At 33.4% G+C, this 144,179-nt stretch overlaps 9 protein-coding genes across 9 annotated transcripts; 6 read left to right on the top strand and 3 right to left on the bottom strand.

Moving 5' to 3' along the window:
* Positions 1-46,723: 46,723 nt before the first annotated feature.
* On the top strand, positions 46,724-79,239 carry LOC139877283 (uncharacterized). The gene is made up of 4 exons (XM_071864689.1): positions 46,724-47,257; positions 47,446-47,791; positions 78,699-78,982; positions 79,204-79,239. Exons 1-4 carry the CDS (start codon positions 46,724-46,726, stop codon positions 79,237-79,239), a joined length of 1,200 nt encoding a protein of 399 aa, XP_071720790.1.
* Positions 79,240-79,329: 90 nt separating this feature from the next.
* Positions 79,330-79,893, top strand: LOC139877282 (uncharacterized). The gene has a single exon (XM_071864688.1). The coding sequence runs from the start codon at positions 79,330-79,332 to the stop codon at positions 79,891-79,893; it is 564 nt and encodes a 187-aa protein (XP_071720789.1).
* A 1,452-nt stretch (positions 79,894-81,345) lies between these two features.
* LOC139877281 (uncharacterized) lies at positions 81,346-82,029 on the top strand. Its single transcript, XM_071864687.1, has one exon. It carries the CDS (start codon positions 81,346-81,348, stop codon positions 82,027-82,029), a length of 684 nt encoding a protein of 227 aa, XP_071720788.1.
* Positions 82,030-83,900: 1,871 nt separating this feature from the next.
* LOC139876391 (phosphatidylinositol 4-phosphate 5-kinase 4-like) lies at positions 83,901-87,518 on the bottom strand. The gene is made up of 7 exons (XM_071863704.1): positions 86,449-87,518; positions 86,187-86,354; positions 85,757-85,922; positions 85,542-85,658; positions 85,134-85,327; positions 84,920-85,048; positions 83,901-84,174 (listed from the first exon to the last, which is right to left on the bottom strand). Exons 1-7 carry the CDS (start codon positions 87,516-87,518, stop codon positions 83,901-83,903), a joined length of 2,118 nt encoding a protein of 705 aa, XP_071719805.1.
* Positions 87,519-95,548: 8,030 nt separating this feature from the next.
* Positions 95,549-99,048, top strand: LOC139877279 (uncharacterized). Its single transcript, XM_071864685.1, is given in 9 exon segments — positions 95,549-95,600; positions 96,671-96,755; positions 97,041-97,109; positions 97,357-97,467; positions 97,589-97,702; positions 98,206-98,349; positions 98,423-98,444; positions 98,446-98,598; positions 98,923-99,048. Coding segments are annotated over 9 exon segments (876 nt in total).
* A 246-nt stretch (positions 99,049-99,294) lies between these two features.
* LOC139877776 (uncharacterized) lies at positions 99,295-100,730 on the bottom strand. The gene is made up of 4 exons (XM_071865199.1): positions 100,622-100,730; positions 100,349-100,469; positions 100,189-100,261; positions 99,295-99,624 (listed from the first exon to the last, which is right to left on the bottom strand). The coding sequence occupies exons 1-4, from the start codon at positions 100,635-100,637 to the stop codon at positions 99,376-99,378; spliced, it is 459 nt and encodes a 152-aa protein (XP_071721300.1). The 5' UTR covers positions 100,638-100,730; the 3' UTR covers positions 99,295-99,375.
* A 636-nt stretch (positions 100,731-101,366) lies between these two features.
* Positions 101,367-111,732, top strand: LOC139877212 (protein VACUOLELESS GAMETOPHYTES-like). The gene is made up of 3 exons (XM_071864625.1): positions 101,367-101,999; positions 102,432-102,662; positions 111,441-111,732. The coding sequence occupies exons 1-3, from the start codon at positions 101,544-101,546 to the stop codon at positions 111,582-111,584; spliced, it is 831 nt and encodes a 276-aa protein (XP_071720726.1). The 5' UTR covers positions 101,367-101,543; the 3' UTR covers positions 111,585-111,732.
* Positions 111,733-116,533: 4,801 nt separating this feature from the next.
* On the top strand, positions 116,534-122,508 carry LOC139877276 (F-box protein At1g80960-like). Its single transcript, XM_071864684.1, has 3 exons — positions 116,534-117,309; positions 121,868-121,964; positions 122,218-122,508. Exons 1-3 carry the CDS (start codon positions 116,534-116,536, stop codon positions 122,506-122,508), a joined length of 1,164 nt encoding a protein of 387 aa, XP_071720785.1.
* Positions 122,509-135,275: 12,767 nt separating this feature from the next.
* LOC139876734 (bZIP transcription factor 17-like) lies at positions 135,276-138,206 on the bottom strand. The gene is made up of 2 exons (XM_071864110.1): positions 136,496-138,206; positions 135,276-135,807 (listed from the first exon to the last, which is right to left on the bottom strand). The coding sequence occupies exons 1-2, from the start codon at positions 138,123-138,125 to the stop codon at positions 135,359-135,361; spliced, it is 2,079 nt and encodes a 692-aa protein (XP_071720211.1). The 5' UTR covers positions 138,126-138,206; the 3' UTR covers positions 135,276-135,358.
* Positions 138,207-144,179: the final 5,973 nt, after the last annotated feature.

Genomic DNA, 144,179 nt, shown 5'->3' with positions numbered 1-144,179 from the left:
GTTTCAGATATTTATAAAATTATATTATCCTTTACTCTAGCCAATATATAATAATCTTATATCGAAACCTAATATTACGTATCTAATACTTTGTTAATGTTTTTAATTAAATAATATATATCGTGTATACACATAAATGTTCGTGAATCGTCAGGCTTGGTCAAGAGGGTAACTAATTATCCAGATATAAATTTCAGATTTTTCTAGACTCAACATTAAGGTTTTTGCTTATCGTGTCGGAAACCTATAGAGATTAGAGTTTAAATTTGGTCGAAAATTTCCGGGTCATTACAGTACCTACCCGTTAAAGAAATTTCGTCCTCGAAATTTGAAATGCCCCGTTCATATTAATTATAAACGTTTCATATTAATTGATTTCCTTGCGAGGTTTTGACCTCAATATGAGACGTTTTCAAAGCTTGCATCCATTTTAAAATTACCATAACCTTTATTATTGAATAAAGGTTTATAAACATAAGTTTTGATTGTCGATCAAAGACAATCTCCTCAAAATACATGTATTTTACACACACCATTACATACTTGCCAACAATATATTACAAATACAGTTTCCGAATGCAAGTTTATTTATTTAGAAAAGCATGATGACTCCAAATCTTGACGTTGAGTAAACATGCAACAGCGGAAGCTTTCTAATAATCACCTGAGAATAAACATGCTTAAAAAGTCAACAAAATTGTTGGTGAGTTATAGGTTTAGTTTCTATATAACAATCATAACATTTAATAAGCCACAAGATTTCATTTAAATGCGCAGGATCATTACAACTGCAAAAATCATTCATACGATGAGTCGCCTGGTAACCGACCTTAACATAGAGCGCTTAAGATATCTGGCATCATACATTCCACTATTCAAATGTATGACAAGGACCCTTCGAAGTACTAAAGCATTTCCACTATTCGAAAATGGGGGTGGTTGGTGCCCGTAGATCTACCTTTAGGATTCGCGTCAATTAGTGTTTTTCACTAATTCTTAGATTACCAAGCATAATAATAATAAGTACAGATATCCGGTATAACAAAACAATCGTAGAATGTAGTTTCATGAACTTGTGCTTATTTTGTAAAACATTTATAAATTTGCATGTATTCTCATCCCAAAATAATTTAGATAGTAAAAATGGGACTATAACTCACTTGTGATGATTTCCGAATAGATGGTAATAAGACTTGGCCTTTGACAAATTCACGAACCTAATAATAATATTCTTGTATCAAGATATATATATATAATTAATATTCCATACTTATGATACTTGTGATAATTTTAATTGTCCTTTGTTAGTAGTCCAACAGTCCGATAGTCCAATAGTCCGATAGTCCAACAGTATAAATATATATATAAATATAAATGCGTATATTGTGTTAGAATTCACTAACACTATAATATATTGTCTTAATATAGTAAGACACATAATATGTATATTGTCTGAAGCAATCCGCGACCCATTGTATACATGTCTCAGGCTCGATCACAACTCAAAGTATATATATATTTTGGAATCAACCTCAACCCTGTATAGCCAACTCCCACCTTCACATATAGAGTGCCTATGGTTGTTCCGAAATATATATATAGATGGGTCGATATGATATGTCAAAACGCTGTATACGGATCCACGGTGATCAAGTCATATATATATATATATATATATATATATATATATATATATATATATATATATATATATATATATATATATATATATATATATATATATAGTGCCTTACGATCTTTATTAAGACTATAATATATTGTCGTAGAACTTAATCACGACTATTATAAATTGTACTTCCATAAGTTCAGGATCAGGACATGTATAAATACATGTAGGATACAAGGTAAGTTAGCTAGGATAAGGTTAGCATCCATTTTTATTAATCAAAACCGTAGCTAAAAACAAACAAAAATATCCAATTTTATTTTACCCATAATTTCTTCGTTACAAATCCGTTTTGAGTGATTCGACTTGCCATAGTTTTGTATCAAAAAGTTATTTACTAATCTAAACAGAAAAACAGTATGTTTATAGTCGAAAATACAGTTTAGGTGACAAATACAAGAAGATAGTCATATCCGTCGTAAGAACGACATCTTGATGACTCTTTTGAAAAACATACTTCCAATTAGAGTTTAACCATGGATTTTGGATATATTTCATATCCATATAAAATAAGATTTTTCATTAAAGGAAATCTTTTAATTCAAAGTTTAGAATAGGTTTTTAAAATCAAACCCAAAACAGCCCCCGATGATCTATGACGGCGTATGTTCAGTTTTAAGGTGTTCTTTGTGTTTACAAGTTTTATATCCTTATGTTAGCTTGATATAATGTCATAATACATGTGTTGAAGTATTTTAAAAGTAAAGTTAGAAGGATTAAGTTTGTTTGCGAACAAGTTTAGAAATGATCTAAACTATGTTCTTGTTGTTATTAGTTATAAACTCAAAATAAGATAGCTATATGAATATGAATCGAATAAGATTATGAATAAGGTGACTACCTCAAATCAATTGAACAAAGTTGCTGAGATAAAAGTGATGTTCTTGATCTTCAAAGAGTTCTTGAAATGGATTCAAAAGATTGAAAGTATAGACTTGAAGTATGTGTGTTTAAAGAGTGTTTAAAGAGTAAGAAATGAAGAGAATACTTGGAGTTCTTGTGTGTGAATATTATGAGAGTGAAGGTGGGTTAAATAGATGATATGGATGAGTAAAAAGAGGGTTAAAATTCGTTGGTCATGCATATGGTTAAGAGACTTTATCAAAATTTGGAATATAGCATAATAACTTTATCAAAATTTGGAATATAGCATAATAATGCATACTAGAAGTTAAAATGTTGGTTCCATCATGTTTATTCTTGTCTTGTGACTCATAGGGCTACTAAGGAGGTAATAATTGGTATTTCATATTGGTATATACTCATAGTATTTAAGTATGGAAGCTGGGTATGATACGGGTGTGAATACCGAATGAATACGTATAGAATTCTTGATGGAATTGAATGGGAATATGAATATAGCTATCTTTGTTGAGTATAAGTATGTTAGTATATATGTACTTAAGTCCTTTAAAAGTGTATTAATTCGTATTAATACAATACATATATATACATTTTAATTTAGAAGTTATTACAACGTTAATCGTTATATATATGTATATAGTCTTGAAGTCTTTAAGTTAGTAATCTCATTTTATGTATATAACCGATTGTTATTATATATATTGAGATACTTAAATATCATTTTAACAAATCATAAGTATATATATATCCATATATACATCATTATATAATTATTTCAAATTATGACGTTCGTGAATCGTCAGATAGACTGGGTGGCCAAACGTTTGTATAAAAATCATTTCAAATAATCAAGTTTTAATGAGTTTGATTGCTTAACATGTTGGAAACATTAATTATGTTAATATTAACCTTATAAATATATAGCGGAAAAATCCGGGTCGTTACATTACACACCCGTTAAATTAAATTTCGTCCCGAAATTTAGAATAGTACCTAGTTAATGTGCGATATTGGGAAATAAATGTGGATACTTCAACTTCATTTGGTCTTCTCGTTCCCAAGTGAATTCTGGTCCTCTACGAGCATTCCATTGAACCTTAACGATTGGAATCTTACTTTTTTTAAGTCGTTTGACCTCACGATCCATAATTTCAACGGGTTCTTCGACGAAATTTAGTTTCTCGTCAATCTTAATTTCGTCTAAAGGGATAATGAGATCTTCGGTAGCTAGGCATTTCTAACAGGTTCAAAACATGAAAGGTGTTGTGAATCTTTTCTAATTGTGGAGGTAGTTCAAGTCGATAGGCCACCGGCCCAATGCGTTTTTCGATCTTGAATGACCCAATGTATCTTGGGCTCAATTTCCCTCGCTTTCCAAAACGAATAACACCTTTCCAAGGTGATACCTTAAGCATAACCATATCACCCTCCTCAAACTCTAAAGGTTTTCTTCTAACATCCGCGTAGCTCTTTTGTCGACTCCGGGCTGTTTTCAATCGTTGTTGAATCTGAATGACCTTATCGGTAGTTTCCTGGATAATTTCCGGACCCGTAATCTGTTTTTCCCCCACATCATTCCAACAAATCGGGGACCTGCACTTCCTTCCATAAAGTGCCTCGAATGGTGCCGCCTCAATACTAGAATGATAGCTGTTGTTGTAGGAAAACTCGGCTAACGGTAGATGTCGATCCCAACTGCTTCCAAAATCAATAACACATGCTCGTAGCATGTCTTCGAGTGTCTGAATCGTCCTTTCACTCTGCCCATCAGTCTGTGGATGATAGGCAGTACTTAAATCTAGACGAGTTCCCAACGCTTCGTGTAATGCCTGCCAGAATCTAGAAGTAAATCTGCTATCACGATCAGAGATAATAGAGATTGGTATACCATGTCTAGAAACAACTTCTTTCAGGTATAATCGTGCTAATTTCTCTATACTATCCTCTTCTTTTATTGGCAGAAAGTGTGCTGACTTAGTAAGACGATCGACTATTACCCAAATCATATCATAACCACCTACGGTTCTCGGTAACTTAGCAATGAAATCCATGCTAATGTTTTCCCATTTCCATTCTGGGATTTCAGGTTGTTGGAGTAGACCAGATGGTTTCTGATGCTCAGCTTTGACTTTAGAACAAGTCAAACATGCTCCTACATATATGGCTATATCGGCCTTCATTCCTGGCCACCAAAAGTTTCTCTTGAGGTCTTGGTACATTTTCCCCGCTCCGGGATGTATTGAATATCTGGTTTTATGTGTTTCATTTAGTACCACTTTCCTCAAATCTCCATTCTTTGGTACCCAAATTCTTTCAGCTAAATACCTGGTTCCGTCTTCCCGAATATTAAGCTGTTTTTCTAATCCTTTGGGTATTTCTCTTCCAAAAATTCCTTCCTTCAAAACCTCCTGTTGTGCCTCTTTTATTCGAGTAGTAAGATTAGTATGAATAATCATGTTCATAGCTTTTACTCGAATAGGTTCTCTTTCCTTTCGACTCAAGGCATCGGCTACCACATTTGCTTTCCCCGGGTGGTAACGGATTTCACAATCATAATCATTTAGCAGCTCAACCCATCTACGCTGCCTCATGTTTAGTTGCTTTTGATTTAAAATATGTTGGAGACTTTTGTGGTCAGTGTATATGATGAACTTAACCCCATATAGATAATGTCTCCACATTTTTAATGCAAAAACAACGGCGCCCAATTCCAGATCATGTGTGGTGTAGTTTTGTTCATGAATTTTGAGTTGTCTAGACGCATATGCAATCACCTTCTTCCGTTGCATAAGAACACACCCAAAACCCATTCTTGATGCATCGCAGTAGATGACAAAATCTTCCATTCCGTCAGGTAACGATAAAATAGGTGACGTAGTCAACTTCTTTTTCAACAATTGGAAGGCACTCTCTTGTTCGGAAGTCCATTTATACTTCTTCCCCTTATGTGTCAAGGCAGTTAAAGGTTTGGCTACTCGGGAGAAATCTTGAATAAATCTCCTATAGTAACCGGCTAAACCCAAAAATTGACGTATTTGCGTTGGAGTTTTTGGGGTTTCCCAATTTTTGATGGCTTCGATCTTGGCGGGATCAACTTTGATTCCATTACTACTGACTACATGGCCAAGAAATTGTACTTCGTTTAACCAAAAAGCACATTTAGAGAACTTAGCATAAAGTTGTTCTTTTCTTAACAACTCTAACACAAGTCTCAAGTGTTGTTCGTGTTCTTGGTTATTCTTCGAATAGATAAGGATGTCATCAATAAAGACAATAACAAATTTATCTAAATATGGACTACATACTCGGTGCATGAGGTCCATGAAAACTGCGGGTGCATTGGTTAAACCGAATGGCATAACCATGAATTCGTAGTGGCCATAACGAGTTCTGAAGGCTGTTTTCGGTATATCAGCTTCTTTAACCCTTAGTTGATGATAACCTGACCTTAGGTCGATTTTGGAGTATACGCTCGAACCTTGGAGTTGGTAGAATAGGTCATCGATTCGGGGTAAAGAGTATCGGTTTTAATGGTGACTTTGTTCAACTCACGGTAATCGATACACATGCGAAAAGACCCATCTTTCTTTTTAACGAACAAAATTGGAGCTCCCCATGGTGACGTACTCGGTCGGATAAAACCACGTTCTAATAATTCTTGTAGCTGACTTTGTAATTCTTTCATTTCGGTGGGCGCAAGTCTATATGGAGCACGAGCTATTGGTGCGGCTCCTGGTACAAGATCTATTTGGAATTCAACGGATCGATGTGGAGGTAGCCCCGGTAATTCGTCCGGAAATACCTCAGGAAATTCTCTTGCAACGGGAACGTCGTCGATTTTCTTTTCTTCTTTTTCAACCTTCTCAACGTGTGCTAGTACGGCATATCAACCTTTTCTTATTAGTTTGCGCGCCTTCAAACTACTAATAAGATTTAATTTGGCATTACCCTTTTCTCCATACACCATTAAGGGTAATCCATCTTTTCTCGGAATGCGAATCGCCTTCTCATGACAAACAACTTCTGCTTTTACCTTGGACATCCAGTCCATTCCAATAATCACGTCGAAGCTTCCCAATTCCACCGGTATTAAATCAATTGTAAACGTTTCGCTAACTAAGCTAATTTTTCGATTTCGGCAAATTTTATCAACCCTAATTAGTTTACCATTTGCTACTTCAACTATACACTTTTTATCCAAAGGCGTTAACGGGCAATTTAATTTGGCACAAAATTCTCTACTCATATAACTTCTATCGGCACCCGAATCAAATAAAACATAAGCAGATGTATTGTTGATAAGAAACGTACCCGTAACAAGCTCCGGGTCTTCCTGTGCTTCTTTCCCATTAATGTTGAAGGCTCTCCCATGACCTTGCCTATTTCCGTTCCTGCACCGGTTTATGGTATGGCCCAGTTGTCCACATCCATAGCAAACAACGCTGTTATTATTTGTTCCGGCATTATTTGCTCCTCCGTTTCTATTTGGTCCGTAGACTTCACATTTTGCCGCAATATGACCATGCCTATTGCACTTGGTACATAATTCTTTACAAAACCATTCCGGATGAAACTTATCACACCTTGGGCATATAGTCTTTTGCTTTTTGTTGTCGTTGTTATTGTTGTTGTTGTTAGGGTTATTGTTGTTGAGGCGTTTGTTGTTGTTATTGTTTGGATTGGGGTTGTTGTTGTTGTAGTTTTGGTTGCGGTTGTTGTTGTTGTAATTATTATTGGGATGGTTGTTGCGGTTATTGTTGTGGTTGTTGTTGCAATTTTTGTTGTTGTTGGGGTGGTTGCGATTGTTGCTGTAGTTGTTGTTTTGACTGTTGTTGTACTGGTGACCCTGGTCACCACTTTCCTCCCATTTTCTCTTTCCCTGTTTCACTATGGCCTCCTCGGCCGCCTCTTTCTTTATCCTTCCTGTAATTTAGCCTATCAATTTGTGGGCTATACGACTCGCTTTTTTTGCATTGTTGCAGGGTCGTTAGCACCTACATGCTCTTGGATTCGTTCCGGCAACCCTTTTATGAACGCTTCAATTTTTGCCTCTTCATCCTCAAATACTCCAGGACACATTAAAACCAGTTCGTTGAAACGTCGCTCATAGGTAATGACGTCTAACCCTTGGCTGTCAGTGCTTTAAGCTCTTCCTTGAGCTTGTTGATTTCAGTTCTGGGACGGTACTCTTCCTTCATCATGTGCTTGAAAGCGGACCATGGAAGTGCGTAGGCGGTATTCTGTCCTACGTAATCCATGTAGGTATTCCACCATGTCAAAGCAGTACCCCTGAAAGTATGTGTGGCATACTTAACTTTATCCTCTTCTGCACAGTTGCTGATTGCGAACACAGCTTCAACCTTCTCAGTCCACCGCTTTAGTCCAACGGGTCCTTCGGTTCCTTCAAACTCATTGGGTTTGCAGGCCATAAAAGCTTTGTAGGAACATCCTACCCGATTGCCATTGTTTCCTCCACTGCTAGAACTCGATTGGTTGTTGTTGTTCATTGTGTTCATCACTGCAGCCATATTTGTAACGAAAGCTTGAAGTTCTTCTGTGTTCATTTGCTGTTGTCTAGTAACAGGAGGAGCCATTTCCTTCAAAAATAGCGGTATGAGTTAATCACATAGAATTTTTAGAAGTAGTCAAAAAGTATTTTTATAGCTTAATATGAACTTATTATTATAAAAGCCTTTTCTTCATATTAGCGTTTTATAACTGTAATAATGTTCATACTTGGCAGCTAACACACAATTTAACTACTAAAATTCTAATATGAAAAACTATGGTAAGTTATTACGTTACTACGTAATTATAGATTGTAATAATAATAATAAACCTTCCATGCTTATTCTTATTATTATACAATCATAAGGAAAGATACATTGCGGATTTTCTTACAAACTTAAACACATAATATAATACATATTATACAATGCATGGAATATAGGGTGGCTGCCGATGGTTCAAGAACGGCGAGATTTCTTAGATGTTGACGTTGTTTCTTTCTCGGCCAAACGTTTGGATTTTCGTTTGGATAGTTCTTTTTCCAATTCCTCCAAATTGGTTCTTTCGGTTAATTGTTTGGGAACAAAACCACCAGTCGTTATACGAGCAGTCATTTTATAACCTGGTTTCTTAGATGGTTCATGTGGATGGTCACAAACATTTTGGGTCATAATAGGTTCATCGGGTTTGGGATCGGGTATAACAGCCAAAGATTTTCCCAAATCACGTTGTGGTTCGGTAATTTCCACAACTTTTTCAGGATCCTCTTCTTCGGGTTCCTCCTCTGGATCTTCTTCCGGATCCTCTTCTGGGAATTGTGAATCTTCCCAATTTTCCCAACAATTTTCCACTTTAATGGTAATACCAACAGTTAACTTTTCCGTTGGTTCATAAGTCGTATGCTTTGACTCAGTCTCCGAATCACTTGATAAGTAAATGAAATCTGAGTCACTAGAGATGCTTATATGATCGGATGAAGTCATCTATTACATAACAGCAGGCACGTTAAGAGAAAGATATATCCTATAATATTTATATGTTAATAATCTTATGTTTTCAACAATTATATTAAGCAATCATTTTTAAAACAATTACGGTCGAAGTCCAGACTCACTAATGCATCAAAAATCAGTTAGACACACTAATGAAAAATTTTCTGATTCTCTAAGACCAACGCTCGGATACCAACTGAAATGCCCCGTTCATATTAATTATAAACGTTTCATATTAATTGATTTCCTTGCGAGGTTTTGACCTCAATATGAGACGTTTTCAAAGCTTGCATCCATTTTAAAATAACCATAACCTTTATTATTGAATAAAGGTTTATAAACATAAGTTTTGATTGTCGATCAAAGACAATCTCCTCAAAATACATGTATTTTACACACACCATTACATACTTGCCAACAATATATTACAAATACAGTTTCCGAATGCAAGATTATTTATTTAGAAAAGCATGATGACTCCAAATCTTGACGTTGAGTAAACATGCAACAGCGGAAGCTTTCTAATAATCACCTGAGAATAAACATGCTTAAAAAGTCAACAAAATTGTTGGTGAGTTATAGGTTTAGTTTCTATATAACAATCATAACATTTAATAAGCCACAAGATTTCATTTAAATGCGCAGGATCATTACAACTGCAAAAATCATTCATACGATGAGTCGCCTGGTAACCGACCTTAACATAGAGCGCTTAAGATATCTGGCATCATACATTCCACTATTCAAATGTATGACAAGGACCCTTCGAAGTACTAAAGCATTTCCACTATTCGAAAATAGGGGTGGTTGGTGCCCGTAGATCTACCTTTAGGATTCGCGTCAATTAGTGTTTTTCACTAATTCTTAGATTACCAAGCATAATAATAATAAGTACAGATATCCGGTATAACAAAACAATCGTAGAATGTAGTTTCATGAACTTGTGCTTATTTTGTAAAACATTTATAAATTTGCATGTATTCTCATCCCAAAATAATTTAGATAGTAAAAATGGGACTATAACTCACTTGTGATGATTTCCGAATAGATGGTAATAAGACTTGGCCTTTGACAAATTCACGAACCTAATAATAATATTCTTGTATCAAGATATATATATATATAATTAATATTCCATACTTATGATACTTGTGATAATTTTAATTGTCCTTTGTTAGTAGTCCAACAGTCCGATAGTCCAATAGTCCGATAGTCCAACAGTATAAATATATATATATAAATATAAATGCGTATATTGTGTTAGAATTCACTAACACTATAATATATTGTCTTAATATAGTAAGACACATAATATGTATATTGTCTGAAGCAATCCGCGACCCATTGTATACATGTCTCAGGCTCGATCACAACTCAAAGTATATATATATATTTTGGAATCAACCTCAACCCTGTATAGCCAACTCCCACCTTCACATATAGAGTGCCTATGGTTGTTCCGAAATATATATATAGATGGGTCGATATGATATGTCAAAACGCTGTATACGGATCCACGGTGATCAAGTCATATATATATATAGTGCCTTACGATCTTTATTAAGACTATAATATATTGTCGTAGAACTTAATCACGACTATTATAAATTGTAATTCCATAAGTTCGGGATCAGGACATGTATAAATACATGTAGGATACAAGGTAAGTTAGCTAGGATAAGGTTAGCATCCATTTTTATTAATCAAAACCGTAGCTAAAAACAAACAAAAATATCCAATTTTATTTTACCCATAATTTCTTCGTTACAAATCCGTTTTGAGTGATTCGACTTGCCATAGTTTTGTATCAAAAAGTTATTTACTAATCTAAACAGAAAAATAGTATGTTTATAGTCGAAAATACAGTTTAGGTGACAAATACAAGAAGATAGTCATATCCGTCGTAAGAACGACATCTTGATGACTCTTTTGAAAAACATACTTCCAATTAGAGTTTAACCATGGATTTTGGATATATTTCATATCCATATAAAATAAGATTTTTCACCAAAGGAAATCTTTTAATTCAAAGTTTAGGATAGGTTTTTAAAATCAAACCCAAAACAGCCCCCGATGATCTATGACGGCGTATGTTCAGTTTTAAGGTGTTCTTTGTGTTTACAAGTTTTATATCCTTATGTTAGCTTGACATAATGTCATAATACATGTGTTGAAGTATTTTAAAAGTCAAGTTAGAAGGATTAAGTTTGTTTGCGAACAAGTTTAGAAATGATCTAAACTATGTTCTTGTTGTTATTAGTTATAAACTCAAAATAAGATAGCTATATGAATATGAATCGAATAAGATTATGAATAAGGTGACTACCTCAAATCAATTGAACAAAGTTGCTGAGATAAAATTGATGTTCTTGATCTTCAAAGAGTTCTTGAAATGGATTCAAAAGATTGAAAGTATAGACTTGAAGTATGTGTGTTTAAAGAGTGTTTAAAGAGTAAGAAATGAAGAGAATACTTGGAGTTCTTGTGTGTGAATATTATGAGAGTGAAGGTGGGTTAAATAGATGATATGGATGAGTAAAAAGAGGGTTAAAATTCGTTGGTCATGCATATGGTTAAGAGACTTTATTAAAATTTGGAATATAGCATAATAACTTTATCAAAATTTGGAATATAGCATAATAATGCATACTAGAAGTTAAAATGTTGGTTCCATCATGTTTATTCTTGTCTTGTGACTCATAGGGCTACTAAGGAGGTAATAATTAGTATTTCATATTGGTATATACTCATTGTATTTAAGTATGGAAGCTGGGTATGATACGGGTGTGAATACCGAATGAATACGTATAGAATTCTTGATGGAATTGAATGGGAATATGAATATAGCTATCTTTGTTGAGTATAAGTATGTTAGTATATATGTACTTAAGTCCTTTAAAAGTGTATTAATTCATATTAATACAATACATATATATACATTTTAATTTAGAAGTTATTACAACGTTAATCGTTATATATATGTATATAGTCTTGAAGTCTTTAAGTTAGTAATCTCATTTTATGTATATAACCGATTGTTATTATATATATTGAGATACTTAAATATCATTTTAACAAATCATAAGTATATATATATCCATATATACATCATTATATAATTATTTCAAATTATGACGTTTGTGAATCGTCAGACAGACTGGGTGGCCAAACGTTTGTATAAAAATCATTTCAAATAATCAAGTTTTAATGAGTTTGATTGCTTAACATGTTGGAAACATTAATTATGTTAATATTAACCTTATAAATATATAGCGGAAAAATCCGGGTCGTTACAAAATTTGATAGAGATCATTATAGATAGTAATGAGGATGTTTTCATGATGAATATGAGGTCATAATGGAGTTTTATCATTATCGAGATATATTAGATAAAACGATTCGATCATGTGAAGCGTACGAGTGAAGCTATCACAAAAGAGTGAAATAAGTAAATATGGAATTGTTTTAATTGATGACGTGCTTAGAATTAATTTCTGGAATTTACGGAAAGAAAATCTTCGTAATAAGATTTAGTTCTGCGGCGATTTAGGAAATCAAAATCTTCTTTGATTAATGCAATAATCTGTTTCGATTTCTCTGTCGGATATATTGCTATAAATCCACCCCCTTCGTTTCCTTATTTTCCACACCTTCTATTCTTTCTTCCTCTTCTCATTCCTTAATATGCTCCATCCCATCCTGATTCTTATTATACTTCTAACTTTCATATCTTTCATTCTTCTCTTTCATCTGCCGCCAGAAGAATCTATTCACTTTTATGATTTCCTTGGAAATATAATGTTTCTAATTCTCCCGTGTCTTTACGTTGCAATACGTATTGATATACATGGTTTGTAGTTTCTGGGTGGTTGTTGGGTTTTATATCTTCCTTTATACTTCGATGTCCTTGCTTTTGTTTTCTATAATCATTGTCATCCACAGTTAATGCTCTTTCCTACTTGTTGCAATTTTTACTACAATTTTTATTTCGGAGCTTCATTCTTTTTCTTTTCCTCCTTTTCAACTAAGCATTTCTTGTAATGGTCCGGAATTCACACATATGGATTTTGGAATGAACATAGCTAATGTTCTAAGAAGGAAATGGTAATGGCACGATTTTGATTTGTCAAATTACCAGAATATTCTGGAAAAGATCGAATCATCCAGAAATATTTTCTTGATATGTTTAGAGATTGGATAGAATGTAAGAGTCGTGTAGCATGGCATATGATGATGGTACTGTGAATCATCACATTCCATTAGAAACTCAACATGACTTACTGTAATATAATGAAGTTGATCAAGTTTCATTATATTATACTAATTCATGCATCAGTTCCCAACACTACTTCAGAACATTCCAATTTTAAATTCGAAGGTTTCAGAATTTAGAAACTAACACAGTTTCTTTTATATTGTAATGCAGATATTACGGAGGGATACATGATTTCGGATAAGAATAGTTGTGAAAATATTTCCAGAAATATGGAGGATATGTATAACGTAAGATATGAAGATATCTTATAATATCTAAGATAAGATGATGATGAAGAATAACATCTGGAAAGATTTAGAATAAGGAGTAGGGTTCTTACTAATGATTTCAGCAGGCACTGAATCATTTGGATTCTTTGAAAGCAGATTCAGTTTTTGTGATTTATCCACACCTTCCTTCATACTTTGCTCAATCCGTTTTTCAATTCTAAATCTTTTCTTTTTCTGAGCTTTTCCAACACACTGCACTTCATCAACAATCTTTTGATTGTTTAAGTCGTTTCTTCATCAGCATTTCAAGAACTATCCGTAGTTCAAGATGTTTTTCAAAACTTCACACCTGAAATATGTAATTCTTAGGGGTAGACGTTATAGGTATACCGGAAGAAATTCTGCGAGATTTTCAAAATACTGATTGTTGATTCTGTCAAAGGGATGACGAGCTGCTGGTACATGATGTCGTGGAATGTAAAAGGTTCTCCGGTAACGACGGCGAAAGAATAACGTGTATATATTGAGGTTATAATAAGAGTAGTCTTACTGGGAAGCCGAAGTGGAGCTGTAAAAAAATTGGTTACTTTGAAAAGGAATTGTAAAGTTGTTTTTGCTAATAAATGCTAAAGAATTCGTCGCGGATACGTTTTAACTATAACTTCGGTTTTGAAAGTTTTTTTTTCCAGGTGCATAACTATATACATAAATCTTTCTTCCGTAGACGAGGTGCGGCTGGTTCAACTTTTCGATCGAGGTGTTTTCAAGAATCATGAAAAGATTTGAATGCGAATTGTAATCGTCAAGATACGAATGAGGTTTAAGATAAAATCAAGTGGCAAACTTAAGGAATTGTTTAGTTTCATATGTTATAATCAACATTTTAATTCATTTTACTTGTCCAAAGTTAGCAGTCCAATAGTCTGATTGTCCGATGGTCCAATAAATTCATATATAAATTAAATATATAATATTCGAATTAATTAATGCATATCGTGACCCGTGTACCGGTCTCAGTGTCGATCACAACTCAAACCATATATATATTTTGGAATCAACTCCGACCCTGTATAGCCAAATCCCACATTCACATATAGAGTGTCTACGGTTGTTCCGAAATATATATATATAGATGGGTCAATATGATAGGTCGAAACCTTGTATACGTGTCCCGTTATTTAAAGTGCGTAAAATAAATAAATATATATCATGACCCATTATACAACGTATTGTCTCAGAATTAATCCGACGTATTGTTGTACATGTGTCCCGACAGTATGTAGAGTGCAGAAATTAAATAACAATAAATAAAATTGCGAGAATGTAAATTGCGATAATTAAATTGCGATAAATTAAATTGTTAATCAGTTAGCTGGGAACAGTTAGCCGGAACAGTTAGCGTGGATTCCTAACAATATTTCAATTAGTTAATGTGTCTGTTTCTAACAAATTTTATTTTGTCCAATGTTTTCTTCTTTATGCCACTTGTAGGATTCTGATAGGTCAAAATCCAAATATGAAATTTGAATAGAAATGATTGTTCTGTGGTGAACGGATACGTATATCGGTGGTTGTAAGTAGGATAGCAAATGACCGTTGAATCAGATTCGGAGAATGTACAGTGTAACTTATTAATGTGAAATCTAAATATTCCTCGGGTGTTACATACCCGTTAAAATATTTTTCATCATTAACAGTTTGTACGAAAGAATTTTTAATTACAATCTTTATGAAAATATACTTGCATATATATTTTCGTCGGTTGTAATCATAGATTTAATGAGTCAATAGGATATTAAACTCATTTGGTTTATCGTTAATACTAGATTACATAATCTCTAAAGCATTAGAGATTACTTAATCGTCCTCTAGAACGAAGATAAATGAGGTAGAACGATACGTAAAATGAAGATAATCGATGTAGAGCGATATGAAAATCATACTCGAAGTACAGATGGTGATATTAAGGTGTGTGATGTTGATATTCGAGGTTCAGATTGTGATGTTGAGGTTTACGACGTGGTTGTGGTTTGAGGGTGATAAGGATACAGTCGACGTTGATGATGGTGGTACGGATCATGCTGCTGGTGCTTGTAACCTTTGCCCCAAGTTCTCCAAAGTCGTTACGTGAGCGTGAAATTTGTTAACTTCTGCTAGTACACCGGGATGATTGGCGGTTGGAGCGAGTGGATGAACAAGATTCGTGATATGGGATAATATGTAATCGTGGCGAAATACTTGAAAAAGGGGAGAGAAAATGTTGTTTCGAACAGGTTCGCCGGTAAGCGCTTCATATTTATTGCCAAAAGAGCAATTTGGTGAATGGAAAGAATCTTTGATGTGAAATGATTTCCGGATATCGGATGATATTCTAGCTATATAGAATATCTATATATATAATACTAAAGATTTCGTAGACTACAGAGGAACCTACAGCATATATCAGGCAAGTCTACGGATGCGCTAAAATATAGATTATCAGATATGCTAAGATATGAATTTTGTCTATACAGTATCGATGCACTAAATGCAATAAGACGTGTCTAGACTTAAGGATGATAAGCAAGCAATTCCCTAAGGATGATAAGCAGATGGTTTCCGACTAGAAATGATAAGCAAAACCTTTGACATGTAGACAGGGCTTAAGTCCAAACTTATTACTGTAACCTAACCACTACTAGGTCGAAGTCCAGACTTACTAATGCATCTAAACAACTACCAGTTAGACACACTCATGCAAGACCTGGTTCGCTAAGACCACCGCTCTGATACCACCTGTAGTAACCCGAACTAATCCATCTGGACGAAGTCCATATTGATTATAAACGAATTACAATAGTTGATAACATCGCGAGGTACTTGACCTCTATATGATACATTTTACAAACGTTGCATTTATTTTTAAAAGGCAATCTATTATTACATCAAGAGTTGACAAGTTCGCCTAACATTTCATAATATCCAAATGACCTAATCTGTCATTTACTTAATAATAGTCTCTAATTAACTTCAATGACTCGAATGCAACGTCCTTGAATCATGGCTTAAATGGTCCCAAATAGTATCCTAAATATGAGCTAATGCACAGCGGAAGACTTAATTCGTACATGAGAATAACATGCTTTAAAACGTCAACATAAAGTTGGTGAGATATATAGGTTTGATGCTAGCAGCGTTATAACAATGGAACACAAGATTTCATATTTCATAAGCGCTTTAATAAAAATATTCTTAGTGATTGTGCATTTGGTAACCATACTTAACTATTGATCATCGTCGCATATTCCCTCATATATATATATATATATATATATATATATATATATATATATATATATATATATATATAAATTTCACTACACCGTTATCAAACAAGTTGTAGTCATTCGCCACGAAGTACTGTGCAACCGTTAAAAACTGGTCGTCCAGCCCGGTTGGGGTTGTCAGGCCCGATAGATCTATCAACAGGATTCGCGTTTACACTGGCCCATGTAATTATAGTTACCAAGTTACAGGGAAGTATGCCAATAACACAACCCATCCTCGAATATATATTTTTGATCACTTGTGTCCATAACATAAAACATTTATAAAAACAGCGCATGTATTCTCAGCCCAAAAATATTTAGAGTTTAAAAAGGGACTATATACTCACCATACTGTATTTTGTAGTAAAAATACATATAACACCATTGGTAAATTATAAGGTTGGCCTTCGATTCACGAACCTAATTAATTATATATTTATATATAGATCAATATCTGTTTAACAATCAAAGTTAATTTATAGTGTACCACAATCCTAATGCTCGAGACTAATATGCAACAGTTAACAAAAATTCATTTGACTCGAAATGATTTCCAAAAATTTATATATAATTAAATATCGTCATTTTATATTTTTAAATATTTTTACAATATTTGTTAAAGCGAATAGTAATATAATTCATTTATAATACCTTATATATAAAATTATAATAAAATGATATAAAAATAATTTTCATTTTTAAATGATATTTTTAAATAATAGTTTAATGTTAATAATATTAACAATGATGAAAATGAAAATTTTATAGTTTTTAATGATCAAAATATTATTTTGATAGTTTTAAACTAAATGATATTTTTAATTATAACAAAAATAATAACTTTGATAGTTTTGATAAAAATATTAATAATTTTTAAATAATAATAATCATAATCATAATAATAATAATAATAATAATAATAATAATAATAATCAAATAATAATAATAATGATTTTAACAACAACGTAATAAAATAATCATCTTAACAATTTGCTATAAAAATTCAATCGATTATAACTTCTAATCCGTCCGTTGAACCCATTTGATTTCTAAATGAAAAGTTTATAGTTTTTCGCCACCTTTCCAAAAACATATATATCATATACCTTATCTTAACCGCAGGAGTAACTACTTCAGATTCTATCCTAAAATATATTTTGACAGAAATAATTATAAAAACATACATGATCCTAATTTCTCGAGCACTAGTCAAGGATACACTACTAATAAATAAAAGTTAAGTTATGAGTGCTCACATATCAATATTGAGATTCAATATTACAGGAAAGGTACAAAGACGCCACGAAGATGATAAATACTAATTTGACTCAATAGCAAAACCCCCGAACATTACCCATAACCTCCATAGCTATAACCCATAATCTCCTTAATTCTATCTCATTCATGAAACAAGTTTTGGAACATTTGGGCAGAACTCCGTCATAGTATTTTGTGTATTTTTAATACTAATGACATCCCAAATTCTAAGATTAATAATAATATTAATCTTAATCTTAGTCTTAATAATAATAATAATAATAATAATAATAATAATAATAATAATAATAATAATAATAATAATAATAATAATAATAATAATTTAATTATACGGAGTAATATGATATTTGTATATGTGTGTGTGCTGTGTCCCTTAGAAAAAAAAAATAAGTATTACGGAGTAGTTTATGTTTAAGAGGAAAGAAAGAAAAAAAATATAAAATGAATGTGAATTGCGTCGGCCAAACCTGCGATTTATAATCCCAAAATGGACCCACTATCTCCGTGAGTCGCGGGGATAGAAGCACCAAAACGCCGCGATCGCGGGGCCCCACTAACAGATGTCCCGCATTTTTACGTTTAGGGTAAAAATATAATTTTTACAAAAATTACTTTTACGTTGTCACTCTACTAATGTCCCGCTTCCGGTTTCTTAAACAAAGTTTCGTACACTGAGAAAACTAGCCCTTTAAGTTTAGTGACTCGTACCTTGTCAAAATAACGGGTTTTAAATTATAAAAATAATCCCACTAAATTGTAACTTAATCTTTTGAGTGTTGTGGTCATTTACTTTTATAAATCAAAGTCCCATTGTTTTTAAAAGTATATTTAAATCTAAAACGTTTTATTTTTAGTTAAATATTATATGTAATCATTTTATAAAATACAAAAATATATTTAATGAACACGTTTTATTTAAATATTTATTTTTATTAAAATCACGGACCGTTATCACTTACCGTTTGTCAAAAGGTTTCTAGAAAGATTCTGACTTTTAAAATAACGTTAAAACCTTTATTTATTTAAAATGACTCATCAATATTTTGACAGAAACAGTTTCAGATATTTATAAAATTATATTATCCTTTACTCTAGCCAATATATAATAATCTTATATCGAAACCTAATATTACGTATCTAATACTTTGTTAATGTTTTTAATTAAATAATATATATCGTGTATACACATAAATGTTCGTGAATCGTCAGGCTTGGTCAAGAGGGTAACTAATTATCCAGATATAAATTTCAGACTTTCTAGACTCAACATTAAGGTTTTTGCTTATCGTGTCGGAAACCTATAGAGATTAGAGTTTAAATTTGGTCGAAAATTTCCGGGTCATTACAATCTATCCGTTGGCAAACCGCCGTAGGCCATTTGTCCCAAATATTTTTCAAAACGAGGCATCGAAAGCCTTCAATTTTGCCTTTTTTGTTTAATTTTAGACGGTCTTTTGACCATTTCAATTTTCTGTCATATTATTTCTTTTTGTTTGCATGACTTAGCATGGTACATATTGTTTTAAGGCCTATTATTTCACTCACAATGTAATTATGTATAACGCATATAATTTTTAATCTAATGTCATTTCACTAAACACGCTATTTATATAAAAAAGATGCGCCTACTTTTGGTTTCATATTGTGTTAAAATTCTCAAGATCACCCTAAAACGACCCTAACATCGAGACTCTCGGAAATTTTATTGCCATTCGAGGTCATCAGGGTGCCAAAAAAAGACATTTTTCTCATTATTAATGTTTTTTTTTAGTGTTTTCAATATATATCGTATTATTACTTTTGTGTATACATGACTTAGCATGGTATATGTAGTTTTAAGGCCCATTTTTTCACTCACATTGTAATTATGTATAACTCATATAGATTTGAGTCTAATGTCACTTCATTAAACATGCTTTTTTAAATCATTAATATGCGCCGCCAGATGGAGTACCATTTGGCGGCGCATAACCTTTGGCTTCGGATTGTGATGAAATTTTCAGGATCACCCTAAAACGGCCCAACGAGCAAGACTCTCTGAACGTTCTTGCCATTCGAAGTCGTCTAGATTTTGAAAAAGATATATTTCCTCAAAAAATCACACCACTCACCAAACACCACCGACGGTTCGTGGTGCTTGGTGTTATTCGTCATTGGCCGAAATGTTAGATCTATCGTATCTTTTGACTCGTAGTTCCGATTTAGTCGCCGTTTTTTTTAAATCGTGTAATTTTTCGAGATATATCCATTGGCAAACCGCCGTAGGCCGTTTGTCCCAAATATTTTCGAAACGAGGCGTCGAAAGCCTTCAGTTTTGCCTTTTTTGTTTAATTTTAGACGCTCTTTTGACCCTTTTGAATTATGTCATATTATTTCTTTTTGTATGCATGACTTAGCATGGTGCATATTGTTTTAAGGCCTATTATTTCACTCACAATGTAATTATGTATAACGCATATAATTTTTAATCTAATGTCACTTCATTAAACACGCTATTTATATCAAAAAGATGTGCGGCCAAATGGAGTACCATTTGGCGGCGCATAACTTTTGGTTTCATATTGTGTTGAAATTCTCAAGATCACCCTAAAACGACCCTAACATCGAGACTCTCAGAAATTTTATTGCCATTCGAGGTCATCAGGATGCCACAAAAGGTCATTTTTCTCATTATTAATGTTTTTTTAGTGTTTTTAATATATATCGTATTATTACTTTTGTGTATACATGACTTAGCATGGTATATGTCGTTTTAAGGCCCATTTTTTCACTCACAATGTAATTATGTATAACTCATATAGATTTGAGTCTAATGTCACTTCATTAAACATGCTTTTTTAAATCATTAATATGCGTCGCCAGATGGAGTACCATTTGGCGGCGTGTAACGACCCGGAAATTTCCGACCAAATTTAAACTCTAATCTCTATATGGTTCCGACACGATAAGCAAAAACCCTAAAGTTGACCCGCACTTTTTCGATCGTTCTATACTTATAAGATTAATATTTACATAAATTAAACCTTACCAACATGATAAGTAATCCAAATTGTTGAGACTTATGTTTTCGAAAAGAGTTTTACACAACGTTTGACCGTCTAGTTTGACCGATGATATCACGAACTATACAATATATGATAATTATACGTTTGTGTATATATATGTATATATACATATTTAACATGATCTAAGAATGTTTTAATATCTCATTTTGTATTAATAATAATAAGTTATAAGTATATTTTGAAACTACTAACTTAAGTTTTCAAAACGATAACCATACGTAACGTTATTTGACTTAAATACTTATGACCTATAATGTTTATACATATATCGTATAAGTAATGTATTTAATCACTTTTAAAGACTTAAATACATAAAACAATATAAGTATATTTACAAAAGATAGTTATATTTGAATCCTCGTTCCGTTTTCTCAAAGATTTCTATACGTATACCTAGGGTATATGTACCCGTATCATACGCAGCTTCTAGATGTATTTACTATTGGTATATACCAATAAAAATCTGCTCCTTAGCAGCCTTAAATGATTAAGAAACATGTGGAACCAACCATTTGTCAAGTAGCATGAATTATTTAGCAAGAAAACAAAGTTAGGTATTTTTTTTTCCTTTATAACCTAAAAACGTTTTTATGCATGCACACCATTTCTTCACCCCATTTTCTCATACTTACACTTCCATTTCTCTCTCAAAATACTCTTAACTTCATACTTGATCATCTCTAAGCATTTTCCCCATCATTTAGCTTCAAAAACAACACTTAAACCTCATAAGAAAACCTTACAAAAACACTTCAAGAAATCCTTCCAAGAACACAAACTTACTTCCAATCTTTCATCCAATTCCATCACCCTTTTGGTTCTAGCTTTTTACTCCTCTTTTACAGCAACCTTGTCCAAGGAACTTGAGGTAGTAACTATGTTCATAACTTTATTCGATTCATATATATATAGCTATCATATTTTGTGGTATACAATTTTAACAACAAGAACATAGTTTGAAAGTTTTCAAACTTGTTTGCAAACTAAATAGATCCTTCTAACTTAACTTTTAAAATACTTCAAGACCTGTAATATAACTTAAGTATATGCTAATTTAACAAGGTATAACTTGGTTTTTCAAAGAACACCTTAAAAACTGTTTTTACGACGTCGGAGTGCAACCGGGGGCTGTTTTGGGTTGGATAATTAAAAACCATCTTAAACTTTGAATTGGAAGTTTATTCTCTGGAAAAATGATTTTTACTATAAATATGTTAACACATAAAAATTTCATGATTTAATTCAAAGTATAAGTATTTTTAGAAAAATGGTCATTAAATGATATTTTTTGTAACAAAAATGTTTAACTTCATAAGTTTCACTAAAGTTTCACCTATGCTGTGTGATTTTGAATACAAACTAAGGTATTTACAGTTCATAGTCTTAAAGAGGGACTCGATCCAAGGAGATGGCAAGTTGAATCAACGAAAACGGAGTTGTAACGAAGAAACTATGACCGAAACAAAATCGGATATCCAAGACTAGTTTAGCCACGAAAATAATTGGGAAAAATTAAATAAATCACATCTTTTTAAGATAACATGATATTTTATATATATGTACTTATAATTCAATTTTATATGGTTCAGGATTACCCGTAAACAACACGAGAAGATTAATCATAATATCCCATGATTGTACGCAACACGTCATTTGACAACACCGGTACTTTATGTACGCAACACGTCATTTGACAACACCGGTACCGTGGGTCAAGATTAATCTCGACCAATACATATACGATGGGGGTTTTATTATTTCGTTGGGGGTTTATTAAACATCTAAAAATGAACCATTAAAATTGAATTACTAACATCGAACTGCTAACTACGGACTAAGGAATTATTAAAAGTATTAAAAGTATAACAAGTATATATATGTGACGTTTGTTTAAAAAGAAAAGGTATTGATATATTATATATGGATAGGTTCGTGATATCAACCGGAGACCAAGTCAAAATATATATATCTTCAAGACGAAAGTGAGTATATAGTCCCTTTTAAACTCTAAATATTTTTGGGCTGAGAATACATGCGCTGTTTTTATAAATGATTTACGTTATGGACACAAGTAACTGAAAAATATATTCTACGTTGAGTTGTACCACTGGCATACTTCCCTGTAGCTTGGTAACTAATATTTACAGTGGTATTGTAAACGCGAATCCTGTTGATAGATCTATCGGGCCTGACAACCCCAACCGGACTGGACGACCAGTATTCAACGGTTGCACAGTACTTCGTTTTGTGACTACACTTGGTACGGTGTAGTAAGATTTCATATTAAAGGGAATATGCGACGTGATTGAATGTTAAGTATGGTTACCAAGTGCTCAACCACTTAGAATATTTTTATGAAAATGTTTATATATGAAATCTTGTGGTCTATATATATATATATATATATCGCTGCCGGCATTAAACCTATATCTCACCAACTTTATGTTGACATTTTAAAGCATGTTATTCTCAGGTATGAATTAAGTCTTCCGCTGTGCATTAGCTCGTACTAAGGATACTACTTGAGGCTATTAAGGACTTATATCATAAGGCGTTGCATTCGAGTCATTGAAGTTCATAGAGACTATTATTAAGTAAATGGCGGTTTATGTCATTTGAATATTATGAAATGTCAGGCGATTATGTCAATTCTGGATGTAACTATAGATTGCCTTTTAAGAATAAATGCAACGTTTGTAAGATGTATCATATAGAGGGCAAGTACCTCGCAATGTTATCAACTATTGTAATTCGTTTGTAATCAATATGGACAACGTCCGGATGATTAGTTTCGGATCCTTTCACGGCGCATAACCTGTGTTTCCGAATTGTGCTGAAATTCTCAGGATCACCCTAAAACGGCCCAACGAGCAAGACTCTCTGAACGTTCTTGCCATTCGAGGTCGTCTAGATTTTGAAAAAGACATATTTCCTCAAAAACTCACACCACTCCCCAAACACAACCGATGGTTCGTGGTGCTTGGTGTTATTCGTCTTTGGCCGAAATGTTAGATCTATCGTATCTTTTGACTCGTAGTTCCGATTTAGTCGCCGTTTTTTTAAATCGGGTATTTTTTCGAGATCTATCCGTTGTCAAACCGCTGTAGGCCGTTTGTTCCAAATATTTTTCGAAACGAGGCATCAAAAGCCTTCAATTTTGCCTTTTTTTTGTTTAATTTTAGACGTTCTTTTGACCATTTCGAATTTCTGTCATATTATCTTTTTTTGTTTGCATGACTTAGCATGGTACATATTGTTTTAAGGCCTATTATTTCACTCACAATGTAATTATGTATAACGCATATAATTTTTAATCTAATGTTACTTCATTAAACACACTATTTATATCAAAAAGATGCGCCGCCAAATGGAGTACCATTTGGCGGCGCATAACTTTTGGTTTCATATTTTGTTGAAATTCTCAAAATCACCCTAAAACGACCCTAACATCGAGACTCTCGGAAATTTTATTGCCATTCGAGGTCATCAAGATGCCACAAAAAGACATTTTTCTCATTATTAATGTTTTTTTTAGTGTTTTCAATATATATCGTATTATTACTTTTGTGTATACATGACTTAGCATGGTATATGTAGTTTTAAGGCCCATTTTTTCACTCACAATGTAATTATGTATAACTCATATAGATTTGAGTCTAATGTCACTTCATTAAACATGCTTTTTTAAAACATTAATATGCGCCACCAGATGGAGTACCATTTGGCGGCGCATAACCTTTGGTTTCGGATTGTGCTGAAATTTTCAGGATCACCCTAAAACGGCCCAACGAGCAAGACTCTCTGAACGTTCTTGCCATTCGAGGTCGTCTAGATTTTGAAAAAGACATATTTCCTCAAAAACTCACACCATTCACCAAACACCACCGACGGTTCGTGGTGCTTAGTGTTATTCGTCTTTGCTGAAATGTTAGATCTATCGTATCTTTTGACTCGTAGTTCCGATTTAGTCGCCGTTTTTTTTAAATCGTGTATTTTTTCGAGATCTATCCGTTGGCACACTGCCGTAGGCCGTTTGTCCCAAATATTTTTCGAAATGAGGCATCGAAAGCCTTCAGTTTTGCCTTTTTTGTTTAATTTTAGACGCTCTTTTGACCATTTCGAATTTTTGTCATATTATTTCTTTTTGTTTGCACGACTTAGCATGGTACATATTGTTTTAAGGCCTGTTATTTCACTCACAATGTAATTATGTATAACGCATATAATTTTTAATCTAATGTCACTTCATTAAACACGCTATTTATATCAAAAAGATGTGCCGCCAAATGGAGTACCATTTGGCGGCGCATAACTTTTGGTTTCATATTGTATTGAAATTCTCAATATCACCCTAAAACGATCCTAACATCGAGACTCTCGGAAATTTTATTGCCATTCGAAGTCATCAGGATGCCACAACAAGACATTTTTCTCATTATTAATATTTTTTTTGAGTGTTTTCAATATATATAGTATTATTACTTTTGTGTATACATGACTTAGCATGGTATATATAGTTTTAAGGCCCATTTTTTTACTCACAATGTAATTATGTATAACTCATATAGATTTGAGTCTAATGTCACTTCATTAAACATGCTTTTTTAAATCATTAATATGCGCCGCCAGATGGAGTACCATTTGGCGGCGCATAACCTTTGGTTTCGGATTGTGCTGAAATTCTCAGGATCACCCTAAAACGGCCCAGCGAGCAAGAATCTCTGAACGTTATTGCCATTCGAGGTCGTCTAGATTTTGAAAAAGACATATTTCCTCAAAAACTCACACCACTAACCAAACACCACCGACGGTTCGTGGTGGTTGGTGTTATTCGTCTTTGGCCGAAATGTTAGATCTATCGTATCTTTTGACTCGTAGTTCCGATTTAGTCGCCGTTTTTTTTAAATCGTGTATTTTTCGAGATCTATCTGTTGGCAAACCGCCGTAGGCCGTTTGTCCCAAATATTTTTCGAAACGAGGCGTCGAAAGCCTTCAATTTTGCATTTTTGTTTAATTTTAGACGCTTTTTTGACCATTTTGAATTTCTGTCATATTATTTCTTTTTGTATGCATGACTTAGCATGGTACATATTGTTTTATGGCCTATTATTTCACTCACAATGTAATTATGTATAACGCATATAATTTTTAATCTAATGTCACTTCATTAAACACGCTATTTATATCAAAAAAGATGCGCAGCCAAATGGAGTACCATTTGGCGGCGCATAACTTTTGGTTTCATATTTTGTTGAAATTCTCAAGATCACCCTAAAACGACCCTAACATCGAGACTCTCGTAAATTTTATTGCCATTCGAGGTCATCAGGATGCCACAAAAAGACATTTTTCTCATTATTAATGTTTTTTTTAGTGTTTTCAATATATATCGTATTATTACTTTTGTGTACACATGACTTAGCATGGTATATGTAGTTTTAAGGCCCATTTTTTCACTCACAATGTAATTATGTATAACTCATATAGATTTGAGTCTAATGTCACTTCATTAAACATGCTTTTTTAAATCATTAATATGCGCCGCCAGATGGAGTACCATTTGGCGGCGCATAACCTTTGGTTTCGAATTGTGCGGAAATTCTCAGGATCACCCTAAAACGGCCCAACGAGCAAGACTCTCTGAACGTTCTTGCCATTTGAGGTCGTCTAGATTTTGAAAAAGTCATATTTCCTCAAAAACTCACACCACTCACCAAACACCACCGACGGTTCGTGGTGCTTGGTGTTATTCGTCTTTGGCCGGAATGTTAGATCTATCGCATCTTTTGACTCGTAGTTCCGATTTAGTCGCCGTTTTTTTTAAATCGTGTATTTTTCGAGATCTATCTGTTGGCAAACCGCCGTAGGCCGTTTGTCCCAAATATTTTTCGAAACGAGGCGTCGAAAGCCTTCAATTTTGCATTTTTGTTTAATTTTAGACGCTTTTTTGACCATTTTGAATTTCTGTCATATTAATTCTTTTTGTATGCATGACTTAGCATGGTACATATTGTTTTAAGGCCTATTATTTCACTCACAATGTAATTATGTATAACGCATATAATTTTTAATCTAATGTCACTTCATTAAACACGCTATTTATATCACAAAGATGCGCCGCCAAATGGAGTACCATTTGGCGGCGCATAACTTTTGGTTTCATATTGTGTTGAAATTCTCAAGATCACCCTAAAACGACCCTAACATCGAGACTCTCGTAAATTTTATTGCCATTCGAGGTCATCAGGATGCCACAAAAAGACATTTTTCTCATTATTAATGTTTTTTTTAGTGTTTTCAATTTATATCGTATTATTACTTTTGTGTACACATGACTTAGCATTGTATATGTAGTTTTAAGGCCCATTTTTTCACTCACAATGTAATTATGTATAACTCATATAGATTTGAGTCTAATGTCACTTCATTAAACATGCTTTTTTAAATCATTAATATGCGCCGCCAGATGGAGTACCATTTGGCGGCGTATAACCTTTGGTTTCGGATTGTGCTGAAATTCTCAGGATCACCCTAAAACGGCCCAACGAGCAAGACTCTTTGAACGTTCTTGCCATTCGAGGTCGTCTAGATTTTGAAAAAGACATATTTCCTCAAAAACTCACACCGCTCCCCAAACACCACCGATGGATCGTGGTGCTTGGTGTTATTCGTCTTTGGCCGAAATGTTAGATCTATCGTATCTTTTGACTCGTAGTTCCGATTTAGTCGCCGTTTTTTTGTAAATTGTGTATTTTTTCGAGATCTATCCGTTGGCAAACCGCCGTAGGCCGTTTGTCCCAAATATTTTTCGAAACGAGGCGTCGAAAGCCTTCAATTTTGCCTGTTTTTGTTTAATTTTAGACGCTCTTTTGACTATTTTGAATTTGTCATATTATTTCTTTTTGTATGCATGACTTAGCATGGTACATATTGTTTCAAGGCCTATTATTTCACTCACAATGTAATTATGTATAACGCATATAATTTTTAATCTAATGTCACTTCATTAAACACGCTTTTTATATCAAAAAGATGCGCCGCCAAATGGAGTACCATTTGGTGGCGCATAACTTTTGGTTTCATATTGTGTTGAAATTCTCAAGATCACCCTAAAACGACCCTAACATCGATACTCTCGGAAATTTTATTGCCATTCGAGGTCATCAGGATGCCAAACAAACACATTTTTCTCATTATTAATGATTTTTTTGAGTGTTTTCAATATATATATATATATATCGTATTATTAATTTTATGTATACATGATATACGTAGTTTTAAGGCCCATTTTTTCACTCACAATGTAATTATGTATAACTCATATAGATTTGAGTCTAATGTCACTTCATTAAACATGCTTTTTTAAATCATTAATATGCGCCGCCAGATGGAGTACCATTTGGCGGCGCATAACCTTTGGTTTCAGATTGTGCTGAAATTTTCAGGATCACCCTAAAACGGCCCAACGAGCAAGACTCACTGAACGTTCTTGCCATTCGAGGTCGTCTAGATTTTGAAAAAGACATATTTCCTCAAAAACTCACACCACTCACCAAACACCACCGACGGTTCGTGGTGCTTGGTGTTATTCGTCTTTGGCCGAAATGTTAGATCTATCGTATCTTTTAACTCGTAGTTCCGATTTAGTCGCCATTTTTTTTAAATCGTGTATATTTTCGAGATATATCTGTTGGCAAACCGCCGTAGGCCGTTTGTCCCAAATATTTTTTTAACCTAGGCGTCGAAAGGCTTCAATTTTGCCTTTTTGTTTAATTTTAGACGCTCTTTTGACCATTTTGATTTTCTGTCATATTATTTCTATTTGTATGCATGACTTAGCATGGTACATATTATTTTAAGGCCTATTATTTCACTCACAATGTAATTATGTATAACGCATATAATTTTTAATCTAATGTCACTTCATTAAACACGCTATTTATATCAAAAAGATGCGCCGCCAAATGGAGTTTTCAACTCGCGATTTCGACGCGCGTTTTCGAGGCGTGTTTTCACGACGTGTTTTCGATGGTCGAAAAACACGCCTCAAAAATGCCCGTTGAAATCACGAGTTGAAAACGTGCCTCTTGAACGCTGGTCGAAAACTTAGGTAAAAAAATGCGCCTTGAAAACTGGCATCGAAAACGTGCATTGAAAAACGCGCCTCGAAAATGCCCGTCGAACTCACGAGTTGAAAACGTGCCTCTAGAACGCTAGTCGAAAACTTAGGTAAAAAAAAATGCGCCTTGAAAACTGGCATCGAAAACGTGCATTGAAAAACGCGCCTCGAAAATGCGCGTCGAAATCATGAGTTGAAAACGTGCGTCGAAATCGCGAGTTGAAAACGTTGGTCGAAAAAGGACGACATGTTATGGAAAGTTGACACTTAACTGAGAAAATTAACAAAAGTTAACGGCACCCCTCTTTTTGATTAACTTTCGAATATGAACTTTTTTTATGGCATATTGAAATATATTACCGAAAATAGGAAACGTGGGAAAATGTGTTACCTTTTTATGTAATTTTCCGTATAATATATCCCTCAAGTTTGCAACAATTGACCCACTCAAAAGTAAATAGATCAAAATTGGCACTATTAATTAACTATACAAATATAATAAAGATATTCAGATATCTTTTGTAAACTCACACATTAATAAGCCTTTCAGTTTTACATCTTGGTGTATGGCAACAACAATGTTCGAGTTTCGACACGGTTAAAAGGATGAGAGTTTTTACTTCTTGTTCTAGATATTTTGTATTTAGAAATCTTTATACCCATTTCGAAACATAAATATTATGATAACAACTATTGCACAACAATAATATCAAACAATCATTGCTAAGTGTCTGTAATCTGTTGCAAAGTGAAACAACAATTGCTAAGTGAAGTAATCAATTAATTGAAAGAATAATGAAAAAAACTATGAACAATACTTTACAAAACTATCATTTGTCATTTATTTATCAAATAATTAAAATCCACCATAAATGTACTTTTCAACACTTTTTCAGAATTCTTTCTGTTTTAAATATTAATTTTGCAATAAGATCAGATAGACAAACGTATACATCAATCCATCATCATCTAATTGAAGCTTTCCCTTGTAACCTCACTGCATTTTTTTCCGGTTTTCAATCAAGAATTTTAATAAACACCTTGAATACTTAATAACTTACCACGTCAAATAAAAGTATATCAAAGACATTCAGTCACTAAGTGATAACAGTCAAAATAGATACATCAAAAAGTTCAATTAGTCATCAATAACTAAATCTTTGTAAAGATAATAAAGATGTAGCCACGCCTCGCCAGCTTTGATTACTGACTCATCATCTTGCTTCTCTTTCATTACATCATGAGCAGCAAAGAGAGCCGCTTTTGCTTCATATAATTTTTCGATCAAAGCCAAGTCATCTTTTTCATCCTGCATATTGTTGTATTATTACACGAACAATTAGAAAATGTATTTAAAGTCGCAGCTCTTACAACCCTACTGAAACAACGTAGAAGTTGTAAAATTCAACCATCACTATCACTATCACTATATCACTATATACATTAAAAGAGAGTCTTGATTAGCTAATAAATGTTTTCAAAACCCCCTTAATCACCGTTAGATTAGAAAATTACGTTAGGATACCCCTTGATCCAACGGTCTTTAATCATCCACTGAAAATATTAGCTAATAAATCAATTTTACATAAACTACATCCCTAAAATACCCTTTTCTAATAATTAAAGAAAACACGGGACAATATTACGCTACAGGTATTAATCTTAAACAAATCACGCAACCAAAATTATTAGGGTTTATACTCCAATTTTTACTCGCACAAATATGTAATTAAACAACATTAATCATTCGATAAGATACACACCGATATACATCCAATTGAATATTGAATATATTACATCGAAATTGAATCATAAATTTTGATTTTATTGCAGTTGGAGATGCACCAGTTCGATATCACAGATGATGTTTTTGCAACATACAAAAACCATGGTACTCATAACCAGAGTCTATTTGTGTTTAATTGTTTTTTCCGATCATTAGGTGCATCAGTGTCTGTTTCAATCCTCTGGATGTGGTTAAGTTCTGCTGCAGCAGATGGATAACGCAGATGGATAACAGATCATATACGAACACCATAACAAGTCTATGTTGCTATGCCTTTGTCATCTTTTGAGGTACGCTTGAACCATAATTATCCACAATAGGATTGTTTAATGAACTGTTAATGTTATTTTTACCTTTTTACTTATAGGGTTATGTACAATATTAAATAATATTTACTAATATGATATGGTTTGGTGTTTAGTTTGTTGTTGGGGTGAAGGAAATTGAACCATGGACTGCTAGAATTACTGTAAGAAATATAGGAATATTTCTTTTAATCTGGATTGTATTACTCCATCATACTTAAAACTTTTTCTTAAGATCGCTAGCATTTCACTTTGGTTTGGGTTGATGATATTTTCTTGCTTTTCACTGATAAATAAGTCTTACATATCAACTGTGAGTATAAATGAACTTTGGTTGTTATGCGATTGTTAAGCTCTTGCCTGGTTAGTATTATGTTAATGCATGATAACATTTGTTAGAACACTCTAACATCAATGTCTACCCTTAAATAATTACAAGATTTTAAAAAACAATACATACTTTAGTGAATTACAACAGTGATAATATTGTCAGCTCATGTTTTATAATGAATGGGAAAACGGGTGGCGATGACTAACGGATCCGAATGGGTTTGGGTCAAAATTGTTCGGTCATCAATTAACTATGTGGCTGAGCCGTTTATCATATTTATTGTTGAGAAGTATATAAGTTTAATTACCTTTTTTATTTTTTTTATTTTTTTGCTTAACATATTACTGGATTCATTGAAATTTTTTTATTTTTTTTCAATTGTCTTCTGCAGTAAGTTCTCAACATGCTAATAATTTGTTATAAATGTCTCTCGCAGTCCAAGCGTTTGTTGGTTCCAACACATGTGTGGTTAGTGGTTCTTCTTAAACAAAGAGTACGCTTTTAACTCTTTTATACTATTTTTACTACCTTTAATACACTGACGATGATGATGTTGTCCCGAAACTCACCACATGTGAGACTTTTTTAACTACACTCGTGGACTGACCAAAAGCGTAGGACTTAAATATTGCCACTTAGAGCATTGTATTGCCTTTTATTTTGATACACTTTTAATAGGGTTTTTTTGATTGACAGTTATTAGTTGTAAATTTTATTGTTACGAGCAACTGGTAGGCTATGCATTACACATCATACGTGGAACTCGTAGTAAATTCTGAAAAACATTGTTTTTTAGTGTGCAGCGATGGGTTTAGTAGCGCGGCTTTGATTTCTTTCTTCTATGATTTAACTAATGCTTAAAAGTTATTCCATATTTTTCAATTTTAGCGATTAAAATGTGATTATTTAGGTTCTCTTGAATTAGCTTATTCAGTTAATGCTGCCGCCGCCGCCGCCGCCGCCGCCGCCCCCACCACCACCACCACCACCACCACCACCACCACCACCACTAATAATAATAATAATAATAATAATAAATATGGATTAATAATAATAATAATACAATGTATCTCTTAACGGTATTTGGAAGCTTGAAGTTTTCTCAGGTACGCTGTTTAAATTTTCCCTCATCTACTGATTTCATGAACTTTAGAGTTTGAAATTGATTTCGACGTTGTTTATACTTTCAGGTTAATTGTTTTTTACTCAATTAATGAGCTACGTAAATTTGCAGAGTCTCAGGTATGTATAAACCTAGCTAGATGTGTAAATGAATTGCAGCCGGCCCATTTACTTATAATTAGGTCAACATAGGTTTTGTTTTACGTGTCAAAATTGCAAACTAAAAAAAAAAAACATTAGTTAAAAGAATTTGATTATTAAATTAATAATATTGCTAATATGTCAATCCGGGTCACAACAGCCTCATTGATTTATAATATTATAAAGTGGCATGATTAGGCCTGTTCTGAATTCAACAAGTGAGCCCTGGACAATGCTCATGCTACTGGTGCAATTCGAGGTATCTTTATATTTAATCAATCAATATATTGTATGTATTCTTTTTAGCTTATTGTTGAGAAAGAGTATTAACAACGAGTCTAATTGATTTATTGATTTATAACTATACGTATAATGGGCTCTACATAAACAGCTCTAAATCATAACATGTTCCTTTAGTGATATGTTCACATACTGATGCACATTTTAACATTTTAACTGACGTCATTTTAGTTTCGTAAGTTTTGATAGATTGAATGTAATATTACACCTTTTATGATTGAAATGTTTTGTCATTTTAACTGATCCACCTTTTAACATTTTTAACATAACATCAACACAACTCAAACCTAAACCTAAACCTTACATCCTAAATTTAAATCTATACCTTAAAAGAGGGTTTTTATTAAGTATTAATGTTTTAGTGTTTAGGGTTAGGGTTTAGAGTTTTTAGGGTTTAGAGTTTAGGTTTAGTGTTTATGGTTTAGGGTTTAGATTTAGGGTTTAGGGTTTAGGGTTTAGGGTTTAGATTTAGGGTTTAGGTGAGGGTTTAGATTTAGGGTTTTGGGTTTAGGTTTAGTGTTTAGGGTTTAGATTTAGGGTTTGGGGTTTAGATTTAGGTTTAGTGTTTAGGGTTAGGGTTTAGAGTTTTTAGGGTTTAGGTTAGGGTGTAGGGTTTAGAGTTTAGTTCTAGAGTTTTGGATTTAGATTTAGGGTTTATGTTAGGGTTTAGGGTTTAGATTCTAGGGTGTAGGATTTTGGGTTTTGATTTAGGGTTATTCTAGGGTGTAAGGTTTTGGGTTTAGGGTTTAGATTCTAGGGTTTAAGGTTTATATTTTAGGGCTTTGGGTCAGGGTTTAGAGTTTTTAGGGTTAGGGTTTGGGTTTGGGTATAAATTTAGGGTGTAGGGTTTAGAGTTTAGGTTAGGGTTTTGAGTTTAGATTTAAGGTTTAGGTTATGGTTAAAGGTTTTGATTTTGGGTTTAGATTTTGGGGTTTAGGGTTTTGGGTTTAGATTTAGGATTTAGGATTTAGGATTTGCGATTTTTACATGTACATGAGTGACACAATTAACCACTTATGCAAACGTGTATTTGCTAATGAAGTTTGGTTGTGCTTTAGGGTTTATGGATGGGCATCATATGTGCGCTTTCTGTACAAGTTGTGGTGCTAATTGCGATTAACTTGTATATTTGCTTTACTGAACGATTGTTAGGGAAAAAAAATTAATCATCAAATCATCATATTCACAATCAATATTTGATTCTTAGTTTCATATTTTTTCGAGACTATAATTATCAATTACTAAATTATTACAGCAAAACGGGTCAGAATTTCCATTCTAACCCATTTGAAGTTTGGAATCAATGTCAAATGGGTTGGATTTGGAAGTGTATTATATGAAGTTTTACAGTGTACAAATAAGTTCTTAGTGATGATACTGGCCTGGAGGTGGTGAGGAATTTGTATTTTGTTAAGTTTAAGTTTTGATACGCAACAATAAGTTTTCAGGGGCAGTAGAGACAAAAAGTAATGATACATGAAGCCAGATGTAATAACTTCCTATGAATTCATTCTTGTCGATTTTCAGGTAGGTCATTATTATTACCATTCTTGATACTTTGATTGCTTAGTTTTTTAGTTTCTAAATTTATTTTTTCTCTATCATCATCTTCTTCGTGCGTCATTACCCAAGCTTACATGCCACGATAATTTAGAATATTTTAGTCTTGATTTTGTGCTTCTTCTACTTCAATTCGCAGTTGGTAGTTACCTACAAAAGAAGATTCACCTGATGTTTGTGTCATTGATTTGGGTAGTACCATATGTAACTTATCGTGTATATAGGATATACATATCTATATGTATAATGTCATTTTTGTCTGTGTCGTGGCTTTTTTTTTTTTTTTTTTTTTTTTGCAGGAGACATTGAGTCTATGCCCTTTATAGAGGCTCTTGAACGACTGATACAAGAATAATTTAGTTTTTTTTCCCTTTTCAAAAAACAAAACCAAGAAAACACAGTGTTAGGGTATAAGAAGTTTGGGTCTAACGCAGAACATATTAGCTTGTAGTAGCACAATGGTATTAATCAATAATTGGTTCTATCTTTTTGTTGTGTTACAAACAACTATATGTATATTGTTTTACTTCTTAATATGCAGGAACTATGCGGATATGAAGGAGAAACTCTCAAGATTTTGCCATGTTCCGATGACATTTTTAAATACAACATAAACATGTTTAGTTTTTAGACATTGTTTAGTACGGAGTATTTATTATTGTTTGTTTTAAACTATTATTTTACTTTCAAGAAGAGAATTACGATGTCACCAACATTTGGCACATACCTCTACTCTTACGTGTATGTAAAATCAGTATATTTTTTCAGTTCTATATCATGTTTATTTGTAATCGGTTGTGCGTAACATATTAGAATATATGAACCGTTAATTACTACAACTTTCGAATTTAAGTCGTTACGTTATGTTGAATAAGATTTTTTTATTTATACTTGTAGACATTTGAACTTTTGGAATGTTATTTTGTTTATTTGTGTTATTATGGTTGAAAATCATCTTATAATATCGTCATTTCATAAAACCCGCGAAACCGCGGGTCTTTAACTAGTATTACTAATAAATGAGTTGATTTGGTTATTTATTTGTCTACCAAAGTCCAAAGGTAATCAAATTATTTATGGAAAAAGAAATTTATCAAGTGTGAATTAAAAGGAACGGAACCAAAAGTCTTCCAAAGTCTATTTTCCATGCATATCTAATCGTATTATACAAAGACTTGATTATCATTTCAAGAATTTTTATTCAGATTTATGCATACATTAATAACTTTAAAAAATGGAAACGGAAGAATGAAAGTGTGATGTGGGTCCCCGCTCCCCCTCCTCAAACACACGCACATACCGATAAAATAATACCCAATTTGACCCATTTGAGCACGCGGTGTCCGAACATTTTTTTCGCCGTCCTCCAAAATAGACGGTCGGTAGGTACCGGACCGGCGTCGATCCCGGCGTCAGTTTTCACCATCCTGCGACCGACGGTGGATGAACTAGCTGTTGAATTTTGAACTTTTGAAAAACTAGCCGTTTAACGGCTAGTTTTTGTATTTTTCTTTTTTTTCTTTCTTATATATGCCTAGTTTATTTTACTCATTTTACACACACAACTATGTATTTTTTTGTCACTTTCTCTCTACAATATTTAAATTATTTAACAACACCATTAATCACAATATGTCGTCTTCTTCGAGTTCTTCCGACGACTCGTTCACAAACTATACACTAAACGTACTAGATGATTTATCTTCTGATGATGAAGTTAACTCGCGTCGTTATATACGTCGTAATCATTATGAAGCACACGAACGTTTCATGGACGATTATTTTGACAAGGGTTGCACTTGCAAATATACAGATGAAAATTTCAAACGAAGATTTCGAATGCGGCGACATGTTTTTCTTAGGATTATGAATGATATTCTAAGCTACTCAGCAAATCCATTGCCGTATTATTTTAGATGGTTTCATCGAAGACAAGATTCACGTGGAAGGTGGAGTATTAGCCCACATTCACGTGGAAGGTGGAGTATTAGCATACGGTTATACATCGGATGCGTTGGATGAGTATCTGCAAATGTCTGAACGAGTTGGCCGGGAATCTCTAACAACTTTTGTAAGTGTATCATTGATTTGTATGCTAACGTCTACCTAAGAGAGCCTGTGTTGCACGACATTCAACGTTTGTATGAAGGCCATGAAAGGATTCAAGGTTTTCCGGGCATGCTGGGTAGTATAGATTGTATGCATTTGGCATGGGCAAAATGTTCGGTTGCTTGAAGCAGTCGCCTAGTATGATAATTAAGTTTGGCATGCGTATTCTGGTGTGGCATGTTCAAACAATGATATTAATGGGCTAAACACTAGTGATTTGTTCAAACTCAATGCTTAATGAGGAAATGTCCGACGTCCCTTATCATATAAACGGTGTTCAATACATAAGAGGGTACTATTTAGCTGACGCTATTCACCCAACATGAGGCGGCATTTGTTAAGGGACTTTCAAGTGCCATTAACGAAAAACGTTCTTACTTCAAAGAAACAAGCGAGCGCTCGCAAAGATGTTGAAAGAACTTTTGGGATCCTACAAGGTCGTTGGCATATTCTTCAGCAACCCACACGGTCTTACGAGGTGAATATAATTAGACAACTAATGTATACGTGCATCGTAATACACAACATCATTATCGAACACAATGGATACAACCTTGCTGAGAATGATTGGGTAGTTAGATTCAACATATGCAACGTACTTGGATCGATAGGTGTGACGCTCGTGCAACAAGGACAAGGGAGTTACGTGATAGAGAAGTGCATGAAGACTTACAATCTGATTTAGTTGAACATTTGTGGGATCTTCGAGACGACTTATGAATTTTATGAGACGAATTATTACGTTATCTAGTTTATTTTATGAATGTTTTGAATAAATGTAATTTAGTTTATTTTATGAATTTTAATAAATGTAATGTAGTTTATTTTATGAATTTCAATTTAGTGTTTTGTTTTTATTATATTAAATTAATTTAAATACAATATTAAAACTCAATTAAAAAAATAAATAAATAAAAAATGGACACTGAAATGGACACTGTGGACACATCCACCTTGCACACTATTAGTCAATTTCAGTGTCCAAAATGGAAGCCGAAATGGACACTGAGAAATGGACATGGACACCTCTTACCCAACACACCTGACCCATTATTTAAAGGATAAAACAATAAGCTGACCTGATCAACAAGTTTTGTTCCCATCTCATCTGTCTCATCATTCGTAGACAACTTCTGGTGCAAAAAAAATATAAATGAGAAATCTAAACAAGGATACAACGAGAGAGCAACTCAAATAAATGCATAAACTCCATGTAAGAAACCAAAATATTGGCTTATCAAAGATTTATAATTTAGGTCAGTTAGGTGTTTTATCTCGAAGTAGACAAAATTTATGTCTATTTCAAAATAAAATGAAATTGTCCCATTCAAATACAGACCAATTTGTATTGGCATCAGTGGCCAACAACAAGACATAGGTTGTTGAAATATTACAACTTTGTGACTAATTAAAAATGGATATTTGACTAGAATGAAGAGGGTAATTACTTTTATAAAAGAACATTTTTGAAAGAGTTTGTAGACTGTTCATGTATGTGAGATACCTTAGAGACAAGCGTTTCAAAATAGTGTTGCCTTTAGCATAGGCAGCTAACACAATTTCCACATCAAACAAGTTATCAAACGGGATGAAAGTCTCCCAAAGTCTATTTCCGTTCATATCTAATCCTATTATTCAAAGACATGGTTATCATTTCAATAATATTATTTTTTATTCAGATTCATGCATACACTAAAAACTACGTAGTAAAAAAGAAAGTCTAATGTGGGTCCCCCCTCCCCCAACACACACACTTACTCACCGGTAAAACAATACCCAGTTTGACCCATTACCCAATACACCTGAGTCCTGACCCATTATTAAAAAGTTAGAACAGTCAACTGACCTGATCATCAAGTTGAGTGTCGTCATTCTTAGGCAACTTCCCCTGCAAAAAAATAAATTAACAAATAATCAATTTATATAAAAGGTTAGAACAATAATATACTGAAACGGCAAAATAGAAGCCAAAACAACACAAAAAGGTGAACTTTAGTATATAAGTGAAATATATAAACACTACTCACGAAATGAATACAACAAGTCATGAAATGAGACATTGATGACTATCAGCTATTCAACAATTACTGAAAGTGAAGGCACAATGCTCGCTGACTAACAAAAGTGACTACTCAAATAAAAGATCGTAGTCAATGTGCATTTGTACATTCAATACGGTTGTTGTGATGAGTATAGTGTAATAAATAACTTGTGCACCAAACCCTAACATACGCCTCTTGTAACTTAATCTTGAGCACAGACTATACTAAGTTACAGATAGGATCACGGCTAACATACGCAGCAGCGACCAAATAAACAACTAAAGTTTGATTTTTATACATACCTTTAAAATACATAAGTGTGTTAGAGAACCACCAATAATACATGAAGAATACAGCAGTGTAATTATCATCTAACAATTTCCAATGAAATCTGATATTTGCAGAAACCGTGAACCATGGACACACAATTACCATTTCAAAACAGCGGTGAGCATACTGTATTGCCTAAAGTATATACTTATATCAAACATCAAATGTATATGACATTAATGACCACTATTAAGTTTACAGAACTAGTATATTGACAACTGAGATTATGCATTCCTTCCACATTGAAACACAATCTTTTCAAGTCAACATACTTTGGTTATTCATAACACCATAAAGCTTAAATAACCACATAAAGATGATATATATAGATTTTATGTACATATATACAAAAGAACTTACTGGTCCATCTTCCTCAACTGGTCGACTGCAAAAAATAAATACAATACCGTAAATAAGAGTGTAATATCGACATAACAGCATACGAGAATTAACGATCTAGGGTTACATAAAATGTATGTAAATAAATTATAGTTACTTACCTCATATCGGTTTACAAGTGAGAGAGCACTACGTGAAATATATGGAATCTGAAATTACGAACAAAATTAGGGCTTAGAATGTCGATTTATATAAAACCCTAGTTTAAGAAAGAGAGCGATTATAAGAGTGAATAAGTGTAGTGTGTAATAAAATAATATCTAGCTGGATGTTAGCGAAAAATAAAACAACCAATTATGGGTGGCGTACCTCTTAAACCACCGTGAAGCCGCCGGAGTAGACCGTTTGTTGAACGATAAAAGGGAAAAGGTTACCACGGAGGCGGGTTTCTGCAGCTTAAAACCCTTTTCCCCTTTCTTTATAATCGTGCGTGGAACGCACGTGGATGTATTCGGATTGGGAAAATGTAACATATTGCAAAATTCGAGTGATTAGTAAGTCGGGATTTTAAATAAAATGATTAAGTGGCAATTTGGGCATTAATTGAAAATTAACCCAAAAATACTTTTTCAGAAATTATGTGTGTAATGTAAAAGAAAGCAATAAACATGAATATAAATTTTAACATAAGTGTTTGTCCATCTCATGCAAGGTTTAAAAAAGGCAAAAACAAAGTGAAAGTTTCCAAGATTGTTCCTATGGTGCGAGACGATCACGTGGCGGGCTCTTCGGGTCCAAATTATATAGGTTTTTTTCAAGGTTTGGCGGATCAAGGATTGATTCCCCCATCTTCAGGCACGCTTATTAGCGATAAATCCTCCAATGTTTTGACTTATTCTTTTTCTAATCGGCAAGGGAAAGGTCTTCGTATTGATAAGGTTGATGGGATGACATCACGACCGGATGAGAGGAATCGGAAGGGTGGTTCCAATGGCGACTAAATTTGATCTTTGATTGGTTTAATATTGTTGGTTTTTTTTGTTTGTTGTCATATAGTTTAGTCTTGTTACGTTTGTTTGTTTCCTTTCGTCCGATATGGTTTTGGTTAGAAGTTGTTTCTTTTCGTTGTGGTTCGGTTAGAGTTTTCTAGTTTCGGTTATGGCCTAGCAAGTTTGCTCTTCGCGAGGCATTTCGTTTTTGGATTGGTTGTATTCGGTTTAAAGGTTCCTTCATTTATTGATGAAGACTTCCTAATTTTAATAGTTATCGTTATTTTAGCAAAAAAAAAAAAAAAAATCTAAAATTTTAGTTTAAATTAAATTCATGTCAAAATGTTGAAAATTTTTAACTTTGATCGACTTTAATTACCAAAATCGATTTTGACTCATCAGCTAATGTTGTCCGAGTAATTAAACGGATTTTAAAAAATCAAAACAAACTACTCTTAAAAATAAGTAATTGGTGATTAATCGAAATTTTTACGACAATGCATATGAGTGAACAAGAGTGGTAACAAAGTTTCAAATTCATTAAATTTAATACGAATAAAGATTAAAAGTAATCAAAACTTCTCAATAAGTTAAAAAAATAATAAAAAAATCACAAATCTTTACCTTCTAGGGTACCAAGTAGCTTCACGGGGCAACCTACTTCTCCCGAGGACATCTAGCTATCTAGCTGCCACCCGGGGTAGTCGAATGCTTCACTAGAGAAGTTGTCCACCCAGTTGCCTCCCGGTGCATCCGGTTGTATCACAGAGTAGTTGGTTGCCTAGGTGCTTCCCGGGGCATTGGGCTAGGTACACTGGTCGTGTGCCAGGCCATTTGGGCAGGCCGTGTAAGTTGATGGCCAGCCGTGTACAGCAGCCGTGTAACAGCCTTCCTTGGTCGTTTTTTTGATGATTTCGGGTTCCTCACTTAGTTTCCGGAGTCGTAACTTAAGTTTCATCGTTTTCGCTCTAGATTCATCGTGTTAAGCCTGTTTTCTTCGATTCTTCTTGCATCGTCTTAATAATCACTTAATCTATCAAATAAACACTTAATTCGTCGTTTTGATACTAGTATAAATATGGAGTCTTACTCAAGATTCATGAGTATACTACAACATATTTTAATAAGAAGAAAAACGTATTTGAATAAGAAACGCTTTTATTAAGCGTATAAGTAAAGCGTACAAGTATAAATACAAAATCATATAGCTTGTTAAGCGTATAAGTATAATATATCTTGAAATAGTGCTAACCAATATACCGATTTGAAGCATTAATCAGTTATTCAAAATGATGTTATTACAATATTTTTAATAATTTAATAATATATGGAGTAAATATTCACATAGCTACAGAGTACTTTATGAAGATTAATATTTCTCAATGATTTATTTCACAAAGAATATAATATTTATAGATACAATACGAAACCTAAAGCTAAGAACCTAACGGGCCGAGCCCATTTATACAGATGGGCTAATCCAAATACATATATACATACAATCTAATACACCCCCGCAGTAAGAACGAGAGTTAAAGAACGGACGTTCAAGCTGAATTTGAAATCTGTAAATAATTTTGCAGGGAGTCCCTTAGTAAATATGTCAGCATACTGAGAATTAGTAGGGACGTGAAGAACGCGAACATCGCCCGTAGCAACCTTATCACGCACGAAATGTATGTCGATCTCAATATGATTTGTGAGTTGATGTTGTACGGGGTTGGTAGAGAGATAAACCGCACTCACGTTATCACAATAAACCAAGGTAGCATGAGAGAGCGGTGAGTGAAGTTCGCGAAGTAAGTTGTATATCCTACATGTCTCAGCAACAACATTAGCAACCGCTCAATATTCTGCTTCGGTACTCGAACGAGATACGGTTGCCTGTCTTTTAGAAGACCAAGATAGAATATTATCACCAAGAAATACGCAATACCCAGATGTAGAGCGGCGAGTATCCGGACAACCTCCCCAATCTGCATCAGAGTAGGCAGTGAGTTTCATAGTGGAAGACGGAAAAATCTGAAGCCCATTATCAATTGTACCACGAACATAAAGCAACACACGCTTAAGAGCACCAAAGTGAGGTTCTCTTGGGTCATGCATGAACAAACACAACTGCTGAACATCATACGTAATGCCAGGCTAAGTAAATGTCAAATATTGAAGTGCGCCAGCCAAACTGCGATATAAAGTGGGATTCGTGACATTACCAAATTTCAGGTTTCAAATCGCGAGCAAAGATGAAAATGGTGCTGATCTTTGTTTAGACTTTGATCCTAATAATAACTCGAACATCTTGAGCAGGAAATGCATTTGTGCAGGAGACGATTGGTCTAGAAACTTTGAAAATCCACACAAGTCAGTGGTTTCCGTTTGTATGTGATAAGCCTACTTATCACATTCACATCACATTCACATCTTCATATAACATGTTATATTGTACTTAGAAGTCGGTAATATGCAACTTTTTTCGCGAAGAAAAAAACAACCTTTTTATTTCGCTGACTATATTGGATTCAACCAACTGATCAGCCAGTTAAAAGATCAGAAAGGAGTACATTTGCAAAGTTTAGTCACCAAAGACGTGTAAAGAAATGTTCTTTAACATTTGCTCTTAGGCTAAAAGCCACAATCATATCAATTTTGCCATTCAATAAAGCATACAGCCAAAAATGAGATAATAATGACTCTTTATAAGCCCAATTACAACTAACATGCATTTTTCATGGTTCTACAAATACATTTAGGATCTTAACTACTTCATACAGTCTATGGTCTTGGATTTCAGCTGTGAGACAATATCATGGAAAAACGCTCTTGAATAGTTACAACATCGTACCTAAAATTAGTAATGCAACGTTCCCAATAGGTCGTTGTGATCATACAAACAATACCTGCAGTGATCACCGATAATTATAAATATAAGCTCCGGTCAACAGAAGATCCATGTATGTTAAATGTACTCGCATTTTCAAAAACAAAAACAATTCAAAAGATAGATATAACATCAGTTTTCTTTTGTTTGATTCAAAAGAAAACTTCCATGGCACTAGAATGTATGTGTTAAGGAAGTAAGTTTTCAAAACACAAATATTAACATGAAAATGCAATAATACATAGATCATTAAAAAGTAAAACCTGACTACTTTATCAAAAGGATGAACAAGTTTACTAGCAACACTTCCATGGCATAAGCATTCAAGGAATTAGGTAACTATATCAATGGCATATTCAAGACTCCAAATATGATAAGGCACACCCCTTTAACTGCAAAATTAGCATCGACTACGAAACAACTTTTTCTTAAGATTTTGTAAGACGCCAAACTGCAATGTATGCTTATGAACCAAACAAACATGTAGGTTTTCTAAACAAAACCTTAAGCAATCCAATTTTTTTGTAGTAGTATAAGATGAATATAATGACCTGAAATCTCATATAATAACATAAACACTTGTATTACCTCATGAAAGAAAGAATCATATAACTCTTGTTACCTATTATGACTAGTAGCTAGTAATACAGGCACAAGCATGATATCAGAATTGAAAAAGTTCCATGTCCCAATTAAAGTCATCAGTCTGCTATACAATATTCACTAGTTTCATGACTCATTTGACTTCCTAAGTATGATTCTAAGTTTGATAGCTACTAATATTAGCTTCCTTAAATATCAAAGATACATGATACATGAATTTAATATCATACCTTCTTTAATAAGGCTCAAACAACATTGATATAAGGATTTTGCTAAACGTAGCCCTTAGGGCTACGTTTAAGCTTACCATTTTTAAGATTACAAACTTTGTTGAATTAATTACGGACGGAGTATAAATATTCGTTTTTAGTATCGAATTTCCTTAATCATCCAACAAACATTAGACCTTCATACCCTTCACACATAACGATAAATCGACTGTATGACCCCGTACAGTCAACTAATTATACAAAATTTCGGAGTGATCACTATATACACCCTATATTTTACTATCAACTTACTGAAAGCAATATCATATAGTTTCAATAATTTAACTGAAAACAAACTATACTAAATACATATCAATTAGCAAGTCCAAAATGTAATATGAACTCTCATACCTCTTCTCACGAGAGATTTGTTACTTCGTTGTTTGATACCAATAAGAGTACCTATATCATCAAAGTAAGCACTAATTACATTACCACATCACATTATTGACAGATTGACTTATTGTTGCAACTTTGATTAAAAACATTACCACATATGTATATACATATATGTACATATAGTACTACTTAATACAACAAAACATTATGAGATAACAAATAAACTCACAGGTTCAGCTCCTAGCTTTATCACAACCAAAGAGTAGGGATGGCAATGGATACCCGATCCAGTGGATATCCATCCGATCCACCCGATTATTCGTGGATATGGACGATCTAAATGGATATGGATATGGATGTGGATGGAAAAATTTCATCCATGGATGAACCCGCTTTCACCCGAAATAACTAAATATATAAATTTATCACTCAGATTAGTATCATTTATGTAGTGATATTTCATTAATTATATTCATATTCATCTTTCTTTATATTTTCTCTAAATATATAACTTTCTTCTTATATTTTGTTGTGTTTAAATAATCAAATGTATTTATCGTACTTTGGTGGTTCAAATGTGATTCCATGTAACCAAAAGTAAGCAACTTACATGTCGATATCTTTACACGTTTAATAGGTTATCTATTGAATATTTGTTATATAGATTAGTAAAATGTGACTTTCGGTCGCATAAACTATTAAAAATATTACTTTTGATCGTATATAGTGAACCACCGCTTATAATTGTTAAAAATAAAATAAATTTAAATGGATATGGATAATTATCCATTAACCCGCTTCACCCGACGAATATGGATATGGATGGATGAAAAGTAAAAAAACTAAATGGATATGGATATGGATACGGCCTCACCCGATCCATATCCGATCCATTGTCATCCCTACCAAAGAGACACCTTCCCTATTTGAGTCAGTATCTATATTTCTTTAACTTGCAGTTACTTGTGTTTTGTTTAAGCTAAATGCAGTCCTAAACTCAAAAAAATGTAGTACAAACCATTACCACGCACAACGGTGACTAAATCGATGCTACGAGTCAAAATACGTCTATTCACAATTCTGACATTTTTGCACCAAACACCAAACACCACGCACAACGCACCGTTAGTGGTGCTTGGTGCGAGTTTGTAAGGAAAAATGTATGTCTCGCTGAAAATCTCGTACACACGCATCATGTACAGACTTACACGCATCATGCGTGCCGCGTGAACTTACAACGTTTCTTGCAATTTCGAATTTTTAATAACATATTATTAAAGACTTCAATTAAAACCCACTGAAAATCTTTGGGCAAGCGTTAGAAGATGGAATACCTCGTCCAGAATTCTCAATCTAAAATCACAGGCAAGATTACATCTGAAAAAAAGGTATACTAAAATTCGCAGGTCAAATTCCAACACATCTGGCTCAAACAATACCAAATCAAAAGGCAGCGATGCAATTTCAGAAAACTCAGTCCATTATGAAGAAATTGGTGCGATCTTGGGTCTATCCAAGAAACAAGGTTCTTGCCAATAATCAGGTCCATTTTTCGTGCTTTTATTAATCTTTTTTTTTAATGAAGATAATTTCACTAAACATTAGAGGATTAGGGCTAGATGATAAAAACAAATTAAAATTAAATTGGTTCAAAAGAGTTTGCAATCGAGAAAAACCAAATTTCATCGCTTTACAGGAAACTAAGTGCCAAAACTTTCCAGAATTCTTGATTGAAAAATTTTGGGGAAATTCGGATTATAAATATTGTTGCAAAAAGGCCAAAGGGGATTCGGGTGGGTTACTTATGGTTTGGGATCCTAATTTGTTTATTACTAATCATATTGTTGAACGTGAGACCTTTATTGCGATAAAAGGTATGTGGAAAAGTGTAGGTGAAGAACTGATTCTCATAAACATATATGGACCACATAACGACGAAGGCAAAAAACAAATGTGAACGATCTTAAAGAGGTCATGAATTATGACGGAGCAATGTGGATGATTTTTGGCGATTTCAATGAAGTAAGGTTTGCTTCCGAAAGGAAAAATACCTTCTTCTTTAAAAATAGGGCCAAATGGTTCAATGATTTCATAAAAGAGGGCAATATGATCGATGTTCCTCTCGGTGGTCGGTTATATACTAGGATTAGTGATAATGGCCACAAGTTTAGTAAGTTGGATAGATTTCTCATTTCTGAAAATGTGTTAGAAAATTGGCCAAATTTGAATGCGGTTGTGCTCGATAAGAAATATACGGATCATTGCCCGATAATGTTAAAAGAGGGTAACATTGACTTTGGACCAAAACCGATCAAAGTCTTCGATGAATGGACAAATCACAAAGATGCACCGGATATTGTTAGAAAAGCATGGAACACAGATGTCAATGGGTGGAAACCTGACTATATCTTCCGCGAAAAATTGAAACAGGTCAAAATGGAACTTAAGAAATGGTACTCCACTTCACAATGCAAATTAAAAGGAGATATTGATGAGCTCACAAAGTTGGTAAAAGATTGAGAGATCAAGGCAGAATCGGCCGATTTAAGTGGAGATGAATTGCTTGAGTGGAACATGGTTCGAGAAAATCTTCTTCAAAAGGAAAAAAATCAAACCGAAATGTTGAAACAAAAGGCAAGATATAAATGGGCTTTAGAAGGTGATGAAAATAGTAAATTTTTCCACTCTTGTATTAGGAAGCCCAACACAAAAACAATATTCACGAAGTTAATGTCAATGGTGTTTGGACAACCGACCCCGCAGCAATCAAAACCGAAGCTCATAAGTTTTTCGAGAATCTATTCTCTTCTAACCAAAAAGATAGTCTTCGGCTTGAGAACTGGAATGGTCACAGAATTGACAAAGTACTTGCAGATAAGCTAGAAGAGGAATTTTCTGAACACAAAACTCTCGAGGCGATAAAAAGTTGTGGAAAAAACAAAGCACCGGGCCCCGACGGATTCAATCTATTATTCTATGTCAAATTTTGGGAAATAATCAAAGGGGGCCTCATGAGGGCGATCACTTGGTTCTGGAGAACAGGTACGATTTCAAATGGATGCAACGCCTCCTTCATCACGCTTATCCCAAAGGTAAAAGATCCATTAAATTTCTCTAATTTTCGGCCTATAAGTCTTATAAATAGTTATTACAAAATTATATCTAAAATCATGGCTAATAGAATTAGGAAAGTCATTCCGAATTTAATTGGTGACGAACAAAGTGCATTTATAAGTGACAGAAACATATTAGATGGCATTTTAATTGCTTTAGAAACGGTAGACGAGCTAAAAGGGAAAAAACAAAAAAGTTTTATCTTTAAAGTAGACTTTGAAAAGGCTTTTGATTGTGTAAACTGGGATTTCCTAACGAAAATTATGAGTGTCATGGGGTTCAGGTGCAAATGGATAAAGTGGGTCAACGCGTGTCTAACCTCAACCTCCATTTCGATTTTAATAAATGGTTCTCCAACCGAACAATTTTTTCCAAAACGGGGGGTACGACAAGGTGATCCTCTCTCACCTTTTCTCTTTATTATTGCTAGTGAAGGCTTAAATTACTTACTCAACAAATCATTAAAATAAAAATTAATCAGCGGGGTTAAAGTGGGCAAAGATAATGTCACTGTGTCACACCTACAATACTTGGATGACACGATAATCTTTGGTAATTGGAATAAAAGGGATGTCAGAAACACACTCAAAATCCTAAAATGTTTTGAAGACTTATTCGGTCTTAAAATTAACCTAAACAAGTGTAAGACCCAAATATTTATTGTACATAATGTATTTAAGGTGTACGATGTGTGTATGGAGTGTGCACAGCATGTAGGTGTTGCTTGCTCGATCATCGAAGGAAACTGGACGTTGTCTGAAGTGACATGGTGTGTACGTATCTTTTCAACCCCAAATAAAGTTTGGGTTGATGTTTCAAAGCCTTACCATTGGAAAGAAAATCTTATTACGTTTCCAACGATATTTGGTTCATCGAAAACGGAGCTACGGTCAAAAAGTTATGGCCAAAACAAGTTACTAAAAACTGATCTGAAGGGTGGGGCGGCGCGCCACCTATTGGAGCGGCGCGCCAAATGCTGCTGAGGCAATTTTCAGCATTTTTAAAAGGTTTAAATGAAGGGTACTTTGGTCTTTTCACTTGGGGTCGGTTTGGGGTCATCAAAACTGATCCTTTGATCAGTTTGGATCACATTTTCACTCATCAAACACTCCCAACCTTATCTAGTGAGAGAGTGAGGGTTTTAGAGAGAGAGAGGTGGATTTGGAGAAGAAGGAGGCGAATTCTCATCAAAGCTCAGGTTTTAAAGTTGTTCCTCTCGTTCTTGGCTACGCGGTGATAGTATTGGTAAGCTCAAACTCCGAATTTCATTTATTTGATTTGATATTCAAGTTAGGGTTTTGGGTTAGTTTGTTGTAAAACCCTTTTAGATGATGAAATGGGTTTAGTGATGCTAGTAATCGGGTTTATTGTTAATTGTTGGTGGATTTTGGGTTGGTGAACTAATTGGCCATGTTTAGAACTTGAAATTGGGTTTAATCACTTAAGTTAGTGATTATGGAAGTATTGAAACCCATTTAAGATTATTTGGTTGACTAATTTTGACTTTGGGTCAAATTAGGGTTTGGTGGTGATTATGACCCAATTGGCGATTTAATGAGGTTTATAAACTTAAAATGGATTAAGTTGAAGTATAAAATCAAGTTAAATGTGTTTTGGTGTCAAAACATGTAAATGGTGAGATTTTGACCTTATGGGTCAAAATTAGGGTTTAAGTGTCATTTTGGGCAAGATAGGTGTTTAACACCTATGATCGGGTTTAATTGGCGTATTAGGACCATTCTCACTTGTGTTAGTGATTATTGGTTAGTTTGGGCACGGTTTGTGCTTGAAAGTGCATTTGGGTCTAAATGGCACTAAGTGACGAATTGGGTTGATTTGTAAATCCACTCTAAGTGTATTGTTGTAATTATGATAATGGAATAGGTATTTTCCATTGGCGAGTTGCGGATTATTTGGAAGCTTTCTTCAAGACTTCAAGGTGAGTGTTAATATCCTATATGCCTATGTATGTGTAGGATGGGTGCGGGTCGGGTGAAGGGGTTCTCGGTTATAGAGCTCACTTCTCATATAGGTGGAATTGTGGGACTTGTGTATAGGTCCAATTGGCACGGTTGTGCGTTTTGGGTGACCACCTTGGCGAGGTGCACACCTTGTGTGTACGTTATCACATGGGCGTGTGATGTGGATTATAACCCCAATGACGAAGGGTTAATATTGTGAGTGGAATGAGTATACATATGTGTAAATAATGTATTTACTTGTATGAGGTTCGATGTGGGTTTAAGTTCGGGCGATCGATACCACATCGGGTCAATATATGATATGGGTTTAAAGTTCGGGCGTTCGATACCATGTTATATATGTGTGTGTGGGCGTGTAGTGTGGGTTTAAAGTTCGGGCGTTCGATACCACATACACGTGACGGGTGGGTTTAAAGTTCGGGCGTTCGATACCACCCAGGGGTTAGTGATATATTTCCTTGTACACTAATGGTTGTTGGGAACACCGATGGGAAATTCGAAGTACCATTCCCTTGTGTTATTGGTTAACCATGGTTATTGTGTTGTAAGCGTGAGTCTTTTATATTGTTCGAGTCATATTTGTATATATATTGTTGTATTGTTGTGATGTAGGTAATCCCTCCGGGTGTAACTCTTTGGCATTGTTCACCTCGTCGTTGGTGAACTTATTTTGTGGTTGTATCTTTAGCTTGTTGCTTAGTGACTACGGTATGCTTAGTTTAGCTTGCCTTATTCTTGGATGTTGCGGTATGCGGTATTTGTTTATCTTTGTGGCGTGTCCATTTTATACATATATATGTATGTAGTATATTATCACTCACTAAGCGTTAGCTTACCCTCTCGTTGTTGACTTTTTTTTATAGATTTGCATGGATGCGGTGGCTCGGGTAAGCGGGGACTAGTGGACTTGCGTAGTTGCTTTAGAAGGCTTGCTTTTGGAACGTTTAGGATTGGGTAGCGTATCCCCAATCGCCATGCTCGGCTTTATTGTGTATTTAAAGTCTTGTGGTCGAAAATTGTATTTTGGTACTTAAAGGGTAATTCGGGTCAATGTGGGCCCCGCTTCGTAAAACTTATTTTATTAATGGAACGTGCTAGTTTTTATATATTGAACATGTGGTTAAAAGCCTTTTGCCTAAATATGTCGGGAACTAGTTAAACATTTTCGCGTTTAAGAACTTTTTGGACAGTCCACTTTGGCGCGCCGCGCGGCCTATATGGTGCGCCGCGCAACATGCTGTTCAGGAATTTTTTTTTATTTTGCAGTTTTCACGTGGTTTTGTCGTGGGATGGTTTGAGTTGTTACAAGTGGTATCAGAGCATGGTCTAAGGGATTTAGGTGACTTGAGATAGGTGCCTAGACTTAGAATTTTCTGTGTGCTTAATTTGTTGCGGGACTTGTAGGAGTACGGGTCGAAATGGGTTTAGTTAGTGCCTTGTTTATAGGTTGACTAACGTTTATATTAGTAATGCGGATATTATTAATATACTGTTGTGTTGTGTTAATAATTCTCGCGTGTGTTTGTACCGCGTAGAATTTTGGTTATGTTTGTTTATATCATCGAGCGAGCCGGTCGTTGTACTAACAAGTGGATGCGGCGTGTGTGCGTAATAAGGACTTGCAAACCTTATTACGGGTGCAAATCGCGTCTAACAAGTGATGTACGACGAGTGTTTAGCAAGATGGGGCGGTGTTGTGCGTGCAGTTTTATACGTTCGAGGACTAATCGTTTTGCATTTTGAGATTGACGACGCGAAACGAGATCGAGGCGAATGACGCGGAGTTTAACGCTAGGGTTGTGGCCGCCGTTGCGGAGCAAATGAGAGCGTTTCGAGAAGAAATGGATAAGAAGTATTCCGAACTTCAAAGTAATGGTGAAATGGAGCGTTATCTTAAGAGCTTCATGAGGACTAAACCCCCGATATACGACGGGAAACCGGATCCTTTGGTAAGCACAACTTGGATTTCGGACGTCGAAGGGTGTTTCCGTACTATTGATTGCCCTCCCGAGAGAAAGACGAGACTCGCTACGAGTTTGTTACGGGGTAGGGCGATGGATTGGTTGGATGGTAAGATTGATCTTGACGGTGGCGAAACGTTTATGGCCTTATCGTGGGACGAGTTTAAGGAGGAATTCTTCGAGGAGTTCCGAACTTCGGCCGATTTGTGGGAATTGCGTAATGAGTTGCGAAACTTGCGACAAGGATCTATGGATTTGAGTACTCTCAAGACGACCTTTATGGCGAAGGCTCGTTTTTGTCCGGAGTATTTGGGAAGTGATCGTTTGTTAATGGGGGATTTCTATCGGACTTTGAATGACGACTTGAAAAGTAAAATTAGTCGTGGTCAAGCGAAATCGTTTTCGGAATTATTCGACTTGGCTAGGGGTTTCGAGTCGCATACACGATCGAAGAAGGGTGAGACTTCAAGGGAGAGAAGGGTTGTTTCTTATGGTGCTCCGAGTAAGAGGACTAAGGGTCCGAGTGTGAGCACGGGTGGTACGCGGACGAGTATATCGAATTCTAGCGCGTCTAGATGTTACAATGGTGGCATGAGGGGTCACAAGTCTTGGGAAAGTTCGATGCCATTTGAGTTTGAGTTGTTAAATGCCTTGTGTTGTGCATATTGTTGTTATGGGTGACGTTCCTAATGGAAGTACCCTATGGTGACGTTTGATTGTCGGGCGAAGGGCGTAAGACTTGGTGCAACCAAGCGTTCCTTAGTATTTGGGAAATGTTTCTACCAAGCCATGGAAATGGTTTTGGTGTTCGATTGTTAAGCGCGTGTTCGCTATTATGTTGAAGTGATGAACCAAGAGGTTCGTCGAGTGGTTGGAACCCTTGAGATCAAGTGTTTTGAATCTCGATGTATGTTAGTAATGGAGTCTATATGACGCGACATTAGGTGCCTCTTCTATACCTACTAGCATGGTGTTCGACTCCGATTGTGTTATGGTTACATTGTGCTTAGGGTACCGGGAGAAGCCCTTAGGTACACGAGTGACTAGGAGAAATTTGACAAACTAAAGCAATTGGATGATCGCGAGGGTATAGTTTGTGTAATTTATGGTACACTTTTCGTTCGAAGTGTTTAAGGATAGATTAAGATCCTTGGTAGGCTCAAGGATTGGAGCAAGATGTGGTGATGGGTCGTGTGAGCCCAAATAGTTGGTAAAGTCTACATTTGGTAGCACTGTACGGTGGTACGAGTTGTGGATATGAAATGTAGTTCCAAGTGGGGGAGTTACACTCCCGCACGAGGAGACCTTGGGGTGAGAATTCGGATAATGCTTGTAGTGACCCGGAAATTTCCGATCAAATTTAAACTTTAACCTTTATATTATTCCGACACGATAAGCAAAGTTGGTCAAGTTGAATCTCAAAAAGTTTAAAACTGTGTTCATACATTCATTTAACCTCGACCAGATTCCAACGATTCACGAACCATTATATAATTGGTTATGAATATATATGTATATATGTATGTGTGTGTGTATGTGTGTGTATATATATATATATATATATATATATATATATATATATATATATATATATATATAAACGTTGACAAGGTATTAAATATGCAATACTTTACATGAACGTATTTGTTTCAATATAAATTTATCGACAGAATTAGAAGATAATATCAAATGATTGATTTATCAGATATATTGCGTTATGATTAAGGGTCTCTGTTGAGAGGCCCACTTTGAATTAGGAAACCTTTTCTTTTAACGGTATTCGGAATAAATGGTAAAGTAATTTACATGTGAGAACAAAGTGTCACTTATTGGGAGTTAGACAAAAGTTAGTGGAGAATTGAATTCCATAATACTTGATTGATCTATTTTTCAAACGTGCGAAAACGTTTATCGATATAATAGAACTTATTTATTAAAATGTCTTTGCTTAAATAACATAAGTAGGAATTATTGTTATAAATGATATTATTATTATATATTACATAATAATTTCTATCATTATCATTAGTAATGATAATATTTGTATTATTATTATTTATAATATTAAAGTGTATTATTATTATATTTACATTATTAATAAGATTAATTATAATCTATAAATATAATTATATAACAGTATATACAGGTTATAATTAAATACATAAATATATAGATACAAATAAATACATGTATACAAATAAGATTACGTATTCTGATTTATATCATTATCAAACTATGTTGTAAAGTGTTTTATAACAGCAACTTGGTACGATTTAAACCCAATTAGTCTTGGTAACAAACAGTTTCAGTTTTGTTCGATTGATCTTTTTCCTAAAAGTTCCTCTGACAGGATTTGGAATTGTCGAGTCAATCAAACAAACAAATAAACGATAATTTAGTTGAGTTGATTACATTTACATCTGTTAACCTCTATGTAGTACTCCACTATCACCAACAATGATAACCACAAAACCATATAATTAATCACCACTTTCAACAAATAAACCCACACCATCGAAACCGCGCAAACCGCCATTTAATTGTGACTTTGGTCATGGTATCGTTGCAACAGGTTGATACTACAACCATTGAATCACCACCACCAAGACACCTCAAACAACCTGCAAACACCTTCGGTTATTATTACAACCGAGCACCTCGATTATCCAAACAGCATCAAATCTTGTTGTTTCCTTTCTCGTTGAAAGGCTCGGCCAAAGAACACCCACTTGTTGCTAAATGCGATCCGGTACAGCTGCAACTTGTTATTTATTCACGACCCAAAAACAACGAAACACATCTTTAGTGTTTTCTTGTATCCTGTCCGGAACACTCTCACCATACAACCACAACCTGCACCACCCTCATCCTTCAAACTCTCTTTCTTCTGACATTCATTAGACTACAAACACTCATCACTTTCGCCATATTTTTTTTCTATTTATATTCCAACTCCAACCGTCATCCCACCATCTTGATTCATCATCGTTGAAACTAACACAAGCAATCACCATGAAGCCGCTACTACTGCTTGTTTCTGCCTTCAGTTTAAAATAATGATGGACGTTAACGATGAACCGAAAGCCATGGTTAATAATGGTCGCAACTGGAGTTGTTCTGATCAGACATGCCACTGTGCTTCTTCGTTCCAGTTTTCTCGTCACTGATTTGCTGCTACAACAGCAGTACACTTCTTTTTTGGATTAATAAAGATGAGTTCTTTAGTGGTAAGAAAACAGATTTGAATTTATGAAACACACACATATTAGTTGAGTTATAATGAAAGACAGATGTAAAGCACTTTAATAAAGTTGAGTATCCAAGGAACACTAGTGCATGCATGGGATTCACATTTATATATAATATTAATTGTGTAACAAAATAATGATAAAAGGATGGACGATTAAACAGAACCGGGACCATGCTTTTTAAACGGCTAACTCAGTTGGAGCCGAATGAAGTTGAGATCCAACATATGCTCGTCTGATAAGCCAAATTTCCGTTTCCTATTAGTGGGCTTATGACGATTTTCTATCGGGCTCATCATTTTACAATTGGACCGTATAGTTCTATTGGACTTTATCTTTGGACTTGCTAATGGAGCAAGAAGTCGAAGCTGTGGAAGGATAAAGGTTACAGCGAATTAGTTTAAGTTGATAATTATAGTAGTAAAAGATTATAATGATGATGATAAATGGTAATTATAAAATGATATAAATTCGATGATGATGATAGTTTATGATAAGCGTGATGTATGATGGTACTATGATGCACGATGATCACGAAAGTGATCCTGATTAGAATAACCACCAAAGTGATGGTGTACGATTAGATGATGATAATGATAATACCTTAAGAGAATGATGATGATAGAATAGAGGTGTTAGTGGTGATGATTATGATATGACTGTGATAATGAATGATGATGGATTTGGTTTGGTCTCTGATCGAATTGATTTTTAAGAAAGAAGAAAAACAGTTATCAGGCATTTTGTTTTAGAAACACATAGCGTAATGGTTAAGGATGTATTCGTGTTAGCGGAACGTCGCGGGTTCATACCCGGACTTGGGCATTTTTATAGGACATCATCTTTGAGGTAGATATTTAATTTATTTACTTATCATTAATATTATTCTTATCATTCTTATCATTATAGTTATTAAAATAAATGTTAGTATTATTAGTAAAATCATTATTTTTATAATATTATTAGTAGTATTATTATCATTATCATTATCATTAATATTATTATTATTATTAATATTATTATTATTATGATTACTATTTTTATATTAACAATATTATTACAACAAATAAATATAATTTTTTTGGTGTAAGAGTATATATATTATAACTACCATAATATTACATATAATTATATATAGGAAGATTATTTATATAAATAATTACATATAACAAATTATTAATTTTAAATATAATATTAAGTTATATAAATATTAACTATTTTAAATACATACAAATTAAATATATAGGATATCTAATTTAAGATATAATATATGGATTTATTTGATTATAATTATATGTGTTAATAAATACATAAATGATATAGGTTCGTGAATCTGAGGCCAACCCTACACTTGTTCAATGATGTTATATGTATTTTTACTACGAAATACAGTATGGTGAGTTTCATTTGCCTTTTTACCCTTTACATATTTTTGGGCTGAGAATACATGCGCAACTTTTATAACTGTTTTACGAAATAGACACAAGTAATCGAAACTACATTCTATGTTGAATTTATCGAACCGAATATACCCCTTTTTAGCTTGGTAGCCTAAGAATTAGGGAACGTACACCCTAATTGACGCGAATCCTAAAGATAGATCTATCGGGCCCAACGAGCCCCATCCAAAGTACCGGATGTTTTAGTACTTCGATTTTAATCAGGTCCGAGGTAGTTCCGGAATGATTGGGGATATTCTATATGCATCTTGTTAATGTCGGTTACCAGGTGTTCGACATATGAATGATTTTTATCTCCGCCGTTTGCGAAATGCCGGATTTTGAGATAGTTATTATGAAAAATGAAATCTTGTGGTCTATTAAAATGATGAAAATGAAATGATTTTGATAAACTGATGAACTCACTAACCTTTTGGTTGACACTTGAAAGCATGTTTATTCTCAGGTTTGAAAGAAGTCTTCCGTTGTGCATTAGCTCATTTTAAGGATATTACTTGGAGTCATTCATGACATATTTCAAAAGACGTTGCAATCGAGTCGTTGAAGTTCATTAGAGATTATTATTAAGTAAATGACAGATTAGGTCATTTATAGTTGGATATTATGAAATGGTATGCATATTTGTCAACTTTCGATGTAAATGAAAGTTTGTCTTTTAAAACGAATGCAATGTTTGTAAAATGTATCATATAGAGGTCAAGTACCTCGCGATGAAATCAACTATCATGAACCGTTTGTAATCGATATGGACTTCGTCCGGATGGATTAAGAGCGGTCCTTTCAGTTGGTATCAGAGCGGTGGTCTTAGCGAACCAGGTATGCATTAGTGTGTCTAACAGGTAGTTGTTAGGATGCATTAGTGAGTCTGGACTTAAACCGTGTCTGCATGTCAAAATTTTTGCTTATCATTTTGTGTCGAAAATCATCTACTTATCATCCGTAGGAAATTACCTGCTTATCATTCTTAGTCTAGACACATCTTACTGCATTGATTGCATGAACAGTTATAGACAAAATTCATATCTTAGCGTATCTGCTAACTCATATCTTAGCGTATCTGTTACTGTAGACTTTACCTGACACGTTTCCTTAAATCCCTTCGTAATCTACGGGATCTTCTGTACTATGCATTGGTATTCTATGTAATTAGAATATCATCTGATATCCGAAAATCATTTCATATCGAAAAATCCTTTATTCAACCGTACGCAATGGAACTCACAACTAGTTCAAGTCCCTCGGATTCCGATATGGAGTCCCACTCCAACTCCGAAAGCAGCGTCACCAGAATGAATTAAACAATCAGCCATCCCCAATTCATCTGATGAATTCGTAGTCAGCTTAATCAATGGCGACGAAAAGAAAGCGATACTTTTCATCAACCAAATTTCCTTCTTGGCGATGAACTTGAAGCACTCACCGGCGAACCAATCCGAAACACCATTTTCACCCTTATTGCCCGAATATCTCGCCATGATTATATGCTATCTCAAATTCTAAACCTTATCCACTCGCTCGTTCCTACTGACAATCATCCCGGAATAATATAAGAAGTCAACGAACTTTGCGCTTGAGTAATCAATGTGGAGAATAGGGTGCAAAACTTACCAGCTTCAGCAACATCAACAGTACCACCATCACCAACAGCAACATCCGCATCCCACACCTCAACATCACAATCTGTTCCACGAACATCAACATCATACGCACCATAGATACTAAGGAGTACCAACATCAATGAACGATGAAGTATTGACCCATAACTTCATTAATATTCTGCGAAGAATATGTGGATCCTAATAAGTTTTAGAGATTACTTATTCTAGCTCAAATCAAAAATCATATGAGTTTAATATCATATTAACTCATTAAATCCATGATTACATCTGAAGAAAATATATATGTATATATGTTTTCATAAAGATTGTAATTAAAAATTCTTTTGTACAAACTGTTAATGGTGAAATTTAACGGGTAGCTAATACCCGAGGAATATTTAGATTCCACATTAATAAGTTACACTGTACATTCTTCGAATCTGATTCAACAATCATTTACTATCCTACTTACATCCACAGATATATGAATCCGTTCACCACAGAATAACCATTTCCATTCAAATTTCATATTTGGATTTTGACCTATCAGAATCCAACAAGTGGCATAATGAAGAGAACATTTGACGGAATAAAATTTGTTAGAAACAAACAAATTGACTATGAGAAATTTTGTTAAGAATCCACGCTAACAAAATCCTAGATAACTGTTCCTAGCTAACTGTGGACTAATCAACTGAGGACTACCAACAGTGGACAATTAAAATGAATTAAAATATCAATTATAACATATGAAACTAATTATTCTTCAAGCTTGCCACTTGATTTCATCTTAAACCTCATTTGTGTCTTGACAATTACAATCTACGTTCAAACCTTTCACGAATCTTGGAAACACCTCAATCGAGAGGATGATCCAACTACACGTATCCGTGTCAGATCTTTTAGCATTGTTATTACCGAAAATAACTTTGCAATTCCTTCTCAAATTAGCCAATTTTGTGACAGCTCCAGCAAATCAACTTCAAGTTATTTATTTGAATAAACCCTATTATAAAGATTACCCCTTCATCATCGTTACCGGGGAACCGTTTATATTCCACCACATTAGCATTAAACTTACCAGCAACTTCACTACTCATTGACTTAAGTCTCTCCGAAGAACCATTATAGTTGTTCGTTAAAACCTATTCATATACTCATTCACATCTTATAACGAGAATTGCCATACCAATTACCGAGAATCCGCAATCTGTATTTCGAATCTCGTAACGTTTCTACATCAACAGTTATATATATACATATAACCTTTAGAATTATGATCTTCCATTCTGAAATTATGAAAAGCACTCTAGCTTACGAATCAGATCTCTGAGTTCTGAAAAATGAATCAAGCAAACCAGGAAGGAGACCAAGGACAAATACAAGGACCAAACCCTGTATTTAAAGAATCCTGATGATTCTGTTTTCGAGGAAATATTTAGCGATTACCTTACTCCTCAATCGCTCTAAATCATTGTGAATGAAATTCTTCATCACACTTTGAATCTAAAATTCTACGATATTATCGTATCTTTCCTTATAAATATCCTCAATATTTCTGAAGAAATCTTCATAAATATTCTTGTCCGATATTAATAATCTCTCCACGCTATCTGTATTATATCATAAAAGGAAACTGTTTTAGTTTCTATATTCTATAAATCTTTGAATTTAAATTATGAATGTTTTTGAAGTAGTGTTGGGAACTGATGCATGAATTAGTATAATATAATTACACTTGATCAACGTAATTATATTACAGTAATTCATGCTGAGTTTCTAATGAAACGTGATGATTCACAGTACCATCATCATTTGCAATTTACACGACTCCTACATTCTACCCAATCTCTAAACATATTAAGAACATATCTTATTGTTAGTTCTATCTTTTCTGATATTCTGGTAATTTGTCAAATCAAGATCGTGCCATTACGATTTATTTCTGAGAACATTAACTATGTACATTTAAAAATCCATACCTATGAATTCTGGACCATTATTCGCTTGAATTGAAGTCGGGAAGAGGAGACAAAAGTATGGAACTATTGAATATAAAAGAAAATATAAAGCTCGACAACAACACATAACTTACAAACCGTGTATATCAATGTTTATCGCAACATAAAGACACGAGAGAATTAAAAACACTATAACCCCAAGGGCGAAGTAGAAGAAAGCAGATTCCTCCGGTGGAAGTTGAAAAAGGAGAATGATTGTGGCGATAGTCAGGATAAGGACAAGGATCAGAACTGGATTAAGCATTTTCACAATCTATGAATTTGGGAAATGAGTATAGGAGGGATAAAAGTAATGGAACGGAAGAAGTTCATTTATAGTAAAATATCCGACAAAGCAATCAAAACGAATGATCGCATTTAAAGCGGATCCTAATTCCCTTGATTAACGAAGAATCAAATCTTATTACAAAGATTTTCTCCAAATCTCTTGAACTTGGGAAATCAATCCTATCTACGTCAAAAGATATGACGAATCTATACCTACTCATTTCACTCTTTGGTGACAGCTTCACTCGTACTCTTCATAAAATCAAATGGTTTTATCCATATTACTCAATAAATGATCAAACTCTATCTATCAACTCATATTCGTCATGAAAACATTTTTATTGTTAACCATGACCACCTCACTCAAATTTCGGGACGAAATTTCTTTTAACGGGTAGGTACTGTAGTGACCCGGAAATTTCCGATCAAATTTAAACTTTAACCTTTATATTATTCCGACACGATAAGCAAAGTTGGTCAAGTTGAATATCAAAAAGTTTAAAACTGTGTTCATACATTCATTTAACCTCGACCAAATTCCAACGATTCACGAACCATTATATAATTGGTTATGAATATATATGTATATATGTATGTGTGTGTATATGTGTGTGTGTATATATATATATATATATATATATATATATATATATATATATATATATATATATATATATATATATATATATATATAAACGTTGACAAGGTATTAAATATGCAATACTTTACATGAACGTATTTGTTTCAATATAAATTTATCGACAGAATTAGAAGATAATATCAAATGATTGATTTATCAGATATATTGCGTTATGATTAAGGGTCTCTGTTGAGAGGCCCACTTTGAATTAGGAAACCTTTTCTTTTAACGGTATTCGGAATAAATGGTAAAGTAATTTACATGTGAGAACAAAGTGTCACTTATTGGGAGTTAGACAAAAGTTAGTGGAGAATTGAATTCCATAATACTTGATTGATCTATTTTTCAAACGTGCGAAAACGTTTATCGATATAATAGAACTTATTTATTAAAATGTCTTTGCTTAAATAACATAAGTAGGAATTATTGTTATAAATGATATTATTATTATATATTACATAATAATTTCTATCATTATCATTAGTAATGATAATATTTGTATTATTATTATTTATAATATTAAAGTGTATTATTATTATATTTACATTATTAATAAGATTAATTATAATCTATAAATATAATTATATAACAGTATATACAGGTTATAATTAAATACATAAATATATAGATACAAATAAATACATGTATACAAATAAGATTACGTATTCTGATTTATATCATTATCAAACTATGTTGTAAAGTGTTTTATAACAGCAACTTGGTATGATTTAAACCCAATTAGTCTTGGTAACAAACAGTTTCAGTTTTGTTCGATTGATCTTTTTCCTAAAAGTTCCTCTGACAGGATTTGGAATTGTCGAGTCAATCAAACAAACAAATAAACGATAATTTAGTTGAGTTGATTACATTTACATCTGTTAACCTCTATGTAGTACTCCACTATCACCAACAATGATAACCACAAAACCATATAATTAATCACCACTTTCAACAAATAAACCCACACCATCGAAACCGCGCAAACCGCCATTTAATTGTGACTTTGGTCATGGTATCGTTGCAACAGGTTGATACTACAACCATTGAATCACCACCACCAAGACACCTCAAACAACCTGCAAACACCTTCGGTTATTATTACAACCGAGCACCTCGATTATCCAAACAGCATCAAATCTTGTTGTTTCCTTTCTCGTTGAAAGGCTCGGCCAAAGAACACCCACTTGTTGCTAAATGCGATCCGGTACAGCTGCAACTTGTTATTTATTCACGACCCAAAAACAACGAAACACATCTTTAGTGTTTTCTTGTATCCTGTCCGGAACACTCTCACCATACAACCACAACCTGCACCACCCTCATCCTTCAAACTCTCTTTCTTCTGACATTCATTAGACTACAAACACTCATCACTTTCGCCATATATTTTTTTCTGTTTATATTCCAACTCCAACCGTCATCCCACCATCTTGATTCATCATCGTTGAAACTAACACAAGCAATCACCATGAAGCCGCTACTACTGTTTGTTTCTGCCTTCAGTTTAAAATAATGATGGACGTTAACGATGAACCGAAAGCCATGGTTATTAATGGTCGCAACTGGAGTTGTTCTGATCAGACATGCCACTGTGCTTCTTCGTTCCAGTTTTCTCGTCACTGATTTGCTGCTACAACAGCAGTACACTTCTTTTTTGGATTAATAAAGATGAGTTCTTTAGTGGTAAGAAAACAGATTTGAATTTATGAAACACACACATATTAGTTGAGTTATAATGAAAGACAGATGTAAAGCACTTTAATAAAGTTGAGTATCCAAGGAACACTAGTGCATGCGTGGGATTCACATTTATATATAATATTAATTGTGTAACAAAATAATGATAAAAGGATGGACGATTAAACAGAACCGGGACCATGCTTTTTAAACGGCTAACTCAGTTGGAGCCGAATGAAGTTGAGATCCAACATATGCTCGTCTGATAAGCCAAATTTCCGTTTCCTATTAGTGGGCTTATGACGATTTTCTATCGGGCTCATCATTTTACAATTGGACCGTATAGTTCTATTGGACTTTATCTTTGGACTTGCTAATGGAGCAAGAAGTCGAAGCTGTGGAAGGATAAAGGTTACAGTGAATTAGTTTAAGTTGATAATTATAGTAGTAAAAGATTATAATGATGATGATAAATGGTAATTATAAAATGATATAAATTCGATGATGATGATAGTTTATGATAAGCGTGATGTATGATGGTACTATGATGCACGATGATCACGAAATTGATCCTGATTAGAATAACCACCAAAGTGATGGTGTACGATTAGATGATGATAATGATAATACCTTAAGAGAATGATGATGATAGAATAGAGGTGTTAGTGATGATGATTAAGATATGACTGTGATAATGAATGATGATGGATTTGGTTTGGTCTCTGATCGAATTGATTTTTAAGAAAGAAGAAAAACAGTTATCAGGCATTTTGTTTTAGAAACACATAGCGTAATGGTTAAGGATGTATTCGTGTTAGCGGAACGTCGCGGGTTCATACCCGGACTTGGGCATTTTTATAGGACATCATCTTTGAGGTAGATATTTAATTTATTTACTTATCATTAATATTATTCTTATCATTCTTATCATTATAGTTATTAAAATAAATGTTAGTATTATTAGTAAAATCATTATTTTTATAATATTATTAGTAGTATTATTATCATTATCATTATCATTAATATTATTATTATTATTATTATGATTACTATTTTTATATTAACAATATTATTACAACAAATAAATATTTTTTTTGGTGTAAGAGTATATATATTATAACTACCATAATATTACATATAATTATATATAGGAAGATTATTTATATAAATAATTACATATAACAAATTATTAATTTTAAATATAATATTAAGTTATATAAATATTAACTATTTTAAATACATACAAATTAAATATATAGGATATCTAATTTAAGATATAATATATGGATTTATTTGATTATAATTATATGTGTTAATAAATACATAAATGATATAGGTTCGTGAATCTGAGGCCAACCCTACACTTGTTCAATGATGTTATATGTATTTTTACTACGAAATACAGTATGGTGAGTTTCATTTGCCTTTTTACCCTTTACATATTTTTGGGCTGAGAATACATGCGCAACTTTTATAACTGTTTTACGAAATAGACACAAGTAATCGAAACTACATTCTATGTTGAATTTATCGAACCGAATATACCCCTTTTTAGCTTGGTAGCCTAAGAATTAGGGAACGTACACCCTAATTGACGCGAATCCTAAAGATAGATCTATCGGGCCCAACGAGCCCCATCCAAAGTACCGGATGTTTTAGTACTTCGATTTTAATCAGGTCCGAGGTAGTTCCGGAATGATTGGGGATATTCTATATGCATCTTGTTAATGTCGGTTACCAGGTGTGCGACATATGAATGATTTTTATCTCTGCCTTTTGCGAAATGCCGGATTTTGAGATAGTTATTATGAAAAATGAAATCTTGTGGTCTATTAAAATGATGAAAATGAAATGATTTTGATAAACTGATGAACTCACCAGCCTTTTGGTTGACACTTGAAAGCATGTTTATTCTCAGGTTTGAAAGAAATCTTCCGCTGTGCATTAGCTCATTTTAAGGATATTACTTGGAGTCATTCATGACATATTTCAAAAGACGTTGCATTCGAGTCGTTGAAGTTCATTAGAGATTATTATTAAGTAAATGACAGATTAGGTCATTTATAGTTGGATATTATGAAATGGTATGCATATTTGTCAACTTTCGATGTAAATGAAAGTTTGTCTTTTAAAACGAATGCAATGTTTGTAAAATGTATCATATAAAGGTCAAGTACCTCGCGATGAAATCAACTATCATGAACCGTTTGTAATCGATATGGACTTCGTCCGGATGGATTAGGAGTGGTCCTTTCAATGCTTATGGTAGATTCGAAACTTATGTTGGGACCTAGTTATGATCAGTTTGTGGTAGAGTACAACTTCGGTTAAATTGTACTTATGGTTTGGATTTAAATTATCACCGAGGTGATAATGTGGTAAATCTCGTTGAGTGGTAATGGACGTGTTTGATGAGCAAGATGAGATCCCTCGGTTAAGGGATGTGCGTGACAGATTCTCCTTTAGGGAATTATTGTTTTGTGCCTATGCGCGATATAGGTGGTGCTTGTTCGATTGTGATGGCGATGTTCGCGTGTGCGGGAGATTCCAAGTTGAGTGGAATGATTCTATGTGTGCGTATATACTTAGTTTGTTTGTTGTATTGTGGCAAGTGCTATCCAATTGCGAGGATTCACTTTTCGCTGGCCACGGTTGGAATGTGATAAGTAGTAAGTGTCATCCGTTAGGATTCGCTTTTCTTTGGCTACTCATTAGTGTGTGGAACGCGTTTTCCGTTAGGGATCGTTTTGGTTTGGCCATGTGTGAGGCATGTGACGAGTGATTAACGTTTGACCTATCGCTCTTCGTCGGCCAACATAGAGTCGGATGTCGACATTGCGTATTGTTGTCGTTGTGTGAATTACTGGTTGTTTTATACACCGGTAGTGTGGTCGTGAGGACCATGTTGTGGGATTAGTGATGTGATAGCCGTGTTTCGCTCACATGTTGTTACGGGTGTGACAATAGTCGACTTTGTACATCTTAGGTTAGCGTTGCCATAGTCGTTTTGGGCGCTTTTGGTTTTAGTCATTGCTTATGATGTTAGGATAGTGGCGTATTGGTTATATTGCGCACTACAAAGGATGTTTAGAGGTAAGTGTATGTAATAACCCGTCCTTATCCACCTGGACGAAATCATCAACATCTGGTTCCATTGCGAGGTACTCTCCTAAATATGCCAGGCATGACTCCATGTAATGTCTTTAAAATGAGCAAAATGCACAGCGGAAGACTTAATTCGTACCTGAGAATAAACATGCTTTAAAGTGTCAACCAAAAGGTTGGTGAGTTCATAGGTTTATCATAACAATCATTTCCATTATTTTAATAGACCACAAGATTTCATATTTATAAACATAATACACTCGCAAGTGTATGAAAAAGTCGTTGAGCACTTGGTAACCATACTTAACATTTAAATCACAGCAGCATATTCTTAAATAAACCCTACACCGTACCAAATGTAGTAACAAAACGAAGTACTGTGCAACCGTTTAAAACTGGTCGTCCAGCCCGGTTGGGGTTGTCAGGCCCGATAGATCTATCAACAGGATTCGTGTTTACGCTCCTCACGTAAATATTAGCTACCAAGTATAAAGAAATATGTCATGGTACAACTCAACGTAGAAGGTATTTTAAGTACTTGTGTCTATTTCGTAAAACATTTGTAAAAGCAGCGCATGTATTCTCAGTTCCAAAAATATATATTGCAAAAGCAATTAAAAAGGAAGCAAATGAAACTCACCTAATGTATTTTGTAGTAAAAATACATATGACTATATTGAACAATGCAGGGTTGGCCTCAGATTCACGAACCTATATCATTTATATATATATTAACACCTGTAATTGTAATCGAATAACTTATATATTGTTAATGATATACTGGTTAAATTATAGGTTATATGTATTAGATATAGTTTTATGTAACTAATTGTTAATTGATAAAATAATGTTAGTAATAATAAATAAAAGATTGTATTATTTTATGATAATAATAATAATGATAATACTTAAAATAGTTATAGTAATAAAGGTAGTTTTGATCATAAAAAGGATAATAAATTTTTTTTTTTAATAAAAATGATAAAAATAATTATTAGTAATGATAATATTAAAAATGATTGTTTTAATAATAATAATAATAATAATAATAATAATAATAATAATAATAATAATAATAATAATAATAATAATAATAATAATAATAATAATAGTAATAATAATGATAATCTAATATAGATAATAATAAAACTACCTTTAAGGAAACAAGCTAAAAAGAAACATCAATGCACGAGCTTGAACTCGCGAGACTTCTCGCTTATCCATTAAACCTCCTAACCATTACGCTGTCCATTACTTTTCTGTTTTAATTTCCAACTCGATTCTATTAAACCAATATTGTTTCTTCTTCTTCATTTATCAATTATCATTAACATAACCATAACCATTCATGACATTAACATTTAATCACCTATCAAAACCTCCATATTTTATCAAGAACACTTTCATTAACCCCACTCCCATGTTATCTTCCATTATTTATCTTATTTTTCATCATAAAAAAATATGAAGTAGGAGCAGCCTAGTACAAATTCATTGAGCACTTGGGTTGTTAACATGGCCCAACAAAAATTCCAATCTAGTTCTCGGCCCAACAGAGGTTGATACACCTAAACGGCCCAACATGCTATGAAATGGATTTGAAATTCACGGCCCAACAAGTGGTTCATAAATAAAATAAGGAACCGTAAAAGAAAGTTGTCTTTGGATTCCATTACACGTCCCTTTATCTAATCCCCATGTCACGTTCCATTATAAAAAAAATCAAATCAAACAAATATCCGTTGGAAAAGAAAGAACATGTAACCTCTATTTTTTTTTTAATTATAAAGGGAGTTAGTGGGTTTTGTACATAGTTGTCTGCTATATTGCAACCCAAGATCCATTATATTACACAACACTCAATTAGTTGTATCTCTATCACAATTTAAACTTAAATAGAACAACTGTTTCGTCAAATAGGGAACGGCAGCAAAACAGCGTCTATAAGTGTTGGTTTGAGGTGGTAACGGCAAAAAGGAGAACCGGTCAGCAGTTGATGAGTTCATGGTGTTTGAAGGTGATGAAGTGGTGGTTGTGGGGTGGTGATTCGAATAGTAGGGTGGCAGAGAAAAAAAAAAAAAAATGTTTGGGTTTAGTTAATTACGATAGAAGATTAGTAGTAGCAGAAGTGCACTTGTAGGTGGTTTTGGTGTGGACAGGAAGTAGATAATTGGTGACAGTGATTGTTCCCGGTGGTGTGATGGTTATACATGGTTCACGAAAAAAAAAATATATAGAGGGAGAGTAGAGAGAGACGAGGTAGAATGGGTGGCGATATAGCTTGTAGAGTTGTGGTGGAGTTTGGTGGTTAAATGGGTTCACCAATCCGAAAAACAAGAAGGAAAGGTGGTTGTTCATGGTTGTGGGTGATGGAATGAGATGGTGGATGGTGAGGGTAGGGTGGCGTAGATGATGATTTTAAGATGGCAAAGTGGTGCAAGAAGATGGTGATTGTGATGCTTACGACGGTTGTAGAATTGGAAGAGAACGAGAGATGGTAGTGTTTTGCAAAGAAGAATGATGCATTTTTGGGTGGTTTAAAAAGTGTGATTAAGATGTGAAACATAAAGGTCAGATTCAATTGGAATATTATGTGCTGGCAACCACAAATCGAGTGAAAGGACAGAAAAAAATATATATATATATATATATGTATATATATATATATATATATATATATATTATAAGGTGATTGTGATCTAAAACGGATCTTGGCATTTGACATGTGAATTCGATATTTAACAAATTTTTAGCCAGAAGACAAAATAAATAAGGCTTGATAGTAATTTTAAACAGAACTTGATTTGTATGGAAATGACGAGTTTAATCTAATAGATAAATTGAAAAGATCATATAGCGATTTGTAACAACTTTTGTAGTTATATGTGTTTGATTTATATTAAATAAATATATTAATGTTAATAAAAATGTTGTTAATAATAATTACAATAATAATGATATTAGTTATAAAAATAATAATAATAATAATAATGATTATTAAATTTTATTTAAACGATAATAATATTAATAATAATAATATCACTATAACCATTTAATGTTAATACACACATAACTATTTACACACAATTATTTGTGAAACGTCGGGAATGGTCAAAGGAATATACGAAACACTTCAAAATTTTTGAGACTCAACCTAACAGACTTTGCTTATCATGTTGAAATTACACTATCGTATCGAGAGTTTGGTTTAAAATTAGTCGAAATTTTCCGGGTCGTTACAGTACCCACCCGTTAAAGAAATTTCGTCCCCGAAATTTGAGTGAGGTCGTCATGGATAACCATAAAAATGTTTTCATGACGTATATGAGTTGATAAATAAAGTTTTATCATCATGGAGTAATATAGATTGAATGATTTGATTATGTGAAGCGTACGAGTGAAGCTACCACAAAAGAGTGAAAAGTTTTGTCTTAACTTTTGACGTAGTCATGGTGGATTCCCGAAATTTAAGGAAATCTTCTAATCAGAAAGAAAATGTGATAGCACGATTTATTAGCAACTGTTGAAATTACGGAAGAACAGAATTATCAAAGAAATAATTCCGTGATATGCTTAGAGATTAAGTAGAATGAAAGAGTCGTGTAACATGATACATGATGAGGGTAAGATCTTGTGAACCATCATCACATTCCATTAGAAATTTAGCATGACTTACTGTAATATACCCACGTTGGCCCGGCGTCATTATATTATACTAACTCATGCTTCAATTCCCTACACTTCTCCAAAAATCATCCATAAGTTAAACTCAAATTTTATAGAAGGATAGAAACTGAAACAGTTTCTTTTATGAGGTAACATAGATAGCACGAGAAGATAGATAATCTCGGACGAAGATATTTATGAAGATATCTTCAGAAATATTGAAGATATTTATGACGATATTTTGAAATTTCTAGATCAAAGGAGGATGAAGAAAATGTTTTCGCAAGGATTTAGAATAAGTAAGGAACAAGGTATTCGTTTAAAGGTTTCAGCAGATACTGAATCATCTGGATTTGTTAAGTACAGGTTTAGTGTTTGTGATTTGTCCACAGTCTCCTCCATGGTTTGCTCAATCCGATTTTCAGTACCAAATTTTCTATCGAGCATTCCTAACACTCAATTCTTTTATCATCACTTTTGGCCATTAAGACCATTTACTACATGCTGCTTCATCAGCATTTTCAAAGTTAACGAATCGTCATCGGTTATCAAACCGATGTGGTTTCAGGAGAATTGTGTTTTTAGATGATTAAACGCTGATGGTAATATGGTGGAATATAAAAGGTTCCCCAATAACAATAAAGAGTACGCATATATATCAAGGTTGTTTCGGATGAAAAGTCGGAGTTGACTTGCTGAAGCTGTGATAAAATTTGCTACTTTGAAAAGGGATTGCAAAGTGATTTTCGGTAGTAACATCGCCAAAGGAGCTAGCGCATATACGTGTTAAACCTTTACTCAGGTTCCAAGAGTTTTTCAGGTGCATAACTATATGCATTAATCTTTTATTCCGTAGATGAAGTGCGGTTGGTTCATCCTCTCGATTGAGGTATTTTCAAGAATCATGAAAGGTTTGAATGCGGATTGGAATCGTCAAGATACAAATGAGGTTTAAGATGAAATCAAGTGGCAAACTTGAAGAATCGTTTAGTTTCATATGTTATAATCAATATTTTAATTCATTTCAATTGTCCAAAGTTAGCAGTCCAATAGTCTGATTGTCCAACGGTCCAATAATTTCATATATAAATTAAATATATAATATTCGAATTAATTAATACGTATCGTGACCCGTGTACCGGTCTCAGTGTCGATCACAACTCAAACCATATATATATTTTGGAATCCCCCTCAACCCTGTATAGCCAACTATAGAGTGTCTATGATCGTTCCGAAATATATATATATATATATATATATATATATAGATGGGTCGATATGATAGGTTGAAACCTTGTATACGTGTCCCGTTATTTAAAGTGCGTAAAATAAATAAATATATATCATGACCCATTGCACAACGTGTTGTCTCAGAATTAATCCGACGTATTGTTGTACATGTGTCCCGACGGTATGTAAAGTGCAGAAATTAAATAACAATAAATAAAATTGCGAGAATGTAAATTGCGATAAATTAAATGTTAATCAGTTAGCTGGGAACAGTTAGCTAGGAACAGTTAGCGTGGAATCTTAACAGAATTTCAATTAGTTACTTCGTTTGTTTCTAACAAATTTTATTATATCTATTGTTTTCTTCATTATGCCACTTGTTGAATTTTGATAGGTCAAAATCGAAATATGAAATTGAATTTGAATGGAAATAGTTATTCTTTGGTGAACGGATACGTATATGTATGGATTTGAGCAGTATTTGTTAATGATCGCTGAATCAGAACTGAAGAGTGTACAGTGTAACTTATTAATGTGAAATCTAAATATTTCTCGGGTATTACCCACCCGTTAAAATATTTTCACCATTAACAGTTTGTACGAAAGAATTTTTAATTACAATCTTTATGAAAATATACATACGTATATATTTTCTTCAGATGTAATCATGAATTTTAATGAGTCAATAAGATATTAAACTCATTTGATTTATCATTAATACCAGATTACATAATCTCTAGAATTTTAGAAATTACATAATCGCCATGTTGAGGGGAGATAATTGATGTAGAACGATATGTAGAACGAAGATAAAGTAGATAGAACGATACGTAGAACGATGATTATGCTCGAGGTACAGAATGAGATGTTGAGGCGTGTGATGTTGAAACTTTGGTTGTTGATGGTACTAGTGTTGCCGGTGATGTTGCTGAAGCTGGTAGGTTCTGCACCATGTTTTCCAAAGTTACAACTCGAGCGCGAAATTCGTTGACTTCTTCTATTATTCCGAAATGATTGGCGGTTTGAAAAAGGGGATAAATAAGGTTTAGAATTATGGATAGAATATAATCGTGGCGAGATATTCGGGCAACGAGAGTGAAAATGGTGTTTCGAACAGGTTTGCCGGTAAGTGATTCAGGTTCTTCGCCAAAAGGTGAATTCGGTTGGTGAAAAGAATCGCTTTCTTCTTGTCTCCATTGGTTAAGTCGACTACGAACCCATCAGATGAATTGGGGATGGCTGATTGATTGATTCATTCTGGTGACACTGCTTCTAGAGCTGGAGTGGAACTCCATATCGGAATCCGAGGAACTTGATCTAATGGCGAATTCCATTTTGCTTGGTTAGATAAAGAGTTTTTGGTATGAAATGAATTTCGGATATCAGATGATATTCTAATTACATAGAATATCTATGTATAGTACAGAAGATCTCGTAGATTACGGAGAGATTTAAGGAAACGTGTCAGATAAAATCTACAGTAACAGATACGCTAAGATATGAATTTATCTGTACTCTATCTATCAAATAAGTGCAGGAAGTCGTGTCTAGACCTAGGAATAATAAGCAGGTAATTTTCCACTAGGAATGATAAACAATACTTATAATATGCAGCTAAGGTCGAAGTCCAGACTCGCTAATGCATCCTAACAACTATCAGTTAGACACACTAATGCAAGACCTGGTTCGCTAAGACCAACGCTCTGATACCACATGTAATAACCCGTCCTTATCCACCTGGATGAAATCATCAACATCTGGTTCCATTGCGAGGTACTCTCCTAAATATGCCAGGCATGACTCCATGTAATGTCTTTAAAATGAGCAAAATGCACAGCGGAAGACTTAATTCGTACCTGAGAATAAACATGCTTTAAAGTGTCAACCAAAAGGTTGGTGAGTTCATAAGTTTATCATAACAATCATTTCCATTATTTTAATAGACCACAAGATTTCATATTTATAAACATAATACACTCGCAAGTGTATGAAAAAGTCGTTGAGCACTTGGTAACCATACTTAACATTTAAATCACAGCAACATATTCTTAAATAAACCCTACACCGTACCAAATGTAGTAACAAAACGAAGTACTGTGCAACCGTTTAAAACTGGTCGTCCAGCCCGGTTGGGGTTGTCAGGCCCGATAGATCTATCAACAGGATTCGCGTTTACGCTCCTCACGTAAATATTAGCTACCAAGTATAAAGAAATATGCCATGGTACAACTCAACGTAGAAGGTATTTTAAGTACTTATGTCTATTTCGTAAAACATTTGTAAAAGCAGCGCATGTATTCTCAGTTCCAAAAATATATATTGCAAAAGCAATTAAAAAGGAAGCAAATGAAACTCACCTAATGTATTTTGTAGTAAAAATACATATGACTATATTGAACAATGCAGGGTTGGCCTCAGATTCACGAACCTATATCATTTATATATATATATTAACACCTGTAATTGTAATCGAATAACTTATATATTGTTAATGATATACTGGTTAAATTATAGGTTATATGTATTAGATATAGTTTTATGTAACTAATTGTTAATTGATAAAATAATGTTAGTAATAATAAATAAAAGATTGTATTATTTTATGGTAATAATAATGATGATAATACTTAAAATAGTTATAGTAATAAAGGTAGTTTTGATCATAAAAAGGATAATAAATTTTTTTTTTAATAAAAATGATAAAAATAATTATTAGTAATGATAATATTAAAAATGATTGTTTTAATAATAATAATAATAATAATAATAATAATAATAATAATAATAATAATAATAATAATAATAATAGTAATAATAATGATAATCTAATATAGATAATAATAAAACTACCTTTAAGGAAACAAGCTAAAAAGAAACATCAATGCACGAGCTTGAACTCGCGAGACTTCTCGCTTATCCATTAAACCTCCTAACCATTACGCTGTCCATTACTTTTCTGTTTTAATTTCCAACTCGATTCTATTAAACCAATATTGTTTCTTCTTCTTCATTTATCAATTATCATTAACATAACCATAACCATTCATGACATTAACATTTAATCACCTATCAAAACCTCCATATTTTATTAACAACACTCTCATTAACCCCACTCCCATGTTATCTTCCATTATTTATCTTATTTTCCATCATAAAAAAAATATGAAGTAGGAGCAGCCTAGTACAAATTCGTTGAGCACTTGGGTTGTTAACATGGCCCAACAAAAATTCCAATCTAGTTCTCAGCCCAACAGAGGTTGATACACCTAAACGGCCCAACATGCTATGAAATGGATTTGAAATTCACGGCCCAACAAGTGGTTCATAAATAAAATAAGGAACCGTAAAAGAAAGTTGTCTTTGGATTCCATTACACGTCCCTTTATCTAATCCCCATGTCACGTTCCATTATAAAAAAAATCAAATCAAACAAATATCCGCTGGAAAAGAAGGAACATGTAACCTCTATTTTTTTTTTTTAATTATAAAGGGAGTTAGTGGGTTTTGTACATAGTTGTCTGCTATATTGCAACCCAAGATCCATTATATTACACAACACTCAATTAGTTGTATCTCTATCACAATTTAAACTTAAATAGAACAACTGTTTCGTCAAATAGGGAACGGCAGCAAAACAGCGTCTATAAGTGTTGGTTTGAGGTGGTAACGGCAAAAAGGAGAACCGGTCAGCAGTTGATGAGTTCATGGTGTTTGAAGGTGATGAAGTGGTGGTTGTGGGGTGGTGATTCGAATAGTAGGGCGGCAGAGAAAAAAAATAAAAATGTTTGGGTTTAGTTAATTACGATAGAAGATTAGTAGTAGCAGAAGTGCACTTGTAGGTGGTTTTGGTGTGGACAGGAAGTAGATAATTGGTGACAGTGATTGTTCCCGGTGGTGTGATGGTTATACATGGTTAACGAAAAAAAATATATAGAGGGAGAGTAGAGAGAGACGAGGTAGAATGGGTGGCGATATAGCTTGTAGAGTTGTGGTGGAGTTTGGTGGTTAAATGGGTTCACCAATCCGAAAAACAAGAAGGAAAGGTGGTTGTTCATGGTTGTGGGTGATGGAATGAGATGGTGGATGGTGAGGGTAGGGTGGCGTAGATGATGATTTTAAGATGGCGAAGTGGTGCAAGAAGATGGTGATTGTGATGCTTACGACGGTTGTAGAATTGGAAGAGAACGAGAGATGGTAGTGTTTTGCAAAGAAGAATGATGCATTTTTGGGTGGTTTAAAAAGTGTGATTAAGATGTGAAACATAAAGGTCAGATTCAATTGGAATATTATGTGCTGGCAACCACAAATCGAGTGAAAGGACAGAAAAAAAAAAATATATATATATATATATATATATATATATATATATATATATTATAAGGTGATTGTGATCTAAAACGGATCTTGGCATTTGACATGTGAATTCGATATTTAACAAATTTTTAGCCAGAAGACAAAATAAATAAGGCTTGATAGTAATTTTAAACAGAACTTGATTTGTATGGAAATGACGAGTTTAATCTAATAGATAAATTGAAAAGATCATATAGCGATTTGTAACAACTTTTGTAGTTATATGTGTTTGATTTATATTAAATAAATATATTAATGTTAATAAAAATGTTGTTAATAATAATTACAATAATAATGATATTAGTTATAAAAATAATAATAATAATAATAATGATTATTAAATTTTATTTAAACGATAATAATATTAATAATAATAATATCACTATAACCATTTAATGTTAATACACACATAACTATTTACACACAATTATTTGTGAAACGTCGGGAATGGTCAAAGGAATATACGAAACACTTCAAAATTTTTGAGACTCAACCTAACAGACTTTGCTTATCGTGTTGAAATTACACTATCGTATCGAGAGTTTGATTTAAAATTAGTCGAAATTTTCCGGGTCGTTACAGTGTAATCCTTAAGGATTCATGTGGTTCGATCTCCAACGTTCAGATTGTTGACTTCAAGTTGAGACTTGGTCGCTTTTAGCGTTGTCCTTGGTAAAGGTACGCTAAGGAATTGATATCTCGGTACGAGATTGATTAAGTTTTTCCCGATATGGGGAATTGAGCAGGTTTTAGTGCTCGGATTGTGGCTTTGATAAATCGCGGGTGACGATTTTAGTTGTTAAAAGTGATCCATTGGGAAGGATTGTCTAGGAAGGTTCGTATTGGGACTTATGATTGAGGATCGTTGAGTAGGTCCGGATTGGTTAAGTGGAGAAGATCACGAGGACGTGATCGAGTTTAAGTGGAGGAGAGTTGTAAGACCCAAATATTTATTGTACATAATGTATTTAAGGTGTACGATGTGTGTATGGAGTGTGCACAGCATGTAGGTATTGCTTGCTCGATCGTCGAAGGAAACGGGACGTTGTCTGAAGTGACAAGGTGTGTACGTATCTTTTCAACCCCAAATAAAGTTTGTGTTGATGTTTCAAAGCCTTACCATTGGAAATAAAATCTTATTACGTTTCCAACGATATTTGGTTCATCGAAAACGGAGCTACGGTCAAAAAGTTATGGCCAAAACAAGTTACTGAAAACTGATCTGAAGGGTGGGGCGGCGCGCCACCTATTGGAGCGGCGCGCCAAATGCTGCTGAGGCAATTTTTAGCATTTTTAAAAGGTTTAAATGAAGGGTACTTTGGTCTTTTCACTTGGGGTCGGTTTGGGGTCATCAAAACTGATCCTTTGATCAGTTTGGATCACATTTTCACTCATCAAACACTCCCAACCTTATCTAGTGAGAGAGTAAGGGTTTTAGAGAGAGAGAGAGAGAGATAGGTGGATTTGGAGAAGAAGGAGGCGGGTTCTCATCAAAGCTCGGGTTTTAAAGTTGTTCCTCTCGTTCTTGGCTACGCGGTGATAGTATTGGTAAGCTCAAACTCCGAATTTCATTTATTTGATTTGATATTCAAGTTAGGGTTTTGGGTTAGTTTGTTGTAAAACCCTTTTAGATGATGAAATGGGTTTAGTGATGCTAGTAATCGGGTTTATTGTTAATTATTGGTGGATTTTGGGTTGGTGAACTAATTGGCCATGTTTAGAACTTGAAATTGGGTTTAATCACTTAAGTTAGTGATTATGGAAGTATTGAAACCCATTTAAGGTTATTTGGTTGACTAATTTTGACTTTGGGTCAAATTAGGGTTTGGTGGTGATTATGACCCAATTGGCGATTTAATGAGGTTTATAAACTTAAAATGGATTAAGTTGAAGTATAAAATCAAGTTAAATGTGTTTTGGTGTCAAAACATGTAAATGGTGAGATTTTGACCTTATGGGTCAAAATTAGGGTTTAAGTGTCATTTTGGGCAAGATAGGTGTTTAACACCTATGATCGGGTTTAATTGGCGTATTAGGACCATTCTCACTTGTGTTAGTGATTATTGGTTAGTTTGGGCACGGTTTGTGTTTGAAAGTGCATTTGGGTCGAAATGGCACTAAGTGACGAATTGGGTTGATTTGTGAATCCACTCTAAGTGTATTGTTGTAATTATGATAAAATAGGTATTTTCCATTGGCGAGTTGCTGATTATTTGGAAGCTTTCTTCAAGACTTCAAGGTGAGTGTTAATATCCTATATGCCTATGTATGTGTAGGATGGGTGCGGGTCGGGTGAAGGGGTTCTCGGTTATAGAGCTCACTTCTCATATAGGTGGAATTGTGGGACTTGTGTATAGGTCCAATTGGCGCGGTTGTGCATTTTGGGTGACCACCTTGGCGAGGTGCACACCTTGTGTGTACGTTATCACATGGGCGTGTGATGTGGATTATAACCCCAATGACGAAGGGTTAATATTGTGATTGGAATGAGTATACATATGTGTAAATAATGTATTTACTTGTATGAGGTTCGATGTGGGTTTAAGTTCGGGCGATCGATACCACATCGGGTCAATATATGATATGGGTTTAAAGTTCAGGCGTTCGATACCATGTTATATATGTGTGTGTGGGCGTGTAGTGTGGGTTTAAAGTTCGGGCGTTCGATACCACATACACATGACGGGTGGGTTTAAAGTTCGGGCGTTCGATACCACCCAGGGGTTAGTGATATATTTCCTTGTACACTAACGGTTGTTGGGAACACCGATGGGAAATTCGAAGTACCATTCCCTTGTGTTATTGGTTAACCATGGTTATTGTGTTGTAAGCGTGAGTCTTTTATATTGTTCGAGTCATATTTGTATATATATTGTTGTATTGTTGTGATGTAGCTAATCCCTCCGGGTGTAACTCTTTGGCGTTGTTCACCTCGCCGTTGGTGAACTTATTTTGTGATTGTATCTTTAGCTTGTTGCTTAGTGACTACGGTATGCTTAGTTTAGCTTGCCTTATTCTTGGATGTTGCGGTATGCGGTATTTGTTTATCTTTGTGGCGTGTCCATTTTATACATATATATGTATGTAGTATATTATCACTCACTAAGCGTTAGCTTACCCTCTCGTTGTTGACTTTTTTTATAGATTTGCATGGATGCGGTGGCTCGGGTAAGCGGGGATTAGTGGACTTGCGTAGTTGCTTTAGAATGATTGCTTTTGGAACGTTTAGGATTGGGTAGCGTATCCCCAATCGCCATGCTCGGCTTTATTGTGTATTTAAAGTCTTGTGGTCGAAAATTGTATTTTGGTACTTAAAGGGTAATTCGGGTCAATGTGGGCCCCAATGGAACGTGCTAGTTTTTATATATTGAACATGTGGTTAAAAGCCTTTTGCCTAAATATGTCGGGAACTAGTTAAACATTTTCGCGTTTAAGAACTTTTTGGACAGTCCACTTTGGCGCGCCGCGCAACATGCTGTTCAGGAATTTTTATTTTTTTTTATTTTGCAGTTTTCACGTGGTTTTGTCGTGGGATGGTTTGGGTTGTTACAACAAGAGTTGTGATTATGGCATTTGCACCTCTAAATGTGAGCTAAATAGTCTTGCATTGGTTTGGTTGTCTTGAAGAGTCCTTCCCTTTTAACTATCTTGGACTCCCTATCGGGGCTAATCCCAAATTGTATAAAAACTGGGCACCCATTTTCGATAAATTTAAAAAACGTCTCGCGGATTGGAAATGCAAAACTATCTCTTTTGGCGGTAGACTTACTTTAATCAAGTCGGTGCTCACTAATCTACCACTTTACTACTTTTCCCTTTTCAAGGCCCCGGTGGGTTTTCTAAAAGAACTTGAAGGACTTAGGCGAGATTTTTTCTGGGGTGGGTCAGGGGAACAAAAAAAGATGGCTTGGGTTAGTTGGGAACAAATTTTGTTGCCTTATGAGTCGGGCGGGTGGAAATTATTAAAAAATAAAAAGTATCACTTTGGGTAAAGGTCATAAAAAGTATCTATGGTGACAACGGGGGATTGGATTGTATTTCCTCAAATTCGGCAAACAACAAAAAGTTAAATGGTCGTACGTGGTTTAATATTATGATATTACTAATGAGTTTGTTAGGTCTATTGGTGCAGGTTCAGAAACAAAGTTTTGGAGTGAGAAATGGGTAGGTAATGTTGAACTAAAGATCGCGTTTCCAAGACTCTTCAGAATCGAGGCAAACCAGGCCGCTACCATCGCGGATAGATTGAATTGGATAGATGATCGAATTGTCATTTAGCTGGGATTGGACTTCGACACCAAAATGGCGACTTACCTTTGAGTTACAGCAGCTCGAAAATCTAGTGTCCGAGGTAAAACCATCAGGAAAAGCCTCGGATGAATGGGTTTGGAAGCCTTGTAACTCGGGAAGGTTCTCTTCAAAATCTATGATCGTTATGTTGGAAGAATTACAGTCTCCAAATATTATCCATCTCGAACCAACACTTAGAAACAATTTGATTCCTCAAAAAATTGGAATCCTCATCTGGCGAGCTTGTCAAAATAAACTTCCGGTTAGAACCGAGCTTGATCGTCGAGGCATTTATCTACACTCTACTAGATGCCCGGTTTGTGACGATGACATTGAAACTCTAAATCACACACTTATCCGTTGTAACACGGCATCTGACATTTGGGATAGAGTATTCAAATGGTGGAATTTGGATATGATAAATTTCATGGACATCAACGATCTCGCAAAATGTTCGAATTCAAACCTCCAAACTTCCACAGGCTCTACCATTTGGCAAGCGATAGCTTGGGTTACGACCTACTTCATTTAGAGCAATAGGAATGATCACGTGTTTAATAAGTCTAGATCCTGCAATGCAAAAATTGTGTCCGGAATTCAATCCAAATCATTCGAATGGATCTCCTCGAGACTTAAAAATAGGAATCTTGATTGGCTAAATTGGATAATTAACCCAAGGAAATTTGATGTCACCCTATCAAACAGAGAAGGTATTGGCTAATGTAACAGGGTTTTTTCATCCTCTCTTACTAATGAACTCTTGGTTAGTACCTAAATGAGCCGGTTAATTATTGCTTTGTCGCTAAGATTGTTTAGTACTGTAATTATAACCGGCCCAGCTTGCTTTTCAAGTGAGGGAACACTAAGAACAAATTGGTAAGTAGAGGGTTTTCCCTGTATTTTTGTTAGAGTATTCTTTTCGAGGTAGGGTTATTTATTCTTGTAAATGTTTCTCGTGTAGTTGCTTCGTGTATGCTGGCCGCATGGCTCTATTGTACTATTTGTGATAATGTTTAATAAAAGTTGTTATTTTTCAAAAAAAAAAAAAAGTGGATGGGGGGCATATATTGACCAATTTTCCACATTAAAATCATCCTTCTACTTTACAAAGCCCAACAAAAGCTATAGCGATCCAGCCCATTTTGGTTCTTGATAAATAATACGGAGTATTATTTTTGTTACATTCGTTCATTTAGTCCAGGTCTCCAGGAGGCCTAAAATTCCCTTTTGACTAAATTATACTCCGTACCTCTTAGACCACAGATAACGCTAGCGTTTCTCACCCTAACCCGCCCACAAACGCCCGGAATTGGGCGTTTGTGAGCGTTTGTGGCGGGGCGTTTGTCGCCCAAAAACGCTGGTACAAACGGGCTTGAGCAGGACGTGGCACTTGACGACTGGTGGAAATTTCTAGCCGTTAACCAAGTAGCCGTTGCCCATTTTTTTTTTTTTCTTCTCTCTTTTTCTTCTATAAATAAACACTCTTTATATTCATTTTTCACACACTTTATTCACTACACACTCACAAATATATAAAAGTTTATATCTTATTTTTGTTTTATCAACTAAAAAAATATGGATTTTTTAGCCTTAAGTATCGATTTGTTATTCGATTCAACGTCGTCCGAAGAAGAGGAAGAAATCCAACCAAGAACTCGTTTTCAAAGACAACCACGACGTTTTTTAAATAGAGATCGTGAAGCAGCGGGTCAATTATTGTGGAACGATTACTTTTGTGAAAATCCGACGTTTCCGGACGACATTTTCAAGAGACGATTTCGGATGCGCAAAGTTTTATTTCTCCGTATCAAAGACGGTATTCTTCAACACTCTTATACTCCTATGCCCCCGATCATTTTACTTTTTTCCAACAACGTCCGGATGCACTTGGACGTCTTGGTTTCTCAACTATTCAAAAAATAATTGCGCGTTACGGCAATTGTCGTATGGGATGACCGCGGATATATTTGATGAATATATTAAAATGGCGGAAAAAACGGGTTATGTTACTTTAAATAATTTTTGCAAGTGTATAATTGACTTATATGGGCGGGAATATTTGAGGAAGCCTAATGCAACTGACATTGCTCGGTTGTATTCGGCACACGAGGAGAAACATGGTTTCAAGGGAATGTTGGGTAGTATTGACTGTATGCATTGGGCATGGAAAAATTGTCCCGTTGCATGGAAAGGTCAATATACGAGAGGTGATCACGGTCACCCGACGATCATGCTTGAAGCGGTTGCTTCATACGATATGTGGATATGGCATGCGTTTTTTGGGATGACGGGTTCAAACAATGACATTAATGTGTTAAATCATTCTCCGTTGTTTGATTCCCTTCGTAAGGATAGAGCCGCACCTTCACCGTTTGAAGTAAACGGAAACCAGTATCCCTTTGGTTACTACTTGGCGGACGGGATATATCCCGATTGGACAACACTAATAAAGGGGTATACGACTCCAATTGAAGAGCCTAGAAAAAAATTTACTAGATTTCAAGCGAGTGCTAGAAAGGATGTTGAGCGTACATTTGGTGTTTTACAAGGTCGGTTTGCGATTTTAAAAACACCGGCACGAGTTATGAGTGTTAATAAGATGAGAATGATAATGTATAGTTGTATTGTTATGCACAACATGATACAAGAAGATAGCGGGTTTGCGTGAAGTACTTGGGAACAAGAATGGTTAGATAAACCCGAAAACCGGCCTAGTCGCAATATTGGGAGAAGGGTCAAAGATCGTCGATCACGAGAGAAAGAGATTCGCGATCGAGACGTGCACGATCAACTCCGTGAAGATTTAACGGCTCATATTTGGAACCTCCCGCCAAACTTTCGCTCGATGCATAACTAGTGTTTTTTTTAATAATGTACTGTAATGTTTTTTTTTTTTTTTGCGTGTATTTTTTTTAATTGTAATGTTTTTTTTTAAATAATTAATGTACTTTTGTCTAATTAATTTTATATTTTGTATTAAACAAAATAAAAAATAATTTAAAAACAATTAAAAAAGAAAAAGAAAAAGGAAATATCACGTCACAGGCTTACCAAGACAAAAGCCCCCATTACAGCCCCCCCAAAAAATGTCATGGCCCAATCACACAGTTTTCCCCCAAAAAGTGCAACTATACGCCTTCACGTCACAGTCACCATTATCTATGGTCTTATATGCTGCAACGGTAAGTACGTTAATTTTAAGGGAATATAAATATAGAATCTAGAGTTTACTTACAAAATCTTATCTTGATACCCACGTTTTACTTACACAAAACTTGTTTCCGTTTTTATCGTGTACTATATATACAACCCTTACACGACTTCTTGTTATCACGTTATTATCCTCTGCCTCGTAAGTCTAAACCCTAAAATAGTTTCGATTCCTGTTTTTTTCGTCATAAGAATCTGATGACGACGCCAATGGTGGTATCAAAAGGTCGAAGTTCGTCGCCAACTCTTACACCCATTGCAATTAAGCGGAGAAGAAGGTATTTTGAATTGGTTGATGAAAGTGTAGTTGCTTGGGATTGGCCGGTGAGAAAGCTATTTTATGAATTCGATGTCGTTGCGAATGAAACGAAACAGGGTGAAGTTGAGACGACGATTACGTCGGTTGAATTGTTGAACATTACGACTTAGTTAGTAGCTTATCCTACTGCTTTAATTTGAAGTATGTACGTTGTTGATGGTTTGATAGATTTCAATTGTGTGCGTTCCAAGATTTGGTATCTTTTTCTTTGTTAAGTTCTGTTTAATTAAGTGTTGTTTCTTTGGTATGATGAATTTATTGTCTAGATATCTATAGACTGCTTTTTGGTTTTTGATTTTTTTTGTAAAAAAAAGATAGCTATTATAATTATGAGTGTTTATTTATTGGTTTGGTTTTTCTCGGTTTTGAAAATTTTGAGAACAAACCAAAAATCAAATTCAATTTTAAAAGCAAAAGCAAAACCAACCGGAACCGAATTCGGTTCGGTTTTGGTTAAAATCGAAAAAAGTATAACTTAATCAAAATAAACATATAAGTTGACTTTGGTTTCCAAAATTAGGTTTTTAAATTGATTTTTGGTTTATATAAATTAATAATCTAATATGTTAGTAGTCAAATTCAGTTTTCACTTTAACCGAATTAAAATAAAATAAAAAACTAAAATAAAAATGTAAAACGAATTCAAATTTGAAAACCGAATCATAACCATACCGAAAATCAAATTCAAATTGAGTTCGCTTTTTTTATATTTGATTTTCAATTTAAATTTAAAAGATTTGAAACAAAATATTAAACACCCCTGATTAAAATAATGAACCATTAAACGCTTAATTTTTTTTTTTTTTTTCACGATTATGTTGTTAGATAGAAACAAACATTACTTTCTACCACATCACACAACAAGACTCAAAAATTATAATTAAGAAATCACAGTTTTTATAAAAGAAAGAAGTGGACCCCCTAGGTACACCAAGGTCCCATAAAAATCATAATAACAAGTGATATTAACATCTTAAAAATGTAACCAAACATGTACGTTTTCCCTTTCTTTACTCGTCTTCTATGAAAATTTTTAGTATGAAATCACGAAAACGTCTAGAGTATAGTCGAGGATCGACTGCAGATATGGATGTGGGGTCGTATTGAAAAGACTTGTAAGCGTGCTCGAGTTTCTTGGTGATGTCATAGTCTGTAAGTATGTCTATGATGCCAAAAAACATAACAACATCATAACATACTCCTGTTGGTTCCCCTATTAACTCCATTTCATTCTTTCTCTCCATCTTTTCGACTCGTGAATGCATGTTGATCCCCAATTTAGCCCTGCACTCATTTCAAAACAAACATAATCTTCACCCAAAACGTATTAGCTTATTATAGGAAGTAACTTCTACTCGTTTATCTATAAATGGGTCGATTTGCACAGCGTTTATCTTAAATGGGTCAAATAGATATGATGCTAGAACTACAAGAAAATCTTTCATTTTTGAAGTTTTCATTATTTTTGACGCTTTGAAGCGTGAATAACTTGCATTGTTTTTGACACCTATAAGTGTCCCAATGTTTTTAATACTTAGAAGCGTCAAAAAGAAAAACCCAAAGAGACTTAAAGTGTCAAAATATTGTTGACACTTAAATATTTTGACACCATAATTTTTCACGCTTCAAATTTTTCGACGTCATATTTTTCCACGTTTCTAACTTATATTTACATTTTAAGCGTGAAAACTCCATTTAAAAAGTATTAAAAACTACAGGATTAGTTGTAATGTGGTATTTCTACTCAATTGTACGTGGCCTAATTAGGTTATTTACCCTATTTCCTTGCCACCCTAGGATATACTGATAATGAGGTTTGAACATAAGACCTCTTGTGAGGATATCAGGACCCCAACTACTATCTTGGGATGGTTAGACAGGTCAAATAGATATTTAACCAAAAGGGGACGGGTCAATATCAATAAAATTTCAGTTTAGAGAACTGGACTTTTGGTCAAATTGGCCCGACCCGACCCGTTTGACACATAGTAAAAGTGACCCTTCTCAACCTGAACTTTTTCAACCTTACCCTCCTGGATCGGATACATGGTATGAAGAAACATCTGCACCACTTTCATCTTTAAAGTGAAGACCAACCAAAAGACTATAATCCATAATTCTCTCTTGTTCGAGGAAATCACAGTCCCTATCGATTTGCCTGAAGATTCACACATTTCCTTAATTAACATCATTTCTACAAATAAATTTGATCAAATGGAACTACACATGTCTCAAAGTTTTACCTTCTAAATTCTTGGATCCAACTTTTATCTAGTCTAAACATGAATTTGAGATCAAGATCTTTGAGTATAGTGGTGGGCTTAATTTCTGATTCGGGCTTATCAGTAAGCCGACCAAGTGATGACCCTTTTAAGTCAAAACGTCTATGAATCATGATGTCTGTGCAGAAAAGGTTCCCCATGATAATAAATCGTACCTGACATTTAATAACATTAATCAATAGAGGTGGCAAGATGGACGGGTCAAATAGGTTCAGGTTGACCTGCAAACACTTCTTATTCATTTTAAAGAATTAAATAGTAGGTTTTTTTTTTTTAGTATAAAAAGTCATTACACGGATAATGTAAATGGGTCCCAATTGACCCATTTCACAATCCTAAATAAACTATTCATAAATAAACGGGTCGAACCTTCTTTTGTGCAGCACCGGTTAGCTTTACACAATGTAGCCCATAAAACTTGGTAAGTAAGGTATGCTCAAAGGACCGAAAGTGGTTGTAGTATGCAGACAACATCCTTAGTAAAGCCTAGTAATCAACCAATGATAATTCAAACGTGTTAACTTAACCTGACAAATTCTTAAAAAGTATTTGCAGTTTTTTTATAACTAGGATCAGAATCTCACTTTGACTTCAGTTTTTTTAATGGTTTTAATCATGTAACGATCGTCATGCGTTAAGTAAAAGAAACTTCCACTTTTTCCAGGAGAAGATAGTTCTCGAAGGGCATCGTTACCACATATTGATAACATATAATCAGCTGCATCCACCTTAAATAACATCCTTAACGTCCTGCGCATGTTCATCAAACCATCGTACATTTATTGTCTACTTATACCTTACTTGTTAATCAATGTGACAGGTGAAAAAAATGAGCGGGTTGAGCTATCGTTCAAAATTAGCTCGATTGAGTCAAAATGGGTGATTTGTAATATAACTTCAATAGTAATCTAGTTACACGAATGTAAGGATTTCAAACATTATGTTCTTTTAAAATACACTATGGGCGACTTTCGCCCTATCTGACCCATTATGGCTTTTGCTAAAATATGGTACCTGAAAACTAAGGGGCAATAATCTTTCCATCTGAATTCGCAAGATTGATGTGGCGGTGTGTATTTGGATCCCTCGGGTGGAAATTTTGTCCAAACTTTCTCTTTCGGATTAAAAGCCGACGCCTTTAAGTCTAAAGAAGGCACGGGACCCGGCCTACCTACAGAATGCCTACACATAAACCAATTTCATCAACACCATTCAAATATAACATGAGTTTAAACGATACCATGAACAAAAAGATTGGAACTTTGTATATTATAACCTTATTCCGAGTTGCAAATTTAGCATAAGTTCATAATTCTTATGCCCTTTAGAGATTGTTTCACCTTGTTGCTTGACAACTTTTGGAATCATAAAAGGACTTCCATCTGAATTAGAAGACGCATGATCTAACATTCGCGTTTTACCAAAATCTTTATCAACATTTCCATCTATTCTCCCATCAACCGATCTCCTTCTAGGCGTGACCGTTGGATCATTTCCTTTTGATGATCTCCATAAAGCAAGCTTCTTTTGTGAAGGAAAAACTGAAAATTTATCTTGTGGAGAAATAAAACGATCCGCAAGAAAAGCATCATAAACTTCTTGTGCATCATGTTCAACATCCCCACCATTATCGGACGTAGAAAATGTTAGATTTTGCTCGTTCGGATTTTTACTCCAATTACCATCATACGAACTATTATCCGCAAATTTAAACGTCCCATTCCCTTTTGGTAAACCTTCTTCCCATTCTCCTTCATACACGTCCCCATCCGGAAAGACCATTTTGCCCTTCCCACATATTGTTCCATCTTTCCATTCTCCAACATAAAAACTTCCATCTCTCCACTCATACTTACCATTGCCTTCTTGTAACCCTTTACACCATTCACCATCATAAACATCACCATTTATATATTCCTTAACTCCATGTCCATGTTTCATATTCATGCTCCAATGACCTCGATACGTGTCACCATTGGGGCCCGTATATGTTCCCTCACCGTCCATATAACTACTTTTGAATTCACCATCATAAGCGGCTCCCGATGGCCAAGTAAAAGTACCACGACCCGTTGTTTTGCCATGGACCCAATCACCAACATACATGCACCCATCGGTCCACCAATATTTACCAAACCCGTGAGGAAAATTGTCGGACCAATTGCCCGTGTAATAGTCTCCGTTTGATAGGTATCGTTCCGCATGGTATACTTCACCGGGTGCATAAACCTCATCTTGTTCAATGTCTTCATCATCTACATGGGCCACATGGGCTGACCCAAAAATATTGGTTGCTTGTTTCTTTGCTTGTTGTGTTTTTCGGATTGTTGCTTCCCATGCCTTCATGACGCTTCGGATCTATATTTTGATCATGTATTATATCATATCATGATGGATCTCTTTTATTAAAACAAAATATCATGAATTCCATGAAAAAGAACATGATATCAACATATGCATGAAGGAAAGAAAATCAAATTGCCATATATTTGACACCTTCTTAACAACAATACAAGATCAATTATGCCCTTAATCTCTATTGTTCTCGGTTTCTCTGTTTTTTTCTGCTATTTTTTCTTTCCCTCTCTCTCTGGTTTATTGTTCCTAAGTTTTTGCTAAAGAAATCAAAGGACAACCAATGTTAAGGGAATGAACTCCTGTTTTTCTGTCACCTTTTTTTATTTTTATGTTAGTTAGTTGGTAGTTTTGGCATATTGTTAATTATGGGATGCAATAAAAATAAATATGACAATTTTTACTCAATACTATGACATATTGAAAGTAAGATACACAAAAGAAAATTAGTTATTATATAAGTTTAATGATTCATGAAAAGAATCTAGAGTTAAATATAAATGAAGCAATTAATGAATTGACTTTTTCATATAACATATATGTGGTAAATCAATCAGCATGACATTTGGAGGAATAAGCAGAAAAAAGGGTTAAAAGTTTCCTAAAGAGGAAAATTTAAAGACACTCTCTAAAGAAAAACTGTTAAATTTCCAAATGTAATTAACAGCAACTTAACAAAAGATTTAAAGGGAGTTATATCCTGCATTGTAATATTGTAGAGTACATTTTAAACATATAATCACTACCAATTAGACTATTGTTACATGTACATATCACATTAAATGCTATCTTTGTAATGGTTCATACACCGTCATTTTAAAAGTCCGTGGCTTAATATGCATTTGTCAATGTAGTATTGTAGCGTACATTTCGAACTCACAAGCAGTACCAACTTAACTTGTTATGTACCTTGGCAATTCCTCTTTAATGAATGATAAATGTGGTAACCGGCGTTGTTCGAGTTAGATAAACGTGGTGTTGATTTGAATAGTGTCCGTTGTCAACTTTGCGACGATGATATCGAATCGGTGGATCATGCGTTAGTTTTTTGAAAACATGTAATTGAGATTTGGGAAAAAGTTTTCGATTGGTGGGGTGATAACTTGCTATCATCGATTAGTATCAATGAGTTATTTCAAGGTTCGTTTAATATTGCGATGTCGGAGTTTGGTACTAAAGTGTGGCAAGCGATTACTTGGACGTCCGGATATCTCATATGGCATAATCGAAACCTAAAAATCTTCAATAATAAAAGTTGGAATGCTCCGATGGTGCTATGTGAGATACAAATTAAATCATTTGAATGGGTCACGAAAAGATGTAGAGAAAAAAAGATCGATTGGCATAATTGGATTCACAATCCCCATTTTTTCCTAGTTTAGTTCATGTTTACTTAACGTCTTGTTAGTTAACTTGTGAGATTTATGTATGTATTTGCGAGGCCATCGATTGTATCGAGTTGTAAACATCTTGAGTTTTTTAATAAAATTGTTGCTTTAAAAAAAAAAAAACAAGAAATAGAAATATTATGATGATATGAATAAAGATGTGAACCAATCAGCAGTTAATTTTTGTCGGAAATGGTTATAGTCAGATGGGTACTTCGAAATAAGTGATAGTCTTGGTCTTTTATTTTGCTAGTCTTGTTAAACTTTCGTCCACTCTGTTGGTGGTTAGTGAAATGTCCCGTTCATATTGATTATAAACGTTCCATATTAATTGATTTCGTCGCGAGGTTTTAACCTCTATATGAGACGTTTTTCAAAGACTGCATTCATTTTTTAAAACAACCATAACCTTTATTTTATCAATAAAGGTTTAGAAAGCATTATGTAGATTATCAAATAATGATAATCTAAAATATACCGTTTACACACAACAATTACATAATGGTTTACAATAAAAATATATTACATCAAAATAAGTTTCTTTAATACAGTTTTTACACAATATCATACAAGCATGGACTCCAAATTTTGTCCTTATTTTAGTATGCAACAGCGGAAGCTCTTAATAATCACCTGAGAATAAACGTGCTTAAAACGTCAACAAAAATGTTAGTGAGTTATAGGTTTAACCTATATATTATCAAATCATAATAATAGACCACAAGATTTCATTTTTTCCATAAATATACATCTCATATCAGGCATTTCGCAAACTGCATAGAGATAAAATTCATTTATATGTTGAACACCTGATAACCGACGTTAACATAATGCATAGAATATCCTCAAACAGAACCTCTCGTCTGTATAATAATCTCGAAGTACTAAACCATCCATAACCTGAATGGGGGTTGTTAAGCCCAATAGATCTATCTTTAGGATTCGCGTCAATTAGGGGTCATTTCCCTAATTCTTAGGTTACCAGACTTGAAGGGCAATATTCGGTTTAATAATCCAACCATAGAATGTAGTTTTCGTATACTTGTGTCTATTTTGTAAAACATTTAAAAAACTGCATGTATTCTCATCCCAAAAATATTAGATTTTAAAAGTGGGACTATAACTCACATTCAAAGATTTTTCCTTCGTCGGAAAATAAGACTTGGCCACTGGTCGATTCACGAACCTATAACAATATGTACATATACATCAAAGTATGATCGAAATATATTCACAACATTTTTATTACGTTTTAATGATTTAAGTTTATTAAGTCAGCAGTCCTCGTTAGTAACCTACAACTAGTTGTCCACAGTTAGATGTACAGAAATAAATCAATATATATTATCTTGAATCAATCCACGACCCAGTGTATACAAGTTTCAGGCTCGATCACAACTCAAAGTATATATATTATTTTGGAATCAACCTCAACCCTGTACAGCTAACTCAAGCATTACTTCATATAGAGTGTCTATGGTTGTTCCGAAATATATATATATATATATATATAGATGGGTCGATATGATATGTCAAAACATTGTATACGTGTCTATGGTATCCCAAGATTACATAATATATGTTAGAATACATGTATAATACAATATAAGTTAGCTAGGATATGATTAGTATAGATTTGTTACAATTTTCACGTAGCTAAAACTAGTAAAAATATCCAATTTTGTTTTACCCATAACTTCTTCGTTTTAAATCCGTTTTGAGTGATTCAAGTTGCTATGGTTTCATAATGAACTTTAATTTATGAAACTAAACAGAAAAAGTATAAGTATATAGTCGGAAATACAGGTTACAAGTCATTTTTGTAATAGGTAATCATTTCAGTCGAAAAAACGACGTCTTGATGACCATTTTGAAAAAACATACTTCCACTTTGAATTTAACCATGATTTTTGGATATAGTTTCATGTTCATAAGAAAAATCATTTTTTCAGAAGGGCAACTTTTAAATCAAAGTTTATCATAGTTTTTAATTATCAAACCCAAAACAGCCCGCGGTGTTACTACGACGGCGTACGTCCGGTTTTACGGTGTTCTTCGTGTTTTCAGGTTTTAAATCATTAAGTTAGCATATCATATAGATATAGAACATGTGTTTAGTTGATTTTAAAAGTCAAGTTAGAAGGATTAACTTTGTTTGCGAACAAGTTTAGAATTAATTAAACTATTTTCTAGTGATTACAAGTTTAAATCTTCGAATAAGATAGTTATATATATTTGAATCGAATGATGTTATGAACATCATTACTACCTCAAGTTTAGTAGGTAAACCCACTGGAAATGATAAGAAATGATCTAGCTTTAAAGGATCCTTGGATGGCTTGAAAGTTCTTGAAGTAGAATCATGACACGAAAACAAGTTCAAGTAAGATTTTTGCTCGAATTAAGATAGTTTATAGTTATAGAAATCGAATCAAAGTTTGAATATGAATATTACCTTGAATTAGGATGATAATCTACTATAAATAACAGAGAGTTGTTGATCTTAGATGATTACTTGGAATGGATTAGAAAGCTTGAAAGTAAACTTGCAAACTTGAAAGTATTCTTGATTTTATAAAACTAGAACTTATAGAATTTATGAAGAACACTTAGAACTTAAAGATAGAACTTGAGAGAGATCAATTAGATGAAGAAAATTGAAGAATGAAAGTGTTTGTAGGTGTTTTTGGTCGTTGGTATATGGATTAGATATAAAGGATGTGTAAGTTTGTTTTTTGTTTTTTTTTTTTTTTTTTTTTTTTGTAAATAATTCATGAATGATTTATCATACTTTTGTAATTTTGTGTAATCATTCATGTTAGTTGCCAAATGATGGTTCCCACATGTTTAATGACTCACATGGGCTGCTAAGGAGCTGATGATTGAGTGTATATACCAATAGTATATACATCTAGAAGCTGTATATTGTACGAGTACGAATACGGGTGCATACGAGTAGAATTGTTGATGAAAATGAACGAGGACGTAATTGTAAGCATTTTTGTTAAATAGAAGTACTTTGATATGTGTCTTGAAGTCTTTCAAAAGTGTATAAATACATCTTCATACACTACATGTAAATACATTTTAAATGAGTCGTTAAGTCACCGTTAGTCGTTACATGTAAGTGTTGTTTTGAAAGCTTTAAGTTAACGATCTCGTTTAATGTTGTTAACCCATAGTTTATTATATCTCATGAGATGTTAAGTTATTACATTATCATGATATTATGATGTATGAATATATCTTAATATGATATATATATATATACATTAAAATGTCGTTACAACGATAATCGTTACATATATGTCTCGTTTCGAAATTCTTATGTTAATAGTCTTGTTTTATACATATGTAGTTCATTGTTAATACACTTATTGATATGTCTAATTATCATTTATCATGTTAACATTGTGTATCAATATCTTAATATGATTCATATGTATTTAGTAAGACGTTGTTATAACGATAATCGTTATATATATATATCATTTCGAGTTTCTCAATTCAATAAACTCATTTTTATGTATATCACTCATTGTTAATATACTTAGTGAGATATTTGCTTATCATAATCTAATGTTAACCATATATATATATATATATATATATATATATATATATATATATATATATATATATATATATATATATATATATCATTATGTAGTTTTTACAAATTTTTAATGTTCGTGAATCGCCGGTCAACTTGGGTGGTCAATTGTCTAAATGAAACTCATTTCAAATAATCAAGTCTTAACAAATTTGATTGCTTAACATGTTGAAAATATTTAATCATGTAAATATCAATTTCATTTAATATATATGAACATAGAAAAGTTCGGATCATTACAGTTAGGTCGTGTTTTGGTCTAGCTTGTTTGTTCACGTGTTTATTGTGCATTTGTGTTAGTTGACTAGACTAATTTCTAATTCTTTTCGGTTATGTTCCTTGTTGATCTTCGAATCCCGTTTAATTATATTTTCGTTTTTTTTAAAGGAAAACCATGCAGTTGATTATTGTCTAGTAGAAGTTGATGTTTAAACAGATTTCTGGAATTAAACATATCAAAGATTAAAAAAATACTAATAACATTGAAAAATAATTTCCTTTTTCTATATACTAAAAGCCAAAAATGAAAGTATTGGGCTAGAAAAATTAAGCAAACGTGCTCAATCGGTTCCACTTTATAAATTTGGAACCTTGTACTACTCCTATTTATTTATTTATAATTTATCATTTATTTATTTATTTCTTATTTATTTTTGAGTTTTTTTGTCAACTAGGTTTCGAACCCTCGCTTCACGCTGGGGGTTCAGTTTTCAATGTATTTTATTGCATTTAGTTTGTAAAATTATTTCGTGGCTAACGATGATGCCGTTGAAGCACAACTCGATTCGAACTAAAAGGTATAGCTCGTGAAAGATTTAAATGTTATGTTAAATTAATAATATATGTACATCTCCGCGTTTCGCTATGGAATTGTCGACTTTTAAAAATTTAACTCAAAATCAACGTGTATGAAAAGTACCCCAAATATTTAGTATTTTTTAAAAAGCGTCCGTTTTGCGTATAGTTAGTGACATTGTGTTCCTAAAATTATTTCGAGTGTAATGATGTTGTCGGAAAAATTTAACTCGTTGCGAGCGAGAAGATATGACCCGTTGAAGATTTGAGAGAGTTTATTTAAGATTTTTTTTTTTATGAAAATGGTCATTTAACACTTTATCGCCCTATTTAGGGGGTCGATTTGATTTTTTAAAAAAAGTCTGGGGGTCTTTATTGGTGGAATGAAATTTAAATAATAAAATTTAAAAAAAAATGAAAAGTCGAAAATACCCTTATGTACTATTCACTTTCACTATGTCTTTTAGATATATAAAAATATGAAAATGGTCATTTGACACTTTACCTCCTGTTTAGGGGGTTGATTTGATTTTTTTTAAAAGTCTGGGGTCTTTGTTGGTGGAATGAAATTTAAATAATAAAACAAAAAAAAGTGAAAAGTCGAAAATACCCTTGTGTACTATTCACTTCCACTATTTCTTTTAGATATATAGATACTAGTGTTCGAACCCTCGCTTCGCGCCGGGGTTCGGTTTTCAATGTATTATATTGCGTTTAGTTTGTAAAATTATTTCGTGGCTAAAGATGATATCGTTGAAGCGCAATTCGATTCGAACTAAAAGGTATAATCCGTGTAAGATTTAAATGTTATTTTAAATTAACAATATATGTACATCTCCGCGTTTCGCTATGGAATTGTCGACTTTTAAAAGTTCAACGCAAAATCGACGTGTATGAAAAGTACCTCAAATATTTAGCGTTTTTTAAAAAGCGTCTGTTTTGCGTATAGTTAGTGACAGTGTGCTCCTAAAATTATTTCAAGTTTAACGACGGTGTCAGACAAATTTAACTCGTTGCGAGCGAGAAGATATGGCCCGTTGAATATTTGGGTGGAGTTTATTTAAATTTTTTTTTTATGAAAATGAGTATTTGACACTTTGGGGGTCGATTTTAATATTTGAACAAACTATGGGGGCTTTTTTGAAAAAAAGGTGGGAAAAGGGAAAAAAGTGAAAGGACGAAAACGCATCTGGTGACTATTAATCGTTTTTGTCTATTAGGTAGTATATAAAGTATGTGGTCGATTTATAATGAATGAGAAGTTTAATGGTTAAAGTATAAAATGTTAAAAGTTTGTGGTAAATTTATAAAAGCTATAAAGTTAATTATTATATATTTTGAGGCTAAAATGTAAATAAGTAAAAGATTGGGGGTAGTTTGTGAAACTTGTGAGGTTTACTATTCACTTTTGCTATACCTTATGTGGTCGATTTATAATTAATGAGAAGTTTAATGGTTAAAGTACAAAATGTTAAAAGTCTGTGGTTAATTTATAAAAGCTATAAAGTTAATTATTATATATTTTGAGGATAAAATGTAAATAAGTAAAAGATTGAGGGTAGTTTGTGAAACTTGTGAGGTTTACTATTCGCTTTTGCTATACCGTTTAGATATATAGATATAATAACTAGTTGTGGAGCCCTCGCTTCGCGCCGGGGGTTCCGTTTTGAATGCGAGCTAAAAAAAAAAGTCTTGATCTATTTTGTAAAAAAAAAATTTTCGACATCTAAAATTGAAGGGCTGTTCCCTTTGTGAAAGTTGCTTCTTTTAGCGTTCGTTGTTTTTTTTTTTTTTTAAAGTTAGTTGATCTATTTTGTAAAAAAAAATGTTTTTCGACATCTTTTGGTAGCATTGAAGGGTTGTTCATTTTATGAAAGTTGCCTCTTTTATCGTTGAGGAAGAAAAGAGAGAAGAAAAAAATAGTTAGTTGAATTTTTTGTAAAAAAGAATTTTTTTCGACATCTTTTGGTAACATTGAAGGGTTGGTTTTTTTAAAAAAATTGATTATTTTATCGTTGGAGACAAAAAAAAAAAAAAAAAAAAAAAAAAGTGAAATGATAAAAATACCCTGGTTACTCAATAGTGAAACAGTGGAAATTAACCTCACTCCTTACACCACAGTCACATAAACTACTCGGCGGGTTTACAAAATCTCAATTTTAGGGTTTCGTTTTATAAAAGTTACAATTACAATTATTGTATAATTTGTAATAATAATCAAAATAATGAAAAAGATTAGGAGAGCATCACATGCAGGTTCTTGGTACACCAACAATCGTAAGTTTTTTTTTTTTTTTTTTTTTTTTTTTTTTTTTTTTTTTTTTTTTTTATGTAGTTGTGATTATTAACTCATTTTTGATCATACCCTTTTGAATATTGCTTAAAAGTTTTAACCTTGATAGATCATACATTTTCATCTTTGATTATTGAAGGGCCTTAGATGCCTAGAAAAATAGAAAATGTGCAACTTATAAAAAAGTTTGCAACTTAGGTTTTGTGTTACTAATTTGTTAATGAATTATAGATGATGGGATGGTGCAATTGGGCATAATTGATTGATTGAAGTTATAAATAATATGATTTTCTTACATAAAAAATGGTGGAATTTGTTCATTTTGATGTTATTGTTTTTTAGACTATGATGTAAACATGAGAAAGTTTTAAGCTTTATGTGATAATATTTGTGGGTAAGGAATAATTAGATGATATATGTAAGATGAGTAAGACGGTGATACGTTTGCTAGCAATTTTGGGTTGGAAACTTGTAAAATTAGGATTTTTGTGTGTATAGAAGTATCACAATGCTATCAAAAGTTGATGCTTTCTTATCATTTCTTTTTTATGGTTCTGTTTATTGTGTTGATGATGTTAAGTAGACGCAGATGAAATATTGTGTTAGTAATGTTAATGTTCATGTGTGCATCTGAACCATTTGTATTTGATTGTTTGTTTATGGTTCTATGTCATGTGTATATCTAAGACATATGGTAAGTAGTTGGTAACCATACACAGGAGAATAGGAGATGCATAGAGTTATTTTGAGTCTTGAATGTACCCTATGAAACATCAATTATTCCAATAAATACATGAAGTGGCACTATAATTTTGTAGTATGTATGTTGTTTTTGGCTATATTAAGCGCCAAAATATGCATTGGGCATCCAAATAAAATAAAATAATGAGTTCTACCCATAAACAGATCACATGTTTATGTTAGAAAAAAAGTGGGTAGGCATGGATTCTATGGCTAAAAAACTTGAATAATTTAGATACAAAACCTCCTCATTATATTAATATAATTCATAACTTCTAATATGTAATTGAGTGACCTTTTTTTGGTTTATTAGCTCAGAAGTTGGAGGCAGAACTTGATGGATGGCTTAGGGAATGTGGTTTGACCAAGTCTTCAGATGTACGTGGTGTAATTGCTCCGTAAGTAATCATGCACCTATAATCTTGCCCATAATTTGTATTCTTCATGGATAAATGTTATCGTTTGTCAATTTTGCTAACGGGTCAAAGTTTTTGTAATGATCAAATCGGGTCAGGTTGATTAAAATAACTGGCAGGTTATGTAGTATGCATTAAACAGTTTTCAAACCTGCATTAAACTAACCCAAATCGATTCAGTTACAAGTAAACAAGTTCAAATTTTTACTTCTAGTTTGATTTATGTATCTAATGCATTTGTCATTTTGTTGGTATTTATTCCACTAGACATGCCGGTTATTCTTATTCTGGCCGAGCAACAGCCTTTGCATTTGGAAATATCAACCCAACTAACATGTAAGTATACGCAATAAAATTCGTTTGGTTATCCATTATTCGTTTGTTATTTTGGTAATATTGAACGACCACGAGCATGCTCCATTGGTGTTCATTTGGTTCGTTTGCATGCTTCATTCCTATGTAAGTATATTCCCATTCCTAAAATTTTATGATTTGAATAACCACATATTTATGTGTTTTCAGTTATAATCTTACTAGCTATTTCATCTATGTTTGTAATCTAGTGATGTTAACGTTTTATCAGTACTCGAATTTTTCTTCTTGGTCCATCTCATCATCATTACACCCCTAAATGTGTTCTTTCCAAAGCAACAATTTACAAGACCCCAATAGGCGATCTACCTATCGATCTTGAAGCTACCTCTGTACTATCTTTGTTTATGGACTTTTATGTTTAGTTTCGTATACCAATTATTTTTATTTTTTGTGAGGTAGGGCCCATACATTGTGTTCTTAGAAAATTTATCTTCAATTACAGTTATTGAAGAACTAAAAGCTACTGGGAAGTTTGACATGATGGATCTTAACATTGATGAGGCTGAACATAGCATGGAAATGCATTTACCGTATCTCGCCAAAGTATTTCGTGGGTCAGTTTTTCTTTTACCAGATTTAGTTCCTACCATGACAAGTAAATATGGCAATTTTAATACATTAACTTATGATTGGGTTGACTCAGGTTTATGCTAATCTCTTATGCATTAGAAATAATAAAAGAACATAGTAGAAAAGGAAACAGGTTAAACGAGTTGATACTTGATAGTCGCATAAACTGTGTTCTTATGCATATAGCTTTCTAAATAGTGTTATTGCAGTTGTATAGTTCTAAAATCATCATGGCACACTAGTTATTGTCAAAAGAATTGGACAAAAGGTTTTATTAGTCGAACAACCCATTTTGACCCGTATCATAGGTGACCAATTTTGACCCGTATCATAGCTGACCCATGTTGACCCGTATCATAAGTGACCCCTTTTGACCCATATCCTAGGTGACCCGTTTTCCCCCTAAGCTTTTTCACTCCTTGCTTAATCCAGCCCCATCCAACCCATTTTGACTCTTGTGAATCTACAAAACTTTTCACTTTTACAGGTATACTGTGAAAGTTGTTCCAATCATGGTTGGTGCCCTAAGTGCTGAAAATGAAGCCATGTATGGACGGCTGTTGGCAAAATATATTGACGACCCGTCAAATTTCTTTTCAGTTTCATCAGATTTTTGTCATTGGGGTTCTCGGTATGTTTAATCTTTGAATTTCCATCTTTTTATTAGGTGCTTGATTTATATCTTAGTATAAATAAATATATAGGTTTAACTACATGCACTATGACAAAAAAACATGGAGCTATTTATAAATCTATAGAGGCTTTGGACAAATTGGGGATGGAGATTATAGAAACTGGAGATCCAGATGAATTTAAACAATACTTGTTGGATACCGATAATACTATTTGTGGACGTCATCCTATCAGCGTATTTCTTCATGTAAGTAAATATATTTGACTTTTACTTTAAATTGTTTAATTGTGTTCTGAGTATAATATGTGATGAAACTTATACCAATGAAAGCACGTTTAAAATCTAGTCCATTCATTTAAATTTCATCAAATATTGTACAAAATAAACAAATATATTTAAAGTCAAAGTTGTGAAAGAAAGACTTTTTAAAAGTTAATTGGTGAATTTTGCTAATTTGGTACTATTCAAAATCTCATAATCGCTATTGAAATGGACATCCAAACACTTCCTATTTATTCCCTTTATCGTTTTAATATCTTATGATAAATCTTATTGATTGATGATGAGCAGATGGCGAAGAACTGTTCAACGAAGATTAAAATAAAGTTTGTTCGATATGAACAGTCAGATCAGTGCAAAAGCATGAGAGACAGCAGTGTTAGCTATGCATCAGCAGTAGCCAAGTTGGATCATTAACTTCTTTGTTCATCTTGTATTTTTCTAACCTTATTTTCATTTGATCTAATTTGTTTCTTCTCAATAACATGACACTTCTTCAGACTATTAATTCTTAAAAAAAAACGTTATTTGAACGGGTCAGCAACACACCCGGTCTTGCCAGTACCCAAAAATTACATGTTAACCAACTTTCATCCCACCCGTTTCGTCACCATGAAATCTTATGACCACATAAATATGAAAAAGACACTTTCATTTGTATACATTATGTTTCATGCTATAAAGAAGATGCAACAAATAGTATAATGTCATGTATAATACGGATAGATTTCATGCTTTTAGTCGTCATATCTTGTTAAGTTTCGCAAGGAGGAAAACGGATGCAGAAGTGATAGCTGGAATGAAAACGTCATTAGGGACAACGTTTGGGGCTGCTCGTTGTTTGATAAATGTAGTTACAATCGGGATCCCGAAGATGAAGAGGAATATGTCTTTGATTCCCATTCCGGTTACTCCGGAATCCAAAATTATATCCTGCAAAATCCTTTGAAACTCTTCCTTGCTCAATGACTTTTCTTTTCCTTCGTGATGCTTCTGCAATTCATTCCCATTATTCCATTCCAAATATTTCATCAACATTTGTATCACATTTATTTGCCTAAAATAAAGTATCTGTATTGTACTCTTGTGTGCGTTAGATGTTAATCACCATTAAAAGTATACGTGTCCATGATTTACTTAAAATGAGCGTTAATAGACAGGACTATCAACGCACATTTTATGCAAACAAAGGATCATTAAATTACACTTTCAGATAAGTCAAAGATAATCGGTGTAATTATGAAAAAGATAAGGACAATTAGTGTAATTTCATGAAAACAACATGGAGTATTGGTGTGGTTTTTAAATAGATAAGGTCGATTGGTGTAATTTCATATAAACCATAAGGATTTTGTGTGTAATTTACTTTTATTAGAGTATGCATTAAAATACTTGTACAATTTGCATTGACAAGCTGTATTTTGGGGAAATGTAAGATTTTTCCTAAAATCTTATATTGATCTATGGTAGGCATCTAGTTTACAAAATACTACTGTATTTTGTGATTATTCTTATTATTTTTATTTATTTTTTTAAAAGATATACATAAGAACTTACACGGTAGGCATGCTCAAGGGTGGAAGATTTTGGGACATGAAACTGGGTGCTACCAAGCAACTTGTTCATTTCTCTGTTAAACCAACAAATATTAAGCAACAAAAATTATATTTATTTTGGTTGTAAAAACATATTGTTACATATAGAAGGCGAAAAATACTCGACGGTCTCACAAACTGCATGGTAAAACTCGGCCGAAGTCCATTTCTTGTTAGGGTCTGCAAAATATTTGTCGTAACATTTTCCAATGACTGGACCGATATCCTTATTTTCCTCCTTTCCTGTTCAACCGAAATCATAAACTGTTGATTTTAACTAAGACCAGAACATAACATATGGTAGAAACATGTCGTTTTAATGTGTTCGATAAAACTAACTATTGTGAATCATATCAGAACAGATCAAAGTAAATAGCTGAGATGAGAAAACATACCAAAAGCTTGTCCCATGATTTATTGGCTTCTTGTGAAGGTTTACCAAAGTTAGATATTCAAATGACTTCATTTTATGCTTATGATGATCGAGTTTATTAGAATGATTCTTGACTAGGAAGAAGGGTATATTTGCATTTATGGGCTTGGTAGTAAAAGGTTGAACAGTTAGTGAAGAAAAGAATATTAAGGATTGGTTCATGATTTATTTAATATTTAATTTAATATATAATATATACGTACCATTAAGCTCTTTAATATAATTTTTTATACTATCTAAGCTTTTAAATGTCATGCTAATTGGTTTGGTTATTCGGTTTTCTGAGTTTAGTTGGTTTATTTTTGAAAAATCTGAAGGTGTAAATTGAAACCGAAAACTGAAATCAAATTCGATTTCAAAATCGAAATCGAAACGAAAATGAAATTCGGTTCGGTTCGGTTTAAACCGAAAATATGAAAAAAACTGATTTTAACTAAAATAATTATACAAAATCGATTTTGAATTTGACTTTTGATTTTAAATCGGTTTTCATAAATATGTATTAATAATTTAATATATTATTAGTTGAATTTCGTTTTGAATTCGGATTTCAATTAAACCGAATTCGAAAAAGTAAAATGAAAACCAAATTCAAATTTGAAAACCGAACCGAAAACCAAATTCAAATTCGGTTTGAATTATTATCGATTTTTATTTGGTTCGATTTTGGATTAATCGCTTTGAAACCAAATGTTAAACACTCCTATCTCAACCAAACTCAATAGAAGGTATTTCTTTATTCTTAACACAACTCATTAGCCCCTAATAAGGTCAACTTCACAAAGTCAATCAATTTAGTTATACCACAACGTTAAGATAAGTTATCGACCCGACCCATTAACAAAAACTCCACAAAGGAATCACATGGTAGACTTTTTAACAAAATGTCCACTTGCTCACAGTCGACTTTGACTTGGTCCATACCAATCAATAAACCATCTGTACATACACATTTACATATATTGCATTTTTCACTGAGAAAAAAGATCTTGGAGAAAATGGAATACAAGCATTTCAGTCATGAACACAATTTGTCTATGTACCAATTGCAGCCAGGGCAACAACAACTGCGTTGTTCCGGTTGCGACAAGTTTTGTGATAAAACTATCTACGCGTGTTGGCAGTGCAATTTCTTTCTTCATGAACATTGTGGTAACGCTACTCGATACATTAGACACCCTTTTCATGCGACTCATCCTCTCATTCTTAGCCCGTACCCAACTTATCCCTCCAATTGTTTTGTGTGTAACGCGTGTGGTACTAATGGGACCAGATTTTCATATTGCTGTGCTTTGTGTGAAGTTGATCTCCATGTCAATTGTGCTTTTCTCCCCCCTAAGGTATTGTCATCTGTTCATTTAGTTTTCTTTCTAATGTACATGCCTTAATATGATCTGTAATCTGTAATCAGTTGTGGATTAGTGACTAAATTAAGGGTAATAATGTTAAGACAAATATCACGAATGGTCCATATGGTTTGTATCGGATTACACTCATGGTCCCTTAGCTTTTCCGTCAAGGATAGTCCCTACGATTTGCATTTGAATCACCAGTGGTCCTTGTTGTTTGCTTTTATTCGTCAAGGATAGTTCCTATGGTTTGCACCACATGGAGCATTGGTAATTAAAATGCAGACCACAGTGACCATCCATGACGGAAAAAAAGTACAGGGGACCCCGGTGATTTTCGATACAAATCACAAGGAGCATTCATGATATTTTGTCTAATGTCATACGGAGTATACGACTAACTATATATGCTTGTTCAAATAGGTAACCCATAAGGCTCATCCACATGAGTTAATCCTCAACCATACCAACCATACTGGGAATACAAACCAAGCCTGCAAAATGTGTAGAAGATCGCTAGATTCAAAGCATTGGTCTTACGAGTGTAGTGTGTGTGCAAACTATGGAGTTCACACGGTTTGTGCAACAAACGAGATAAAAATGGGTTTGTACCAAATGGATGATGGGTCAGATACTGAATCTAGTGACCAGGGTTGTGATGACCCGAAAATTTTTGACTTATTTAAACCAATTCTCTATACGATTTATTATTTTAACACGCTAAACAAAGTCTGTTAGATTGAGTCTCAAAATTTTAGAACTGTTTCATATATACAATTACCTTTGATTACTCTCGACGATTCATGAACAATTATATGTATGTATATATATATGTACAAGTAAAAACCCTATTTGCTACAGTAAAACACTATTTGCTACAGTAAAACACTATTTGCTACAGTAAAACACTATTTGCTACAGTAAAACACTATTTGCTACAGTAACACTATTTGATGTCGACAAACTACCAAACAAAAACAGAAAAGGCGGCCATGCGATCGCATGGCAAAAACACTGAAAACTCATGCGATCGCATGAGCTACAGTAAACGGAAAAGTAATATAAATACGCCTGTTTTGCTCGACGAATTATCACATATTTTTTTCTTCAGTAATAAAAATTTATATTTAAATTATAATTATAATTTTAAATTTAAGTTTAATAATAATAAAGTATATTCGAGGGTGTTTTAATTCGGGTTTTAAACCACTTTAAGCTAAGGAAATATTGGGTATTGTTCGGGGTATTGTTCTTGAATCCAAGGCCAACCATACAGTCGTCTACCATCATTACGTCTACGCAATTTGCCTACAATATTGAGTCTCAATATTGAACTGTGAGTTTATAGTCTCCCTTTTTAAATACTTTAAATATTTTTGGGCTGAGAATATATGCAATTTATTTTAAACGCGATAAGACACAAGTACATACTAAATTCTACACTGAGTTAAACCGAAAATCCCTTAGCTTTGGTAACTAGTAGCTGCCAGTACATAGGATATGGACTGGTGGGCGCGAATAATTGTATATGGATCCATAGGGCTTGACATCCCCGTCCGAGCTAGAGCACTAGCCTTTTAACGGACGTATGTTATTTGAGTTTAAGACACGTTGGTTTGCGTGTATTAAAACGAATGGGGTAATTATCACTATAGCGTTAAGTTTAGTTACCAGGGTGCTCTGTTACGTAGAATCTATTGATAAACTTTTGATGAAATCTTGTGGTCTATCTTTATATATGTTTATGACTCGAGCAATTAAACCTATAACTCACCAACATTCGTGTTGACTTTTTAGCATGTTTTATTCTCAGGTCCTTAGAATGCTTCCGCTGTGATGTGCTTGTTGCCTGCATGGAGTCTCTCATGCTTTGTACAAAGTTTATTGCATTCAAAATAAAACTGCGTTGTGTAATAAATAATTGGACTGTGATGTCAACCTGTAAATTAAAGACTTATGTATTTCGGGGTTTTGCTTATACCTAAGCACTCGCCCACATGTTTATAACTTTCTATGTTTAGAAAGTTACTTATTTTAATGAATGCAATATTTTATCAAAACGTATCATATAGAGGTCAAAACCTCACTGTGGAATCAATGATTAATGTGCCGCGTCAATAGCGATTTTGACGGGTCGTTACAGTTGGTATCCGAGCTTGAGGTCATTGGGAACCAGAAATTACATTATTGTGTTTAACTGGTAATTGTTAGGATGCATTAGTGAGTCTGGACTATGACCATATCTGTTTTTCCTGATTTTTGCTTATTATTTGGTCAAAAACATTATATGTGATATATTTATATGCTAACGTAATTGTTGTTTCAATTATATGATAGATGACTTCTTCTAATCCTATCATTTTGTACGACTCGGAATCGGACACTGAATCTATTCTATCCACAACTAAAAAGGGCGTTCCAATACCTATTAAAGAAGAAATTGTGTTAGCCGGGGAATCTCAACTCCCGGTAAACCCAGAGGAGGTTCCAGCTCCACCCAGCTTTAGTTTTCCGGAGCCACAATATCGTTGGCATGGACCCATGATCCCTGGAGTAAAAGAGGATCGTCCATTTCTAAACAAATATGGACATTGGTTCAGATATACCGCCGACGGGCGGGTTGTGCCGATTACGCCTGGCAGATTTCGGTTCATGACCACCGGTACATATTCTTGCAGTTCGTCATCATATTCTCCTACACATGACTCAGACAGTTCGTCATCAGACGAGATCAGTAAGGAGGAGGATTTCGCTAATGAAATAAAAGAGATCACTAAGGAGAAATTCCAACTTGCTATAGATAATAAAAACAACCACAATAATAAAATGTCCTTAATTATTAAAAAAGAACAGGACCATTCGATCCGTAACCACCCTTATTGTATTAAACCCACTGAGGCAACGGGTACCTCAAAACCCCAACTAAAAATAAAATACACTGCCAGAATGTCTGTCGGACCATGTGCACACAAACAATTGGCAGAGAGAACCAAATGGGAAGAAGTTTCTGATAGTTCTGAATGAACGACCTCGCAACCATAAATCTTCCATGCGCTGTTTTATTGCTTATGTGTGCTACTCTATCTTGTTATGTAAAATAAGCATATGTAAAATATCAGTATTGTATGGTATTGTATTATTTTGGTTTATTAATAATAAATGCATGGAATAATTATTTGTATTATTACTACTTATTATTATTATTATTATTACATAATAATGTAGTAACTCGCTATAATTTTTTATAGTGGAATATTATTAGGATTTTAGTAGTTAATTCCTTGTACTAGCTATTATGTATGAACTTAACGGGTAGGTAATACCCTAGAAATAATTATAAAATGCTAATAAGAAGAAAAGGCTTTTATAATAATTGGTTCATATTATTAATATGCTACGATTAACTATTGACAACTCATTTTACCTATAATATTCTATATGATTAAATTATATCTGTTGTGTTTATTGAAGAAACATGTCTCAAATGTCGGATGCTGAGTTTGAGCAACTAGTCGAGAAACGTGTGAATGAAAGAATTGCTGCAACCGAAGCAGCAAAAGCAACAGCCGAAGCAGCAGCCAAAGCAGCAGCCGTAAACACAAACTCACGAAACGGATGCTCATACAAAACTTTTCAAGGATGCAAACCACAGACGTTTAGTGGAACCGAGGGACCAGTCGGTCTAACCCGATGGTTTGAAAAGATGGAGTCCGTTTTCAAAATCAGTAATTGTGCGAACGGAGACAAGTCAAAGTATGCTTCGTGCACGTTGCAAGATGGTGCACTTACTTGGTGGAACAATTATGCTAAAGCAGAAGGAATAGATACGGCATATGATATCTCTTGGGAAGAACTGAAAAAGATGCTAATCGAGGAGTACTGTCCTCGAAACGAGATCAGAAAAATGGAATCTGAGTTACGTAATCTGAAGGTTATCGGCGCGAATCTCAATAACTATGAAAAGCGTTTCATGGAACTAGCCTTGTTGTGTCCCGAATTGGTGCCAAACGAGAAGCGAAAGATAGAAATGTATATTGACGGTTTATCGATCAATATCAAAGGAAATGTTACATCGTCCAAACCAAATACGATGCAGGAAGCCATGACAATGGCACACCAACTCATGGACCAGATCACAGAGAGTTCGATTAAGGCACCAATTACCGAAGTCAAGACAACTGAAGGAAAGAGGAAATGGGAAGACTATAAGGGCAAAAGTACTCACCTGAAGAAACAAGAAACTTTTAAAGGTAAACAAGATGGGGCAACTGCAAGTCCAAACTATAAGGGACCTCATCCGTTCTGCAAAAGATGTTACACACATCATGCAGGCTATTGCCAAGTGGTCTGTGATAAGTGCAACAAGAAAGGACATGTGGCGAAAGATTGTTATGCCACTGTTTCTGAAGTAAAGACAAAATCGACCGATGTCAAGAAATGTTATGGATGCGGGAAGTCTGGTCACTTTATAAATCAATGCCCTGATAAGGAGAAGAACAAAGAACCCGCACGTGGGAGGGCATTTAATGTTAGTGCCAGTAAAGCACGTGAGGATCCTAATCTTGTCACGGGTACGTTTACCGTTAATAATCAACTAGCTTCTATTATGTTTGATACGGGTGCTGATAGAAGTTATATGTGTAAAGACTTTAGTTTTAAACTAAAATGTGCATCATTACCTCTAGACGATAAATATACTATTGAATTAGCTAATGGTAAACTGATAAAAGCCGATAAAATTTGCCATGGTTGCGAAATGAATCTCGCTGGTGAAACCTTCAAAATTGATTTGATACCCGTAGAATTAGGAAGTTTTGATGTAATCGTTGGCATGGACTGGATGTCCAAAACAAGAGCGGAAGTTGTTTGCGCCGAGAAAGCAATCCGCATCCCTCGTAAGGATGAAACGTCATTAATGATTTATGGGGAGAAGAACAACTCAAAACTGAACTTTATCAGCTGCATGAAGGCCCAGAAACTTATAAGAAAAGGTTGTTATGCTATTCTGGCACACGTAAAGAAGATCGATACTGAAGAAAGAAGCATTGATGACATGCCGGTTGTAAGAGAATATCCCGGAGTATTTCCAAAAGAATTACCGGGGCTACCTCCACTCAGATGTGTAGAATTCCAGATTGATCTCATACCAGGAGCTGCACCTGTAGCCCGATCTCCATATAGACTTGCACCTTCAGAAATGCAAGAATTACAAGACCAGTTGCAAGAATTATCGGACCGTGGATTTATTCGTCCTAGTTTTTCACCTTGGGGTGCTCCTATTCTGTTCGTCAAGAAGAAGGATGGATCTATGAGAATGTGCATAGATTACCGAGAATTAAACAAATTAACGATCAAGAATCGGTACCCATTACCGAGGATTGATGATTTGTTTGATCAATTGCAAGGATCAAGTGTTTATTCCAAGATTGATCTACGCTCCGGATATCATCAGCTGAGAGTGAAGGAAGAAGATGTTCCTAAAACCGCGTTCAGAACCCGTTACGGTCACTATGAATTTCTAGTCATGCCTTTTGGATTGACTAATGCTCCAGCAGTATTCATGGATCTAATGAATCGCATCTGTAGACCGTATTTAGACAAATTTGTCATTGTTTTTATCGACGACATATTGATTTACTCGAAGAACAAGGAAGAACATGAGCAACACTTAAGACTGGTACTAGAGATACTCAAGAAAGAAGAATTGTACGCAAAATTTTCGAAGTGTGATTTCTGGTTACAAGAAGTACAATTTTTGGGACATGTTGTCAGTAAACATGGAATTAAAGTTGACCCTGCCAAGATCGAAGCCATTAGTAAATGGGAAACACCGAAGACTCCAACACAAATCCGCCAATTCTTAGGTCTTGCTGGTTACTACCGAAGATTCATTCAAGATTTCTCTAGAATCGCCAAACCCTTAACTTCATTGACTCAAAAGGGAAAGAAGTATGATTGGTCCACGGAACAGGAATCCTCATTCCAGTTATTAAAGAAGAAGTTAACGTCTGCACCCATTTTGTCATTACCGGAAGGAAATGATGATTTCGTGATCTATTGTGATGCTTCACGCCAAGGTTTAGGATGTGTATTAATGCAACGCACAAAAGTTATCGCATATGCCTCACGACAACTAAAAATTCATGAAAAGAACTATACGACACACGATTTGGAACTTGGAGCTGTAGTTTTTGCACTCAAAATATGGAGACACTATCTATATGGCACCAAGTGTACAGTGTACACCGACCATAAGAGTCTTCAGCATATTTTTGATCAAAAACAACTCAATATGAGACAACGTCGCTGGGTAGAGCTGTTAAACGATTACGATTGTGAAATCCGTTACCACCCCGGAAAGGCTAATGTTGTAGCTGATGCCCTAAGTCGAAAAGAAAGAGTAAAACCTCTTAGGGTCCGAGCTTTGAATATTACAATTTGTACCGATCTCACAAAGCAAATTCAAGCAGCACAGTTAGAAGCTTTAAAAGAAGAAAACGAAAAAGGCGAAATGAGCAAAGGGTTAGAAAAACAACTTGAAGTAAAAGCCGATGGAACCCTGTATTTTGCTGGTAGGATATGGGTACCAAAACATGGTAACCTAAGGCAACTAGTACTGGATGAAGCACACAAAACGAGGTACTCAATTCACCCAGGAAACGGGAAAATGTTCCACGATCTCAAGAAGTTTTATTGGTGGCCTAATATGAAGACAGAAATTGCTACTTATGTAAGCAAATGTTTGACGTGTGCAAAGGTCAAAGCTGAGCACCAAAAGCCGTCAGGATTACTGCAACAACCGGAAATTCCGCAGTGGAAATGGGAAAGAATAACCATGGATTTCATTACGAAATTGCCAAGGACTACAAGTAGTCATGATACTATTTGGGTGATAGTTGATCGTCTAACTAAATCAGCTCACTTTCTACCAATAAAGGAGACAGACAGTATGGAGAAATTAGCACGCCTATATTTGAAGGAAGTAGTTTCCAGGCATGGTGTACCCATCTCTATCATATCTGATCGCGACACTCGATTCACATCACGTTTCTGGCAGTCATTACAAAAAGCATTGGGAACTCGATTAGATATGAGCACCGCTTATCACCCACAGACAGATGGTCAAAGTGAAAGAACAATACAAACATTGGAAGACATGTTACGGGCATGCGTGATTGACTTTGGAACCAGTTGGGATCGACACTTACCGTTGGCAGAATTTTCATACAATAACAGCTATCATACGAGCATCAACGCAGCGCCATTTGAAGCACTTTACGGTAGAAAGTGCAGATCTCCTATATGTTGGAGTGAAGTAGGAGAAAGACAACTTACTGGACCAGAAATTATTCACGAAACCACCGAAAAGATCATTCAAATACAACAGCGATTGAAAACGGCCATGAGTCGCCAAAAGAGTTATGCTGATGTAAGAAGAAAACCGCTAGAATTTCAAGTGGGCGACAAAGTCATGTTGAAAGTGTCACCCTGGAAAGGCGTTGTACGATTCGGTAAAAGAGGAAAGCTAAGTCCTAGGTACGTAGGACCCTTTGAAATCACCGAAAGAATTGGAACAGTTGCTTATCGATTAAAGCTACCGCAAGAACTTAGTAGTGTTCACAACACATTTCACGTGTCAAATTTGAAGAAATGTTTAGCTGAAGAGGATGTCGTAATTCCTCTTGACGAAATACGAATCAATGATAAACTCCATTTTATCGAAGAACCTGTTGAAATCAAGGACCGTGAGGTCAAACAATTAAAACAAAGCAAAATACCGATAGTTAGGGTTCGTTGGAACGCAAGACGAGGACCCGAGTTTACTTGGGAACGTGAAGATCAGATGAAGCAAAAGTATCCACATTTGTTCACTGATATCGCTCATGAAACAGGTACTACTCAAAATTTCGGGACGAAATTTTCTTTAAGGGGGAGGTACTGTGATGACCCGAAAATTTTTGACTTATTTAAACCAATTCTCTATACGATTTATTATTTTAACACGCTAAACAAAGTCTGTTAGATTGAGTCTCAAAATTTTAGAACTGTTTCATATATACAATTACCTTTGATTACTCTCGACGATTCATGAACAATTATATGTATGTATATATATATGTACAAGTAAAAACCCTATTTGCTACAGTAAAACACTATTTGTTACAGTAAAACACTATTTGCTACAGTAAAACACTATTTGCTACAGTAAAACACTATTTGCTACAGTAACACTATTTGATGTCGACAAACTACCAAACAAAAACAGAAAAGGCGGCCATGCGATCGCATGGCAAAAACACTGAAAACTCATGCGATCGCATGAGCTACAGTAAACGGAAAAGTAATATAAATACGCCTGTTTTGCTCGACGAATTATCACATATTTTTTTCTTCAGTAATAAAAATTTATATTTAAATTATAATTATAATTTTAAATTTAAGTTTAATAATAATAAAGTATATTCGAGGGTGTTTTAATTCGGGTTTTAAACCACTTTAAGCTAAGGAAATATTGGGTATTGTTCGGGGTATTGTTCTTGAATCCAAGGCCAACCATACAGTCGTCTACCATCATTACGTCTACGCAATTTGCCTACAATATTGAGTCTCAATATTGAACTGTGAGTTTATAGTCTCCCTTTTTAAATACTTTAAATATTTTTGGGCTGAGAATATATGCAATTTATTTTAAACGCGATAAGACACAAGTACATACTAAATTCTACACTGAGTTAAACCGAAAATCCCTTAGCTTTGGTAACTAGTAGCTGCCAGTACATAGGATATGGACTGGTGGGCGCGAATAATTGTATATGGATCCATAGGGCTTGACATCCCCGTCCGAGCTAGAGCACTAGCCTTTTAACGGACGTATGTTATTTGAGTTTAAGACACGTTGGTTTGCGTGTATTAAAACGAATGGGGTAATTATCACTATAGCGTTAAGTTTAGTTACCAGGGTGCTCTGTTACGTAGAATCTATTGATAAACTTTTGATGAAATCTTGTGGTCTATCTTTATATATGTTTATGACTCGAGCAATTAAACCTATAACTCACCAACATTCGTGTTGACTTTTTAGCATGTTTTATTCTCAGGTCCTTAGAATGCTTCCGCTGTGATGTGCTTGTTGCCTGCATGGAGTCTCTCATGCTTTGTACAAAGTTTATTGCATTCAAAATAAAACTGCGTTGTGTAATAAATAATTGGACTGTGATGTCAACCTGTAAATTAAAGACTTATGTATTTCGGGGTTTTGCTTATACCTAAGCACTCGCCCACATGTTTATAACTTTCTATGTTTAGAAAGTTACTTATTTTAATGAATGCAATATTTTATCAAAACGTATCATATAGAGGTCAAAACCTCACTGTGGAATCAATGATTAATGTGCCGCGTCAATAGCGATTTTGACGGGTCGTTACAAGGGTGCACCAGTGTCTCAACAGACTGCACCAGCAGCTCAGCAGGGTCCAAGTGATGGTCAGGTTCAGGTGGAACTAACATTAGAGGAAGCTTTTGCACTTCTTCAACTCATTGGACAGTCAAATGCAAATGCTGCTTCATATGTATAAACTCGTATTAGTGTTTTATGACATACTTCAACTGTTATCAACCAAGTCTGTTGAATAAAAGTTTACCACTTTCAAACAAGACACTCTGCCTATATTCTTGTTCACATTTTTAGAAGCATGTGCTTTGACTTAGGTTGCTTTTGATTGCCTCGAACTGAATGGTTATGTGTTTGTTTATGACATCTGAAAAACAAATAATGTTAAACCATTCAACAATTTGTTATATGTGTCGAAGAGAAATTATCATATATCCCCTCTTTAAATACCATAATATCATACATCCCAATTTTAACCTTAAAATTCTCTAATTTACCCTTTTTCAATTTAATTATAATTAATTAATTTAATTAATTAATAATTAATCCAATAAATAAATCTTGAAGAAAATCATGTCTCTCTTCTTCTCAATGACTTCATCCACATCCCTAAAACCAACCAAAATTTTTACTCATTGATCCTTGTTTTTTAAAACCGATTAACAGGAACTCTTTTTACAGATAAAACCGGCAGATCTGAACGACAACAGCTCTCTCATGCGCCACCTAGAACCTTTGCCGGATTTATTTGATTTTCCGGTTAGTGTACTCACCGCCGCCATCACTTACACCGGAACGGAGTTTTTAGAATGACAAATCTCCCTTGTTGCTTCCATTTCCACACCTAGTTTGTCGGACAATTTTTGATTTTTTCGATCACCGGAAAAAATAGATTTTCCGACTGGGTTACTTCTCCCCTTTTTACCTCTTTATAATTCCATACAGCACTTGTCTACATTTATATATCGCCATTTATCAGTATTCTTTAACGTATCACACATTACATGTGTATATATATATTGTATTATCTTGTAATATACTCCGTATATCACTTGGGTTCTTTTAATTGAATTGAAGATGATGATGCGAAACAGAGGAAGAAAGTGACTATATATTATGTTCTGAATTTGACTATTATTGCCACTGTAATCATTTGTTGAATATATATAAATTTCTTTGGCTTTAAAAAAAATAATATTAATAACTAATAACAATAACAATAATAATAATAATCAAAATTAAAAAATAGGTAAATTTGGGAGATTTAAGGTTTCAATTAGGGGATGATTCTCACACACACTTTTTTGATCCTCACACACCAATTGAGTATTATTAGAAGAGTAAAAGGTTAAAATAGGTGTGTGAGGATCAAAAAGTGTGTGTGAGAATCATCCCCCTTTAAATTAGGTATATATATATATATATATATATATATATATATATATATATATATATATATATATATATATATATATATATATGATATTAGGATGTTTATCGGGGGATATATGTAATTTTGAAGTTTAAAGAGGGTATATATGTTAATCACTCTGTATCGAACTATTCAAAGATGAAATACTCTTAAACATTCGTCACCTTCATTTTTTAATATCCACCTTAAATTATATCCAAAACACTTAGTAAACAATTATATTTTTTTATTTATTCATTTAAAAAGGAAAAAAATCGAGTTTACTTGATTTATAGATTTCATTCAGAATGATTATCAAACAACTTATTGTCGTTCAAAAACAACTTATATTAGAAGCTTTGAATCATTCGGAGCACTTAATCATTTTGTTTTATCAAACGCGGTCTTTATTTGGATTAGATGTTAAACATATAATTTCAACAAAAAAAACAAGGTCATAATGATTTCCAAAAAACTTGAAAATGGAAAATAGAAACGGAAACAAACTACGATACTTACTATACTTTGTTAATTAGGATACATGTCAATATGTCATACACCATTATAACTTCAGAAGTATAACACATTCATTCCCATATAACTTGTACTCTATCTACAAAACTTGCATACTTCAAGCTGGTACTAAATGACTGGCCCCTATTAATGGAACCATACAAGTGTAAGTCACATACTTAAAACACTGTCTAACAAAACCACCACGGATATCCTCGAAAACGACTTTCCACCCATCATCTTATCCACGTCACAAGCATCCCTGTCTCACGAGTTACAATGAGGACCGAAACTACCATTGATGAAGCCGAACTGTTTTATGGTGGTCCTTATGTTTTGAGTCATGAGTTCATGACCTGGCACTTTTTCTTTTGTGATGTTGGCAAAATATACAAGTACACCCGAAACTTCAATCACACCAAGACCCAAAGTAGACTTTTATGTATTTGAATTTGAGGATGAAAAATCATCATTAGTTTTAGCATATCAACAAGAAAAGGCCTTTCATGTCATCTTCATTCGTCCCGACATCTTCTACGTTTCAAATGTTTTTTCCTCGAGATGTAATTAGTAAAATGATGTTTTCCATATCCGAAAGGTAGACACTAAGCTAAAATCCAGACTCACATCATTTGAATACTTACGGGTGGCCATACAACCCATTCTAGTCCCACTTAATTCATCATCACAAGGCCCATGTCCTAAATTAAGCCTAGACAAAATTACGTCATTGGTCCTTAAAGTTCGCTCAAGTTTCATGGATGGACCAAAATTATTTTTTGACGCGAATGACCAAATTTTTTAAAATATTGCGACGTTGGTCTCTGAATGTAACAGACGTTATTTTACCATCGTCAGTGTTCATCACATGAGATGTATAGAGGGCTTTTTAGTCATTAACGATGGGATAATAACGATGTACACTAACAAGGAGAAAATAATGTCTGTTACATACGTAAAATAACTAAAAAGCCCTCGTGTGCATCTCACGTGATGCACATTAGCTAACGATGAGAATTAACGTTTATTACATTCTGTGATCAATGATGCAACATTTTCAAACATTAGGGTCATTAATGTCAAAACGTACTTTAAATCCATTCATAAAACTTGGAGCAAAAGCTAAGGACCAACTACGTGATTTCATAAGCCTATTATGATTATTCAGCCGTTAGGAGAATCTATATATAATTTTGGTCGAATAGCAGAATTGGGGGTTTCCAAAACGGCAATTTGGATTTAACATATAATTAGGGCCACAAAGTTTTGTCAACTCCGGCGAATCTGCCAACGAAACCGGAATCTGGTCGCTACACTCATCATTAAGCGGTTTGTTTAAATGCATGTTATATAATTTTTTTATATATAAATTAGTACGAGTTGTGAATTTGTGATTTGCTAATTTTCTTTTGTTCTAGAGCACAAATATTTCGATGATTATGCCACGTTTAATGTTACTTTACTGGTTGAATGTTATTATTTTTTTAACGAGCTGCTCGAGTTCGAGGTCGTTTAATTCGAGTTCGAGTTTTAACAAGCCCGAACTCGAGTCGAGTTCGAACAAAAAATATTGCTCGATTAATTGGATCGAATACTCCGTACGCTCGTTTAGGTTCGATTGTCGAGTCGAGCACTACCGAGCATATAGGTTCGATTGTCGAGTCGAGCAATACCGAGCACATATGATTCATGTATGACTCGAATAGTTCGTAAGCTCGTTACAAACTATCATGCAGAAAAAAATTAATATGGTATTCAAGATTCGAACTCGTGACAATTTGTATACGTCCATCATTGTGTTACCGTTCAGCCATCTAATTTTTTTATTTAAACTTTGATATTAATACTATCTATATCTATATAACACCTCTATTTACTCCGTATATTTTTTTTCGTTGACTTTCAATTTTACAAAGTTCAAGATACCTACATACTTAATTACGAATTATAATTCTTATGGTTTTTGAACTTTGAACTGGTCTTTCATTCCGAACATCAGCAAACTAGTTGTAGTGAACATAAGTTAGCTGCTGCTTTGAGTTCTCTTTTATATCCTGTAAGGTTAGTTCTTTGAATGCATATATTAATGCTTGACGTATGCAACATGTATGTAAATTTATTTTTTTAGTAACAATAAAAGGTCTGCTTTTCAAAATAAAAATAAAAATTGAAATGATGTATATATAAAATAAATTGCTTTTATAAAAAAGACAAGAGAAGTTTGTCCCACATTGAAAGGAAGAAGAAAGTTACATGTGAAAAATTAGCTATAAATAGAGAGTTTTATTTCACTTAAAACAATTACTGGAAAATGGGAGTTGATTCGTACACCACTTCAAATTTGCCATACACCACCAAATATATTATTTAGACAGTTTTACCCTTCCTTTTATACATCAAATTTGTCATACACCACTAAATGAAGGGTATAAATGTCCAAATAATTTATTTGGTGGTGTATGGCAAATTTAAAGTGGTGTACAAATCAACTCCCCTGGAAAATACATACAATACTCATAAATGAAAGTATTTAAGTATTCATTTAACTAAGTTAAGTTGAAAGTGTAGGTATTTTTATATTGTTATAGTTTAAACTTATTTTAAGCTATAAAAATCTATATAAAAAAAAAAAGCTTAATTGAGCTCGAATTCGAGTATGAATACGAGCATCAAGTTTAAGCTATTTAGTTAGTTTATATAGTTATTAAGAATTTTAAACGAGTATCGAGCTCGAATTCGAACATAGTGATAATATTCGAGTTCGAGCTCGAACAAAATATTTACATTTTATCGAGTTCGAGCCGAGTTCGAACCGAATAATATTTAAACGAGCTGAGCTCAGATTGTTACTGCTCGCTCGAGTTCGGTTCATATTGATGATACTGATTCTGATGGTTTGTTAGCTTAATGAAGCTAGGGTTTGGGACACTTGTAATTATTTATATAACATTATTTAGAAGAATTATAAATTGTTAAAATCTAACTTGAGATATTTGGCTTACCTTATCAAAGAAGGCTTTAGGTTTTTGGCTTATTAGCACCGTGCTTAAAAATGGATCATAAGACTTCTAATTCTTATTCTAATTAATGATGTTTACTTTTGTGTTTGATGTAATGGTTATGGTTAGATATAACTAATTGATTGATGATTTATTATGCTGTCGGCTTATATATCTATTCTTATACCTCAATTTTCTTATGTACAGAATATGGAATTGGCTCCTCGGACCCATAATGCATCCAAAGTTGAGTTGGAAGATGTTATTAACAGCATGCCAGATAACGTGGTTACTAATATTTTGGACCGTTTACCCATTCAATGTGCAGTGAGGACAGGTATATTGTCGAGAAAGTGGAGATATAAATGGACTCTGCTCACTCACATTGAGTTTGACGCGGACTTCTATGTGTATTTGTTGAGACGAAAAATTAAGAATTGGTTTGATGTGAGGAATATAATAAGCAGACTTCTTCTTCATCTTAAAGGTCCAATAACAAAATTTATTCTCAATATACCAGTTGACATGGTACCCGATGTTGAGGATATAAATAACTGGGTCATGTTCTTGTCAAGAAAGGGAATGAAAGTGTTTGATCTTGAAAATATGCGTGTAACACCTCTTGAGTTGTCTACACATATTTTCTCTTGTGTGGATTTAGAATATTTGCTTCTTAAAAACTGTTCTCTCCATTCCCCACCCACTTTTTGTGGTCTACCAAATCTTTTGTATTTGTACGTGTATAAGGTAGAATGTGAACATTTAGGAGAAACTATCACTAAAAGTCCTTTACTTGAGGTTTTGAGCTTTCAAACATGTATTGGAAGAATTAAACTAGTTGACATTGTCAAACTTAAAAATCTCAAACAATTACTCTTGCCATTGCATTTGCTTGACCATACAATGATCACAAGTTCATTAATTGTTGACCTTGGGAGTTATTTTCCAAATCTAGAAGAGCTCATTTTGGATTTCCGCCAAGTAAGGTTAATTAGTTGATCTTTGAAATTATTTGTAGTTGATCTTTGAAATCATCTGTACATTAAATTGAATCCACGCCTTTTGTGACGATCCGGGAATTTTCGACCAAATTTAAACTTAATCTTTATATGGTTCCGACACAATAAGCAAAGTCTGTAATATTGAGTCTTAAAATTTTTGAACTATTTCATATATGCAATTACCCATTGACTATTCTCAACGATTCAAGAACAATTATGAGTAAATAAATATGTAAATATATATATATATATATATATAAATAATAAATTGAAATAACAAGATAAAAATTTAATCATTATTATTAGATATATAGAATAATATACAAGGTAATAATGTGACTATTAAAAATAAAACTATACATAAGTGTATAGGATTTCTAAAAATAATTATTTTTATATGTTCCTATTTATATATAAAAGTTTGACTATTATATGTTATATAAGTAAAATAAGATACAAAACGATTAAGTGTAATTTAAAATGAACCTTTATATAAATAAATATGATTCCTATGTTTTTATATTGTAATAAAATGTATAAATAATAATTATTCAACAAAAATTATTATATAATGTATTATATGATTTTAGACATTACATAGGTAATAAACTATATATAATACAAATTAAAATATATAGGTTATGATAATATTACTTTCATTCTTAAAATAAATATTAATATTAATATCATGATTAATAATACTAGGATATAAATATGATATTTAATATATATATATATATATATATATATATATATATATATATATATATATATATATATATATATATATATATATATATATATATATATATATATAATTGTTATATTATTATTATATTTAATATTATTGTAACTAGTATTATTATGATTAAGTATTAATATAATTAGTATTATTATTATATTTATCATTAATAATATTAATATAAATTTCATTAAGAATAATATGACTTATTATTATTACTTTTATTATTATTATAAAAATTATTATTATTTGTATTTAGATTATTATTAATATAATTATAAATATTAATAATAATTATATAATTGAAACGTACGACTTAATCAACCAATTCAGTTTCTTATTGCTATCAAACAGCATTGGATTTTGTTTTTGTCTTCAAAATTCGTTTACAATCGTACTACCAGTTGAAATTAAGGGATCGGCTTAATATTTTTATTCTTTGAATGATTTTTCTGTCTCCAAAAAGTATTAACCGTCGACTTCAATTTTAATACAACCAAAAACTAATCAAATCATAAACTCTGTTTAAATTATTTGATTTCAATTCTTATGTTATACATATAATGTATTACATGTCTGTTAGGGAAAATCAAAAACTCAGAAAAAAATTCAAAACGAATATGAACACCCCTGTTCTTACTCTTTTTTTTAAATTTTGATTTCGTAACAAATTTAAAAATATAGCAATGCAGTATTGTTAGGAATCTTATATTCAATCTATCTGTAAAGTTTTGAAACCCAATTCAAGCTATCGAGTTCCAATTTTGAAGTCAAATTTGATTTTTAAAAAGTCAAACCAATTATTCATCGCGAAATTTGAGTTCCAGTGGATGTTTTATGTTCAATTAAGGGTGCAGATAGTTTCCAAAGGATCTTCCCAACCTATTTTGTGTTGTAAGTTTTGTCTAAAACTATCTGGAATTTAAAATCGTGATTTGAGTTCATAGCTTCAAAAACGAGCTGTGTTGCTTAATTTTTTTTTATTTTCTTTTCTGTTGTAAATAAATTAATCAACCAATATTGTTTCTGCTTAGTTTATGAATTCAAAAATAAATTAATTGTGTGATTGTTATGGTTATTGGATTTGCTGGTCGTCTAAGTTTAAGGGAGGTTGAGGAAGAAATTGAAATAGTTTAAAAAGGGTTTATAGATATGTATGTTGGGCATTAAAACAGAAAAGAGGAATTGGAGGAATGGTTAAGGCATTTGTCGGGGTAGCTGTAGGTTCTGAGTTCGAGTCCTTGTGAAGGCATTATATTTTTTTAGGCAGTTTCCCTTGAAGGTAGCTTTATTTTTATTTTTATTTTATTATTATTATTATTATTATTATTATTATTATTATTATTATTATTATTATTATTATTATTATTATTATTATTATTATTATCATTTTCAATATTATTATTATTATTATTATCAATGTTGTTATTATTATTATTAATTAGTGTTGTTTTTTTTTTATGTTAAAGTTAATAAGATAATCAATATTATTATTATTTATGTTTGTATTAAGTAAAATAACTAAGTATTACAAGTATTATTATTATCATTAAGTATTAAAGTCATAATTGTTAGTATTATTATTATTATGTATTACGAACATTAGCTATTAGTATTATCATTATCACTAATACAAGTGTTAGTTACCCTTTTATTATTATTATTAGCATAATCCTAGTTACAACTATGATTATTATCATTATTATTATTATTATTGTTATTATTATTATTATTATTATTATTATTATTATTATTATTATTATTATTATTATTATTATTATTATTATTATTATAAGTTTTTTTATTATCATTATTAACATCCTTATTATTAGTATTAGTATCATTTTAAAATTGTTAGTATTATTAATATGGACGTATGTATTATTATTAATATTAGCATTTTCGTTAATATGAATATCATTAACAAGTACTATTATAATTGAAAATTTATATAATTACTACTAAAAGTATCTTTACTTTAAATCTATATTTTTATAAAAACTATTAATAATACTATCATTAATATTATTAGTACTATGAAAATTATTATTATTATCAGTATAATTATTCTAGTGTTATTATAACTAATATTTTATAAACAAAAGCGTAATTATATAAAAGTAAATTTAATATACATAACTTAACTATATTAATATTTTTATATACAAAAGGAATGCATTTAATTAAATAATGAAATATATATAAGTTATTAATATAAAAATTATATCACTAATAATAATATATATATTTGTTCGATTACGATTATATATATTAATGATTACACAAATGATATAGGTTCGTGAATCCGAGGCCAACCCTGCATTGTTCTGTTGTTCAATATAGTCATGTGTATTTTTTACTACAAAATACATTAGGTGAGTTTCATTTGCTCCCTTTTTACTCATTACATTTTTGGGCTGAGAATATATGCAAATGCTTTATTAATTGTTTTTACAATATTTATATGCGTGAGTTTCATTACTCCCCTTTCAAATGCTTTTGCAATATATATTTTTGGGACTGAGAATGCATGCGCTTTTATAAATGTTTTACGAAATAGACACAAGTAATCGAAATTACATTATATGGTTGAATGATCGAAATCGAATATGCCCCTTTTTATTAAGTCTGGTAATCTAAGAATTAGGGAACAGACACCCTAATTGACGCGAACTCTAAAGATAGATCTATCGGGCCCAACAAGCCCCATCCAAAGTACCGGATGCTTTAGTACTTCAAAATTTATATCATGTCCGAAGGAGGATCCCAGAATGATGGGGATATTCTTATATGCATATTGTGAATGTCGGTTACCAGGTGTTCAATTCATATGAATGATATTTTTGTCTCTATGCATGGGACGTATGTTTATGAGAAATGGAAATATGAAATCTTGTGGTCTATTAAAATTATGAAATGATTATTTATGTTAAACTAATGAACTCACCAACCTTTTGGTTGATACTTTAAAGCATGTTTATTCTCAGGTGTTAAAGAAATCTTCCGCTGTGCATTTGCTCATTTTAAAGATATTACTTGGAGTCTTTCATAGCATATTTCGAAGAACATTGCATTCGATCATTGAGTTCATCAAAGATTATTATTAAATCAATTTATAGTTGGATAGTGGATATTATGAAATGGTATGCATGCCTGTCAATTTTCGATGTAAAGAAAGTTTGTCTTTTAAAAACGAATGCAATGTTTGTAAAATGTATCATATAGAGGTTAAATACTTCACAATGTAATCAACTATTGTGAATCGTTTATAATGTATATGAACGGGTCCTTTCACCTTTTAAGTACTATACTATACCTGGCAAATGGGTCAGGTTGGGTCTGTTTAGGTAAAGGGTGAAAATGGTTTTAGTTTGAAATGGTTCATGGGTCAAACGGGTAGGTATTGTAAACGGGTCTAAAAGGGTCAGGTTGGGTCGGTTTAGGTAATAGGTCGAAACGGGTAACAGGTCATATACTTTTACATCCGATTTTTTACCTTTATTATATTGTTTTATTTATTATTATATATTATTGATATGTATATTATATATATAAGAAAATATTAGTATTAGTATACATAATAATTGATATACTATTAATGCTTTGATAAATGATTGACGGATGAAACTTGTTATCTTCGACCCATTTGACCCATTCACAAGACCCATTAGACCCGTTTCTCGTTATTGAACTTTAGGATTTGATACCCATTTGACTCGTTCTTTTATATTTTGTATAAGACCCAATAGATTGGAGAAAAACTTATTGGACATTGTTTTAAGTTTTGGTTTACATTGTCAGAGTTAATTTTTTTTTCAAGACTCAATTGACCCGAAAGCTTGACCCATTTGACCCAGCTTTGAGATTATGGGTCTCAATTGCTAGGTATACTTCTAACGTACGGATTTTCTTATAGTTGACAGGAGATTTTGATGCTAGAAACTGGTTCTCTACATCCTTTCCCTGCCTCAAGAGCCTTACATTACACGAAATAGATTTAAGCAATGAGATTAACTTAATGTTTGCTTTTGAATTGATTTGTAATTCGCCTAAATTACAGAAGCTTTCGATCAGAGTAAGTGAGCGTATATGTATGGTATACTCGATCAGCCTCATATGAACGCATCTTAATACTATTCATTTTTTGGCAGGTTGTACTCAATGATGCTGTCCCACCACCTGCAATCTTTTCTTCAAAGTTAAACTCCATCATATTGGGGCAGACACAACTACAGGATGTGGTGATTCAATCTTTTCAAGGTTTGGAGAATGAATTATTGTTGATAAAGATATTACTTGAAGGTTCCCCCTTGTTAAAGAAAATTGCGATTCATCCCCTTTTGAAAGTGTTTGGTGAAAACAATGAAAGATTCAAGGTTGCTACAAAGTTGTTAACATTTGAGCGAGCCTCACCCAAAGCCAAAGTAGAGATTGACTGGTAGTAGTATTCATAGTTTGTGTGAATTTGGTTAGTCGTTTTGTTTTGAAATGGGTTTAGGAGAAATAGAGAAGTAATCAATAGTCTAGTATGATGTAGATACCCTAAGACTTTGCAAGTAGCATTGAATATGAATGTTTTATGTTGGGTGAGTTTTGAATCTTTTAATCTCATACACCCAGTATGTTGGTTTTTAAATATATAAAATCTTATCTATTTTAAATGTTAGCAAATAATGAGGAATTAAGTTAGAATGTGCTTGAATTCATGCGGGCTAAAATGATGACTTTAAAATGTTGACTTTAAAAGTCAAACAGTCGAAAGCAGTTGAGAAATGTGTTGATATGTAGAATTTGGAATGGTGGAGCAATTGCTTGCACCAGATGTAATATGTGTTTTCGAGTTTCCTTGGCATTCTATGAAAGATGGGGGCAACATTGGTTTGGGTCAAATTTGTGATGTAAGTTCTTATATGGTTTTTGAGTTCACTAAGTGCTGGTTTGTTTCTTACGGAGTACAATGTTTTGGTGGTATGAGTTAGTGGTAGTTGTACTTTTTTTGTTTAATAATATATTTCCCTTCTTTGCCAAAAAAATATTAGTAAATGGAGCAGGGAACATGATAGGGGCTGATGGCACTTGTAAATTTAACTGTAATCAGTTTGGAATAAATGACTAATACACATCAAATGAATAATGTATGTTTGTTCAAATAGGTAACCCATAAGACTCATCCACATGAGCTAAGGGAATATAAACCAAGCCTGCAAAATGTGTAGAAGTTTGGTAGATTCAAAGCATTGGTCGTACGAGTATAGTGTGTGTGCAAACTACGAAGTTCACACATTACGTGCAACAAACTAGATAAAAATGGGTCTGTACCAAATGGATGATGGGTCAGATGCTGAATCCAGTGACTACATTGCACCAGTGTCTCAACAGGTTGCACCAGGCCACCAGCAGCTCAGCGGGGTCCAAGTGATGGTCAGATTCAGGTGGAACTAACATTAGAGGAAACTTTTGCACTTATTCAACTCATTAGACAGTCAAATGCAAATGGTGCTTCATATGTATAAACTTGTATAAGTGTCTTATGACATATACTGCAATTGTTTTCAATTAAGTCTGTTAAATAAGAGTTTACGACTTTAAAACACGACAGTTGGCCTATATTATTGTTTGACATTTTTAGAAGCATGTGCTTTGACTTAGGTTGTGTTACATTGTCTCGTAATTGAATAGGTTGTGTTTGATTGTCTTGTAATTGAATGGTTACGTGTGTCTGTTTGTGACATCTTAATGGTAAATAATGCTAAACCACTCAATAATTTGTGTTTAATTAACTGTTCAAAAGTTAAAATACTCTTAAACATTCAACACCTTCATTTTCTTTGATATCTTCCTTAAATTATATCCAAAACACTTGTTAAACAATTATATATATACTTCTATTAATTTATAAACTTTAAAAATTGAGGTTACATGATTAATGATTATCAAACAACTTAGTGTCATTCAAAACCAACCTAAATTAGAAGCTTTGAAAGTTTGAATCATTTAGATTTTGAAACATTCATCGCCTAATCATTTTTTTATCAAACGGGACCTTAGTTTAAATTAGATTAGATGTTAAACATATAATTACAATAGATAACGAGGTTATAATGATTTTCAAAAAAACTTTGACAATGGACAGGAGAAACGGAACTGCCATACTTACTTCAAGCTGGTACTAAATGACCAGCCCCCATTAATGAAACCATGCAAGAGTAAATCACATACTTCACACCATCTAACAAAACCAGCACGAATATCCTTGAGAATGACTTGCCGCCACCCATCATGTTATCCACGTCACAGCATCCCGGTCTCACGAGGGTCAACAAGGACCGAAACTACCATTGATGAAGCCGAACTGTTTTATGGTATTCCTTGTGTTTTGAGTCATGACCTAGCACTTTTTCTTCTATGTGTTTGAATTCGAGGATGATAAATCATCGTCAGTTTTAGCATATCAACAAGAAAAGCCTTTCATGCCATCTTCGTTCGTCCTGACATCTTAACGTTTCAAATGTAGTTTACTCAAGATGTAATTATTGAAATGATGTTTTCAATATCCGAAAGGTAGACACTGAGCTAAAATCCAAACTCACATCGTTTGAATACTTACCGGTATACCTGTCAAACGGGTCGATATGGGTCGGGTTGGGTCAAAGATCAAATGGGTTTTGGTCGAAATGGGTCATGGGTCGAACGGGTTGGGTCGAGACCCGGGTCGGGTTGGGTCAAGACTCGGGTCGGTCGGGTCAGGCTAGTAAAATTGTTCTTATTTGTATTTTTTGATGCATCTCTTCCGAAAACACGCTCCGAAAAAGGCGCGCCTCAAAAAGGAGCGTTGAAAATGTGGGTCGAAAACGCACATAAAAAATGTGCATAAAAAACATGCAACAAAAACGCGCGTCGAAAACGGGCATCGAAAAAGTGCCTCGAAACCGGACGCCAAAAACGTGCGCCTAAAACGCACGCCGAAAATGTGTGCCGAAATCGGGCGTCGGAAAATGTAAAGACCCGTCCTAATCCATAGGAACGAATACAATAACATATAATTACATTGCGAGGTATTTGACCTCTATATGATACATTTTACAAACATTGCATTCGTTTTAAAAGACAAACTTTCATTACATCGAAATTTGACAGGCATGCATACCATTTCATAATATCTAACTATAAATGATCTAATCTGTCATTTACTTAATCATAATCTTTACTGAACTCAACGACTTGAATGCAACGTCTTTTGAAATATGCCATGAATGATTCCAAGTAATATCTTTAAAATGAGCAAATGCACAGCGAAAGATTTCTTTCAATCCTGAGAATAAACATGCTTTAAAGTGTCAACCAAAAGGTTGGTGAGTTCATTAGTTTATCATAATCGATCATTTTCATCATTTTAATAGACCACAAGATTTTCATTTCCATTTCTCATAAATATACGTCCCATGCATAGAGACAAAAATAATCATTCATATGGATTGAACACCTGGTAACCGACATTAACAAGATGCATATAAGAATATCCCCATCATTCCAGGACATCCATCGGACATGATATAAAAACTCGAAGTACTAAAGCATCCGCTACAACGGATGGGGTTTGTTAGGCCCAATAGATCTATCTTTAAGATTCGCGTCAATTAGTAGATCGGTTTACTAATTCTTAGGCTACCAAGCAAAAGGGGCATATTTGGCGTCGATCATTCAACCATATAATGTAGTTTCGATTACTTGTGTCTATTTCGTAAAACATTTATAAAAGCGCATGTATTCTCAGTCCCAAAAATATATATTGCAAAAGCATTTAAAAAGGGAGTAATGAAACTCACTATCCAATATTTTGTAGTAAAAATATTCATACGACGAAACTGCACAATGCAGGGTTGACCTCAGATTCACGAACCTATATCATTTATATATAAATTAAAATGTATAATCGTAATCAAACAAATTTATATATTATCTTAAATTATATATTATACTAATTTAGTTTGTGTATATATTCAAAATATTTAATATCTATATATTTAGTTATATTAATATATTTATATATATATATATGGTTAGTATTATATAAAAAAGGGATAATGACACCAAAATGCATTGAACTTTCATCAAAATCCTATTGTATGCATTCAACTTTCAAAAGTCCTATTGTATGCATTTAACTTTATATTTTCTCCTATTGTATGCATTGAACCTGTTATAACAGGTTACCTTCTAGGTCACCTTCTAAATATTTACATCTTTAGTCCCTCATATTTGTAAATTTTAATTTCATTAGTTCTTTTGTTAAACAAAACATTTATATCTTTATGGAACTGATTCTGAAAGTTTATAACAAACACCAAACAAACAAAATCATTAATGTATGTATCGGTGTGTATCTGAAAGTGTATTTGAAATGTTTTTGTCTTTTTTTTTTTTGTTTATCAATAATAGTAATTGCATTTCATCAGTATTGTTTACACTAAATTAAGTACCTGCAAATTAGACAAGGTTCCATCGATATCATATCTGCTCAATGTTGTACGCAGGGCTCGAAGCATTGGACCACAACAAAACTCTAGTGAACTGGTTCATGCAATTTCCTATAGCTTTATCAACTGTCTTGTCTTCCCAGATCATTATGACATTCGTGTTCCTGTTTTTGCGGACTGAACTAAAAGAAAAAAATAAAGAGAGCCCAAGGATCCAGCAAAGTGACATCAATACTTAATTAGTGTTTATTTTACACCAATTTGTTGGGTGAAATTTTAATCGGTAGTCTTCTATTTATGAACAATAGCATCACTATTACTATTCTACATCATTTTTTTCCCTCTTAATCTAGTTGAATTGAAAGTATCATCATTTATAGTAAAACATAGAACTCAGCTTTATATAATCTTAATCTATCTCAACGTCTCTTGTAACCTTTCATTGCAGCCCACACCACCAACAATAACATCTTTCTTTCTTGTCACAATGAGCCATCGCTCGTTCTGTAATCTCAACAAGTATAGCAAATAGCGTTTCCTGGAAAAACATTGACAATAATTCGGTTATAAGTTGAGAAACAAAAAAACATTGAGTAGAGGTGGAAATTTCAACCCATTTTACTCATACAACCTACTGTGGCTATAAAATTTTGTGATTAAAATTCTAAAAAATTATGATCAGCGAAATACAACAATCTCAGGTCAAGAGCATATCAACTGAGAATTAACAATCACAAATATTCATGTACTTTTATATATCGTGAGAACACTTCTAAAGACAAATTATACGAATGATCATAATTATGAAGTTAGATTATATGAATTCAAAAAGATCACATTTTTACATATCAAATACACACCGATACATATATTAATGATTTTGTTTGTTTGGTGTTTGTTATAAACTTTCAGAATCAGTTCCATAAAGATATAAATGTTTTGTTTAATAAAAGGACTAATGAAATTAGAATTTACAAATATGAGGGACTAAAGATGTAAATATTTTAGAAGGTGACCTAGAAGGTAACCTGTTATAACAGGTTGAATGCATACAATAGGAGAAAATATAAAGTTGAATGCATACAATAGGACTTTTGAAAGTTGAATGCATACAATAGAATTTTGATGAAAGTTCAATGCATTTTGATGCCATTATCCCTATAAAAAATATCATTAGTTTGTTATATATAAGTATTTATATAAATATTGTTATTATGTTTGATATGTAGGTATATAAACTATTAATATAATTATAATATATGTGTTAAGTATATTTTAGGTACAAAATAGCTATTTGTAACAAAATGATAGTTTTGATAATAATGATTTACTAATAATAATAACTTTCTTAATATCGATAATACTAATAATAATAACGATATTTTTAAAATTGATACTTATGTTAATAATAATAATAGTAAAACTAATAATTACAAAAATGATATTAATACTAATATTAGTGAAAAATAATAATAACTTGTATTGTTTTAATAATAACAATAATAATAATCTTAATCATAATCATAATCATAATCCTAATAATGATAATATTACTTATTCTAATAATAACAAAATGATAAAATTATAGTTTTAATGATGTTAATAATAACAATAATAATAGTAATTTTAATTGTAATTTTAATTATGTTAATAATAACAAATGGTAACTTTTATCTGTAATAATAATAACTACAATACTAATCCTAATAACGATAACTAATAATGACAATAATAATAATAATAATAATAATAATAATAATAATAATAATAATAATAATTATTATTATTATTATAATAATAATAATAATTATAATAATAACAATAATATTAATAATTATAATAATAACAATGCTTATATCAAAATTTGTGATAATAATAATAATATTCATATTAAATGATAATACCTGATAATGATAATAATATTAATAACAACAATATTAATAATAATTATACTTACATAATCATAAAAATAATAATATGTGATAAATAATGCTAATTATAATATAGAAAACTACCTTCTAGAGACCTTTTTTTTAAAAAAAATGCACCAAGCCGCACCAAGCGGGACTTGAACCCGTGACCTCTCGAACACCCGCAAACACTCTTAACCATACCACCAATTCCATTTTTCTGTTATCAAAACCCCCGATTTAAATATAATCCGTATAACTATATGTTTTAAGTTCTTCTTCTTCATCCCAACTGAATCGACCAGGGGCAATCCAATATCACAATAGCAATACTCGATTAAATTTAGTTTTGAAATTGAATTATAAACGATCTTTAGTGAGGAATTTTGAACAACAGATAAGAAAAAAAAATTAAAAAAAATCTCTGTAACAGACTTGCGAATAGAACATGAACTCAAAAATCGATTTCAATTTCCAAACGTTTTTAGATTACGACTCCTACCCGAAAAAGGTTCTAAATCACTCATATAATCTTTCTACATCATCAATTGAATTCAAAACAATTTTTAATTTCTTCATGAACACAATCTTTGACTTTTGAAAATATAACTTTGACTTTCAAAATTTGAATTCGATAAGAGAAATTGGCGTTTGAAACTTTGCAGTAAGTTTAAATAAGAGATTCCTAACATGACAGCATTTGTGGATTTTGAAATAAAATCGAATTCGAGCTTTTCATAAATGTAACACGCGAACAGGGCAGTCGAGCTAAAAGTTTTTGATTTTTCTGTTTTTAGTTCACAATTGCAGCAATGTTTATATGTAATGTGATAAATAAATGATTACAACTGTGTTAAGATTCGATTGTATTGTTTTATAACTATAATTAGGGTCGACAGGTAAATATTCGATCAGAGATTGATGATTAAAAAAATATGGATTTCAATGGCGATGGTTAACAGTTTTTGGATTATATTGATGTTAGCTTCATCAATCAAAAACAGTAATTGCTAATCTAATACAGTTGGATAATGACTTAAAACTGATTTGGATTCTTATATTTATAAATACGTATTTATACTATTAAGTATTATATACAGTATATATATCGTATAATGTACCTGTATATATAGATATATGTTTTGTATCTGTATAATTTATATATCTGTATAACGTATCAGTATATATATCTGTTATACATGTATCATATGTATATATCTATTTTATGTATTATTATTCATCTTACTATTTAATAAATATAATTTCAATAATAATACTCTTAATATTATAAATAATAATAATAATATTAATTTCAGTAATGATAATAATAATAAGTATAAAATTTATAACTGTAATATTATTAATAATAATAATATTAATTATATTAATGTCATTATTAAATATATATATATATATATATATATATATATATATATATATATATATCACATCTATATGTTATATATTGAAAATATTGCTATTAATAATACCGATTATAATAATAAAAGTAATAATAACATTCATAGTATAACAATTATATTTTTAAATTGTAATTACATATATTATTATTATAATTTATTAATTTTGTAATATTTAATAATTTTATGATATATATATAATAACATATTTTGAATATTTAATATCTACACATTTTATATATATTGTAATGTACAAAATCAATAATTTATATATAATAATCATGTATATATATAATAATCATGTATATATATATATATATATATATATATATATATATATATATATATATATATATATATATAAAATTCTACTGTTACATATTTAATTATATTTTGAATACTAAGTAAATAAATATATTAATTATATATATTAAACAATAATCTCAAAGTATAACATTTAATACTTTGTTAATATTGACAAATTATTTTCGAAATCATTTGTGTTCAATATACATTTATATATTCAAAATAACAAGTTTTAGTTATTTTAAATTGTCTTAAATCACAAAATAATTCATTTATATATTTAATCTATTATATATAACTATTCACATATATAATCATTTATGTAATCATTTTTACAATTTAAAGGTTCGTGAATCGTCGGGAATAGTCAAAGGTTAACTGAACACATGAACATAGTTTTCAAAGTTTTTGAGATTTCAACATTACAGACTTTGCTTATCGTATCGGGAACATATAAAGATTAAGTTTAAATTTTGGTCAAAAATTTTCGGGTCATCACAGAAAAGCGTGTCGAAACCGGGAAACGAAAATGCGCGTCGAAAACGAGCGTTTGAATAAGCACCTCAAAACCGGGTGTCGAAAAAACGCCTCGAAACCGGACTCCGAACACATGCTCCAAAACCTGACGCTGAAAACGGGTGATGAAAACGCGTCCTGAAATCGGGCGCCGAAAACGCGGGTCGAAACCGGGAGCCGAAAACGCGGGTCGAAACTGCCGGTCGAAACTGCCGGTCGAAACCGCGCCTCGAAAACGCTCGTCTAAAACCGGGCGTCGAAAACCCATTATAGTCCCATTTAATTCATCATCACAAGGCCAAGTTCATCGTGCCTAGACAAAATTACATCATTGGCCCCTAATGTTTGTTTAAGTTTCATGGATGGACCAAATATATATATTTGACATGAATGACCAAATATTTTAAAATATTGTTTCGTTGGTCCTCGAATGTAACAGACGTTATTTCACCATCGTTAGTATGCATCACGTGAGATGTACACGAGGGCTTTTTAGTCATTAACGATGGGATAAGAACGATGCACACTAACAATGAGAAAATAATGTCTATTACATACGTAAAACAACCAAAAAGTCCTCGTGTGCATCTTACGTGATGCACACTAGCTAACGATGAGAAATATCATTCGTTACATTCAGGGACCAACAATGCAACATTTTCAAACATTAGGGTCATTAACGTCAAAACATACTCTAGATCCATTCATAAAACTTTGAGCAAAAGCTAAGGACCAATTACGTAATTTATTAAGCCTAGTATGATTATTCAGCAATTAGGAGAATCTGTATATAATTTTGGTCGAATAGCAGAATTGGGGGTTTCCAAAACGGCAATTTGAATTTGAATTTAGCATATAGTTAGGGCCACAAACATTTGCCAACTCCGGCGAATCTGCCTACGAAACCGGAATCTGGTTGCTACACTCATCATTACGTGGTTTGTCTAAATTCATCTTATATTTTTTATATATGAATTACTACGATTCTTTTGTTAATTTTTTAGAGCACAAATATTTCGACGATTATGCCAGGGTTAATGTTATTTTACTGGTTGAATGTTATTATTATTATTGCAATTGTAGTTGTAATAATGTTTAGTTTCTGCTATACCTGATTGATGATACTGATGATTTGTTGGCTAAATGCAGCTAGGGTTTCAGACATTTGTATAATTTTTTCTTTTTTATTGAGAAGTAGGATCAGTGATGGGCGGTTAGGGCAAATTTCATAAAATGAACAAGTTCAATTAAGTGTAAAAATTGTACTGCTATTACACACGATTCTCTCTTTTTAGAAATCATTTACTCCATTATTGGATTTTTTTGATAATAAATTATATAACCTTATTTAGAAGAATTATAAAGTGTTAATAATTTAACTTAGGGAGATGTTTGGCCTGCCTTATCAAAGAAGGCTTAAGGTTTTTAGGTTATTAGCACCCTAGCTTATAAATAGATCATAAAAGTTGTATTTCTAATACTAATTAGTTTGCAAGATGAAATGATGTTTAATTTTGTATGTAATGTAATGGTAATGGTTATGGTTATGGTTATATATAACTAATTGATTGATTGATGATTTATTATGCTGTTGGCTTATATATCTATTCTTATACCTCAATTTTCTTATGTTCAGAATATGGAATTGGCTCTTGGGACCAATAATGCATCCGACGTTGAGTTGGAAGATGTTATTAACAGCATGCCGGATAACGTGGTTACTAATATTTTGAATCGTTTACCCATTCAATGTGCAGTGAGGACAGGTATCTTGTCGAGAAAGTGGAGATATAAATGGACTCTGCTCACTCACCTTGTGTTTGACACGGACTTCTATGTGTATTTGTTTAGACGAGATATTGAGAATTGGTCTGATGTGAGGAATATAATAAGCAGACTTCTTCTTCATCTTAAAGGTCCAATAACAAAATTTCATCTCAATATACTACTTGAAATGGTACCCGATGTTGAGGACATAAATAACTGGGTAATGTTCTTGTCAAAAAAGGGAGCGAAAGTGTTTTATCTTGAAAATATGGATGTAACACCTCTTAAGTTGTCTACACATATTTTCTCTTGTGTGGACTTAGAAAGCTTGACTCTTGAAAAGTGTTCTCTCCATTCCCCACCCACTTTTTGTGGTCTACCGAATCTTTTGTATTTGTACATGTATAAGGTAGAATGTGAACATTTAGGAGAAACTATCACTAAAAGTCCTTTACTTGAGCAGCTGGTCATTAATAATTGTACTGGAATAATTAAACTAGGTGACATTGCCAAACTTAAGAATCTCAAAGAATTACGCTTGCCATTGCATTTGCTTGATCATACAATGATCACAAGTTCATTAATTGTTGACCTTGAGAGTTATCTTTCAAATCTAAAATCGCTCAATTTGGATTTCCTAAACTTCCAGGTATGCCTAAAGTTGGGTCTTTGAAATCATCTTTACATTAGATTGCATCGACGCCTTCTAATGTACGAAATTTTCTTACAGTTGTCAGGAGATTCAAATGCTAGAAACCGGCTCTCTACATCATTTCCCTCCTTCAAGAGCCTTGCATTACACGAAATAGATTTAAGCAATGAGTTTAACTTATTGTTTGCTATTGAATTGATTTGGGCTTCGCCTAATTTGCATACGCTTTCCATCAGAGTATGATAGTGTATATGTATGGTATACTCGATCAGCCTCATATGTTTGCATCTTAATTCTTAATACTATTTGTTTTGGGCAGGTTGCACTCAATGATGTTGTCCCACCACCTGCAATATTTTCTTCAGAGTTAAATTCCATCATATTGGGCTTAAATTCCATCATATTGGGGCAGACACAACTACAAGATGTGGTGATTAAATCTTTTCAAGGTTCGGAGAATGAATTATTGCTGATAAAGAAATTACTTGGAGGTTCCCCCTTATTAAAGAAACTTGCGATGTGTCCCCATTCGGAAGTGTTTTGTGATTACTATGAAAGGTTCATGGTTGCTACAAAGTTGTTAACATTTGAGCGAGCCTCACCCAGAGCCAAAGTAGAGATCGACTGGTACTAGTATTCTTCACTTGTGTTCGATATCCCATAGTTTGCATGAATTTGGTTAGTCGTTTTGTTTTGAAATGGGTTTAGGCGAAATAGAGATGTAATCGGTAGTCTAGTATGATGTAGATACACCAAGACTTTGCAAGTAGCATTGAATATGAACGCTTTATGTTGGGTGTGTTTTGAATCTTTTAATCTCATATACCCAGTATGTTTGTTTCTAAAAATATCAAATTTGATCTATTCTAAATGTTAGCAAATGATGAGGAACTTAGTAAGAATTAGCTTGAAATCATGCGGGCTAAAATGTTGACTTTGAAAGTCAAACAGTCAAAAGCAGTCGATATATTTGCTGATATGTGGAATCTGGAATGTCAAGACAACTGTCTGCACCAGAAGTAATATGTGTTTTTGAGTTTCCTTGGCGTGCTATGAAAGATGGGGCAACCTGGGTTTGGGTCGATTGGTCGAATCTGTGATGTATGTTCTTAGTGTCTGCTGGTTTGTATTTTTTGGTGGTATGAGTTAGTAGTGGTAGTTGTATGTTCTTTGTTTAATAATATATTCTTCTTTTTTGACAAAAAAATAAAAATAAATAAATGTTTAGTAAATGAACTATTACGTAGTATAAGGGAAAATGATAGGGGCTGATGGCAGCTTTTAAATCTAACTGTAATCAGTTGTCAACAAATGACTAATACACATTTGTTCAAATAGGTAACCCATAAGACTGCTAAGGGAATATAAACCAAGAATGTAAAATATGTAGAAGATCATTAGATTCGAAGCATTGGTCTTACGAGTGTAGTGTGTGTGCAAACTATGGAGTTCACACGTTATGTGCAACAAACGAGATCAAAATGGGTCTGTACCAAATGGATGATGGGTCAGATACTGAATCCAGTGACCAACGTGTACCAGCATCTCAACAAGCCGCACCAGCAGCTTGGCAGGGTCCAAGTGATGGTCAGGTTCAGGTGGAACTAACATTAGAGTCTGTTGAATAAAAGTTTACTACGGAGTACTTTAAAACAAGACACTAGGCATATATTATTGTTTGGCATTTTTAGAAGCATGTGTTTTGACTTGGGGTGCGTTTGATTTCCTCGCAATTGAATTGTTACACAATGAACGTGCACTTGTTTATGACATCTGAATAACAAATGACGTCGAACCATTCAACAATTTGTACTTGACCATTCAGAGTTAAAATACTCACCATTCATCAATTTGGGTCTTGACAAAGTTAAATAATTTGAGCTTACATTATTTATAAATTTCACTTAGAATGATTATCAAACAACAAATTATAATCAAAAGTTTTGAATCATTTGGCATTCGGCATTTAATCATGTGTTTTATCAAAAAAAAAAAAAAAAAAAAAAAAAAAAAAAAAAAAAAAAAACATTAGTTTAGAATTAGATGTTAAAAAAATAATTTCAACAAGCTCCAAGATTATTATGATCTTCAGAAAGCTTGAAAATGGACATGAGAAACGGAAACAAACTGTGATACTTTCTATAATTTGTTAATTAGGTTAGATGCTATACACCAATATAACTTCAGAAGTATAACACATTCATTCCCATATAACTTGTACTCTATCTACAAAAGTACCATACTTTTTAGGCTGTTACTAAATGACTAGCCCCAATTAACGGAACCATGCAAGAGTAAGTCACATACTTAACACTATCTAATAAAACCACCACAAATATCCTTGAAAACGACTTGCCGCCACCCATCATGTTATCCATGTCACCAGCATCCCCAACCTCACGAGGGTCAACAAGGACTGAAACCACCATTGACGAACCCGAACTGTTTTTGTGGTGGTCCTCGTGTTTTGAGTCGTGACTCGAGACTTTTTCTTTTGTGATGTTGGTGGCGGGACCTGGAAGAGGTATGGGAAGACCGGGGAGGATTCTTCTGTTCTTCATGGTGGTTGAATTGTGGCGGTTTTCGGTGGTCATATTGACCACTGATGGTGCTTGAACGATGGCGCCTGAAGATGAAGGGATAGATACATCAAACTGGAAGACTTCACTGCACATGCCTGAACTCAACATAGGTCCTGTGTAAACAAAAACACTATTAGATACATGTTGAATACATGAAACTGAAAGAAAATAGAAAGCCAATCTTCATTTTGTAAGCTGACAGATAGGATAACTGCATGCAGTAGCGGAGACAGGGAGGGGACAGAGGGGTGCTCAGCCACCCCCAATAAGCCCAATTTCGATGAAATATTAATAGTCTATATTTAATTATTTTAGCTAAACCTCCCTCAATGATTCATATATTCCAATTGTTTGAGTTACAAATCGTCCAAACCACAATATGGAGTAATATTAACTGAAACATATCGTACAAGTTACCTATCAAATATATTTACATGGGTCATATTAGTTTTCATACCGCAAATTTTATTATAACATTTTTAGTTGTTTAGTGGTTACTAAAGTTCCGCAAAGTAGTTATCTATCTACGTTTTAAACAATTAAAAAGATTATACAGATGAAGTTGTCTCTTTTAGTTTTATTAAGTTTGCCTCATTTAAATGTCGAGTAAGCCTCCCCTATCGTCAAATCCTGGCTTCGCCCCTGACTGCATGAAAAAGGGATTTAAAACATTTGAAAAGGAACAACTAAGAAACGTATGCAAATTTATCAAATAGGTATGGCACACCAATATGTCATAAAAACAGCAAAAACCTAAATGCATGTCTGTGTGATAGTACTACAAAATTGGGTGATATTTACCTGCAAGTCCTTCACGAAACCACTGTTGCAATTTACCATCACCATGTTTCAATTTCACATTTTCCTTATCAGATGAAAGAGGCCTTTGACGATCACTCGAAGTCCTATACATACGTGGCTGTCTTCCACCATATATTGCAGGAACCAAACCAGTATCTTCATTTTTACTCGTTCCTTGTTCTTCTCTAAATGCCATACCTTTCTCACTTGCTAAAACAGAATGTATTATCAAATTACCATCAATTTTCACAAGCTTATCATTCCTTGGTACATACAGAGACGCGACAAGAGGCTCACTATCATTACGGTTTTTACTGCCTATCCCTGTTCTATGGTTACTTCCATTCATAAGTTCATTACCCAACAACACCGTTCCAATATTCTGATTATTATACTTATAGTCACTGGAGACACCAAATCGCATATTAATAACCGGAACTAACCCACCAAACATAACAATAAATACCAACAATCCAAAAAAACTAATACTAGCAACTTTTTTCGTTTTCGTCTTAGATTTAGTTGTACTAACACATTCAGTTTTGTTAACGTCAGTCTTCTTCGATTTCTGTGAAGACACTGGTGGTTGTGGTTTTGGTTTCAATCTAGGAATTGGAACCAACGGAACCTGAGAACCTTGCGATTTAACAGGATAAGGTGGGCAAGGCATCCAAGGGTAACCCATGGGCGCCATGGCAGGGTGTGGCGGGTACATAACATGAGGCGGACACACACCGCCACCAACACCGGCAGAACCAGTAATCATTTGTTGCTGCAGACGTGCGTTCTCTGTAGCAAAGTGAATAATTTGAGCGTTTAAATTCTGAATAGTTGAATGCATTGCTCTTACCTTATCCTCTAGCTCCTCAACATATTGTTTTTTCCTTTGTCTCGAAAGCTGCGCACTTTCACGGTTTCTAATTAACTTAGCTTTCTTCTTCTCATCTTTTTCATCAACTTGATTCAAAATATCATTCTTTGTAACCGAAGTCTCGTTTGATTTTCGATACTTATTTGTTCTAGACTCCGAATTACCATCACAAATCTCATTTTTTCTCTTTAACATAAAACTACTCCCTAATTCACAATTCATCTTTTGCTCAACAACTGAAATACCAGAATCAGGTGACGCACAATTATCACTATTATCAAAATTATCACAATTCATAATATCATGTGATCCAGCAGAACCGCAATTACTGGAACCATGAGACGATACAGGATTCTCATTATTCAATTCAGGCAACAAATTCTCCGAATTCATCGCCAATTCCGGAACTGATTTATCCGGAGACGAAATATTAAGGTATCCAGACACATCGGAAACATGATCCGAATCATTTAATTGAAATTCAAGCAAATTACCTGACTCCGCAGCAATAGTTTCATGATCAAACGCGAAATCATTAAATTCAGGATCGGAAGACGATAGACCGATCGGATTTGACGAATCGAAAGCTGAATTGAAAAACTCAAGTTGAATGTCGTCAAAGGTGATATCGAAGTCGCCGTTGACGAATGAGAGGTATTCGTCGGATAATGTGAGGTCGTCTGAGAAACCGTACGAATCTAGAGGTGGAATTGGTAGCGCAGATACTGGATTGGCAACAGCCTGCGGGGCGTCAGCCATAATTAGGGTTTTAAGTTATGGTCGTAGGAGAAGAAAACTCTAGAAAATGAGAGAAGTGTTTTATTATACAAAAATTTCTAAACGAATGAATATACCGAGTAGCGAGCGTACTACTAGCGCCTTGTTTGTTTTTTACTTAATGGGCTGAATCTGAAAATTCATGGTCCATTCAGTCACTTACGGCTGTTTGTTTTTCTATCATATAAAATAAGATAGACTTAATATGAGAGGTTATTGTCAATCACTTTTTTCCAGTCATGTCCACCCTGTATCCACTAGCCCACGTAAATTTAGGCCCCAGAGTTTTTAGTTTTCCCTCCTCTTTTTCATTATATAACACCGAAAATAGGTACGGTCGTACGAAGTATTATTTTTTGTATAATTAAATACCCATTTACATGTGAGTCACACAATTTAATTTTACAGAAAAATAAATATGTTGAAGCTTTAAGGAAAACAGTATGTGACTTATTCTGCACCATAAATAAATATTCAGACAGACACTATTCAGACATAATTCAGATTTAGAACTTAATAGAAAAAAAACAAACGGGCCCTAGATTTAGTTTACTTCTTTATCCATGTAAATTATATATAAATGTTGATTGATGTTTTTATTCTTAAGATCTATGCCCACATAATGATTTTGATAAAAAAAAAAAAATAATACTAATAATAAATAAATAAATAAATATAAATAAATAAATAAATAAAACATAGTATATTCTGAGATGGTTGTGGAGTTGTATCACATTAAATCAATAGACCGTTTACTACCACATTGTTTTTGCATTTACGTTGTATTCTCGAGTTTTTTTCTCAGCAGAAAGGAGTGGAAAATAAAGGAGATGATAGTGTTTTACTATCCTTCCTAATCCGTCCAAATATGGGCGGAGAGTGCTGTTAACAAAATATAACTGTACTATCCTTCTCAATCCTCTCATCTCTTCTCCTTTCTGCTTAAAATTAAAACTCGAGAATCACTAATAATTTTTAATCTGTCTGTTTTCTTTCCTTTCTGTTATAAAAAAAAAAACTCGAGAATGCAGCGTTAGCGCTTTTGAGTTCCAGACTTTCAGTATTCAAGTCAAACTGGAGTTCTAGAAAGAAGGCAGTGAACGAAGTGATTATTTGGTTATTACGTTTTTTAAACAAATAATTTAAAAATAGTGTTTGGCAAATTAAAAATTAGAATTAATTAATTGTAATTTAAAGATCTCAAAACGTGATAATGAAAAAGTAGTGAAACCTTACTGCAGCAAAACGTGATTATTTGATTATCCGATTATTTTCTTTTTTGCTTATTGTTTCCCCTAACTACCTATTAATTCATCAAATATTTGATTTGCAAACACCTAAAAGGCAGATTATTAGATTATTATGTTATGTAACAGCATAATTAAACTCAAACACCATTAATAATTAACACGTTTTGCTACAGCTGATTATTTGATTTTAATTATTTAGATCGCATAATCAATTTTAAAAACGCAAATCTAAACACCCTCTGCCTAAAGTCATAGGTTTAAAATTTACTCTGCATTAATGATTTTTTTATTAGTTAAGAACTCGTAAAATCACGGATATTTTAACGATAATATATGGGTAGTGTATATCCACTATCATCTTTACTACATCCACCATACGATATGCATTAACATATTATATCGCACAACCTGTTAATGCACAGTAATGTTGAATGAAGTAAAAAAATGGTGGTGGATATATTAATTGTGACGCCCCGTACTAAATCATCATGTACGGACCATCAACAACAGGATCATTACAATGTCAAACACTATATGCGTTTTCAAAACAAGTTTGCATTCATATCAAAAGGTGATGTCATAACTAACGTCAATTGTTTTACATCAAAAGTATGCTTCAATGAACAGAAGCAAAGGTAATAGTACGTGACCCTTAGGTCGTTACAATTCATAGTTCAAAAGTAATTAAGTTTGAATGCAAGATAAAGTAATTCATGCGGAGATAACTCTAGAGCAGCGGGTGTCTACAGCAAGACTAGTACACAGCGAAAGCAAGCAAACCTTAAGCACCTGAGAAAAACATGCTTAAAAACGTCAACACGAATGTTGGTGAGCTATAGTTTAAGTATAACAGTAATGTAAGGTAGGCCACGAGATTTCAGTGCTACAAAGAGCTTTTCTAAAGTAATCCAAATCAGTATGTTTAAGTATATGCTCAACCGTGGGCACTCGGTAACTAACTTAACGTTTAATAATATATCACCCCCTGAAGTACACTTGGCAAGTGCGTATGTTTACGAAGTATTAAACACTCGTTAAATGCTAGCGCGACTAGCCCGAGTGGGGATGTCAAACCCTATGGATCCATATCTAAGATTCGCGTTCACCGGTTCAAAAACCAATGACTAAACGTTACCGAGCTAAAGGGAATGTTTCTGCCGTTATATAACCCACACATATATAAATTTAAGTACTCGTGTCTAGTATGTAAAACATAAAATCCGCACGTATTCTCATTTTCCAAAATAAGTTAAAGTAAAAAGGGAATGCTATAACTCACAATGATAAGTAGCGGTAAAGTATGACCCGGAAAGTAAGCCAGTAATGAAGGTTGTCCAAACGGGTCCTCAACATAAGTCAAATAGTATTAAGTCAGTAAATCGTCCCAATAGATTTATAAGTATGTAAATAAGGTCTTAAAGGTCATCATCATTCATCATCAAACAAAAAGTATAAAGTAAGTTTTGTTCAAGGAAAGAGTTTTAAAACAAGGGCTGACTTCGGTCAGTCACCACGGACTCTACACAAACTGAACAGAGGTGAGACCAGTGGTCATGGCTCCGTCTAAGAGTCCTTTAAGTTTGGTAAAATTTACAGAAGCAAACTCGTCTTCATTTAACCGTGGTGACGGTTTAAGTGCGAGTAGGTCAGAAATTTCTGCACAACGTTAAAAGGACATAGTGACAATCGGAGGGCCATAAATCCTAAAACGTAACTCGGATGAAGACGAGTCTTAAATTAAAAGTTATCTACACGAACTGAGCTAACTGAAAATCAAGGTTACAGTAGCCCAGGTGTACTGGTCTGTCACAGAAACAGCAAAACAGTAAGCAGAGGACAGGAAACAGAAAAATAGTGGGTTCTGGTGGGTTTGGTGCTTGATGTTCATCATGGTTCTCATCCTTGATGCCTATAGCTTCAAGTGTATAACTCATTGATGTGTTTACATCATCGTTACCAAGGTTTGACCATCATAACCCAAGTGTAAGTCTAAGACAAGTAGCACAACTCATTTAAGTATTGCAAGTATTTTGATGAACCAAAGTTACATCAAAGTCTTAGGTTTAACACATACATGAAATATAAAAGTAACATTGAACTAAAAACTTGAAAGTAAACTAGCTAATCAAGATCTTAAGTAGTAGAACATAGTTCTTAGTTTGATCTTGAAGATCCAAGACTCAAAAGTCTAGATCAAGCATAAGTATACAAAGTTATTTTTAAAGAAAACTTTCTTACATGTTCTTGAATTTTTAAGTTAACTTTTAGTTCCAAGAGGTATGAGATCAAGACTAACTTGTAGTACTTGACCATTTAACAACAAACATGAATTTAAATGTACAGGAAATGAAGTAATAAGCTAACTAAACAAGTTAAAGGTTTATGGTTGTTCATACTTTAAAGATTCAAGCCTAAGTCTTGATCTTTATAAAGTAAACTTTAAGTTTACTTCATGAACACAAGTATGCTTTCAACACATGAACTTTGATCTTTAAACAAGTATTATGTGTAGATCATAAACTAGAAAGTTTTTGTCTTGTATGTCTTGTAAGAACAAGATGATATGAAGAATCAAACTAAAGAGTTTGATTCTTACAACACAACAACAAACTAACAAAGTAAGTGATTAAACAACAACAAGTAATCAAACACAAACAAAGAATGATGATGATGGAGTGTTTTAGGTTCGGTCTTGTTAAAGAAAAAAAGAGAAGAAAAGCTTTAAGTCACTTACAAGGAAGAAGAGAAAATGGGAGAAAAGTTGAGAGGAATTTCAAGTATTTTGTGTGTGTAAATGGGAAATGAGGTTACAAGTGAATATGTTAATCAAATTTGAAAGCAAAAAATCCATTCCCAAGGCCATATGGCCGACGGCCAACAAGGGAAACAAGGGGAGGGTTTAATCCACTAGATTATGCATGTAAAAGTTTTATAAAGTTGGTTATGAGATGGTTGTTCATGGGGAAGATGTCTAACTAGATTCCAAGTGGCTTAAACTAACTAGTTATGTTCTAAATAATACTTACAAATGTTAGTGGGCTAACTAGTCCACTAAGGAAGTAGGGTGGGCTTATAAGCCCAAGTATGTATGTAAGTAACAAGTTAAATGAATAAGCCCAAGTCCAAAAATAATAATCCAATAAAAGCCCAAGTAATTAACTAGTAACTTTAGTTAATTAAAATGATTAATAAAACTTAATCATGAATGTAAATAATATCTGAAAACATTATTCGTATAATGTACGTGTGTCACAAAGACGTTTCGGGCATTCAAAAGTTAATCGCGGTAACAAGTAAATGTAATAACATACATTCGTTTAATCACAAGTATTAATAATAACCATTATTAATTAAAGATGGAAAAGTCAGGGTCGTTACATTACCCACCTGTTAAAGAAAATTTCGTCCCGAAATTTTAAGGAGTGACCAATCAATATTACCGTATTCGAATAAGAAGGGCGTATCAGAGTTCTGTGAGACCCGTGGGCTCAGAAGTGAGTTATTTACCTTGAAAGGTACTTCGGCGTATGAAAGTGAGAATAGGTATATGCCGTTAATTAAGTCTCTTGTCCGAAGAGATCAACAAATTGATTTCATTTCTGATTGACATGAGTATGTCATCTGAATGTATATCCACAAAAGGAAAGATGGTGTGTTTAGCCTTACAGGCATCTTCAGTGAGCTGGATGCGTGAAATTCATCATGAATGTTTCTAAACTCATTTAAAACATTGAGCGTTTATGTCGTAATAATAATCTGACAGGTAGGATGGAAAACATGGTGATCACAACCATGTGTTTTGAAGTCTGGACAGTGTTAGCTACGGATTGTACTAATCCCTTGATTTTGAAAGGAGGCCAGAGGCATAAAGAACTCGATATTTAAGAACGTTTCATTTGAATAAGTGAATCAAAATTTTAGCTGAAAGTGACCAATCGGACTTGCAAGCCATAATTATTCATAGTGTCTTCTGGAAGGTCTGAACGAGCAATGAAAGACATCACCTAATTTACCATACCGCAGGTGAACTTACCCTTAGATGAAATGAAAGCACAGTTCTGTAATGTAACTTCATCCTTTCAGTTACATGTTGAAGTTAGGGTTATCATTAACTAGAGCAACATACAGTTGCAACCACTGAAGGAAGAAATATATAGAGTATCCACCTGAGTGTTGTAGATGTTTTAAGCTGTCCCTTCCCAAGGGATAACAAGATTCATAGGTTCTCAGAGTATCTTATATTACATTTTCGAAAGAAAGTCGCACGAAAAGTGTGGTCTTTGAACGAGAGTGAACTCTTGGTCCTAGAGAATGGTTTACTCCGAGTGAAAAGAATCTCCAAAATAACTCTTGTATCTCAACATACTGATTCATAGAGATGATGTTTACGAGGGTGTTGCGTTTAGCCGTGAAATTTTGAGAGTAGAAACTCACTTAGTGCCTTTCCTACAATATGGTGACCACTGAGTGTACCTCAGAAAACTGATTTATTGGCTCGCGTTTTTATCATGTCTAACTTTAAAAGAACCTTTTATGGGTGCACAGATTTTCTAACAAATTTTATAAAACTGCCAACCAAAGTGGCTCAAGAGTTTTTAACGAAGATCTTAACAATAAGTTTCATCTCTAACAAAGGGCGAGAAAAATTGTGATCCATATATGGTGTAGTCTAATATGAAAACCTTTAATAAAATCAACTAAGGGAGTTTTGAAAAACAAAACCTTTAATCATTTGTTGTGACAATGTAAACGGAACGAAGTTCCTAGTAATTTAGAAGTAGGTACA

This window comes from Rutidosis leptorrhynchoides, chromosome 11, assembly GCF_046630445.1.
Source record: "Rutidosis leptorrhynchoides isolate AG116_Rl617_1_P2 chromosome 11, CSIRO_AGI_Rlap_v1, whole genome shotgun sequence".
Lineage (NCBI taxonomy): Eukaryota > Viridiplantae > Streptophyta > Magnoliopsida > Asterales > Asteraceae > Rutidosis > Rutidosis leptorrhynchoides.
Note: the sequence above shows the minus strand (reverse complement) of the source record. Positions and strands in the feature narration are given on the sequence as shown.

Bases quoted from the DNA above. Each gene is read 5' to 3' on its own strand.
- LOC139877283 (XM_071864689.1), top strand. From the start codon at position 46,724: ATGAATTATGACGGAGCAATGTGGATGATTTTTGGCGATTTCAATGAA. The intron at 47,258-47,445 runs GTAAAAGATTGA...CTCTTGTATTAG, and splicing joins TTGATGAGCTCACAAAGTTG to GAAGCCCAACACAAAAACAA. The intron at 78,983-79,203 runs GTTAGTTGGGAA...CTATTGGTGCAG, and splicing joins AACAAAAAAAGATGGCTTGG to GTTCAGAAACAAAGTTTTGG.
- LOC139877282 (XM_071864688.1), top strand. From the start codon at position 79,330: ATGATCGAATTGTCATTTAGCTGGGATTGGACTTCGACACCAAAATGG.
- LOC139877281 (XM_071864687.1), top strand. From the start codon at position 81,346: ATGGCGGAAAAAACGGGTTATGTTACTTTAAATAATTTTTGCAAGTGT.
- LOC139876391 (XM_071863704.1), bottom strand. From the start codon at position 87,518: ATGAAGGCATGGGAAGCAACAATCCGAAAAACACAACAAGCAAAGAAA. The intron at 86,355-86,448 runs GTTATAATATAC...GTTTATGTGTAG, and splicing joins AATTTGCAACTCGGAATAAG to GCATTCTGTAGGTAGGCCGG. The intron at 85,659-85,756 runs GTGAGATTCTGA...GTTGATTACTAG, and splicing joins TTAAAAAAACTGAAGTCAAA to GCTTTACTAAGGATGTTGTC.
- LOC139877776 (XM_071865199.1), bottom strand. The intron at 100,262-100,348 runs GTATTTTTCGCC...TTGGTTTAACAG, and splicing joins GCAGTTTGTGAGACCGTCGA to AGAAATGAACAAGTTGCTTG. The intron at 99,625-100,188 runs GTAAGTTCTTAT...AATGAATTGCAG, and splicing joins CCCTTGAGCATGCCTACCGT to AAGCATCACGAAGGAAAAGA.
- LOC139877212 (XM_071864625.1), top strand. From the start codon at position 101,544: ATGTCCACTTGCTCACAGTCGACTTTGACTTGGTCCATACCAATCAAT. The intron at 102,000-102,431 runs GTATTGTCATCT...TTGTTCAAATAG, and splicing joins GTGCTTTTCTCCCCCCTAAG to GTAACCCATAAGGCTCATCC. The intron at 102,663-111,440 runs TGTGATGACCCG...CGTTACAAGGGT, and splicing joins CTGAATCTAGTGACCAGGGT to GCACCAGTGTCTCAACAGAC.
- LOC139877276 (XM_071864684.1), top strand. From the start codon at position 116,534: ATGGAATTGGCTCCTCGGACCCATAATGCATCCAAAGTTGAGTTGGAA. The intron at 117,310-121,867 runs GTTAATTAGTTG...TTACATTGTCAG, and splicing joins TTGGATTTCCGCCAAGTAAG to AGTTAATTTTTTTTTCAAGA. The intron at 121,965-122,217 runs GTACGGATTTTC...ATTTTTTGGCAG, and splicing joins TTGCTAGGTATACTTCTAAC to GTTGTACTCAATGATGCTGT.
- LOC139876734 (XM_071864110.1), bottom strand. From the start codon at position 138,125: ATGGCTGACGCCCCGCAGGCTGTTGCCAATCCAGTATCTGCGCTACCA. The intron at 135,808-136,495 runs GTAAATATCACC...TTGTTTACACAG, and splicing joins GTTTCGTGAAGGACTTGCAG to GACCTATGTTGAGTTCAGGC.